This window comes from Mytilus trossulus, chromosome 7 (assembly GCF_036588685.1).
Source record: "Mytilus trossulus isolate FHL-02 chromosome 7, PNRI_Mtr1.1.1.hap1, whole genome shotgun sequence".
NCBI lineage: Eukaryota > Metazoa > Mollusca > Bivalvia > Mytilida > Mytilidae > Mytilus > Mytilus trossulus.
The window spans coordinates 62,183,182-62,327,360 of record NC_086379.1 but is presented as its reverse complement, the minus strand read 5'-3'; the positions used below and the strand labels follow the sequence as shown (position 1 = coordinate 62,327,360).

At 31.5% G+C, this 144,179-nt stretch overlaps 8 protein-coding genes and 2 long non-coding RNA genes across 19 annotated transcripts; 7 read left to right on the top strand and 3 right to left on the bottom strand.

Annotated features, from left to right (window-relative positions):
- Window positions 1–2,808: 2,808 nt before the first annotated feature.
- Window positions 2,809–4,215, top strand: LOC134726580 (acetylcholine receptor subunit alpha-like). Its single transcript, XM_063590988.1, has one exon. It carries the CDS (start codon window positions 2,809–2,811, stop codon window positions 4,213–4,215), a length of 1,407 nt encoding a protein of 468 aa, XP_063447058.1.
- Window positions 4,216–5,162: 947 nt separating this feature from the next.
- On the top strand, window positions 5,163–8,770 carry LOC134726579 (betaine receptor acr-23-like). The gene is made up of 2 exons (XM_063590987.1): window positions 5,163–5,872; window positions 8,710–8,770. The coding sequence occupies exons 1-2, from the start codon at window positions 5,163–5,165 to the stop codon at window positions 8,768–8,770; spliced, it is 771 nt and encodes a 256-aa protein (XP_063447057.1).
- A 3,389-nt stretch (window positions 8,771–12,159) lies between these two features.
- LOC134727199 (acetylcholine receptor subunit beta-type unc-29-like) lies at window positions 12,160–15,874 on the top strand. Its single transcript, XM_063591579.1, has 2 exons — window positions 12,160–12,705; window positions 14,875–15,874. The coding sequence occupies exons 1-2, from the start codon at window positions 12,175–12,177 to the stop codon at window positions 15,601–15,603; spliced, it is 1,260 nt and encodes a 419-aa protein (XP_063447649.1). The 5' UTR covers window positions 12,160–12,174; the 3' UTR covers window positions 15,604–15,874.
- Window positions 15,875–17,360: 1,486 nt separating this feature from the next.
- On the top strand, window positions 17,361–20,205 carry LOC134725498 (neuronal acetylcholine receptor subunit alpha-7-like). The gene is made up of 2 exons (XM_063589367.1): window positions 17,361–17,960; window positions 18,872–20,205. Exons 1-2 carry the CDS (start codon window positions 17,424–17,426, stop codon window positions 19,574–19,576), a joined length of 1,242 nt encoding a protein of 413 aa, XP_063445437.1. The 5' UTR covers window positions 17,361–17,423; the 3' UTR covers window positions 19,577–20,205.
- Window positions 20,206–25,495: 5,290 nt separating this feature from the next.
- Window positions 25,496–30,476, bottom strand: LOC134726578 (acetylcholine receptor subunit beta-type unc-29-like). The gene is made up of 2 exons (XM_063590986.1): window positions 29,415–30,476; window positions 25,496–25,507 (listed from the first exon to the last, which is right to left on the bottom strand). The coding sequence occupies exons 1-2, from the start codon at window positions 30,474–30,476 to the stop codon at window positions 25,496–25,498; spliced, it is 1,074 nt and encodes a 357-aa protein (XP_063447056.1).
- A 3,329-nt stretch (window positions 30,477–33,805) lies between these two features.
- Window positions 33,806–66,409, bottom strand: LOC134725495 (lethal(2) giant larvae protein homolog 1-like). Of its 4 annotated transcripts, XM_063589355.1 has the most exons (26): window positions 66,248–66,409; window positions 66,026–66,127; window positions 62,939–63,036; window positions 57,822–57,903; window positions 56,143–56,258; window positions 54,479–54,625; window positions 53,428–53,500; window positions 52,483–52,566; window positions 51,205–51,331; window positions 50,628–50,679; window positions 49,915–50,084; window positions 49,257–49,474; window positions 48,797–48,864; window positions 48,212–48,365; window positions 47,411–47,739; window positions 47,081–47,169; window positions 46,496–46,628; window positions 45,592–45,770; window positions 44,728–45,011; window positions 43,961–44,066; window positions 43,037–43,157; window positions 42,352–42,558; window positions 39,730–39,864; window positions 37,635–37,753; window positions 36,820–36,881; window positions 33,806–35,519 (listed from the first exon to the last, which is right to left on the bottom strand). In XM_063589355.1, the coding sequence occupies exons 2-26, from the start codon at window positions 66,107–66,109 to the stop codon at window positions 35,385–35,387; spliced, it is 3,372 nt and encodes a 1,123-aa protein (XP_063445425.1). In that variant the 5' UTR covers window positions 66,110–66,127; window positions 66,248–66,409; the 3' UTR covers window positions 33,806–35,384. The 4 variants fall into 4 exon arrangements, with proteins under 4 accessions (XP_063445425.1, XP_063445427.1, XP_063445426.1 ...); XM_063589357.1 differs by lacking the exon at window positions 36,820–36,881; XM_063589356.1 differs by lacking the exon at window positions 39,730–39,864.
- A 15,535-nt stretch (window positions 66,410–81,944) lies between these two features.
- Window positions 81,945–95,833, top strand: LOC134725493 (serine/threonine-protein phosphatase 6 regulatory ankyrin repeat subunit B-like). The gene is made up of 2 exons (XM_063589353.1): window positions 81,945–81,993; window positions 94,651–95,833. The coding sequence occupies exon 2, from the start codon at window positions 94,671–94,673 to the stop codon at window positions 95,451–95,453; it is 783 nt and encodes a 260-aa protein (XP_063445423.1). The 5' UTR covers window positions 81,945–81,993; window positions 94,651–94,670; the 3' UTR covers window positions 95,454–95,833.
- Window positions 82,210–89,832, top strand: LOC134725494 (uncharacterized). The gene is made up of 6 exons (XR_010108562.1): window positions 82,210–82,266; window positions 82,675–83,456; window positions 84,212–84,271; window positions 85,212–85,268; window positions 86,788–87,462; window positions 88,845–89,832. It is a non-coding gene; the product is annotated as an uncharacterized LOC134725494 (long non-coding RNA).
- A 3,821-nt stretch (window positions 95,834–99,654) lies between the features above and the next one.
- LOC134725496 (rab11 family-interacting protein 4A-like) lies at window positions 99,655–139,112 on the bottom strand. Of its 7 annotated transcripts, none has more exons than XM_063589366.1 (18): window positions 139,026–139,112; window positions 130,260–130,377; window positions 125,164–125,228; window positions 120,204–120,343; window positions 119,447–119,515; window positions 118,607–118,684; window positions 114,900–114,932; window positions 114,078–114,162; window positions 112,891–112,994; window positions 112,404–112,430; window positions 110,291–110,381; window positions 108,051–108,100; window positions 107,683–107,764; window positions 106,617–106,733; window positions 105,952–106,092; window positions 105,170–105,202; window positions 104,044–104,184; window positions 99,655–103,368 (listed from the first exon to the last, which is right to left on the bottom strand). In XM_063589366.1, exons 1-18 carry the CDS (start codon window positions 139,035–139,037, stop codon window positions 103,252–103,254), a joined length of 1,503 nt encoding a protein of 500 aa, XP_063445436.1. In that variant the 5' UTR covers window positions 139,038–139,112; the 3' UTR covers window positions 99,655–103,251. The 7 variants fall into 7 exon arrangements, with proteins under 7 accessions (XP_063445436.1, XP_063445432.1, XP_063445429.1 ...); XM_063589362.1 differs by lacking the exon at window positions 139,026–139,112 and adding an exon at window positions 133,030–133,432; XM_063589359.1 differs by lacking the exons at window positions 130,260–130,377; window positions 139,026–139,112 and adding an exon at window positions 126,276–126,663.
- On the top strand, window positions 126,574–135,003 carry LOC134725497 (uncharacterized). The gene is made up of 2 exons (XR_010108563.1): window positions 126,574–126,934; window positions 134,576–135,003. It is a non-coding gene; the product is annotated as an uncharacterized LOC134725497 (long non-coding RNA).
- Window positions 139,113–144,179: the final 5,067 nt, after the last annotated feature.

Genomic DNA, 144,179 nt, shown 5'->3' with positions numbered 1-144,179 from the left:
TCCCATGATTACAAACATAATTCCTCAAGAAAGAAATTAGTTGAATAAGACGGAAGTATTTTTACGAAAACTGCAATGATAAGATGACTAATTTGTACATCTATCTAGTGTATATTTTACAATCTATAATGCCATTATTGGTTGAGCTTCTCTCACTTATCCTCTACATTACATTATTTTACGGATACATCGTTCTTTTGTGTGACAATTATGAAATATCTATGTCACAGTAAACCATGTATTGAATCCACTTGTCGTGTCCCGTTTCTTCATCGATTTTGACATCCCATATTTCACTTTAATATATATCTTGGAATTTTCCTTTTCATGAGCATCATGACAGACGCCACTAGGGGAGCAGAAACTGATTACCCCGTTCCGGAACATTTTGGGTTAACACCAGGTTTTGGACCAAATCTTCAGTTTTCTTTGTTGTATGTTATAGACTGCAAATTTCAAAGCAACCTACTCCTCTTTTTAATATTGTTTCAAGATAATCCACCATCTGTCAAAAAAAATGCAAGAAAAGAGGTTCAAACTCGTCTAAAAAATTGTTTAAAAAAATTTATTCACAATGCTTTTCATTATAAAAATGATAGCATACGCCATGAATTTATTGCTTTGGGATGCCAAACGGCATATCTTGGTAACAGTGAACAAAAAGGTAAAACCTACTATACAGAGGTGCAAGTGATCAGTTTATATATACTGGAATTCTTCTAAACAACATCTTTGAAAAATTTGCAGGTACACTTAATTAACAAATTGTCGGCAATCCAATGGAAACGAACTGAACACCTCCTCTTGCCAACCTCTTCCTATTATCATATGATTCGAACTTCCTGCAGACACTTACCAAAAACAAACAAATCGAAGAAACCAGATCATTTAATTTTACATTGATGATGTTATTTTTATGGGTTCCATTAATATATCCAGAACTAGAAATTAAAGATAATACGACACGACTTCCTCTGCATCATACTTAGACGTATGCCTCTAATTTGACGTAGCGGTCATCTCAGTACCAGAATCTATAACAAACGAGACAATTTAAATTTGAAATTATCAATTTCCTTACCTTAGAAGCATTATACCAACTTCACCTGCCCATGGGGTATACATTTTCTAAGTAATTCAGTATATCTGCTATTCGGTTTTTGTAAAACGTTTCCATCGTCTGAGCAGAAAGGTGATGAACCAGGACGTCTTGTCCTTTTTCTAAAATAATGTTCATCATAAGATATCAAGACCTCATTGATAAGAATTCCGTATCAGTTTCACAAATAATACACGATGGTCTTTAAGTATTGATGGTAGGTACTGACGCTGTACATCATGAACATCTTCATGATGTGTTATCGTATACACCTGATCGCTATTAGTCCGCCATTGCTGGATATCACACAGGTCCCCGTAAAATTTTGACGTCATAAAACAAAATATCTGAAGTCACAATGAAAAAGTGAAGGTTGTGTGCGTCAAAAGTTCAAGCGGCCGGGTCAGCCGGGATTAGCGATATTTAAAGTGTATTCTCCTATTTGTCTAAGAGAATTATTACTTTTACTTTTTAGCCTTTTTTAGCAGTATCTATTTGACGTGGCTTGGTACTTGTACATCCCGTCGATGTGTTGTGATATGGTTATTTTGTTTATTGTTGTCTGTTGTTTTTGCTAATTTTCTTTGTATATGCTATTTTATTTGTTTTTGTAAACATATTTGCTTGTTTTTGTAGTGATTAAGATGATAACACAATGTTGGCTGCTGCATTCCTATTTTTTACATGTTTACCTTATGTTCGTCTGTTTTGTTCATACATCGTTATCAATAAAATGGAATTTTATGCGACTGTACTACAAGTGAGAAGTTAAGCTAGCTATAACACAAGATTTAATCAATCATTTTCTATATTAGAAAATGCCTGTACCAAGTCAGGTATATGACAGTTGTTATTCATTCGTTTGATGTGTTTGAGCTTTTGCCATTTGCTTAGGCAATTGCCATTTTGAATTCTCCTCGGAGTTCGGTAGTTGGTTTTTTTCTTATATTTTAAAATATTTTAAACATTTATGGATCTTCACATTTAATCAAATTCTAACTTAAAGAAAATCCATTTGAGTCGTATATCTTTAGGTCTATTCAGGTTCACTTTCAGGTTATTAGTGCAAAGGTTACACTAAAGACCTGAAACTCAAAGTGGACCTGAATAGACCCGAAGATATACAGTAACTACCCTACTCAGAATGTTGCTCCGATATACTCATATATAGTTTCATTATACACATTAAAATGTCATTGATCTCGCTTATTTTCAGTTTACTCCGAACTGACTGATTATGCTACGTTAGCTTAATTTCTAGTTTTCGGGCTCATACCCATGAAACAAAACTAAATGCCCATTTGGTAACTGTATGGACAACCGAGTGTAGATTTTACGCAGCAGAGAAAATTTCAGGTACATTTTTTTCATCTTTAAAATGGCTACTTATCTCATTATTAAGATCAAGATTTAAAAGATTAATTAATTATCTTCAATGTTGAACCATTTCACCTTTTAATGTATAAGACTGGGTAATGCAAAAGGACACGATCGTGATTTCATTATTTTACGCATCTATTCCTTTAAACGGACTTTTATCACAATCTTTTCAGTTGAATCTTAATTAAACTTCAAGGAGTTAATGTTATATTGACATTTAATAAATGGTTCTATTTGAATGAAGTGTGATTTCTATCAAAATATTGTATGTTAAATACATATCATTCTATAAGTACAGTTAATTCAGTTTAGACTAAAACAAAAACAACATGGCTGCTTTACCGATCTGCCTACTATTACTAACACTGATACAAAGTTCCATCCAGTTAGATTGTAATAACTGTTCTTCACAAACAATACCAACTGCTTCACACGTGAGAAAGTTGATGAGTGCTTTATTTTTAAAATCTTACGACAAAAATGTGATTCCTATGCTTTGGAATAATGAAACATTGTATGTGGACTTGCAGTTCAGCTTGATACAACTTCCGGAGTTTGACGAAGTGGCGGGAACATTATTATTGATTATGAAAATGAAAGTAAGATGGTTGGACGAGTATATAGTTCTTAATTATCTTCCTAAAACTCATCTTCTGATGGAGATTGATCTTCAGTCAGATGATATATGGCTACCACCGGTCACCGTGTTTAATTCAGTGTCCAGTCTAACACCACTCATAAAAGGTGGGTATGATGCAACGTTGACTCTAACTAATGGTCAAGTAGACTTAAATATTGGTATTGTTACCAAAACTGGCTGCACGGTAGATACCACTGACTTTCCGTTTGACGAACAGACGTGCGAAATAATGTTCACACCGTGGGGATATCAGAGTCACGAGGTCGAGTTCCTACCGACGACAACATATGCTCGTACAGATCAATTCGTTGAAAATCAGGAATGGGAGCTGTTGTCGTCGACAATAAACACAACAAGTCTATCAAATCGATCCATCCTCTCACTATCTATTACTGTGAAAAGACGACCCATTTATTTCATGATAAACATGATCATTCCGGTTGTACTTCTGGGTGTGCTTAACTCTTTATCATTTGTACTTCCACCGACAGCAGGAGAAAGAATGGGATTTGCAACGAATATATTTCTTACATTTGCCGTTTATTTGACAATCGTATCGCAAAGTCTCCCCGAAACATCCAAACCTATGTCTAATATGGTATATTATCTTGTGATAATGCTATCCATCAGCAGTTTAACAACTTTCGTGACAATTTTGTCGCTAAGAATTTATGCAAAGGAAGAGGACAATACCCCAGTGCCATGGATTTTAGTTTACATATTTGGGTTTTTGACATGTCGCTTGTGTCGGAAATCAAAGTTCATGCCTCCTAAACGCAGAAAACGTTCTGAAAGTAAACAGACATTGACCAAAGAAATGACGGGGAACGATATTACGGAGGTCAAACGCGATTTGTCCAGTGGCGCTTCTGTCGTGACCGATGATGAGTCGATGGTGCAACCAATGGAATATGTCGATGAAGTATCCGACGACGATGAAGAGGAAGAGGAATGTCGATACGGGATAACATGGACCGTTGTCGGGAGAACTGTTGATAAAACATTGTTCCTTATTTTCATGTCTGGAACACTTATAATCTCAGGCTATTACATTTTACCCCTCTTATTGGGAACAACCGGTGTTACAACAGAATAATGACTAGCTACTTGATTGTTGGCCTTCTTTCCCTGAAAACAATTTTATTCAAGCGCAATGTTGATTTCTACCATATGTTTTCTTCTTTGTGTTCATTTTATCAGAAGTCGTCATCAAATCACAATGACGTCTTTAAGTATACTAGCATATTATATTGAATGGTGAAATATCTAATGTGTTACAATTTTCAGATATCGTGCACATTCCGGAAACTACAAAAATGTCCTTTTTGCCACAAATAAAATTAGTTGTTTAAATGTGTTATTGTGTTCATATTATTTTTCGGTCATTGCCTAATTGGTGCACCTGTTCAAAGTCAGAAACCTTGTTTGCTGTTGAAATTCCTATTGGTAGAATAGACACTTTTATTTTGTTTAGGACAATACGGTTACGTCTGATTGCATTTTATTTTCGTGTTTTCTTGAATTGCTGTTTCCTTAACGTTTTTCTTACTTGTCATTTTATTCACCATACCTTAACATTAAAAGAGGAGCTGCGGTTAGGAACTGTTTCACCTTGAAAATTCGAACTGACAAAAATATTGTAATAAATTACATTTTGAAGACTAAATATAAGTTTTTTTTCTAATTTTAGAGACAATTAATGGTCAAATTGTATTTGGTACATTTGAACGTTGTTTTATATTTAACTATATGGGGGTTTATTTGTTTTAAATTAATGCGGGCAATTCTTTTTGACACAAACCTGTGTTCCATATTTGATCGCTCTGATTACTTTCTCCTAGTCCTGTAGTCTTAGTTTTGTTTATTAATATAACCTTATGTCAGTTCTTATTTCAACCAACAATTCTATTTCAAATACTTTAAGTAGGTAAGTGTCACATTTTGATTTATTCAATAGGTTCACTGGCTCGAAAGCTGTCTATTGTTTTGCCTTTTTTATCATTCGCTTGATCGAAGTTCTTCATTTAATAAGGAAAAAGAAATATGGCTACGGTTAAAACAGTGTTGATTTTAACTTTGATTTTATACTTTTATCCAGTTTCTGGAGCGCCATCATATCAGGATATTTTAAATTTTTATACAAATGCTATAACTTGTACAACTTGTTTTGTCGATGAAATCTTCCCTAAAAAAGAACAAAGTGACCAGATAACTGTGGATGTGAATTTCACACTTGTGAGCATAGGAGAATTTAATGAAGCAGATGGATACTTAGAGGTAAATGGACTCATGGATATAACTTGGGATGATGACTTAATATCCGCTGTATCCGGTCCGCCTTTTGTTACTGAAATTTCTGTGCCTCGAGACGTTGTGTGGGTACCAACCATCAGCATTTTTAATTCACATTCAAATATTTCAATGATTGGAGATGCCAATACAGATGTAAGGATCTCGATGCCAACCAAAGATGAATCTGCAGTAATGAAATGGTCGCCTTCTATTGTATCCAAAACAAACTGTCAAGTAGATTCAACTTATTTCCCCTTTGATACTCAGAAATGTAACATTACATTTACTCCTTGGGGTTTCAAGGATTCAGAAGTTAATATTTCAATTACCAACGAAAGTTTAGACACTTCATACTATAACGAGCATGAATTATGGCGCCTTAAATCGCACGATCCTTACACAGAAACCAAAGAGAGCACGTCTTTTGCACACTTCGAGCTAACACTGCAGAGAAATCCAAAGTACTTTTTGCTGACGCATTTTTTACCTTTTCTGATGTTAGTATTCTTGAGTAACCTCATATTCCTTGTACCGGCAGGTTCTGGAGAAAGGGTCGGATTCGCCATGTTTGTTTTCCTTTCAATCTCAATTCTTATGGCTATGGTCACCGGATCATTGCCAAAGTCGTCGACACAAATGTCCATTTTGTCATTTTATTTTACAACGATGATTCTTGTCGTCTCTGTTCTTACTTATCTAGCTATTTTATCATTGACTATTCACAGTAAAGATCCTCGAAATATGGTTCCGCAGAGAATAGTCCGTTTTATTGCATGTTGCGGTTGCTATGAAAACAAACACAAGCATGATCTTTCGCGCCAAAACAAGGTAACTCCTCTGACTTTATCGGAATATGATGACAACGACGATAACTTCTTTTCTCATCCGAAATTTCAAACCGAATACGAGGAAGATTTTGCTCCTATTGTTATCCGGAAAGATGATAAAGTATACAAGAACGATTATGAAATTACATGGAAACATGTAGCAAGGACATTTGATAAAATATGTTTTGTTGTATTTATTATTGTCAATTTCCTTTTGACTATGATTTTTATGACGCCATTGCTTGCTCATTATTACCAGTAGACTGGCACAAATGATTTGTTTGTTATTTTCTTGTTTACTTATACATTTTGTTTCAAGTTCATTATTTAAGAAATATCGGGCATAACCAGTTTCAGTTTTTAAGGTCTTTTCATGACAAAATATATGTAGTTTATTTGCTTGAATTTCTGTGCCAAAATTTGCTTTGAAGGGGAGTAAATAAAAAAAAATCGTTAAAAAAAAAGTGTTTCAGTAAAATTATGCAGAACTCGACAGACAAAAAAGAGTTAAAAAATAATTGTTTCTTAATTACAAAACCATATACATGTACTTGCAGATAAGAAGACGTTTTAAATTCTGTATAGGTATACATATTAAGTTTTCGTACATATTATCTACATTTCATCAAATGTTTTATTATTAAAAATTTCGTATTAAAATATCTAGAAAGAGTTTTCACTTTTTTAATCATAAAGAAGAATATACCACAAGAAATAGTAAAGTATCGTGAATAGAATGATAGATAACATGTTTGCAAAGAGGGGCGAAAGATACCAGAGGGACAGTCAAACTCATAGATCGAAAATAAACTGAGAACGCCATGGTTATAAAAGGAAAAAAAACAAACAGTTAACAGATATAGGAAGATGTGGTGTGAGTGCCAATGAGACAACTCTCCATCCAAATAACAATTTAAAGAGTAAACCATTATAAGTTAAAAAGTACGGTCTTCAACACGGAGCCTTGGCTCACACCGAACAACAAGCTATAAAGGGCCCCAATATTACTAGTGTAAAGCCATTCAAACGGGAAAACCAACGGTCCAACAGTTCACATGACACAAAATAGAAAACTAAAGACTATGCAAAGGTTAAGTGTTGTAAATTTCATTTGCCCCTATTTGGATGTATGGAAGGACTTATGGTCTTTTAAATATATACCATTTCTCAAAGAATGCCAAAACACATTTATCGTGTGGAGCTGCTCTTTAATATGAAAATAAATTAGAAGATGTGGTATGATTGCCAATGAGAAATCCGAGTTCAAATGATTTACTCACACAATCAGTACGAGGAAAAATAACTAGCATAAACAAGACACAAAACACCGATATTAGAGTACTCGAAATTACTGAAACCTTCAATGCCAATAACAACTAATAGATAAATGGTGTTCTCTCAGACTAAAATGTAATCTTTAAACATACACAACGAATTTTGTGTAAAGAAGTCACAGGCAGTGTGAGAAATGTATAAGGTTGTGTTACAACAAATTGGAGATAATTTTTCTGTCGCTATTCATTATGAATTAAGATAGATGTAGAGTATCTAAAAGACACAGCTACATAGCACAACAACATTAATTAAACCAGCAAAACGGTTAAGATGCAAGTGCGTGCAGAAGTGCAAGTAGATACAATTATAAAAAAAAACATCAAATACCAAGGATATCTCCCTGTTCATGAAAGTATCCTTCAACCTTAAATTGACAACTTACTTGACTACATATGATAATATAGAGTTGGTTACTCTCTGTAGAATTTTTGACTATTCTATTCATTTTTATTGGAAGAGTACTAATTATTAGTTATTAGATTCCAGATCGGTGCCTCTGCTGGTTAATATCTGTCCTTTATGAACTGGCCGTACAGAAGCCGATTTTTCAACACATTGGCATGATTTAATTGGTACGTGTTACTCAATTTTAGACATTTTATATTTTACATGCAGATAATCGTGGTTTTATCGTTCAGTTACATCGTTTCCCTTAGCTTTTAGCTATTCTGTTTTTGTCCATTCTAATTATATAATGTATATCTTCTAACGTGTCTACGTAATTTTAAATCCCTTACTTTCGCTCCCTGCTGGTTGGGCGTTCATGATGAATGTAAATCCAGAAAAGCTCTTCGAACGCATGAAATTCATAAAGTGTTATTTTTTTTGGCATGCACATCAGAAAAGAGAATATTTCTCTATAAGACGAATAAGAACCCTGCTTTAACCTTAGTCTGCATTTCAAAGCCGGGTGCCAGTTTACAAGGTAACAGTTCAATGGAAGATATATTTTCAATTTGTCTGTTAGATAAATGAAAAAAATCATTATTTTGCACGAGCTATTTCATTGATACACCCCAACCCCCCGACCCACACGTAGTTTCCTAGTAGATACATTTAGATTATATATAATGTATTTTTTTTATTATAATGCATTGTCACCAGAACTATCTGAATTTTATTACCCTTATTTATAGATCTAAAGCGGACAGAGAAAATTGGTTTATGGATACCAAAGGGAGATCAAAATGTGAATGAAAGGTGACATAAAGCTGAACATGAGCGCTAAGACGTTTAGCACGTTATTGCGTCAATGCCGTGAAATGCGACAGAGCAATTTGATAAATAGTCTTTCTATGAAAACTAACTAGTTCAGCTTTATGAAATTTATATCCATAGATAAGGCAGGTATTACTGTTTCCAAAAATATTAAAAATATTCTTTAACTTTTCATAATAGTTTCAAATAATGATACAAATATTACCAAAAACGTCAAAAATATGCGTGTCAGACGTAACAAATTATTCGCAAAATAACTTTTGCGGGATTTTTTGTGGTCTAATAAAAAGTTTAAAATCCGCGAAAATTCGCATGAATGATAAACGTCTAATATAATTTATGACGCCATTGCGGTTTTTTGTGTTGATCGAACGGTAAAAATTTATTTTTTCAAAAATGAATAATCCTCGCCATGGTCAGGTTTCTGAAAATGCTAAGTTATCAAAATTTATCGCTTTTTAAAATATCAGATGATATAAAATTTTGTTTTTATAAATTATTCCTACAAATGTGCTTAGATAGACCATTTCAAATCCGGAATTTTACAGCACTCGCACCACAAATAAAAACGCATTGGCCTCGGGAAAATGTCTTGCAAGATTGTCCATTGTCGAATTTCGCCGCTTTTTACAAAAACACCGTCAGTTTCAACGTCATTTTATTAAATATTCAATTTGTAGCATATAAAACAGTGCTTTTTCGTAATTGTGCTCTCATCCCACAATACGATAACATACTTTTTGATAAGCTGTTAAGTCGAAATGACTTCGTTTTTTTACAAATCAAATGTCTTGCAAGTTTGTCCACTGAGCAATTTTCTTACGTTTTGAACGTTTTCGATTCGGGACGCTATACATATATGACTTTTTTGTGTTTTCAAATTATTTCTAAAAGTTTGTTCTTTGTTTTGGTGGTAAACACCACTACATGTATAAGCGACATTTGTTGTATTCTATTGACCTGTCATCAAAGGTAGGAGTAGCCGAACATCAGGCGACCTTAAGTTAAAATAGTTGCAATAACTGTCGATTAGGATCGGAGTCGAACAAATCTCGCCACGAGCGTATCTTAAAATTACCATGCTTTTTATCACTTTATATGAACTCATTAGGCCAATCATCCTCCTAGGCCATCGAATTTGAAAACAGTTCGTATTATCATATGATATATGAACGATATTTCATTGTTTTTAAATAATAAGTACGGTCCGATTTTATGTTTTAAGATCAGAGGACAAAACAAAATAACCAAATTACAAATTTCGAAAATAGATAGAATCATAGAAACCACGATAAGAACTGCAATATATAAAAGTAGTTATAATCAAATAGAAATGAATAACTATCTAAAATGAAAAAAAAAACATATGGTAATTTGTCAATAAATACTTTAAATAGGTAAAATATTAATTACAGAACAAAAGAATTTCATATCCGAGACAGAGAGAATTAAATATTGTTAAGAGATAAAGAAACTAAAAAGAAAAGAGTAAAAAAATAAAAGTTAAAATGAATATAAAGAAAAATACAACACAAGCCGAATTAGAAGTCCGAAAAGTTCATTTGCTTGCGTATCTACCAGTAGCAAATATTTCATACATATTCGAGACTTTGAAGTATCCATATCGACCAAAAATGAATACAATCAAAACGAACAAAGAATACTGGATAACCGACGTAAAACGTCAAATTTTGACGTTACCAATGGGACGCAATATCGTGCGTAACGTCTAAACGGTTAGCTGACACTCATTAAAAAGTATTCCACATTCCAAATTAAAAGACAAATTGAAAGAGTTGGTATTGCTTTGCTTCATAAAAAAGAATGGCCAACGTAGATACAAGTATCTTGTCTTAGAAAGGAATAAATCCTACTTTGTAAAGGATCACTCTGATTCAAACAAAAAAATCTCTGAAACTGATATTATCAAGATGCTTGATTTATTGATTGACAACATATTTGTTACTTTCGGAGGACGTGTTTTTCAACAGACTGTCGGCATTCCAAAAGGAACAAACTGTGCCCCTCTACTTGCCGACTTATTTCTTTATTATTATGAGGCTGACTTCATGCAGGAACTTCTTAGGAAGAAAGATAAGAAGTTAGCAATATCCTTTAACTCTACTTTCCGCTATATCGATGATGTTCTTTCACTAAATAATTCAAAATTTGGTGACTATGTGGAACGCATCTATACCATTGAACTAGAGATAAAGGATACTACAGATAAGTTAAGTCGGCTTTATATCTTGACTTACATCTAGAAATTGACAATGAGGGTCGGTTGAAAACAAAACTTTACGACAAAAGAGATGATTTCAGCTTTCCAATTGTGAACTTTCCATTTCTAAGTAGCAACATTCCAGCAGCACCTGCATACGGGGTATATATCCCAATTGATACGATATTCCCGTGCTTGCATTTCATATCATGATTCTCTTGATAGAGGGTTGCTGCTCACAAGGAAGCTATTAAACCAAGAGTTTCAAATGGTGAAGTTGAAATCGCCCCTTCGTAAATTTTACGGACGCCATCACGAGTTGGTTGACCGTTATAGAATAACCGTTTCAAAAATGATATCGGATATGTTCCTTACGTCGTTACTACAATCCCCTTCCCTTTCATGAATGTGACCTACCGAATTAGACTATTCATCGGATTTTATATCACATAAGCAACACGACGGGTGCCACATGTGGAGCAGGATCTGCTTACCCTTCCGGAGAACCTGAGATCACCCCTAGTTTTTGGTGGGGTTCATGTTGTTTATTCTTTGGTTTTTTATGTTGTGTCATGTGTACTATTGTTTGTCTGTTTGTCTTTTTCATTTTTAGCCATGGCGTTGTCAGTTTGTTTTATATTTATGAGTTTGACTGTCCCTTTGGTATTTTTCGTCCCTCTTTTATATCATACTAGTTTTGTTTTGTTTTGCTAACATGTTTTGTAAGTGTTTGCCATATTTCTTTGTAATTTTGTCATTTTTTTACAACATGATAGCAATCTTTTTTAGGAATTGTTCAAGCTGTTGGACATTTTCTGTTTATTTAAATCAAGCTCCCAATTTAACCCCTTGGTCACCACTTTTTTCGTTTTCATTTACACGTAAATTTCTTTAAAGCCTTTATGAAGTCGTCAGTAAAAATAAACTATTTGGGTACCAACACATGATCATTATTCTTTTTTTAAATAGTTATTCTGTTTGGTGTCGTTTTTTCGCTATCCTTTATTCAAAATAATTAGCGCGAATCATAAAACAATGACAGTTTATCTTAACCCATCCAGTGAAGCGAAAGAGTTATTACTTTTTATTTACAAACGTTTTAATACTTATATTTTTCTATTGTTTTAAAAACCGAATGTACCAAAAATCTTATTTTTAAAAAATGCTTAGAACAATGTATATTTGTGTTATTTTGATAACTTCGTTATTCAGTACCATTCTATGTGCATCAAATACAGATTTCCAGTCATTTCTATCAGGAACGGAATACACATCTTACAATAAAAAGATTTATCCAAAGGCAACACAATCAGATCAGATGATTGTTTCAATGAAGTATTCACTAATTGCTATAAATAAGATGGACGAAGCACATGGACAAATACATTTAGTTGGATTTATAGAAGCATCTTGGACCAATGATTTGTTGACGGGCTGGGCTGCTGGTATAGATGAAATGATGATTGGTCAAGACAACGTTTGGTTACCACCTATTTCCATACACAATACAGTTGAAACACTCCAAACCTTAGGTTACAGGAGTAATAAAATCCGAGTAAATAAGGACGGAACGCACACATGGAAAGTAGGAATAGTATCAAAGACTAGCTGTAAAATTACGATGTCACATTATCCTTTCGATACACATACATGCCAGCTCCAGTTTACACCGTTAGGTTATTTGGAAGATCAGGTAAATATTTAACAGACTTATTTACAACTATTTTTCTCTCACTAGTTTATCAGGAATGAATAATAGTCTACATTATTAGTAATATACAGAAGTCTTCACTTTCATGGAATGAACAATACTTTACACTTAATTTATGAAATGAACAGCATTCACTTGTAAGTAATGAACAGTAGCCTTAAACAAAAATAGGCTACAACTTACACCGTATCGTGTTAGCTATAATTCACATCATAAAACTATAGGCTACTACTTTCATCGTAAAAATATAGGCTACAACTCACATCGTAAAACTATAGGCTACAACTCACATTGTAAAACTATAGGCTACAACTCACATTGTAAAACTATAGGCTACAACTCACATCGTAAAACTATAGGCTACAACTCACATCGTAAAACTATAGGCTACAACTCACATCGTAAAACTATAGGCTACAACTCACATCGTAAAACTATAGGACTACAAACTCACATCGTAAAACTATAGGGCTACAACTCACATCGTAAAACTATAGGACTACAAACTCACATCGTAAAACTATAGGACTACAAACTCACATCGAACAAGTATAGGCTTCATTACACTAAGTACAAGTGAAGGTCACAATTCAAGGCTACACTACAGTTTGCATTATAAAAGTATATAACTCACTACAGTTTACATTATACAAATGTATAACTCACTTCAGTTTACATTATACAAGTGTATAACTCACTTCAGTTTACATTATACAAGTGTATAACTCACTACAGTTTACATTATAAAAATGTATAACTCACTACAGTTTACATTATAAAAATGTATAACTCACTACAGTTTACATTATACAAATATAACTCACTTCAGTTTACATTATACAAGTGTATAACTCACTACAGTTTACATTATACAAGTGTATAACTCACTACAGTTTACATTATAAAAATGTATAACTCACTACAGTTTACATTATAAAAATGTATAACTCACTACAGTTTACATTATAAAAATATATAACTCACTACAGTTTACATTATAAAAATGTATAACTCACTACAGTTTCGTCAAATCTTCTTTGTACAAGTGTAGGCTACATTATAGTTTACATCAAACATACATCATACAAGTGTTGACAACACTAAAGTTTACATTACGTCATACATACATCATAAACATGTAGGCTACATTACAGTTTACATAATACAAGTGTATAACTCGCTTCAGTTTATATTATACGAATATCGTTCAAGTGTAGACTACCCTACAGTTTACATTATACAAAGGTATAACTCACATCAGATTACATCATTGAAGTGTAAAACTCACTACAGTTTACATTATAGGTATATCGTACATGTAGGCTACATTACAGCTTACATCATACATACATCGTACATGTAGGCTATATTACAGCTTACATCATACAAGTGTATAAATCACTACAGCTTACATCATACAAGTGTATAAATCACTACAGATAACATCATAGAAGTGTAAAACTCACTACAGGTAACATCATACAGGTGTTTAACTCACTACAGTTTACATTAAACATGTATCGTGTAAGTGTAGGCTACACTACAGTTTACATCGTATTAGTTTATGATATACACTACACAGCCAATTTTGCATATTAGGTACTATTTTTGTGCTTTAAATCTGTAATACTGAAAATTTACTTTTGATATTTAGTACTATTTCTTTACTTTAAAATTATTGTACTATTTACGTACCTGTAATTTACAGTACTTGATTTGTACTTAAAATTTGGTATAGAAATAATACCAAAAGCGAATACAAAATTCCATGTTTAAATATCATAATATGAAGAGATTTGAAGCAGGCATACTATCAAAATGCTTAAAATGTAACGTTGTAACCATACATATGCAGTACTTAAATTTTCAAGTACAAATCAAGTACTGTTAAATACAGGTACCTAAATATTACAATACTTTTAAAGTAACAAAATAGTACTGAATATGAAAAGTAGATTTCCAGTATTACAGATTTTTGGTACAGACTAAGTACCTATTCAAAATTGGCTGTGTACAGTTTATATCGTATATCAATATTAGATGTAATAAACCTAGTACACCTTTTTCTTTTATTGTCGATTCAAAATGAAAACGTGCTTGTGCTTCTTATTTAAGCAAGCTAATATGTTATGGTTTTTTATTGCTTTAAAGGTTAAACTTGAGAACTCTACCTCTGCAATAGAGCTGACCTACTTCGCAGAAAACGTTCAGTGGTGGATTGACCAAACCTCTATATCAACAAGTACAATAAATGGAGCGTCATATTTAACATTTAATCTACGAATATCCAGACGTCCCGGAAATGTTCTCATCAATTACGCCTTACCGGTTCTGATATTGTGTATTTTAAGCAGTCTTTCATACCTGATGCCAGCAGAATCGGGAGAAAGAATTGCCTACTCGGTTGTTACCTTCTTATCTCTGGTTATTTATATTACAATGATAGCTGATAACATTCCACGTTCGTCAAGTCCAATCACAATTTTGAGCATCTATCTGACATTAATGTTAGTTATGAGCTCACTATCGATGGCCATGGCGACCTTGACCTTGAGAGTATATTCTCAAGAAGAGGCTACAGCCATTCCAGTTTGGCTTAAACATGTTACAGCCTTCCTTAAATGCCAGAAGGGTAAAAATTGTTGTTCTAAAAAGAAACGAAAGAGTAAAATAGGTGATAGTTCTGATGAATGGGGAGATGACGAGTTTGATAAAGATGACGACGATGAGAGTGTGACAGAAGAATACACAGACTGGGATGAGATGCAATGGCAAGATGTAGGAGGTGTTTTAGACTGGACATTTTTCCTTTTGTTCCTGATTATGACAATTGTTGTGGCCATTTTCTTTTATTTTCCATTAGCTTTTGCAGAAACCTAAAATGTTGTCTTCTATATATTTGAATACACTTCATCAGTGATAAATTGGTGATATTTTGTTGACTTCTTGGTAGAAACCATTAAGACTGATTGAAGTCAGTCATTTGATCTCATTGGCAATCATAACACATCAAATGACGGTATAGGTGTACAGACAATTTCGAGCTCTAAATCATTTCTTGTGAGAAAAAAAAATAAACAAAAATATTGAACTTCAAGGCAAATTCAAAAATTTGAAGTTCATAAACATTGACGAACTCAAACTCTATCAATCCAAGGAAAAATCAGTTGTCAATAAATGTTGACTCTTTGTTTTTAATGTATAGTTACAGAATGGATATCATTATTTGAACACTGTTTCAATATTTAAAAGTAGTGATAATGAGAAAAAAATTGTAGTAACCGTAATAAGTAAATACGATAGGTATAGATTGTAATAGAAATGATCGATTCGATTATTTTTTGTGCATTTCCATGAAAACAAAGAGGTTCATCTTTTATCTTATAATCTTTTAAGAAACTAAATCAGAGAAATTTCGGATTTATTGGGAGAAACTATATTTTTTTTATTTTATGGAGATTTTAACTAAATGTTAATCTATCAATTACGTTACATGGAAAAAAAAGTGAAACATTGACTGCGATATATATATATATACATCTGTTGTAGAGTTGTCACTGACTCAGACGTACTTATGAATATAATTATTTTCTGTGACTGTATATTACATTAATTTGTAGGATCCTTTACTATAGATAATTTAGCTGATCTGTAACAATAACATCTTCATGCCTTATATATCATGTACTGTAGTACGCCGCTAGATTAAAACTGACGTAGAAAGGTAACACATGCCCACCGAAAGCTCTTTTTTTGAGAGCTCAGGTGGTCGTGTGGTCTAGCGGGACGGCTGCAGTGCAGGCGATTTGGTGTCACGATATCACAGTAGCATGGGTTCGAATCCCGGCGAGGGAAGAACCAAAAATTTGCGAAAGCAAATTAACAGATCTAACATTGTTGGGTTGATGTTTAGACGAGTTGTATATATATATATATATATATATAGATGCTAAACTATCCGGCAGTAAAAAGCACGTTAAAGATGGACTTCCGTTATATTAATCTGATAGGGATGCATAAATACGTAAACACGTTCAGCTAGAACGAGAACGTTTAATTTGGGTATCTGTACCCATTATCGTAACTAAACCTACGTAAGGCAAAATTCATCATCTTTTCAGAGGCAATTTCGAATACTTTCTCCCGCTCGAACTACTTTGCAGAACCATATGTCAGACAAAACGGAAGCGCCCGGACGAATCATTTACGTAATAGCTCACAGTGTCACTGTCCTAGCCAACCTGTTCTATTTTGTACACCTATAAGCATGCGTTTTATGCCAATTTTAAAGACTGGTTCGATCTAGACATGGATTGAACCACATATGTGTTGCCCTTGTTAGCAGATGGCCAGATTACAGGTTGTTCATAAATTCACATATTTAGTTATCAAATCTGTCATAATTAGTAGCATTTAAATCTCCATGCATTTAAATGACCAAAGGTAATTAAGAACAAATCTTTCTTCTTCGTGACCTTAACAGAAGATGGCATCAACTTTGAAGTCTAGTGGTTGTAACGAGATTAATTAAAGTCTTTTATTTAATTCGGGTATCTGTACCCATTATCTTAATTAAAACTACGTCAAAGAATGAACATGCAATACACGACTTTAAAACAATGATTTATAAAGTGATAATTGTATATTTATAATGTAAAGTATTATGTGAGAAGTTTAACCATTTGGAAAGTATTTCGAAGATGGCAAACAAGTATCTTTTGGTTTTATGTATGTTTAATACTTTCTTAGTGCCAATTTCACCACAGTCTTCAGACGATTTTAAGAATTTTCTTGACAGTTCTACATTCACAAGTTACAACAAAAGAATATTCCCAAAAGAGGCACAAACCGAAAAATTAACGGTATATTTGAAGTTTTACCTTATAGCAATTACTAACTTTGACGAGATTGCAGGGCAATTGGAGCTCGTTGGCTTTATAGATGTAAACTGGAAAAACGATCTGTTAACTTGGACATCAAGTACTAACCCTATGACAGAGATTTTGTTACCGCAGGATAGTTTTTGGAAACCGTCTCTGGTCTTGTCAAACTCAGTAGAATCTTTAGAAGAATTAGGACATACCAGTTATAAAATGAGGGTATCGAGTACTGGTAATCACTCCTGGACAGTTGGTGTTGTGTCCAAGACAGGATGTCCTGTAGATGTCTCCTACTACCCATTCGATACACAGTCATGTAAGGTGAAGTTTACGCCATGGGGATATTACGACAATCAAGTAAGTTACCTTAACATTTATTGTTGAAGATGAGTTTATGTTAACAAATTCCCGTTACCTTTTATTTAGTTCTCTCATTTTTTGTAATTTCGTATGCGTTATAAATCTTTTTGAAATAATATGACTTTTGATGATGTATACTACTGATTTAACCATACTATAAGTTGTTCTATTGTCTTGATTTTACCGGTAATTGAACTACTCAAAGGGCAAGTTCCAACAAATAATGACAAAAGTTTCCTCAAACACGCTCTCAACCCCATGATTGATGCCATATGTAGAATTTCATGCTCCTTGTGTATTTTTAAAATACGTGACTATCCACATATAAAAAGTGGCATTAACGTATACTAAAATGTTCAAACTCTTATAATTTCAACAAGAAGTCGTCTATTTCTTTCGAACAACCCGCTCATGTTTATTTGAATTGTTTTGATTTGATTTGTTTAACCAATTTTATACCGGTATATTGTTTAAGTTGAACATGCATTAATATTTTAAATTAGGACGAATGGAAACTAACAATTACTTAATAGACTGATTAAAACATTGGTTTCTGTAAAATAATAAAAGCTTTACAAGTTTGTTACTTTTTCTCCTTCCTTACAAGGTCCCCAGTTACTGAAGCATTGACCACAGCATTACAATATTTGTAAATGTCAATTAGAATTGAACCAAATATGTAAGCATTGCCTAACAGTTACCAGCCTAACCAGCTGCAGAAGCCTATAGTCCGATTTCACGGATCCATCCTGAATTGTTACAATAAGTTGATATAAAAGAGCACTTCTTACCGACAATGATAGCGAAGCTATGATTTTTAATCTAAATCGTGGGTATCATTTATAAAACTTCTTATACTAATATATACAAATTATTATCATCAGTTTGTGAATATTTATTATTTGTAGGTGTTTCTTGAAAATACAACAAATGTCATAGACCTGACTTACTACCAAACAAATGTAGAATGGGATCTCACAACTACCACTGTAGACCAAGAAACATTTAATAGTGCAGCGTATTTAACCTACACATTAACAATGAAACGACGACCTGGTTACTTTCTAATTAATATGGTGATTCCAATCGTCATTCTCGGCCTTTTGAATGGCTTGGTATTTCTATTACCAGCCGATTCCGGTGAAAGAGTTGGATATGCCGTAACAGCATTCTTAACTTTTGCAGTTTTTCTCACTATGGTTTCTGAAAATTTACCACAAGCCTCCCAGCCAATGTCTCTTCTTTGTTACTTCCTTACGCTAATGTTGGTTATGAGCGCTTTATCAACTATTATAACAATAATGACTCTGCGAGTTTACCATCAAGACGAATCAATTGAGATACCAAAATGGCTGAAACATCTGACATCGTTTCTCACTTGTCGGAAATGTAAAAAATGGCGTAACGATATGGATCCTCCAGAAATAGAACCTGATCCAACAGAAGAAATTGACATCGACACGCCACCTATGTACAATTATGACTATGATTTAGATGATATTCAGTGGAAAACAGTGGGAGAACTTTTGGACTGGTTTTTCTTTATCATGTTTCTCGTAGGAACAATAACTGTGGCAGTCTTTTTCTTAGTTCCCTTGGCGACTGCAGCTTAACCAAATTCAAATATAAACCAGTCAACAATGATACGATTTGCACAGTTCAGAGATTTGCGTACTAAATTAGAATCCTGGAACCTTTGATAACTATTTGTCCAAAATTGCATTATAATTGCATTTAAAATATTGTATATAATATCAGTATCATTATCATGATCATTATATTATAAGAAATCGCACACAAACTGCGGTAATATTAATTTCGCTGAATAAATATATTGATACGGTATCATTTTGATGTTTTGTCGTCACTAACACATATATCATCTAATTAGTGTGTAAGAAGGGGGAAAGTTTGTTATACTCATTTGTTCAGCAAATCTTTAAAACAATTAAATAACTGTTTAAATATAGATGAGATTTATCTGAACGTGGATAAATTGGATGTATGTTTGCATTTCCGTCAGTTATGCAGTATGCTGTTCCATTTAATAAAATAAAACATCCCGCTCACTGAGGAGAATGGATTCAACAACTGCATGACAAGTACGCATAGAAATTCATGTCTTTTTTTTAATTATTATTATTGTGATGTATTATATAATGTGTTATTTTGTCAATATTGATGTATGCAAACGACCCAATTGGTGTATAATAATGCATTATTTCAATAAACAGTAAATGAATATCCGTACTCACTGAATGCGTACTATTTTTATTTCTATAAGTCAATATTCTATCAGCGCCTGTATATGATGTATGATTGCGGAGGCAAATTTTGTTCTTCCCTCGCCGGGATTCTAACTCATGCTATTGAGATATCGAAACAACACTGCCTCCACTATGTCCAGCGCTCTAGACCATAAGGCTACCTAAACTGAACAAAATTCAGTTTTCGGTGGCCTTTTGGTGCCTTTCCATGTCATTAGAATCTAGAGCGAACGCAGTACATGATATATTAGGTATGAAGATGCAACTGATTGCAGATAAGCAAAATTATCTTTTGTAAAGGATCCTGATATGCAGTCACAGACATAATAATGCTACGCTACGTCTAAACATGTGACAACTCCACCAGTGAAGGTGATATCCGAATGAAAACACATAGTATATCCATAATTACTCCAAATATTAACACAACAATATAGAAACTGAAAATTTGCGGTAGCAACATTTTGCCTTTTGTCTATCCGGGATTCGAGCTCGTGCTATTGCACATGTACTGTATCCAGTTGTCTAGACCAATCGGCAATCTTTGTATAAAATTGTCAACGAGAGAACAACGCAATGTGGAAATGCGCATAAAATTTCCAATTTAGTAATAAATAAAAACAGTAGTATGATACTGCTCAAAAGTTATAGATCGATTGAGAAAAAACAAATATAGGTCACAAACTATCACCGAGGGAATTACATCAACTATAAGGAGAAGCAAAGGAATAACAGGAACACTTTAAGTGCAACAAAAATAGACGCCAACATACAAAGAAATGAACTATTCAAATACTATTGCCATATTCCAGTCTAGGTATAGGACATTTAAATAAAAAAAATGTTTTATTGAACCTGGTTTTATTGTTCGCCAAAACTTTTGCTTTTATGACAATGTTTAACAATATCGCAAAAATGACAACACGACGTGTCCGAAATACAGCACAAACACACGCACGAACACTCAGAGAAAAGCAGAAACAAATTATATGATAGTCGACACAACATGCAAACCGCAGAACAACAACAAACATATTCCATCAACGACAGACACCACAGGACATCACAACCAGTGCCGCACGTACGTAAAAAACATGCAATCTGGAATTTTATATAATTGTATTCGCAATACCAGTCCAAAAAAATTTCATGACAATGATGGTATTGGAAAGCAATTTTATAAAAATTTGGACTACAAACGATTAGACATTAGCCAACCGAAACCATAATAGAAACATGAAAAATAAATACATGAATCTTGAATGTACAAAATACCGAAACTTGTGGTATTGCAATGCAAATGCATACTCGGTATAACAGTTAAATTCGGGAGTAGGTCACGTTCGGTACGACATAGATGTTTCATCACAATCTAAGACATGATAAAATGTCATAGCTAGTTTACATATAAATCTGTTGAAGCAGTTACGTATCAATTGCGATACACGAATATCATACGACGGAGAAGAGGGAATGTTACTGCTGATAAATGGAAAATTGATAGTTGAGAGGTTGAAACCATCCCGTTTGTCATAGATTTAGTGTGGAATTGTCCATCTGTTTCAATATTGAGGAAAGCAATAACGGTATGGAGCAGTCGGTGTATTTTCGACTTATCAGTTTGAAAGTCCCTTTGTTATCTTTCGACTTTCGTTTTCAACTGATTCAACCCCGGCATATTCATATTTGCCTTTTGCCTATGTGCTTTTTTTTTTTAACCCTGCCAAATAATGCCTACGTTATATTTCGAACTATTTTCTGCAACTTTTGGTTATTAATGTATGCTCTTCAACTTCGTGTTGAATTCCCCCCCCCCCCCCCCTCGGCCCCTTTTCCCTCCAACTGTTTTTAGTCGAGCGCCACAAATGAATATTATGTAGACAAAACACACGTCTATTGTACCTAACTATAAACCTGGTAGGTTTGGTGAACTTTTACAACCTTCTAGTCGAAGTATAACTGGTGAACGTTTTGTTCCCGATGATAACCAAACATTCACCAGTAGTTCATCGTAGTCAGAAAAATGAAATGGACAAACGTCAAATACTTGAAATGGCGTTTGTTTACAACCATTGCCTCAATGCAACTCCTGGTGAATGTTTTGATCCCGATTGTATCATACTCTCAGTAGTCAATACTTCTGTCATGAAATATCATTGATGCGATTTACTGAAAAATTACTGTCATTGGATTTCAATTATTTACTCTTAGCTCTTTTATAAACCAGGCATATAATGCTTACGCTACAGTTTGAAAAAACTGTTTGTCACCTTTGCTTTTTAATGCATGCTTCCATCTTGGTGTTGAATTTAGCCCCTAACGATTTTTATTGAAACGCCGATACTGAATATTATGTGGACGAAACACACGTTTGTCGTACCAAACTATAAACCTGGTATCTTTGATGAGGTTTTTTTTCAACAACCATGTTGAAACACTACTGGTGAACATTTTGTCCCTGTTGGTTTAAGTCAGAAAAAAAACAGGAGAAAAGTCAATACATGTAATGATTACTTCTTTTGTCGTGTCTGGAAGGTCTTATTTAGACAAAACGCGCGTCTGGCATACAAATCTATAAACCTCATCTTTCATAAGTTATTAACATATTGCATAAATTTTCAACTCCTCTTTTTACAACTTTTTAACAATATTGTACTATTGCAATGTATAGCATCAAATCAACTGCTATAATATATTATAATTGGATCAAATTAAAATCGGTAGCACCACTCTTTCAATATCGTTGAGCATAGTGTGGCAAGCATTTCAATATCGTTGAGCATAGTGTGGCAAGCAAAACGCAACTTATTATTTTTAATTTTCGAATATTTATAAATACTTCTCTAGAAACGTGAACGTTTTGTATTAGAATACTTAATGATATTTTTAATTTGTATTTTTTGTAAAAGGTCCATTATCCATTTGATGATTTTATTTCAATTGGTACTTTTTGTAGCGTGGTATATTAAACATGATCAATAACGAGAGAATACTAGGACAAATGCATTGGCGGTAGTTTATTTGCTTAAGTATTATGCAGTGCATTGTTCAGATATGAAACAAAAATAGTGTTATTAATTGCTATAACAATACCCACTAGCATTCATTATAATTGGGCATGTTTTCAAATTTTAGTATTATTCTTTCAAAACAACGATTTTTATTTTGGAATTAAACCAAGAACTAAACTGATACAATTTGTCACGACCGCTATCAAACAGCTCTAATTACTTTGATCATTGCACAAGTTTGTAAAAAATAGCAAGTAAAACAATACATGGCATTTCAAAGTTCATGTTCTGTTATAATTTCAATAAACATAAATTAGTCCAATATTGTTATAGTTTACTATTACCACGTGCGATACACACCATTAACACAGAACAATAAAAACGGTCTTACATTAAACCAATTTGTTATGACGACTGCACGTCTTATATGATAGATAAAACAATTAAACTTTGATAATAATCTCAAATTGATATAAACTTACAAGCACTAATTTTACTAAAATAATCCGATACATCAGAAAGATATCATTTTACCTTCACCGCATTTTTCACTTTAGTTGACACTTTTTTAAATTCATTGCTTTCAATAGGTGCCAATAATGATTTGGGTCCTTTGGATTTTGTCCTATCATTAATGTTTTCGATAGAATTGCGTCGCTGTGTTTGACCATTGTTGCTGAATTCACCGGATGGGTTACTTATTGACTTACGTCGTTGTAAAGACTTGCCGAATTCACCGGAAGGGTTACTTATTGACTTGCGCCGTTGCAAAGACTTGCCGAATTCACCGGAAGGGTTAGTTATTGACTTGCGTCGTTGTATAGATTTGCCGAATTCACCGGAAGGGTTACTTATTGACTTGCGTCGTCCAGTTGGCATTTTTGTTGTCTGAGATGAAGGTCTTTTTGCCACATTGATATTTGAAACCGATTTTCGTCTTTTGTTCCTCACTTGTTTACTGTCTTTATCATATTGTGGCGGGTTAAGCTGTTGCAACCTTTCAAGTGCAATGTTAAGACGTATCTGGTCTTCCAAGTTCTTTTTAACCTCCACATCTAGAATTTGTTCATTATTAGATTCCGTTTGAAGACTTGTATCAGACGTAGTATCCACATCTAGTTGTAAGTGGGTCTGTGCTTTTCTTTGATTGTCAATTGTCTTTTTCACTTCGTCTCGAATACTTTTGATATCAACGTGAATTCCAAGAGAGGCCAGGCGGTTAAGTCGGAGTTCATCCAGTTTATTTTTTCTATCGTTCATTTCTTGAAATTTCACTTTCATAGCCATTGAACGTCTTTGACGTAAGCATGTCCTTTCTTCAACAGATTTCACAACTTCGTCTATTATTGTTTCTTCCACTGTCCTGTCTTCATTAAAAAGGTCATCTGTGGCTATAGAAGACATTATTACTTGGTAAGATATAGACGTGTTTCTTAAGTATATTTATATATTTTATAAATATCAACCTTCTTAAGTTTATTTTTGTTAATGCATTCAAGCCGTATTAACTTTTCCTTTCACGTTCATTCAAATAGAAACATTTTCGTTTTTGATTCGAAACATTTATTCATAGATTGAATTCATAAAAATTATTATAATCAGTATTTTGAATAAATATTGCAACCAGTGTAATGATGATATAAAATTTTAAATATTAGTCAAAATTGAGTGAAAGAATGTAAAAAGTTGTTTAAATATATTACAGGTATATTACAAGTTAAATTCATAAAGAAAGGTTTATCCGATTAGAATATGTTTGTAAGTTCATGCATTCGTCCTTTTTTAAAACAAAATGTCCAGACTAAATTATGTTTTGGCCCTGTCTGTCATCAATCAAATATTATGTGAAATAAATGACAAAATATATCATATACAGTTATTGAAAGGTGCAGGGTATGTTTATCTTGATGTTGCGATATAATGTTTAGGTTTATTACGAGTTCATGTAATTCCTTTTATCAGATAATGTCAAACTGAAACCTCAATTGGTTTTTTCATGGCCCACTAATATTTCTTTTGAAAGTGTGTTCTCACCAAAATCATATAGCAACTTGATAGAAAAAAAACATCATTAGATTATCATTTAACAAATATAATGAACAGGTTAACCTTTCATGTTAGCCTTAATGTCACCTGTCTATTGTTTCCTTATAATTCCTTTTTACTGTACACAATTGTTTCGTTTGGTTATTTTGAATATTAATTTATTAAATGCCCATTAAGACTTTTATCTACCATAGTTCCTGTATCAAGTCTAGACTGCATACTGTAGAATTTTACAAACATACTTAATGTGAATTGTTAGAGGATTAATGTAATTTAGCTGCAGAATTATTTCTGTTTGGACGGATTATTCTATTAGTATGAGTTCAATATGGTCAGCTCAGGATGGTATATCGGACTAAAATTAAGAATAATTAGATTATTTGGCGTCAAATGTCATGTTTCGACATTTCGGGATTTGAAAGTTCAAAAACGGTACTAATATGTTTTCTTGTTTGCTGAGGGGTTACTAAGTGTCTTCCAAATTTCTTATTTTTTAGTTCTACTGGCTCCATCGTACTATTTCTTTGAAAAAAATTGTTATTATACTAGTTTATCTTCATGCTTGAACATCTTTTACTTCTAAACAAAATACATATATATTCATACAAATAAGGATTTTTTTTGTATGATTGCTAATGACAGAATATCCATAAAGAAAACAAAGTAAGAATGATATGAACAATGACAAGAACGGCAACCTGAGAAAACTGAGATAACCCCATACCGTATAGTAAATAGTTATCAAAGGTGCCAGAATTATGATTTAATACGCCAGACGCTCGTTTCATCTACATATGACTCATGACACTCAAAATAGTTAGAAAGCCAGACGAATTTAAAGTTGAAGAGCATTAAGGACCCAAAATTCCAAAAAGGTGTACCCAATACGGCTAATAAAATCTATACATGGAATAAAAAATCGTTAGTATTTCGAATAATTCATACTTTTGCAAACAGTCAATTTATAAAAATGACCATGTAAATGTTATTCATGTCGACTCCGAAGTGCTGAGTTCGGAGCTTGTGATACCCTCAGAGCCGAAACATCCACCAACAGTGGCATCGACACAATGGTGTTAATAGTTATCAAAGGTACCAGGATTATAAGTTATACGCCAGACTATAATTAAAATATATTACAAAATGTAAAACACTACAAAAGACAATACAAACTGCTTGATTTAAGCTTCAAAACAACAAGTTGGTTACAGGAATGTATATTTGTTTTAACGTTGTTCAAAGTCTTGGTAACAAATAAATTGCATGATTTTCACCGAGAGAACAACGCTATGGGGAAATGTGCACAGGAAAAAATGAATTACAAATTAGTAACAAATAAAGGCAACAGCAGTATACTTTTACTCAAAAGTCATAAATCAATTCAGAGAAAACAATCCGAGTTGCATTCTAAAACAGAGGGAAACACATTAACTATTAAAGGAAAACAACAGAACAACAGAAATACTGAAGCTGCCGTATTCCTGATTTGGTACAAGACATTTTAAACCCAAAATTGGCTATCTTTCGCTTCGGGATGTAATTGAAAGCTAACAGAACTACATTTCTTGCTTGAATGTTTTAATTCTACACAATGTCAAAATATTGTACTAGCCGACATCTTTGTAATTCGTAAGGTATATTAACAGTTCCCAGAAGATATATCAACGAAACAAGACATATATATGCCCGCTCCAGAACGAGTAATGATTGGCTTATAGTGCTTAGTGTTGAGTGTTTGACGTAAAGGATAGCATCAGTTTACGTGTTTATCTCTTTCGAAGATACGAACCGTGAGACCAAAGTAACGGAAAATAATATTATCTTCAACGTGGGCGAAAGCTGGTGTGTTGGCATGGTTTATATCGTCGCTTGCATTACATGCATCCAAATAAGACAGTTGCTACGATTTGGGATAGAACACAAATAATAAATTTACAGACCAAACCGTTGATCGAACTCATAATCTACCACACTTGAGGCTTTAAACAAACATGCAATTACATAACCTTAACAAATTACATTTTCAGTACCTTCTGACACACTGACAGTTTAGTTTTAGATGCAGTTGATGTGTTGGAATTTGACCATGAAAACCATTTAAAATGTGATTATTTTGCTTTGTTCATTCTTCGCATAAAGTTATGAATAAATGCAACAGTAGTATACCGCTGTTTAATAGTGGTCGATCGATTTAACTGAAGCTAATCCGGGTCATAAACCAAAATCAAATAGAACACATCAACTGTAAAAGGAAAACAATGGAACAACAGAAACAATTATCTGCTACAAACATAAATGTGCGCATTTTGTGTTTCATCAAAAGTACTGAATTTTGGCATTTCGTTACTGTGCTCACGGTATTATTGAGGAAATATGCCAGTATTCATTTTGGCACATTCAAAATTTTTACTTGTTCCTTCTCTTGTTAACACAACGTTTTTTTCGAAGTTGAATTGTCTTTAACATTCACGATTCGATGTCTGATCTTTCACGATCAGATCGAAATACTTGACTATCGTTATTTATTGTTTCATGATTATTATTTCTAGATATACCGAATGACAATCATGTAATACAGAAGTAAACGATCATTTGACTCTGAAGGAGGGTGTGGTGTTTTACTAAAAATTAAAATCTGATACTAATTTTGAAGAAGAAATATTTTCATGAAGGAGAAGAGGGGAATCGGATTGAAAGTTTTGTCATTAAATCTAATGTAAAGTAAATTAATCTTATTTTGTATTCTGTCAGGATTAAATATTATTTTGGTTATCATCGAAAAATTATTCAATATATAAAATTCATATTATCATAGCAGGATGAAAATAAGATTTATAACTATACCATATTTTATAGCTATTTTGATTGTGGTTATATCGAATAATAGTAATCTGATTTCATAACTTGTTTACAACTAGAAAAAGGATTAGAAGAATAAAAAGTTGATTCGTGTGGAAATCCAATACACGTGCAACACTTAATTTGCGTAGATATATATATATTTATATGATACAAAAGATGACATGCAAATAAAACCGGCGTACTTATAACTGTATTATTTTGTTTATGGAAAAATGTTTATTACCACGCCTATTAGCCTAGAAACATACACGTGAAAAAAAAATTCTTCATAAAATCGTTTTGTAGTTTAATCGATTTAATTTACTTTAAAAAGTATTATGTTAAAGAATTTGATATCAAAAATCGGTCAAATTTTGCAACGGATGTAGTGACTTGCTGAGATATGCTGTCGTTTTCAAAACGATACAAATAAAAGTTGTTCATTGGATCTTTGCATTAGCTTGGTAAATATAATAAGATTACAGTTTTGTTTCTTGTGTTTTATCTTTTGATAGATCTATTCATGAAGTTTATCTGGATTTTTGTTTTTTAACTCCTTCAGACAAAGTTGACCTTAACAAATGACTATTGTTTCAAGTCACGTATGGTCATATTCTATACATCTTTACTTGTTTAAGTCTTATAAAACATTCGTGAAGTTTCAATTTGAGCTTACAAGAAGAAGAATGGTCTAGAAAGTGCATGAGAGGAAGAGATCTGAGATACGGATTAAAACATTACAACCTTGACCAACGAACCATGCAAACGAGGTTAAAGTAAGATCATACAAAAAAGCACAAATAACAGTTATGATGCCATACATAAATCATAGTTGACCTATCGCTTACAGATACAGCTATTCTTTTACAATAAGTGAAGAAAAAATCATATGGCAAAATAACTATATTTTAAAGCAGTTCATGACAATAAGGTCAAGGACGTTGGATAGATGACAACTCCAAAACATAAGGAATTATTTGTATACAAGGTATGTATCATCCAAACAGGTTTTCTACCCTCTGAAATATAAAGCTTTCCGCAAGTAGTTGTAGCGCTATAGTTAGCCTTGTGTCCATCTCCGATAAATAAAAACTAAAATACGATGCAGAATAAATCTATATTAAAAGACTCAAGAAACAAATCATGCTAGTATACATTGCATTTCTACTTCAGTATCAAAACGTCTTCTACACCTTTCATAAAGCTGTTACGGTTAGATAAGCTATAAATATTATCAATATAGTTGTATAAAAGAAAAAAACATAAATTTTATCAAGAATTCGTACAAAATCCTTGGTTGTTGGTTTCCTTTTTTTGTCGCTCACATCTAAAATAGAGTTTTTCTGGCGATATTTGGAGAAAACAGAGATCAAACATCCCTGAATCCCTGTAGCTTCCGACTCTTCAGACCAATATAACTTCATGTTAATTATATTACACATGGTTATGCATGCACTGGTCACGAACAATAGTATAATGTAAATTACCATGAAAGACATCGGATTTGATGTGGTTGGAAGTTTATCAGACACCAGTGTTAAAAACACCATGTACGATAACAGAATTGTCATACCAAAAGACAACCGCTCGCCGCATTCTATAGGTAACATAAATATCAAAGGATTAAGCAAAGCTAAGACAGCGGTGGGTGTAAACACCAAAACAGTGTAATAAACTGGTTTTCTCTTGAAATTTATAACCACCTCAAAAGAACTTTCATGTTCAAGATCATTTGCAACCGTAGTACTTTCCAACTCCCATAGTTGACTCAGAATAAGATGCGAGTTCTCGGTAGTTGGGCTGATTGGTTTAAGTCTTATAGTGTTGTGATAACCAAATCCAGAGAGAAGTAACTCACAAGAATGAGAATCAAATGGAAACTTTAGGACATTAACAGAGCATTTGGCATTTAACACCGATCCTGGTGTCCAGACAAGTCTGCCATCGTTGGTAACCTGAACATTAAACGACGAGTCAGACCCGATCCATGCTAGAGTATCAGCACTATTTACAAGTATCACTTTCGGGATCCATACCTTTGACTGTGGTACAATTATTTGGTCGATTCCATCATACAATGTTTTGTTCCATGTTAGAGATTCATCTGTCCAGAAAAAACTGATAGCTCCTACAACAGATAATACACCATCTACTTCGTTAAAGTTGTTAAAGGCAAATAAATGGAACTTTAAACTTATGTTAAATTTTCCGTTGTCCGTAGGCATAGGTTGAATCTCTGCATCATAATCCTTAAATATTGAATTATGCAGGTCCCTATAGGTTGATATATTATCTCCTAAAACACAGAAGATACAGCAAAAAAATAGTATATTCTGTAAAATTCCCATGCTGTGACCAAGCATTTGCATTGTAAAACCAAAAAATTTGAAATGCCGTATTTGAATACAATTTCTAGAAAATGATTGATCGACCATTACATCATGGCTTTTGTATTTGTGTACCCGAAATATTTAATGGGTTTGTATTATATGGATGCATTTGTAACGGATGTGATATCTCTAAAGGTAAATATTACTTTGTATTTTAAAAGTGACAAATTTATATAGATAATTTAGAATATGGATTTACTGTTGAATTATAAACACTTTAATCGGTTTGGAGTTGGTTAAGCAAAGATCAAGTGAATTAGTGTGCCATGATATGTATTTACATATGAACAGCATGGCTTTTACCACTAAATGCATCTTTTGAACAATATGTCACTTAAAAATTGCTTCAGAGTCTGAGCTACTCCCAGGTTTGAAAAAAGAACCTGTAACTATTTAACGAGCTATAGTAATGCACAAAGTCCAGAAAAATTCATGCAAAATAACAGATGTTGGCAAATTCCTCTTGGCCTAAAAGATTGTTTTGTCTTTTATATCAGATTGATAAGTTTGTGTATAACGTTTTCTTATAGAACTATGTATGTTTGTCCTTCAAAATCTCAATCACTGTTAAATATAATCAAATGTGATGTTTAGGGCTTGAACACATTGGTTTTAAAGGCAATTTTAAAATATGAGCCAATGATCACCTGTTGAAATTGACAACCACCTTTGAATTAGTATAAAACCCTTAAAGGCTCCTCATGAAATATAAATTTACCAAAATCCGATTGATTTTTTAAACCATCAGACATCAAATACTAAATATTTATCAGCTTTAAAGTTAAGAGAAGGGGGAGGGGTGGCTGCGAAACGCTATGCGGCGTCGCCGTAGAAGGTTGGAACAAGGTAATGGTTCCAGTTCCGGTCATTCAAAAATTATAGAGTTAGATCTTTTCTAACATTGTCTATTTTACTAGACACTTTAAAAATATACAAAATGATATATATTCGATTTATTCAATTTTAGATAATTTAATTCAAAAAGCGAAGTAACTCCGATAGTTTTATTTTACATCGTATTCTACCATTTCAAATAGAGAATGTTAATGGGAAGTGTGAATATACAACAATCTAAACAAAGAGAAGAAAACACCAATAGTTTAACATATCAATAAATCCAGCACATGGAGGTAGGCTTCATCTGGTTATTAACAAATATTTTTTTAGTTCATCAAAGATGAACGTCCCATGCAAATCCGAAGCATATAAATGAACAAACTAAAAACAAGAATGTGTCCCAAGTACACGGATGCCCCATCCGCACTATCATTTTTATGTGCAGTGCACCGTGAAATGGGGTAAAATCTCTAATTTGGCATAAAAATAAGAAATATAATATCATAGGGAACATGTTTACTAAGTTTCAAGTTAATTGGACCTCAACTTCATCAAAAACTACCTGGACCAAAAACTTTAACCTGAAGCGGGACATTAAACATGCCTTGTTAATTCTGAAACCTCCCCTATACCTCTAATCAATGTATAATGAACAAACACACAGCAATACGTACAGTAAAGCTCTATTTAAAAGAATTCGAGTCCGATGTTAAAATAGGTAACAGAGGAAACTAAGCAAAAAAACAATTATATAACATACAATAATAAAGGCCTAGGACTACTACCAGTTTCTGACATGTCAATTGAAATTATTGAAAGATAATGTCCTCATCATATGAAAACCAAGCACTATCCCACATGTTTGGTATTTAGTATCATAGCATCATAAAAATGAAAGAATATAACCCTGTCATGCAAACAACAGGTTTAAGAATAAATGTTTTATTTCCGATGCAAAACCCCTTAATCACTATATGATATTCTGAATTAAAGTCTTATAAGTCTGTTGAAAGGTTTGGTTAGTTTTAGTTTTTGGAAAAATCAATCATAATTCTTTAAATGTAAAATTAAAGTTGTCAAGGATCAAAACACTGACTTTAATTCCATGATGCACTAGATTCCATTGATAATCTACTTTTACAAAGCTTGTAGTCCTTAAATTACTTATGATCTACTCAAACAGGTAATAAACCAAGATGCTTCTTTTGCGTTTAGTTCCTCCTAAACAGAAGAGTCATTGGACAATGAACCTTAAAATAAGGATAAGGTCATATAAACTCTTAGACCAAACTACAAAAAAACTTAACTTTTGAAAAGGGGCAACTTCAAATGAAACCAGTCACTGTGACATAGATATAGGAAGATGTGGTGCGAGTACATTTTTCAATCATTGCATACACCATATATTCTCGACTTATTGCTCAGTATATTAGACAGGGTCTTGACCACGAAAACGTAATTTTGATCACTGGTCCAGTAAATAAAGTCGAGGTTAGGTGGAGCTAGTCGGACAAATATGTTTACCTTGCAAAGATCCTATCACTCATAAGTGGGTATCTCACAAATGATTAAAAAAATCAAAATAATGTGTTCAGGCAATCAATGAACCATGAAAATAATGTCAAAGACAAAAGACATATAACAGTCTACAGACTGAAACATTGCTATTTATGGTATCTGCATAGAAGGAAAGAAGCATTAAAGTCTTCTTCCTATTTTATGAAGATCTTATCATTGTTGTAGTTCTTCCAACCCCTATAAAGGGTCAATTGATGATTTCAGCCTTTAAAGATCACTGGCACAATGATCAAAACTATAAAACTGGTCAGACCAGTTTATGAGAAGTTCTTTTCTTAGGACCAGTGAATATTAGTCTGCTGAGTCTAAATGTTCATTGAAACATCAAGAACCTTAGATAGGCTTTGCAGACGACACCCAATCAATCGTTAACATTGGCTCTACTAATCTATACTTCACGTGCAGGTTTTCTACTCCTGAATGTGTTTTTTTTTTAAATGCTTTACTTTCAAGCTAGTGCTAGGGGCTGTCTTAACCTGCAGTAGTGTGAGATTTTTTTTGTTGCTCCGTGTTTTTCATTCATTCTGTCTTTAAGATGAAGAACAGCATAAAAGCATGGTTCCTTAGCTTATTGCTGTTGTGCATGTACTGATTTTAATAGTGTCATGAATAGATACCCCATATTCTTTGTATATTTATATTAAGCATGATATTGTTCAATTACTAAGGAACAGATGACTTGAGCAAAACCTTTCAGAGTTTTAGGCCCTTCTTGCTCTTCAATTTTGAACTTGATTTGGTCTTTTATCAACTTTCTTGATTCAAGCATTATTGATGAGTGTTTTGTAGACTCAACACAAACCGGGTGTGCTAAATTATAGCCATGTAACTTTGATAAGTTATTTCAAAGGCACAAGAAATGAAAACTGAAACAATTTATACATTTTATTAGTAGTGAGATGTTTGTATACATATCATGTACATAGTAAACATCATGAAAAATGCTTTGTTATGAAAATAAAATGGATGGATCATTAAAAGCTCTATAGCTTTCTTTGGTCTAAAATGATGGTCAACTTAATCTAATAATGTATCACAAAAATATTTTATCATAATTTTTCTTCTGTTTTCATTTTCTTCTGAAATATGCATAAAATTTCAAAAACTTGTTCTTTGCACTACTTCAACAAGAAACAACCATATATTTAGACAGGCACATAAAACATGTAGTTTTCAACTTAACACAGACAAAAGCCATCATAAAATGCATAGGAAAAAACAGTACTGAAGCGATTTAAAAATATAAAATTCTTAATCACATGATTGTTTAAAAATCTAATTTTAACAAAGATTAAAATAACTATTCAATCGGTACACAACCTATTTCATCAAAAACACCAATATAAACATTTCACAAATGTAGAAATTATTCTTCATTTTTACAAAAGCTCTACAGCCTACTAAATAAGAGCAAAGGTAGATAACTCAAGTTCAAATCTCATTACTTAATAATATAGTCCTGCTTTATATACTCTATAAATTTTCATTTTAATACTGAAAGTAAACTTTGTAACTGATGTCAAGAAGATTTATAAGCAAGGTATAATCATATAAATTATTGGAAGTACAACCTTTATTATAATTAAATAATAATATTGAATATTGAATATTCATTCAGTACTAATTCAATTTTGATAAATATCAAAGTAGCTTACAATTTTACACTAAATAAATTTAATATTTTTCAATACATAGTTTACAATCATAAAATAATTATTACACAAGATACCATGATAATGCCTTAAAGATCAATTTATATTTTATTCCTAATATTTCCCATGATAATGCAAGTAGCAATAATTTGCCAGCAATTTGTAATGCCTATAAAATTTTGTATGTTCGTCTGAGAATAAGCTTGGAATAAAAAAAAAAGGTGTTTAAAAATTCTATACTACATTGCACTAGTATGAAAAAAGTTAAATGTATTGGTTTCAATCTTGACACAAAAATACACCACAACCACAAGTTAATCCCTATCCCAATAAAATGTCTAAATAATGTAAAAATCTAAGATAACAAAATTTAAACATCTTTCTTTTCTACTTATTATGCAGTTGAGCTCGGAAGACTGAAATATAAAATATCCTCTAAACCAAAAGGTCTTTTCTCCAAGCAGTACTTAGTACATGTAGGTGTTATCCTTTTCTATGTACACTTTTTAATAACACTGACACAAAACTCAGGCTAAGCATTTAACATGTTACAAGAAATCACACCACTTCACATTACACAATAGCAGTTGCAGTTTCATAAATAAGTTTAATAATCTTGGAATGATTCTTAAAATAACTTGACAATAGTCAAAAATGTCCCTTTACAAAAGCTTAAGCACAACTTAAACATAGATAATGATAGTTAAATTCCTCTTCCTTAATTATCCATGATGCAAGTGTGAATTATTGCCATTTTATCTCTGACCCCATGTTAACAGGCAAGTCCTAGCATTATAGTCTAACTGACAACTGGAGCCTCGGTAGAAATGACCTGTTCAGCTTCTTGTAGATTTTTCTTTGCCAGAGCTGCATCATCTTCTGTTATCTTCAATTCAATTATTTTATCATGAACTTCATTTACATCAGTTATTACCTGAAACAGAAAAAAATTCTAGGAGTGAAATATGTGCATTAAATATTATTCTATAAATTACTCAAGCTGTGTCTGAAAGTCTGATTGCATTTGGTACCATGGAATGTATATTGCTATACTCCCCTGCCCTTTCGCCCTCAATTTTGTATTTCCGTTTTTTTTATTTTGAATCATCTGTGATTATTGTCAATGCATCCTAAAACATTGCCACATAAAATCAATCTCTAAGACTGCAAATTTGTTCCAGTCTATACTATGTTACACTCCACAAATATGAAAGGAGCATTGCAAAGTATAAATGGAACAGATATGAGATCTACCAAAGAGATAGGACCAAAAATATCAACTAAAAAAGAAACTTAGAAAGGTGTGTTTTGTTAAAGGAATAACAAACTGCAGTTCTTAGCAGGTCAACAATATAAAATACATCATACGATGATAATATTTTAAATTTTCTCAAGATTTATATTTTCGTCTAATTTTTTTTTATAATATAATTAACATGTGGTCTATTTGATCTCAGCTCCTCATTAGTTAAATTTCAATAGTGCTGATCATGCCTGATGACTTCACACAGAAAAAAACACATCTTTTAGTTAATAATTGAAAAGAAAGAGTTTATTTCCTTATCTTTTAAAAATAATTGGAGAAACCAATACTAATTTCTCTCCACTGTTGACAGTTAAAGTTTTAATAACATAATAAATATAACAATCTCAAGCGTAGAAACATTATATCAGACTTGCTACAGTGTGAGAAAATATGTATATTATTTTAATTGGTGATTATATATAATGTTCAAATTGAGGAATGATCAAATCTGTTGTTTTACAATGAAAAATACAGTGGAAGAGTGACAAGCTCTCTTAAGACCCTCCTTTCAGATTTGAAAGAACAACATGGATTATAATGATTACAAAGCTTTCAATAAATCATATTTCATTTGAAAAGAGCATATCTTGCAAATTTTTTAACTCACTATGATATAACAGTTATATATTGAAGAAAAAAATAATGGACTTGCTTATGTGGTGGAAGAATTCAAGAATATCTATATTTATATGTATCATTAATAATAACTAGCTTGCATATATAAGAATTTTGAGTTTACACATGGGGCAAACTGAAAACACACTACTAAAGCAATAATTCACAGCAAACTAAACATGAAAATGAACAGATAAAAAAACGTGAGGACATTAAAAAGATGCATGAATAATTAGAGATTACAGCAGAATTTGAGTAATTAGGAAGTTCTACCACCAGAAAGGTTTGCCGTAAGAGTTGTCCCTCTTCTCACCTGTGTTGTTGTAGTAACGATCGGCTGTGTAGATTTCGTATCATCATCAACATTGACTGATTCTGTTGGGACAACATAAATAAAAAAACACAATTAACATAATGAAATAAGCTAAGGACTTGTTCTTGTTTAGACAAGTAGATCTAAGAAATTAAAATGATAATGAATTAGCAACAGCATAACATGCTCTATTTGAGCAGGTTTTAGTAAAAGGGAGATGAATTGAACTATTTCTTAGCATGCTCTTCCTAGCAGGTATAGAACTCTTAAAGAATATTCCAACAGTTGCTAGCATGCTCTATGGAATAAAAAAGTTCAACAAATACTCTGTTTTCATTTTCTGAAGAATTACTGACATGCAAATGTTCTGAATATATATTATAATATTTCACCGTAGCTGTACATCATTTAGAATTGAGTTGTTAAATGTTTTCAGTACAACTGAAGACTTATAACAGTGCAATTAACCAGAGCATACAGGGTCATGCTGTTGAAATTGTAAAGATGTGGTGTGATTTTGTAATGAAGTGGAGGCTTTAACATTTAGATGCAAAGAATGGTTTGAGAAAAATAAATCCTTTTCTAAAAATCGTGCAGTAAACATCATAATGTAAAAATTTGAAGATATTTTTTTTATAGAAACGTTGATTATTCCAAAATTCAAAAGTTTATTATATCAAAAGTGATATTATTTCCACAAATGCTTACAATTTAACAGCTACTGCAAGATATTTATTTGAAAGCATATATAACCAAGGATATAAGGAAAGCTAATAATACCACATTGCCAACATGTAAAGTGATAATTTACTAACCTGGCCCGTCCCCACCAGCTGTTACTGTATGTGTCACTGTCTCCTCTGTTGTGGTTACCACTGTTGTCTCAGATGAAGTGATTAATGTTGTTGATTCTACCACCGTACTATCCTGAAGTCTAAAAACAAACAAAATGTTCTAATATTTTATTTTTTTTTAAATTTGCAAATTTCCTCCATGACTTGTCATGATGTATAATTATATAACAAATATCAATATCTTCAAGCGTGACAAAAACAAGTGTGAAAAATTGATTATTTGAGTGAATTTTTCAAGTCTAAGGACCATAACTAAGTACAAAATCATCAGACTTGAACAAAATTTGAACTTTATCTGTAACTGGTCATGATAAAACGTGCAGAAACATAATATTTGATAAGTCCATGGACTCCAACTCTGCACAAAATTATAAGACTGGAAGAAAATTGGAATTATAACTTGTCATGATAAAACAATATATCAATTTTAAATCACTATCTTCAAGCACGAAGCAAAAAGAGTGGAAAACTGATAGATGGATAGCATTTTAAACTTACGTCCCCCTTCCACTTTGTTGGAAAGGGACTAATAATCATGTTTTATTGTTTTTTTGTCAAGTTCATAATCAATATCTTAAAGTGAAAATTGTCAAAACAAAAAGCAGTAAGTATTATTTGAGTTTCTCATCACATTAATATCTACCGCAAATGATGTTACATGTTATTCTTTAATTACAAGCCAAGAACCTTGGAAGGTGCTGCTGTGAAATTGTTTTATATTTTCTCACAAATTTGAGAGAAATCTAAGAGAAAGTGGTTTTTTTCAAAATCAACAAAACTCAAATTAAAAACAAGAACGTGTTCATAGTACACTTATCCCCCATCCGCACTATCATTTTCTATGTTCAATGGACTGTGAAAATGGGGGAAAATCTCTGATAAGGCATTAAAATCAGAAAGATCATATCATAAGAAACATGGGTACTAAGTTTCAAGTTGATTGGACTTCAACTTCATCAAAAACTACAAACCAAAAACTTTAATCGGAAGCTGGACGAACGGACTGACAGACCCACAGACCAGAAAACATAATGCTTATAAATGGGGCATAAAAACAATCTATGCAAAGAACTGGTCCTTTTTCTGATGCTGAATACAAAATACATGTTTACATTTATACATATAATATAACACAAACACTTTAATTCAAACATGCATGCTAAATATTTCATTTTAAAAGCAATTATATTTTAAAACAATAAGTTATTGCAGAAGCGAATGAATCACACATATGTTAGTACTACCACCACCACTGGGTATCAGTAAACCCATAGCAGAGTTCTTAAAAAGTTGTGGCCCGAGGGATTTGTAAACCAAAATTTGCAAAGGACACAAATAATTTTGGTATTTTGTAGTGGAAATAGTAGTGAGAACCAGCAGTTTTTCTTCAGGGAAGACCAGATATAAAAAGATTTTGAGAACTCTGCTTTACATTTATACTATACATTAAGTCTACCAACTCTAATGTAATTTATATACAAGGTATCATGAACACAAATTTTAGTATTCTTCGAAAGTTTTAAAATATTGGGTTCCATCACCAAAATGTGGAAAGGGGAATAATCCAATGATATATTCTCTAACAATTCTGTTCAAAATTATACAGAGGTGAAAAATCCCAATACACAATGCATAAAAAAAGCATGCTATTAGCAAAAGTATCAAAATTATGTTAGGTAAGTATCACAAGACTACATCTTAAAGATTTCCACAAGCCAGACAAGTAAATTTACATTTCAGAAGTATTAAGCATTTAAAAGAATTCATGTAAATCATCAATTTTTTCAGAAAATTATAAAATTTTGTAAAACTTAAAAAAAATTACATATAAAATGATTAAATACTAGATTTGAAAAACTTGGTCAATTAAAAAACAAGCTTTTAAATTTTGATTTAAAAATAAATTGATCAGTAGAACCTTGAAGCCAAGGTCATTACTTTAACAATTTTCCTTGTTTAAATTTCCAAATGATATGAATTTTCTTCTGAAGATAATTTACTTCTTGTCTGAGAATTTCTGCATTTAAACCTGTATATTGAATGGTTTAATACTAACACTTGAATGCTGTCTTGTGTTACTTCCCCCTCAACGGTTGTGTTGGCTTGTGAGTCGTTCAACTGTGATTCATTCAAAGCTTCGGCAATATCTCCACTATTATACCGATCTTCTGGGGTAAGACCACCTTCTTCTCTGTTAACAGAAAATATGCTTCTTTTTTATTTCCTGGATTTTTATTTTAATTTCACACTTTTATCAGTATTTTTCTTATAAAAAATGATTGATGTTTTAATGAATAAATAAAATGCATACATTATCTTACTATTAGCTAACCAGATGCTCCGCAGGGCGTAGCTTTATACGACCGCAGAGGTTGAACCCTGAACGGTTGGGGCAAGTATGGACACAACATTCAAGCTGGAATCAGCTCTAAATTTGGATCGTGATTAAATAGTTGACACAGCATAGGTTTCTGACAGAGATTGAATGTGTTCTAATGAACTTAAAATTTTTGTTTTCTCTTAGAGCAATTCACTATGCTGTTGAATATTAATCCTCTCAAAAAAATGTTTGAAGAAATATTCATTTTATTTATGAAATTTCATTTCAAGTGAGAAAATTGAACCCATTTTTTTTAATCACATCCCCCTTTCCCTTATTCCAAATTAATCTCAATTAAATTTCTAAACGAGTTTGCAACAATAACTACTCATTTAAATACATCATAAAATATTAAGATGTAAAAAAAACTGCTTGTTATCACTGAATGGTAAAGATTATTTTAATTTATCAGTTGGTAGTAAAAAGTGAATATACATTGTATATAACAAAGATTTGAGTTGATTCTGGACAAAGAAAGATAACTCCAATTAAAAAAAAATATTGCTATTTCACAATATTGTGCAATTAGATATTTCTTGCTCACTATTCTGGACAAAGAAAGATAACTCTAATCAAAAAAAAATATTGCTATTTCACAATATTGTGCAATTAGATATTTCTTGCCATTGTGCAATACTGTGCAATTGAAAAGACTTGCTATTGCACAATACTTAATATAATATTTAAGATCCTGATTTGTACCAACTTGAAAACTGGGCCCATAATCAAAAATCTAAGTACATGTTTGGATTCAGCATATCAAAGATTTCAATTTTTGTTAAAATCAAACTAAGTTTAATTTTGGACCCTTTGGACTTTAATGTAGACCAATTTGAAAACAGGACCAAAAATGAAGAATCTACATACACAGTTAGATTTGGCATATCAAAGAACCCCATTTATTCAATTTTTTATGAAATCAAACAAAGTTTAATTTTGGACCCCGATTTAAACCAACTTGAAAACTGGGCCAATAATCAAGAATCTAAATACATTTTTAGATTCAGCATATCAAAGAACCCAACCGATTAATTTTTTGTCAAAATCAAACTAAGTTTAATTTTGGACCCTTTGGACCTTAATGTAGACCAATTTGAAAATGGACCAAAAATTAAGAATCTACATACACAGTTTGATTCTGCATATCGAAGAACCCCAATTATTCAATTCTTGATGAAATCAAACAAAGTTTAATTTTGGACCCTTTGGGCCCCTTTTTCCTAAACTGTTAAGACCAAAACTCCCAAAATCAATACCAACCTTCCTTTTATAGTCATAAACCTTGTGTTTAAATTTCATAGATTTCTATTTACTTGTACCAAAGTTATGGTGCGAAAACCAAGAAATATGCTTATTTGGGTCCCTTTTTGGCCCCTAATTCCTAAACTGTTGGGACCTAAACTCCCAAAATCAATACCAACCTTCCTTTTGTGGTCATAAACATTGTGTATAAATTTCATTGATTTCTATTCACTTAAACTAAAGTTATTGTGCGAAAACCAAGAATAATGCTTATTTGGGTCCTTTTTTGGCCCCTTATTCCTAAACTGTTGAAACCAAAACTCCTAAAATCAATCCCAACCTTTCTTTTGTGGTCATAAACCTTGTGTCAAAATTTCATAGATTTCTATTAGCTTAAACTAAAGTTATAGCGCGAAAACCAAGAAAATGCTTATTTGGGCCCTTTTTGGCCCCTAATTCCTAAAATGTTGGGACCAAAACACCCAAAATCAATACCAACCTTCCTTTTGTGGTCATAAACCTTGTGTTAAAATTTCATAGATTTCAATTCACTTTTACTAAAGTTAGAGTGCGAAAACTAAAAGTATCCGGACAACGACGACGACGACGACGACGACGACGCCAACGTGATAGCAATATACGACGAAATTTTTTTCAAAATTTGCGATCGTATAAAAAATGATTGATGTTTAAATGGATAAATAAAGTGCATACATTATCTTACTATTAGCTAAAAAATGATGATTTTTTGCAAAAAAGTGCTTTCCTGTTAAGGCTATTCCATTAGAATGTATGTGGGAGGGTAGGAACCTACAACCAAGAACCATTTTATTAGATAATTTTGCATATTGGTAATAGACGCATACTGAACAAAGACCCATGACCCACATTCATTAACTAAACTTCCCTTCCTACCTTCCCACATACATTCAAATAAAATAGCCCTCAAACATTTTAGATTTACATGAATATATTGGTAAGCATTTATATTATTTCCAAATATTTATATTTTCTTGTGTACTGAGCATGATAAAGCTCTATAAATTTTTCACGTACTCTTTTTTCTCCTCTGCCTCTTCCTTTTGAGGTTCAACAACAACTATAGGTTCAGGTTCAGGCTCAGGTCGCAGTCCTTCTTTCAGTTCTACCATACAGTTAGGCTCTGTAACATTCCGTGATGATAATGTCACTCTGGCATACTCTGATGATGATAATAAGTAAAATCCCTGACCATGCTTGGTGAAAATGAAGGATGAAATTCCTCTGAAATGCAAAATTAAATATTACTTATTAATTCACATCATGTTATAAACAGAAATTTCAAAATATGTTATACTACAGGGATTTATGACTTGTAGCTGCTGAGTATAATGGGAAATAATTTCATATATATGGATGTCATTTTAAAAGATACAAATTTTCAGCAAATAGTATTAAGAAAGGGCTAAACAATGTTATAGCTAAACTAGATGAACTTGGTGCCATATATTACGAAGATATGACTTGCAGCTGCTGAAAAAATTGTTACTAAACAAAGTTACATTCATCCTTTTTCATTTGAGTGAGGATTAAAAAGATTCAGAGAGGAAATCATTAATATGAACCCCCAACATGCCAAGACCTTTCTTTATTTTGACGAGCAGTTTGATGTTGTAAAAGTGGTAAAATATCATTCAACTTTTCATGGTGGATTCTTATCACAATGACTTAAGTCAATTTGTTTATTTATAAATGTACTTACGTTATATCTTCTCTCTTGAGAGCTGATGCTACTAATTGCTGCCTTAATGAATTAACAGTATATACACTTAAATCTCCTAAATTGGTTAAACAGGCTATGTCAAATTCATTATAATTTTCATCTGAAACAAAAAAATAATACCATTGATATTTTTTTTTTACATAGAGCTCATTAAAAAATCTCATGTCCTTTAATTTATCTACATATCCTAGATCACCTTATTCTAAAACTTTTAACAAGAATGTGTTCATAGTACATGGATGCCCTGTCTGAATTATCAGTTTCTATGTTCAATGGACTGTGAAAATGGGGGAAATCTCTGATTTGGCATTAAAATTAGAAAGATCATATCTTAAGGAACATGTGTACTAAGTTTCAAGTTGATTGGACTTCAACTTTAACAAAAACTTAAACCTGAAGCAGGACGAAGGGGCGGACAGACCCACAGACCAGAAAACATGATGCCCATTAATGGGGCATAATAAATGGGCAATAAAATAATACATAATTCATTCAATCAATTGCAGAGAGAATCCATAGAATACAAATATCTCTGCAAGAATTTTATTTTCACTCTTTGACATGATTATGGATTGTGCTGAACATTTTAATACCAGAACTGCCAGACATTGTCTTTTATTGTTTTTTTAGTCCATCTTCATCATACATGGTCAAGAAATTCCAAGAAAATACTGTTCAGTATCAATCAATATAGAAAATGAGATCATACGGAGTATATTCTTCACATTCACATGAGAAAGTAATGAAGTAAGTGTAATTAAAAAATGTATACGCAAAGTTTCAGAAAATCCAGCAAATTCTTAAAACTTTCATCCCGTTTTATATTTCAGAGAGTATATCATTAGGCTGACAAAGAAAAATTGTCTTTAAATATCAACCTTCATATCACTCAAATAAACTTACCACTTTTACTCCTAAAGTTAATAAAAGCTGCTTTTCTAATTCTAGAACCATCTAAAGCTGTTACTTTGTACTTTAATTTAGCCTTCAAATGTGGTAATGTAAAAATCTGAAAAAAGAAAATAATGTGAGAATATCCAAAGTGGTATGTATAAACCATAGAAGGAAAAGTGTGTGAATCATTATTGTTAAACTTTTTAATACCAATTCAAAGACTCAACAAATTACAAATTTTAATACGCTTTGTATGCAGTGGTAAAACCATGAAACTGCAAGTTTTCCTTAAGCCCCAAAAATAAATGAATCCCTAATAACTAGTCCACACCTTATGCCTTCTTTTAACTGTGGATATTTTTCTTTTTTGTACTGTCTTTTAATAAAGACATTATAAGGTGTACAGTTACCTCTGCTTTCAAAATATTTTTGTTCAAACCCTTTCTGATTTCTTACAACTGAAAAAAACTACATGTGACATATACTTATGTTATCGCTTCGGACTCCACCCAGAATTTGTTGATTATTGGTCAAATTAACTAATTGGAAAATAAGGGCCTGGAATAATGTTATTTTTATTCAACACTTATCCTATATCAATCATGCAAAGAGTTTAAAAGTTTCTTTTTTATCAGTTATGCAGGCTAACAAATTGGACCTTATTATTTTAGGAGTTTAGATAGCTACAAAAGGAGTAAATCATAAGCCTACAGAACTGCATTAGAACCATTGAGATGCAAATTTTGTTATAAGGCTATGTGTAATGAAAGCCTTACTTTTAGTTGTTCTTCAGAACAGATGACTACTGTATGATGTGATCCTGAGTAATCTGCAGCTTTAGCTCGTTCATTCTCCACTTCTAGTGCATCTGGTATGACACGTGATTTACCGTCCACAACAGCTATGTGTATAACAGGGGCTTTATGTCTTAATTTAATTTCCTTAGCAATAATTGCTATCACATCTGATTCATTTCTTTTCTCTGTTGGAACTGTCATTGTATAAATATAAACATGGCCGCCATTTGTTCCTACCCATAATGAGGGAGCACTATCTGTACCTGTTGATAAAATTTACAAAAGTTATCATATCAGCATAGAAATAATTCAACTCATGCAAAAATTTATTCATACCCAGCTCAAAATTTGTAACATTATAAGGATTAAATCTTCAGGAACTGTTTGCTGTTAAATATCTTACAATTTGCTATCAGGTAGGCAATTATTTATTTTTTGACGATTTTTTGCAATAAATGCTGTTTAACCTTTAAAGTACAATTTTCTATAAAAGCTCCAAACTATGCCACTCTGTTACTCATTTGCAATAATACCACATCTTACAAATTTTTAAATGTATTTTTGTTGTTGTTGATTAACTGTAGTTTGGTGATAGAATGCTACTTTCAATATTTTTCTATCCCTTTTTTGAATACACATATCTAAAAGTTCCAATTTTTATCAAAAGTCTGAAGACTGTAAACAAATTTTCCTACAATGTTTAATGTGAAAAAGAACATTACTGATTTATTTGAGATTGATAATTTTGTCATTTTTAGCCCTGAAAACTGAAGATTCTTTTCACGTCAACAAGTACAGTGACAAAATCATATGCTGAACGAAATGCATTTAGTAAGTACTTACCATTTGTTACGAAAGTATTTGCGAAATATAAACACCTAACCATAGAACTTATGGTTTCCTCTGGATTTCTAGCCTCTATTTGTCTTTCTACAGGACGTGGTTCTGGGGAAGCTCCAGGGGAGGCTCGACTTTTAGATGGTGATGAACTTCCTTCATCTGATTTCTTTTCTTTTTCATCACTGAAATGTGAGAAATAATAATTTATACTAATTTCAACTTAACTTACTAAAAGCTAATTTGTATGGTTAAATAAACTGTAGGTAATAAATGAATGTTTCATGTTTAACAAGTGAAACTGCGAGCTACTGCTCACTGATGATACCCCCGTCACAAGTGGATAATATTAATTGTGTAAAAATATGCAAGTGTTCGGTAAACAGGAAGTTGTCGAGTGATGAATCTGAAACAATCACACGGTATAGCTGACTTATATAAATCCTGAAACCAAATTTCAGAAATCCTTGTATTGTAGTTCCTGAGAAAAATGTGACAAAATTTTCAACTTGGCTATCATGTGTTAAATCATACAAGTGTCGGTAAACAGGAAGTTGTCAAGTGATCAATCTGAAAACGCATCACAAGGTATAGCTGACTTAGAGAAACCCTGAAACCAAATTTCAGAAATCCTTGTATTGTAGTTTCTAAGAAAAATGCGACGAAAAAAAATTATTCATAGGACAGTCCAACTGACTGACGGAAGGACAGACAGAGGTAAAACAGTATACTTAAAGCGGGGGTATAATTATAATCCTGTTATAAAATTGATGCTATAACAATCAGATTTTTCAAAACAAGTCTATTGTTGAAAGTTGTCTCAATGGCAATCATACCACATCTTTTTATTGTTATTTTAACAATACAAATTCAACTAAACTTATATCTGCAAAATGATTCCTAAGCTTACGTTTTTTGTTCAGGTTTAGCTTTATCTTGTCTTCTTTCTGATCTCCTCCTCCTCAATCTACGGAATGATTCTCGTAGTGATTTCTTTAAAGATTTCCTTCTAGACATTGGTGTTTCTGATGTTCCTGTCATGTCTGAATAAATTTATAGAACATATACAAATATTTTACTTTAAAAATATGTTATATAATGGGTTGTTCTTGCTTTAATGCCACACATTATGATAACGTATCACTTAGATCACAAGAGATCTTAAAATAAAATTACTAAGATTTTGTCTATTAATATCATTGGGCTAGCCTCGCTGTGTTTTATTTCTATTAAAAACATATAAGAATTGCTATTATTTCTCTTATACAAATGTATTTTTTTAAGCATTTTTGTGTCATTACAATTCCATTTTTTGCGTCAGAATTAGATGTTCAAATTTTATCATGGCAGACAAATTTGTGAAGTTGTACCCTGGTTTCTCAGATAATAGAAATATTTTTTTGCTGGTACCACATAAAATCTACTTCTGAAAAGTTTAACGATTGAGTGCGTGCCCATAAAAACATTGATAATTTTTGTTGATCATTAAACTCACCATCTGGATTTAGGGTACACCTGGTTGCTACTGGTTTCTTTTGAGCATAATCAAATAGTGCAAAGCCATGGGCTGTTCCAGCTGCCATTCTGTAAAGAAAACAAGATCAAAAGTACCATTATAAAGTATGCAATATCAATCAAAACTGCTAGATTTTTTTTTTAATTAGGCCCCAAGTTGTTTATTCTGATCAAGCTTTCGTAGTTTATATGGACAGAACTTACAATTAGAATTTCTGAATAGAAATAGTTAAAACCATACCAATTAAAATCTACACTTCACTTTAAAAGGAAGACAATGGAAGACATATAATATTTTATATAGACTTACAACTGCCATTCTGAATGGAAAGCCAGCGCTGTACAAGCTGCTGGTGGATATAATTGTATTATTGCTGTCGGCTGGAATCCTGCAGCGTACTTCACTTCTCCATCTCGTGGTTTCAATGCTTCATGTCCTTTCCATACAAAATTATCACGATCACTAACAATGTTCATAGTATTGCTCGATGTTTCATATTCACGCTCCTCTCTTTCCATCTGTAACACCAAAACTTGGCCAGCAGTTCCTGCTATCACACAAGTTTCACTCAGAGGGCACATGGAGATTTTCTGAATGCCTAATCTAGGATCATCACTGAATGGATCATATATTCCAACCTGTAAAGAATGATACATACTTTACAATTTACATCCAACTTCCTTTGGATTTTCAATGAATTTTTATTTCATGATGGAGATGAGAAAAACACGAACTATTCACTTGCCAATCTACTGTTCTAAATGTCCAAACAAAAGTCTTATTTACAATCTAAAATTGTAATACACTACACTTTTATTTTAATGGTAAATCCTTAGTGAACAAAATTGGGTATTCCAGTTTATACAGAGAAATATGTAAGAAAAGATAGAATTACTTTAAATAAGTGTGCATAGATTGACGAGTTCAAAATATCTATTGGCATAACTTTGGAAAGATTTGAATATCTTTTACAGGGTCAAATATATTACCTACAAAATGTACAATTCTTCCAAATGACATTTGACCTTTTCTGTAAAGTTTTTTTTATCTGAATTGTCAATCCTTAATCAGATTTTTTTTTTCATGTACCCATCTATCATGTGACCTTACCTTTCTAAATGGTGGCCATTCTTCTTCCACTTCAGGAGAGTTCTGTTCTCCAGGATGGAAGTCAACACTGAACATGGTAGCTGTTGATAACGAGTACAACAATTTCATAGATAATCCTGAAGCATCCCAAAACTTAACTGTACCATCTTCATGTCTGTCAATAAATAAAAGACCATTTAAAAAATCCGTTTTTTAAAGGCATTGTCATGACTGAAAACATGATTATTTGATTCCAAGCAAAAAATTGAGAACTATTCTAGAAAATCAATATATGAAAGAGTTCAAATTCTAATTTTTCATAACATACCACCAATCCAGTTTTTAAAACTCAAGTCCAATAACTCTCAACAAAAAAGCTAAATATCAAAATCTGAAAGTATTTAATTTCTTAAGGAAAATAACAACTAAGATGTTCTATTATTTATTCAGGATTCCAGTTTAGTGAAAATGCAACAATTATATGGCTGAGTGAAACTACATTCTTTTTGAAATGTCTTGGTATGAGAAATTTTATCTTAATAGTTTTGTCATCACATTTGAATCTGCCATTGATTTCAGAATCTATTGAGATATCAATCTACCTACCCTGTAAGTAATAAATCTTTGGTTATTCCTTCAGCTCCTTTCAGTTTTCCTCCATTTATTGGCCATTCCTAAAAAGACATTAAAAATTGTTGCTAGGTTTATAGTCACATTATGAAGAAAAAGACATCATTTAGGCATGTAACTATTTATACATTTCATGTAACTTATGGCATATTTTTTCTTTTAAAACAGTTAAGTGATTGTGAATATATAAGATAAAATGAAGACATATTCAATGAGAAATGATCAAATACATCAATAGTAATAAAGTCATCAATTTCTTACATAAAAAAATTATGTGTTAGGATTGTAAATGTGGCAACTGTCACCAAAGAACAAATGACATATAAGCTTACAATGTATAGATCACCATATGGCTTTAAACAATGAGCAAAACTCATATCGAAGATTCAGCTTTTGTAGACAAATCTAAAGTTATTCAAAAGATTTAAATACAAACCCTTTTAGAATGGTTTTTAGCTTGAGATTCTCCAACATCAATAATTTTCTGCCAGAGTTGATCAGGAACATTAGCGACATGATGTGAACATGTGATTGGAGAAGAATGTAAGCTGTTGAGGTATGGATTCTGGAAAGTTGGCCATTGTGAGGAATCTAAATCTATTACAATCAATTCTTCTTCTAGTAAAACTATCAAGCAATGTGGATCATCATGTTCTGTAAATAAAGAGAAAGTAATTAGTTTTTAGTGGGGTTTGTGTTGCACAGTTTTTAATTTTCTTTGTTGTGTTTAGTGTACTGTTGTTTGTTTTCGTTAATCTTTCTTTTTAGCCATGATGTCAGTTTCTTTTTGACTCATGTGTTTGAATGCCCCTTTGGTATTTTTCACCTCTTAATATTTTAACATTTTGAGGAAAACATGTTGTTCAGTATTTCTAATCTGACATGGCAGTATGTAATTTTACTTCGGAAATGTAGATCAATATTTTTGTTTATTTACTTTTTTCATATCCTAACCATCTGTATTTCAAACATATTACAATCAAATTAGTATTTTTAAACCATAATTAATCAGAAGCATAGCATATTTTGAATTGACACCATGTCATTTGTTCATCTATGTTTGTTTTTTTTACAAATATATGTCAGATATTTACCACTTGTGTTCTCCTCATCAGCACTGTCAGCTCTACCAAGTGTGATGAAATCTATAACTTTAGATGTAAAATCAAATACAACATGGTTAGATCCTTCCATAACACTGATTGTATGTTTGTCTCCATAGCTTGCACGAGGCATTCCTCCCGAAAATATGATGAAAGGCTCCCTGTAAACAAATCTGACATCTTTAAAGATACTTCACAGAAATTTTTTTCATAATAATCATAAACATAAAAATAAAAATAGCATTTCAATCACATTGAACTTCTGAATATAGTCAAACACTAATATATTCAATAGAAGACATTTAAATTGCTCTGTTTATTAATTTAGGAGAATAAATATTGACTCAATTTGGATCGCCATCAGTGGAGGATGAACTGTGTTAATATCCTTCAGGACCTAATCACTTTATAGTGAATTAAGTTGCTCAATCGTTTTTAAATATCATGATTTTGACAATCATTGGCATCTTGTAATTTTTGTTTGAAATGCACTGTCAGATAAAATGGCAACACTTCATTGCTGTTTTTTCTTCTTCTTCAGGAAAGTGAATGTAAGCACTGAGGTTATCTCTGTGGTTGTTGAAGATTAATTGATTGTTGTTTGCTTATCCAGTAGGATGTTATCCATATTCTTAATTCTACAGATATGCATTTTTTACTGTAAACAAACATGCCTCAAAATAACTTTAAGGAGAAATACTCACGATTTAGATGTTTTCCATTCAACTTTGCTAATTGCTTTACAAGGAAATGGTCCTATAAGTAAAAAAAATCCTTCAGTTAGATGTGATTTTGTGTAAAATTCATATAAAATTGAAAGAATATGTATACATCTGAATACAGTCTCATTATACAATTGAGGGGTAGTATAAAATATATCTTCTGTTATGCTTCATATAAAGAAGATTCTTTCATAAAACAATAAAATAAATATTCCATAGTATAAGTACTAGTACTTTCAGTCCTGAGCTATAATTGGAAGTAATTATTCACACAGATTAGGCACCATTATTTTGCATCTTATATTGGTAGAGTACATAAGTTGAATTCTACTTTGATTACTCTTTATATCAATAAAACAATTAACTAAACTTTAATATCTATAAGCTTTTTCATTCTTACATGTAGCCATTATGTGAAGGATTCATGAAAACTTGCAAGCAGAATGCAAATAACATACAAAATCAACTTTCAAAATAAGGACCGCAAAAAGGATAAACTTTGGTTTCACATGAAACACGGTCAATAGATAGAATTATTTAACAAAATTAAGATCTTTACCATAAGGAGTTAAGGCTGATTCTTTGGGTGTAGTTGAATCAGATGCATTCCATACAATGTAACTGCCATCAATATGAGCACTCATAAACTCTTCACCATTTCTATGCCAACATAAGGATTCGAGTTGCTAGAAATAAAACAAATTTTGTTCATCATCGAAAATAAATGCAACTACACAATTTATGCAAAAATAACAAGTTTGCAAAAATACAAAGTTTACTTTAAAGATTTCTTAGCTTAGGTTACCAAACTTTAACATTATTATTTTGTAACACCCAGACTATTCATTAGAAACCTTTCAAGGTTGGAAGTCTAATTTAGTTCTTTAATTAAATCCTTTCATATTTGAATAAAACCTTGTATAGCCTATGAAAACTTTATGATGGAATTAAAAATGAAGTTGTATATATAATAGTCAAAGAAGGGTTTGCCAGAGGACACAATGCCCTGCTGGAAACATTTACTTGTTTAATGAACTAGTTTGGCATACATCCTAAAATGTACACATCATTATGAACAGGTGTTCAAAGTTTTTTAAATTGATAATACTGTATAGCAGGTTATTTTTTGCCGGTGTAAAATTTGGTAATTTTCATTGAATAAGGTATACAAAATATTTTTGCGTTAATATTTTGGTGGATTCAAAACTTTTGTCAATACCTTTGCTTGTAGACTTTTAAATTGGCAGAATTTAATTTGGCATTTTGTTCTATCCGCGAAGCCAAACTTCACACCCTGCGAAAATACCCCCTTTATGGTAATACACCCCAGTTATTTAGGTTCCATCTAAACAATTTGCTATGGTAATTTTCACAAATAATTCTTATTAAACAAAGAGGAAGGACCAGAATGGCATCATCTTGTTAGAATTCTGAGAGGGTTTCAATCAATTCTTTAGGACAAGTTGTAATAACAAAATAGAAAGTCAATATAAGCTAGCTATAACAACAAAAATTAATGTGGCTAGAACAAAATAGGAGGTGCACAAAGGAATTATGAAGTTGGGATTCTGAGAAACAATAACTAATTTCTAATGTGGGGTTTTGGATAAGCAATATAAATTTGTTCTGTAGTGAAAGATGTAACAAAGATTATGCTACATCAAGTTTACCCAGTAGATCATATAAAGGAATAAATAAAACAGGATGTGCAACAATACATCATGAGAATCAGATCCTATAAAGGTTTCACAAAGTTCAGTTAAGAAGCAGATATTAAAGATGGATACCCAGCATCCCTATATACCCTTGATTAGAAAAAGACAGAAGTTGTGTTTACCTGTGTAGAATTATATGTCTGATCAGTGTTGCTGTTTTTGTTATCCCACAATACAATCAGACCTCTGTTATATCCTATCAGTACCTGCAAATAAAAATTGAATTCAATAACATAAATGAAAGGAAATTATAAATTGTATAAAGAAATGACATGAAATTCTTGACCTAAACATACTAAGACTGAACAAAAAGGATAACACAGTACAATTTATTTTTAATTTTACTGTCTTTATGAAACTGTCACTTATTTTAAAACAATTGCACCCCAAATATAGTTGAAAGATATCTTTCTGGGCCTACATCTTCACCCTCCCTTAGATCATTTTCATATCCCTAAAATAACAAATTAATTTTTTTACATAAATTGAAAATCATCAAAATTCATTTGTGTTAAACAATGCACCACCCCAACCATCTCTTTCAGTTGAAGCTGTAAATCTAAAATTGTAACTGAAAATTTAATTTGACTGGCCTACTTTCTTTTTATTTGAATTAAAGAGAAACAAGAATGTGTCCTAAGTACACGGATGCCCTATCTGCACTATCATTTTCTACATTCAATGGACCATGGAAATGGAAGAAAATCTCTAATTTGGCATTAAAATTAGAAAGATAAAATCATAGGGAACATGTTTACTAAGTTTCACATTGATTGGACTTCAACTTCATCAAAAACTACCTCAACCAAAAACTTTTAACCTGAAAAGGGATGATGGGACTGACGGACAGACGAATGCACAGACCAGAAAACATAATACCCATAAATGGTACATAAAAAACATTTTGAAACCAATTATATAGTTTACCTTTTGAAAAAAAAAAAAATTGCCAATAAGAAAGTGTCGGTCCTTATACAATGTCTAACATTCTATAAATACTCTGTTGATATTATATAACGGTTTTAGTAGAAATGATCTTAAGTGCAGAGTGTAGTAAAATTCAATACCTTATCTGGATTTGTAGGATGTACAGCTATTGCTTCCACTGCACCAGGATTTACTTTGAAATCGTCTGGAACACTGCAACATAAATTATTTGGTATTAACATACTTTCTTACAACTAAATAACCTATAAGTATATATATGATTATATCAAAGAGAAATCATATGAAATACAGCGATTTTCTTTTGCCTTTACCACGGGTATTCAAGAAACAGTTAAAAGATTTCCCACAAGGCAAACATTATCCTTATTCTTAACCATTATTCTATAACAATGTCTGCATAGGGACCTTTAAGAAATAAATGAAATACCAGTATCTTAAATCTTATTTGCAATGAAATATAACATAAGAGTAAGAAAGTACAAATTCTAGGTTGTTAAAATATTAACTTTTAATGTCAATTTTCTAGAAATTTTAACTTTTAATAAATCTATAGCAAATTTCTCTATTAAAATGTCTTAATATCTAACACTGATTAGAATATGATAGAACATTTGTGAAATCATAAATTATCTGACTGATTACAATCTAAGACAAGATGATTAGTCACTGAGAATGGAAACAATGCAGTAAAATCAATACAAAGACAAAGTGTTCTAATTCTGTACAGATTTCCCATATTATATAACAATACTGCAATGTGTGTAGGTTTATCCAAGCAGAATTAATTCCTATTTCCCAGCATCTCTAATTCTTTTTAATTGTATCAAAATCTATTTAGGAAAATCTATTTTGGAAAGAAACTCTTTTGTTCCGATTGTTTTTGACATCGTTCTTTAAATATGTTTTTTATTGTTGTCTTACACATCAAACTAATCACTCTCTATATAATCTGCTCTTTCTCAAATCAATTCAGTATCTCAATTTTTAAACTTCAAATTATGTTTGTAGCGATACACTTATTTGTTTCTATTTCTGAACTTTTCAGTCTGAAAATAGCCAATAGACCAAAATATACTAGTAGTGAAAGAAATTCAGATTTTAAGTATGATAAATAAACCACTTATTTAAAGTTATTTCAATCTGCTGGTATCTGTGAAAATAGAGACTTACTTCTGCATAACAACATCTTGATAAATGATTTGATCCAGTAATTGGAATGTTTTTAAATCCAATACAAAGATGTTTCCTATTTCTGTTCCGATCAACAGGTGCTCTTTGTTCTTGGTTAAGCAACATACTGATATGTTCTTGAATTTACTGAAAAGAAAAGAAATTGATTGTCATTGTTAAATCTTTTTTTCTACATCAATCATGTCAATCTACTTAAAAAATATGAAAATAGCATCAGATAAAATCCACATATGTTGTAAATTTTATTGATAAAAATAGTGGGAAGCGGTAAATTTGACTATGCATTCAACTCAGAGTTCTCCCCAGGGACATTAAGGACTGTGGTACCCTGGTGCTATCTTGGATGGTTTTATAATAGAACGAATAGGGACCATGGTGTTAATATTTTTTGGGGAAAACCAGTGCGATGTTAACCTCTAGTGCATTTTGAAAATTCTGGAGAAAGTACAGCAACTATCAAATAGAAACTTAAGGGTGTGAATGTTAGCAAATATAGATAACTGCATAGCATTTCACAATGAGCAAAACCTATACCATATATTTAGCTTTGACAGGCAGAGGTATAATCTATATTCTTAACTGATCATAATTAATTGATAGCACACTACACGATGAACTGCAGGTTTATAACTATTGTCATCTATCACTTCTTAATAAGGACAAGAAAATTCCCACAATCTCAAAATTTGTGTTATGACTAAGAAAAAAAGCTTATCGTGTAACCACAATATTAAGCCAGGTAAATTCATGTGATGAAACTTGGGAATACTCAAGTGTATTGAATAAAGGCAATGAAATAATACTCAGAAAATAAATCATGATCTCATGCAAGTGTAAATATTTTGATTAGTAATTTGTTTACAATGATTTTTCACCAGTCACAACATTAAATGGTGATGAAGGTATGTTATTGTGTAAGAAGAACTGTAAGACTTTGTATTTAGGCATTGATTATTCATGTCTAGACTCATGGTTGTAAACCATAATCAATATAGTTATGAACCTTAACAAAGCCTAATCAATTCCAATAAAAACACATTTTAAATCTTTAAACCAATCAAGCTTCAGCAGTTACCTGCATAAGAGGCTCCAATAGGGGTCTTATATAAAATGGCCTCTTAATTTCAGTAACCCTCCTCCCATGATATCTTTTATTAAATATAAAATTGCATCTTTTAAATCATTATCATTTTAAAGATGGGGCAAAATTGAATTTAAAAAAAAATGTATATCACGAGGTTATAACTTTCTGTGAAAAACAAAGTTATCAGACAAAGATGACCAACAGATATATCATCCAAAATTAGATCAGTTAAACTTATAAAATGATTCAGTCGAGTGTAAAATAACGCCATTTCTTGGCTGTGACAGGATAATAACTTTGGATAGGATGACCTTTTTCAATAGGACACATAAGAAATACAATAGGAATAAAGTCAAATCATTGAACATTATTCATTTGAAATTTCCAGCAGGACAAAGGCCACCTGGGGGAAAATCATCTTATCGAATTATCAATTATTTAAACCAATTACAGATAAGATAACGATACAGTGTAACCAGATAAGTCAACATCTAAATACCTGTTGATCACACACAGAGTACACTTTTTTTTACCTGTTGAACAGGTAGCGTTTTTTTACCTTTCTTCAGCACTAAATTTAAATTCTTTTACATCTTCTAAAATTGTATTCTCTCCTTTATCGTTAATCTCCCATAATGTGATAGTGTTGTCTCCACAAAGAGATATCAAGCGAGCCTAAAATCAACATTAACAAAAGTTAAAATACATAAAAGACGAAATATCAATAACACCTGCTCAAAAAGATCATGGTCAAAATACTTGTTTAAATTGAAGGTATTTAAGAAAATAATTACAGCTGCGGGTCACAACTAATTCTTTGATGTGGTCTGGATAAATATATGTTTAAACTTATTGAGGTAGAAAGATTTTTAATTTGTCTGTAAAAGACAGACTTGTAATCAATCATCTTCGTTTAAATACATGCTTTTAATTAAACAAATATTTGTTATTGTAGAGATTATAACTTTTACATGTATATCTGATTTCTGGAGATTTAGGTACGGCAACCTAATTACTATAGTATCTCTTTCTAGAGAGAATGTTTTTCAGTACTTTCTAATATCTTTTTTAGACGAGATCATGAGATCATATTTAAGTCTGATTTGAAGCAGGATTTAAGAGTTCATTCACCTTTGAAACAGCTCTGAACAGAAAATATTGGCATATGGGATTATTGTTCAGAGAACATTAAAATATATGCGCAAATTAAATCTAAATATGCCTTCAAAATTGGGGTAACAAAATCTTTTCTGCTGCACAACATATAAATCTTTCAATGATTAGAAAACCACTACTGAATAATGAAATGAAAGTAATGAAACATTTCCATTTTTCTATAAAAGAATCAAAAGTTGTTCTTCAGAATAGAAGTTATTGTTTATTTTAATCTCTTAAGTAAATAAAACTATCTTTTACTGAATTTAGTTATAAATTGTATGAATTATTTTCAGCTGTTGTAGCTAATCTTGTGATTGACAAAGGTCAGTTTACCCTGGACATATTTGTCACTTCTGAACAGCTTCAGGTCAAAGATTAACTGTAAATATTACTACAAACAATGTAATTGAACTAGAAAATGTATTGATTTCAGCATTGAATGGTTTTGACAGAAATGAATTGTACAAAGTTCAAGAATCACTTCATCATTTGAACATTTTTTGTTGTCAACCTTTGTACCTAAATAAGTGACTATGCTTGATGTGTTACACTAACACATTAAACAAACCAAGATGTGATGTTTAATGATCCTTGAAGTTTGGTTTTGTTTACATGGTATAAATATATTTCAAAATTTGAATCTAGTTTTTTTCAACAGCAGATCTTTTGTACTCAGAACTTTTTAAACAACTTTCTTTCACCAAATTCTTAATTCCATGGCATGGTCAAAGCAGAAGGTTGCTACATAGCTATCCAAATAATAATCATGATAATGACAATTTATTAATTAGGATTAAATCAAGTTTCCAGTTTTTTGAAAATTAGAATTATTGGAATTTCCAATTGTAAGATATAAACATCAATATTTTAACCTGCATGTATTGCCAACACAGCAGTTTTTTCCAACAAGTTTAGATACAAGATGACATAGTGCAAGAAGATGAAAAGGTAATTTAATACATGCCACCACGTCTACCTGTTGTCATCAAATATTGAAATGTTTATTCATAAATGACATCAAACAAACATGTCTATGTAAGGAACATGCAATAATTAGGTACATAATGAATCTTTAATTACCTCTTCTGATAAGAAAAATAACTGGTTGACAGACGCTCCACTCTTTAGTTCACCACAGAATTCTACACCAGGCTGTCCAAGTCTGTTCAAGTGTTAAGGTTGAAACATGTACATGTACTATTAAACTTGATACTAGGATGAAAATTGTAAATTATAGACATTAAATTTGCCCTTACACTTTCTAATCTCAGGAGTTTATTTTAGGGCAATTGTGTATTTAAAGTAACTGTTGTATAATCATACCTTCAGGTTGGGGAATGAATAGTTTTGTGATATAAATAACTTCTGATAGAATTTTTGACATACAATAATTTAAACATTTTGTGAAAATGAATACAAAACTTTCTCTTCTATTTTTACACCTTGTGTACATGCAGAAATGATTTATTATGGAAATTGTCTACATGTTGTAGAATCTAGAGGGCATTAAGTCCTTGAATCAGTGAAATACAAGTCTGAAGATCAAAATTCCTTGCAGTGAAGATTGCTGTGAAGATGTTATCATTATACTTGACTGTGTGTTTACTTTGAACTACAATTTCTTTAAATTTTATTTATTTCTCATGACAAGTAGATAAATCAACTTTTAACTTTGAAAAAAGAATCTTATTCAGAACCATATTATATAATTTAGAAATTGGAAGTCTTTGTACAGCTGCATTATTTTTTTCCTGTATCAGGGCCAAATATTTTATGATATATGAGAAGTAAGAGGTGTTTATTTGAACTGTCATAAACCGACTATGTGTCAGTGGGAGTTTTGTTGACAGCACTAAACCATCCCAATTTAAATGTCTCTTTTTAATGTAAACAATTTTATGGAAATTTGTAAGCTACTATATAATACACATGACCTATTTTTTTTAGGTGTAATAACCAACTTCCTGCATTGATTGTAAACATCTATAAAATTATGCATCAGCTATTGTTGAATTATGAACTTTAAAACTCTCCCTTTTAATCTGAATCATTAGACACATGATTTGTAAAGCAATTAACTTTATCTGAAACATGTATGAATGGAATATCGACAACTGACTATGCATTATGGGCTTTGCTCATTGTTGAAGGCCGTACTATGACATATTGTTGTTAATTTCTGTGTCATTTTGGTCTTTTGAGCAATCATACCACATCTTCTTTTTCTAATATAATATATCAATATTTTAAAGGTACTTCAAAACTTTTATATTGTATATTTTTACCTAAATAGTCAAACGCAAAAAATCTAGACCACCAAGTGACCTAACACCAAAAAACAAACAAAAAAGTATGCTTAAATACAAAACCATTTCACAAAATCCATCCATCCTGTTATAATTTTTGCATGCCTGACTGCTGAAGATGGATACAATAAATTCTTCCTATTGTATATATTAACTGGGTTAGTATGCCCACACCTTTAACTGACAGTTATTAACCTTACAGAGATTTACTATATACTTTACTTATCTACATTAATTGTATGCCTCAATGACACCCATGACATTCCACACATACAATCAGTCAATGTTTACAACAATCATTATACCATGTTTAATAATATTTATGAAACAAAAAATTTGAAGAAAATTTATAATTGCAAGATAAGCAAAATGCAAGTTGGGTTGTAATATTCTTTTCATGTGCAAGCATCTCATCTTGTAAATAAAGCAGTTTAAGTTTAGTATCAATGCCACGCCTTTAATATTAATAAACCTACAATGCACAAGATTGACATTTGTGCACTTTTTTTATTTTCCATTAATTTTGCATTAGCTGTGATAAAATGAAGCCTTGATAGTTAACATTTATGTGAAGAATGTTAGAAATATGCAGACAGCTGCTCTGTTATTTTGTAAGTTTTTAGTATTTTAAACAACTTTCGTTTCATACTGTTTATTGAATTTTTGGCAACATGTGGTCTAGTTATTGAATATTTGGTAACAGGTGGCGTATGATTATTGTGCTAGATATAAACAGTCCTGGAACCATGCTTAGTCATTGCTACCTCTTATAAACAAGGAATCTGTTTTCTACCCTTTTATGCATCATATTGTGCAATAAAAAGAATGTTGATGGGATACTGATGCCACTGCTTTTAAATATGCAAGAATCAAAGTACTAATTTAAATCAATTAAAGTCAGTGATTTTTGTTATACTTCTTGTCATTAGTTTCTTATGTTGAAAGTGAAAAACAGCATTTGGGTAATTTCCATTTATAAAGGGACACAACTAAAGATTGAAGAAAGTATCACCAACCCAATTTGACCTTAATTTGTGTTTGGTGGTAACTTATTATAGGCAATGTGTTAGTTTCACAATATTTAGTTGAGGCTAAATTAAATTAGAGAACAGAAAAGCAATGTCATGAATTGCATACATATGAATAGGGGTCAACCAAAATCCCCCCTTTACCTTGAAGCTGGGCATGAAAACTATTATAAACATTTAAACTGAATCGAAATTTTGTAACAACAGCAACAGTGAAAAAGTTACTGTCAGATCTTTTTAAAATTTAAGAGATTGGATGACATTAAAACAAGACCCTAACTTTAATAAAGAGATAAATTTGGTCTTCAACAAAGTCAGCAGAAATGGCCTTCCTGCATAAAATACGGTACAAAGAGAAATTATTTAAGGAGAAAAAAATATGGACTTGAAAAATAGGAAAGCAGTGGAAAACCCTCATCGTTGTTTTTACTTTTATAATATAATACATTTAAACTCTGTGGCCAAGAGGTCCAATAGTTGAATAGCCTGTCAACACGGAGTTTAAATCATGCACAGGCCTCTACATTATCATTTTTTCTCACTTGTCCCTTCGGACAAGTTGCAAGAAAATCAACTTGTCCGAACTCATAACTCACTTGTCCGAATTTCAGGGCTCGACATTACCGTTTGTCCGATTGTCCGGGACAAGTGGAAATAGGTGTCGGGCAAGTAGATTCATCATTCTACTTGTCCGATGGGACAAGTGAAAAAATCGATGTCAGATGTTAATAGATTAAATTCAAGACTTATTATACATTCATAAAAATATGAATGATTGTTTTATTGATCATACAAAATGAAATAAATATTCATTGATTGAACCAGAGACATATAAACTTGTATATTATGTCTCTGATTGAACGTATTTGAACATGCTGGCAGCCATTGACCAGGGAAAAATAAGTAAGGGGAAGGAAACCAAATGTAAATGTTTCTTTTTAGTATAAGCCTCTTGAATTAGGAGCACCTCCATATGCATGATATGGAGTTTTACCTTAACTTTAAAATTTTAAATTAAAGTTTGTATCATTTGATTTTGCTTTTAGGCATAACATTAAATTAAAAAAGGTATTATTTAATAAGATCTATATGTTAAAATAATAAGTTAAGATGGAAAAATTAGATAAAATCTAAAAAGGCAGATTTTTTACTAAAATGTTTTATGTACTTCATAATCATATATCAATGTATGTAAAAAATCAAGACAAATTGTAAAATCTTGTTTGGCACCATCAATGAATTAAAAAGGTTTATTTGCAAACAAGGTGCCAGGTATATTTAAACCATGCCACCACTTCAGAATGAATATAGGTCCATGAATAGGAGAACCTAGTGGTATGGGAAGAGATATGATTTAATGCACGACACATGATAGTGACAATGTGTTAGAGAGCTCAGTCTTGCAAATAAGCCTTCAGTCTGAAATAATAAAATGAATTTTTGATGTAGTATTCATATAACATAACAAAATGGCTTATGCTCTCTTTATTGATCTTTATTAGGTACAATCAAAGGGCAAGTTTTATTATTGCATATAACATGTATAATCAATATGGAGAATTTTCAATTATAAATTCGGACAAGTGAGTTATGAGTTCGGACAAGTTGATTTTCTTGCAACTTGTCCGAAGGGACAAGTGAGAAAAAATGATAATGTAGAGGCCTGAATTTATAATTGAAAATTCTCCATATTGATTATACATGTTATATGCAATAATAAAACTTGCCCTTTGATTGTACCTAATAAAGATCAATAAAGAGAGCATAAGCCATTTTGTTATGTTATATGAATACTACATCAAAAATTCATTTTATTATTTCAGACTGAAGGCTTATTTGCAAGACTGAGCTCTCTAACACATTGTCACTATCATGTGTCGTGCATTAAATCATATCTCTTCCCATACCACTAGGTTCTCCTATTCATGGACCTATATTCATTCTGAAGTGGTGGCATGGTTTAAATATACCTGGCACCTTGTTTGCAAATAAACCTTTTTAATTCATTGATGGTGCCAAACAAGATTTTACAATTTGTCTTGATTTTTTACATACATTGATATATGATTATGAAGTACATAAAACATTTTAGTAAAAAATCTGCCTTTTTAGATTTTATCTAATTTTTCCATCTTAACTTATTATTTTAACATATAGATCTTATTAAATAATACCTTTTTTAATTTAATGTTATGCCTAAAAGCAAAATCAAATGATACAAACTTTAATTTAAAATTTTAAAGTTAAGGTAAAACTCCATATCATGCATATGGAGGTGCTCCTAATTCAAGAGGCTTATACTAAAAAGAAACATTTACATTTGGTTTCCTTCCCCTTACTTATTTTTCCCTGGTCAATGGCTGCCAGCATGTTCAAATACGTTCAATCAGAGACATAATATACAAGTTTATATGTCTCTGGTTCAATCAATGAATATTTATTTCATTTTGTATGATCAATAAAACAATCATTCATATTTTTATGAATGTATAATAAGTCTTGAATTTAATCTATTAACATCTGACATCGATTTTTTCACTTGTCCCATCGGACAAGTAGAATGATGAATCTACTTGCCCGACACCTATTTCCACTTGTCCCGGACAATCGGACAAACGGTAATGTCGAGCCCTGATGCAAGTGGAAGGTGTGCTTGATTTCAATCTTAATTGAACAATGAAAGCTCAATGCCATGAAATAGCACAATGATGCTGAAAATGGCATCAAACACTAAACAATCAATCAGATTTTGTCGATCTGAAGAGTCTGTATCTAACTACTACCTACCAGTATATATATGTATAGAACTTAAACATGCATAAATACATAACCATTTAAACGTCTTAATCTATGTAAAGGATACATTTTAATATAGCCTTGCTTGTTTCCAATGGCTAGCAATTGAAGTTTTGGATCATAGTCCATACAAGCTGGCTTGTTGATAAATCCATGTTCTGTGCACTACAAAAATATAAGTTCTTATGTCATACTCTCTATAACACAATAAAAATGTTTACCATTATTATAAATTTAAGTTACATTTTTTTTTACGTTGTATTTAAAGGGATACAGGTGTATAATACTACATGAGATACATTTGTACTGCGATCTATGTTTGGTGGTAATAAGCATTGAGTTAAAGTTTCCCACACTTTAATAGGTCATTACACCTAAATTCAATATGTTTTGTCATTTTCTGGTGATGTTTTTAAAACACAAAAAGTTCAGATGGCTCAGAAAAAGCAGGCCTCTACATTATCATTTTTTCTCACTTGTCCCTTCGGACAAGTTGCAAGAAAATCAACTTGTCCGAACTCATAACTCACTTGTCCGAATTTATAATTGAAAATTCTCCATATTGATTATACATGTTATATGCAATAATAACACTTGCCCTTTGATTATACCTAATAAAGATCAATAAAGGGAGCATTTTGTTATGTTATATGAATACTTCATTAAATCATCTCTTCCCATACCACTAGGTTCTCCTATATTCATTGATATTCAAGACCTATATTCATTCTGAAGTGGTGGTATGGTTTAAATATACCTGGCACCTTGTTTGCAAATAAACCTTTTTAATTTATTGATGGTGCCAAACAAGATTTTACAATTTGTCTTGATTTTTACATACATTTGTACATTGATATATGATCATGAAGTACATAAAATATTTTAGTAAAAATCTGCCTTTTTAGATTTTATCTAATTTTTCCATCTTAACTTATTATTTTAACATATATATCTTATTAAATAATACCTTTTTTAATTTAATGTTATGCCTAAAAGAAAAATCAAATGATACAAACTTTAATTTTAAATTTTAAAGTTAAGGTAAAACTCCATATCATGCATATGGAGGTGCTCCTAATTCAAGATGCTTATACTAAGAAGAAACATTTACATTTGGTTTCCTTCCCCTTACTTATTTTCCCCTGGTCAATGGCTGCCAGCATGTTCAAATACGTTCAATCAGAGACATAATATACAAGTTTATATGTCTCTGGTTCAATCAATGAATATTTATTTCATTTTGTATGATCAATAAAACAATCATTCATATTTTTAGGAATGTATAAGTCTTGAATTTGATCTATTAACATCAGACATCGATTTTTTCACCTGTCCCATCGGACAAGTAGTATGATGAATCTACTTGCCCGACACCTATTTCCACTTGTCCCGGACAATCGGACAAACGGTTATGTCGAGCCCTGAAAAGATGAAATGTTATGATTAAAATATCCAAAATAGCTGAAAGGTCAGTCAAGGCAGGAATTTACCAGTTTAAATATGCAGCTTATAGGCTATTTCTCTATCTAAAAGGAATTTAACACTGCCACCCAAAATTAAACTTGATCTGTGTTTTGTGGTAACAAAGCATTGTGTATAACATTTGTGATAAAACACATGTAAGCATTGTGAACAAGTTTCTTAACATTTGGTTGAGGCAAACTTAAATAATTATAATTAGTAATTTAGAATGAAAATCAAAATTTTATCAATTTTTCGATTTGAAAAGGGCATAACTCTAGAAATTTAAAAGTAACACCATTAATGTAAAACTTGATCTGTGTCTTGTGGTAATATGCATTGTGTATAAAATTCATTACATTTGGTTAGAGAATGGACAATGATTTAATGATGTATGGACAGATGTACAGACGGAGAAGGGTAAAACTTAACACCCCTCCACTACAGCTTTGGCATTAAAATATGGTACAAGTCTGATAAGAGATCCATCTATCAACTAGATTGCAGTGCCAAAATTTACAAATTTTAGATACATGCAGAGACATAAAATACAAGTTTTCAAGACTCTTTGTAAGCTAGATTTAACTTGTACATCTATACAGTTTGGTAGAAGTTTCATGAAGGAACAAATGTAGTAATGGCTTTTAATGTCAGGCTAAAACAGTCATTTTTGGCTACTGTGACTGTTAGCATCTAATAGACCACTTTCGAGTTCATCCGTCACCAAAAAAAACTTGTCAATTAGGCACGCCTTTAAGACGCCATTTACCAGATAGAGGGGGTCGCCTGTATCCCTGCACTATCAACGTTCATCAAGCGTCTAAGTGATGATTTTCATCAAGCGTCTAAGTGATCGTCATTGTGCAGGATAAACTTGAAATAATTTTTATTTCGTAGGTACAAAATGTACCTAAGAACAGTTCCCTAATGACATCGGTACTGATTGTCAATTATGAGAATTTAGTTTGACTAATAAATCGTGCAATATAGTATTATAATTTTCCAACCACTCGCTCAACATTGGAATGGAAGTGACAATGCTCCTAAACGCACAAATGATGTTCACTAAAACCAGAGTTTTTGACGGGAATGCATTGAACTAGAAAGTTGTCTATTGATTGAAATATTACTGTGTTTCGCCAAAATTTTCTAATAGTGTTGATCACAAGTCTCAAAAACTTATCATTGCCATTATTATGAGAGAAAAAAATGTAATTTGTCAAAATCATTCAATTCTAATATTGTCTAAAAGAAAGTGTATATTTTATCTTCATGCACCAAAAACTACTGTTACATGTAACATCATTTGGCAAGAATTTTAAACATTATTCGTCATGAAAGTACCCTGATCAACACCCTCTTTCATGGGTATCAAAATAAGTTGATAAAGTACATTTTAACTGAAGTGTAGAGAAGATGAGATACATGTACATTCTTAAAATTATAAATAACATGTTACAAGACAGCTGTTGCATTTTGTGTGGTATTGAAACCATTTCCAGACTGATTTAAACAGGTTTAATGCATGGTTACTTAAGTACCTGTCGTGAACAGATAACTTTAAAACCATAGGTCAATTAATAACCTTAAGTGGCCCCATATCTTGTTATCACTTATGAGTCATCTGTCATTCATTTTAACTTCATTCAATATGGCTGCAACAAAAGTATATTTACTACAATTTACTACTCACCCGTTTGAATCCAAACAACTCTTTCTTCAATTTCTCTCTCTCCTCGCTATCCTTAGAGGGATGCTTCTTCAAAAATTTAAACATTTCTTCGTCGAAATTTACCTGAAAAATGCAAATTACAAGACATAGGTTCCTTTTTTTTTTGTTATAACAAGTGATCAGACACAATGAAAAACGAGAATTCGCACTTCCAATAAATTAATAAACATCTTTGAAACTTACAAATGGACTGATATGATTTCAGTATTACTCCTGTTAATTAAATGTCACAAAATTTAATTAAATAGCCGGCATTCAAACCCGCGCCAAGCTTGGCGTAACCTAAATCGATTGACCTCAATTCACCTATAATGTGTGTATTACTCCGCAAACAAAACGAAATGACAGTAAATGTAGTTCCTATGTTTAGCTTTATTTGATAAACCAGATGTTTTTTTTTTATTCAATCGACATCTTAAGTTATATAATATACATTCATTTTGAAAAACGATAAACATTTTTTTTAAAATTCCAAATGACTATTTTTTTAAGGACTATTTAAACTGTTCCAAGTATGCAGAATTTTGAGTTCTCGTTCCTTATTTTCCCAAACTTTTATTTTAATATGGTTTGAGTGTGTGAACGATACTCAAGACTTTCCTCTTTTTCTATCCATGCCTTATGCTTTATTTTCTAGGTGTATGTATGAAATGGGGTATGAAAATGTATACTAATTATGAAAAGACTCGTGTCATACTTGAATTAGATAAACATGCACTTTCAAACTACAAGATAAAAGAAAATACTCTTGAGTGATGAAAACAACAAAATTGAGACTAGGATGTAAAACAATTTACAGAACATTTTAATGGCTTTTTCATAGTAGTTGGGATGACATCCAGAAAGGTGTGCCACTGGGTTATATTCTTGAACCTCTTTTGTTTAACGATTATATAAACGTATTTTTTAAACTTTATTTAGCAGAGCACGTTGAATATTAAGATGACAACACATTATTGATCTGTAGTCCTGACTTTAACAAGATAATATCTACAATAGAGGAGGAATCCAACTAATTGATTGACTGGTATAAATTTGATAAAATACAAGCTAATCCTGAAAAATTCCAGGTGTTGTAAAGCTGTTGACTACCAGTTTACTTTTGATTTACATATTAGTCATTTATGTAGAAAGGCATCTCAGCAGCTTAATGTTTTGAAACGTTTAGGACCTTTTCTTTCCAAACTTGATAAATTTTGACTCACTATAGTCGTACTTTTATTATGAGTACTAGTAATTATAATTTTTGCCCTTGAGCTTGGCAAAAACAAATCTATACTTCATGCAAAACTAGAGGCTCTAAAGAGCCTGTGTCGCTCACCTTAATTGGTATATACACGGTATATTCAACAAAGGACACTCTCCAACATTGTAGACGAGAATAGAATCATGACCAAAATCCCTGTTTTAATTTCTGAGCATTTAGTCTGTGTAGTTTCTCTCTATCTTCTATAGTTTTTCTCAAAACACAAAAGAGGGTTAAAAAATCTTCATTTAAGGGCAATCACTCTTTAAATATAATATTATAAAGAGTGCTAGAGAATCTACTATCTATATCGGCAAATTTTGACTTGTTAGAGGTCTTGACTTGTTGATAATTTTTAAAGTGTCTTTTTATCTGTAAGGCAAAGTAAAGGTAGGATTTCTATACAAATCCTTGGTAAGGCAAAACGCACAAAAAAATATGGTAAAAATCGGCATTAAAGTCGTCGGACGATTTCCTCGATCCTAATTGTTTTAATTGTAGATATTGTCTTGCTGATCATTTTTTTTGCTTATTTAAGTATTTATCTAACTGTTATAATATATAAGATATAAGACAAACACGCAAACAATGTTCAAAATCGTCATTAAAGGGCAATAACTCTAATTAGAAGTCGACTGACGATTTCGACCAGGGGTGGGGGGGGGGGGGATTTATTTGTAGAACTATATTGTCTTGCTGATAATTTTTGCAATTAAAAGTTTCTCTCTACTCATTATAGTTTTCAATATAAATGGCAACACAACAATGAAAAAAATGGTTAAATTTATCATTTAAGGGCTATAACTCCTAAAAGAAGTCGTTTGACAGTTTTGACGTATATGGACAATTGGTAAAGCTCAACATTCTGAACATTTCTGTTCCTGTCAGATTTTCTCAATTTATAACAGTTTTCAAAATAGTAGACAAACTTGCATTTTACCCCTATGTTCTATTTTTGTCCATGGTCGGCCAACTTGGTTGGCAGGTGGGATTATCGGACTTTTTAAACTAGATACCCCAATGATGATGTTGGCCAAGTTTGGTGCAATTTGGCCTAGTTGTTTTGGATGAAATGATTTTTGTAAAAGTCAACAGACGACGGACGACGACGGTGGATGACGGACGCCAAGTAATGAGAAAAGCTCCATTGGCCCTTTGGGCCAGGTGTGCTAAAGAGGAAACAGTGGATACAAGTGTCAATTAAATATTTTGGATATCATATATTCTTCGTCAGTATGATGTAAAAAGTAAAATCACAAAAATTATCTTAATTTCTAAAATGAAGCTTATCATATATATTTATTCTGATATAACTAAATACAATTTTGAAAGTTATACAAATTCAAACCGAACCACTCTTGTATTATAGTTCTAAAAGTTCAAAATTGACACAGGTGAAATATTTACACCAGAGATATGCATCCTAAAAGAATAGTAATGTGCGATATGAGCTGGTCCAATTCTAAAATTTCACAGGGGACAAAAGTTAAGTTATTAAAACAGAAATTCTCAATGAATAGCACTTTTAGATATCAACTAGTTAGTAGTATAATTCTAAAATTACAAAGTTGACGAAGGTAAAGTGATTTACAACAGAGGCTGCGTACTTATACATCCCAAATCTCAGTCCCAAATGGATAGCACTGTTAATTAGATTTGAACTGGTATGATTTTTAAATTCCAAAGTTGACGAAGGTTACTTAATTAAGTCTCCCAAACAAATTTCGGAGACTTTTCGTTTTTGTTCAGTTATCATTATTATGGCACCCTCAACGGAGTTGTGGTGGGTCACCCCACCCGTGAAGCCATTTGAGAAAATTCAAATATCTAAGTAGTCAAGATCCCCACCCCCTAAACCATATATATTCTGGTTTATCGTTCCAAAATAATTTGAATGATATACAGGGTAAGACCAAAGCGGTCATCCCCATCCCCTGTCATTTGAATATGTCATAATCAAATATCTTGTAAATGGTCGAGATCTCTACCCCTAAACCATACATATTCTGGTTTGTCATGTCACGAAGAATTGAATGATATATAGGGTTAGTCCCCAGGGTCCCCCACCCCAATGTTCATATATCTTGTAAATGATCAAGATCCCTATCCCTAAACCTTATATATTCCTGTTTGTCATGTCAAAATGATTTTAATAATATATTTGGGGTCGAGATAAGATAAGAGTTTTATTAAGACCAAAGCGGTCATCCCCATCCCCTGTCATTTGAATATGTCCAAATATCTTGTAAATGGACGACGGATCTCTACCCCTAAGCCATATATATTCTGGTTTGTCTTGTCACGAAGATTTGAATGATATATAGGGTCAGTCCCCAGGGGTCCTCTACCCAATGTTCATAAGCCTTGCAAATGGTATAGATCCCCATCCCTAAACCATGTATATCTTTGATGCATGATTTTTTTCTTTATTTTATAATTGTATTGGGCTTTAAACTAGCTTTCAGTAACTGTGAGTACTCTCAAATCGTTCTTTCGTGTTAATTTGACCTGTTGGCACAATTTGTAATGCATTTTTGTTATTCAATATTTACTTATTGTGTGTGTTATATCTCGTTCGTCTAACTATTTTAAATATGTACCACCTTTGATATGTATTTACTATGACGATAAATGTTCACTGCTGTTTTCGTACTATGAACAAAAAACATTTTTATTTTGTAAAAAATATCTCCATACTCCTAAAAACTTTATTATATTAAAACTATTATATTTAAATTTACCTGTGTCAACAGAAAAAAAATAACTTGTGGCCACGATGTTATGCCACAAACATACGGTGTCAATATATTTTTTTAGTACACCAGATCCGGATTTCGACAATAAATGTCTTTTCAGTGATGTTAGGGATCGAAACGGTATTTGGAAGGCCATATAAAAAGTACCCTCATTTTTAGAAAAAAGTACCCTCATTTTTAGATCGACTCTTGAATTTTAAGAGTCAGTATAGGATGAACGGATCATATAAACCGGAGGGAAAATATGATACAAGCCCAAACGAAAAAATATAAACGAGCCTAAATTGAAAACTACGTTCAAACCTATGATTGCGTTGGATAAAAACCGCAATGTTTATACGTGCATGTGCATGTAAACAATTTTCGTTGTAGAAGGGTCTTAAACAGCACAAACAACATTTTCCAAAAGACTAAAAAAGTGAAAAAGTATATTTTAACAAAACGCATTTGACTAACAGGTCGAACAACCGATGTTCTTTAACCCTGCTGACTGCCATTGGCGATTGCCAAATAAAATTGATCACAAGATGTAACAAAATGGATCTTGATATAAAGTTAATACTAAACAGAAAAAATAATAACTTGTGGCCACGATGTTATGCCACAAATATACGGTGTCAATATATTTTTTTAGTACACCAGATCCGGATTTCGACAATAAATGTCTCTTCAGTGATGTTAGGGATCGAAACGGTATTTGGAAGGCCATATAGTACCCTCATTTTTAGAAAAGGTACCCTCATTTTTAGATAGACTCTTGAATTTTAAGAGTCAGTATAGAATGAACGGATCATATAAACCGGAGAGAAAAAAAGATACAAGCCCAAACGAAAAAATATAAACGAGCCTTAATTGAAAACTACGTTGAAACCTATGATTGCGTTGGATAAAAATTAACCGCAATTTTTATACGTGTGCATGTAAAACAAATTTCGTTGTAGAAGGGTCTAAATACAGCACAAACAACATTTTCCAAAAGACCAAAAAAGTGAAAAAGTGTATTTAAACAAAACGCATTTGACTAACAGGTCGAACAAACAACTGATGTTCTTTAACCCTGCTGACTGCCATTGGCGATTGCCAAATAAAATTGATCACAAGATGTAACAAAATGGATCTTAATATAAAGTTAATACTAAAACAGAAAAAAAATAACTTGTGGCCACGACGAATTATGCCACAAACATACGGTGTCAATATATTTTTTTAGTACACCTGATCCGGATTTCGACAATAAATGTCTCTTCAGTGATGTTAGGAATCGAAAACGGTATTTGGTAGGCCATACAAAAAGTACCCTCATTTTTAGAAAAAGTACCCTACAGTATGAACGGATCACATAAACCGGAGGGAAAAAATGATACAAGCCCAAACGAAAAATATAAACGCGCCTAAATTGAAAACTACGTTCAAACATATATGATTGCGTTGGATAAAAACCGCAATTTTTATACGTGTGCATGTAAACAAATTTCGTTGAAGGGTTTAAAAACAGCACAAACAACATTTTCCAAAAGACTAAAAAAGTGAAGTATATTTAAACAAAACGCATTTGACTAACAGGTCGAACAACTGGTGTTCTTTAACCCTGCTGACTGCCATTGGCTATTGCCAAATAGAATTGATCACAAGATGTAACAAAATGGATCTTAATATAAATTTAATACTAAACAGAAAAAAATTAACTTGTGGCCACGATGTTATGCAACAAATATACGGTGTCAAATTTATTTAGTACACCAGATCCGGATTTCGACAATAAATGTCTCTTCAGTGATGTTAGGGATCGAAACGGTATTTGGAAGGCCATGTAAAAAGTACCATTATTTTTAGATCGACTCTTGAATTTTAAGAGTCAGTATAGGATGAAAAAGAATATTTAAACAAACGCATTTGACTAACAGGTCGAACAACTGATGTTCTTCAACCCTGCCGACTGCCATTGGCGATTGCCAACTAAAATAAATTAGACCGTTGGTTTTCCTGTATGAATTGTTTTACGCTAGTCATTTTCGGGCCCTTTGCAGCTGGCTGTTCGGTTTGAGCCAAGGCGTCGTGTTGAAGGCCGTTCTTTAACCTATAATCGTTTACTTTTTACACATTGAGACTTGGATGGAGAGTTGTCTCATTGGCACTCATTCCACATCTTCTTATTGCTATATTCTGGGTTTTCATGCCATGATGATTTGAATGATATGCAGGGTGAGACCCAAATGATCACCCCATCCCTGTCATTTGAATATGTTCAAATATCTTGTTAATAATCGAAATCGCCTTCCTTAAACCAGATCCATTCCTGTTTGTCATGTCATGATTTGAATGATATGATAGGATGAGTCCCTAGGGGTCACTAATGCATATCACTTTACTGGACCAAACCAACTTGTACTGGACGTTGTCCAATTTCCGGCGACCCTGGAAATGACTGTAATTATGGGAGCTGTGTTTGGGAGACCTGGTGACAGCATCATGTTACAATCGTTTCTTGTTACAACAGAGGCTGTGTATTTATACATCCCAAAATGGATAGTACTATGCGATTTGAACTGATATAAATCTAGACTTTTAGAGTTAAAGAAGGTTAGTTACACAGAAAGTAAATTAAAAACGGAAAATCCTTAATAAAATGACAAAACACAAACGCTTGAACACATCAAACGAATGGAAAACAACTGTCATATTCCTTACTTGTTACTGGCATTTCCTGATGTAGATAATTGGTGGATTAAACCTGGTTTTATAGCTAGCTAAACCTCTCACTTGTTTGACTGTCGCATAGAATTCCATTATAATGGCAAACAAACGGCATAATACGTAAAATGTCAAAAATTGGTGTGCATGCGGCAGTAAACATTGTAAACTTTTGACTGGGTATGAGTGGAATAGTTAGTTTTTTGTCCCGAGGAGCAACTATTGTCCTGAGCCGTAGCCGAGGGCAATAGTTGTATTCGAGGGACAATAAACTTACTATTTCACGAATATCCAGTCAGTTAGTGTTTTATGTTATCGATAAAGACAACAGACAATACATGGAGGTGATAAATTATAACAATCATAAAAAGATATCGTACGTAGAAGAAAACAAACCATAACGTTAACTTCACAGATAATTATGTCCAAATTATGGAACGCCATAGCTGTCTTATGTGTCTTTTTTATTGCTTTTCTATTATAAGATGATGGTTTTCTATTATAAGATGGTGCTTTTCTATTATAAGATGATGGTTTTCTATTATAAGATGGTGCTTTTCTATTATAAGATGATGGTTTTCTATTATAAGATGGTGCTTTTCTATTATAAGATGGTGGTTTTCTATTATAAGATGATGGTTTTCTATTATAAGATGGTGCTTTTCTATTATAAGATGATGGTTTTCTATTATAAGATGGTGCTTTTCTATTATAAGATGGTGCTTTTCTATTATAAGATGGTGCTTTTCTATTATAAGATGATGGTTTTCTATTATAAGATGGTGCTTTTCTATTATAAGATGGTGGTTTTCTATTATAAGGTGCTTTTCTATTATAAGGTGCTTTTCTATTATAAGGTGCTTTTTTATTATAAGGTGCTTTTCTATTATAAGGTGCTTTTCTATTATAAGGTGCTTTTCTATTATAAGGTGCTTTTCTATTATAAGGTGCTTTTTTATTAACCCCCAGGGGTATAAATGTGCATTTCATTAATAAATAAATAAATAAAATAAATTAATAAAAACTTTGAGCTCAAAATATTGACTTGAGTAAGTTCACCAGCACAATAGAAGACCTGACATATAAAATATTTATTACATGTATTTAATTAGATTACTATCTAATTTTGACACCTGTCGTAATCACTAATCAAGCAAATAATCATGTCATTTAAGTTTTCACACCTGAGACATCAAATACATTTAATTGAATTAACTTATATAATCAGATGGCAATCAGAATCCAAACAAAGATTACAGTGAATTGAACTTTTTATTAAAGAATGCCAAAACTGGCTCTCTCTTTTTTTTAAAGATAAAACTAGATAGCTGACATGGATTAAATTTAAGTGAGACCACCAATCTGCCGGTATCAAATCATTTGAAAAAACAACAACAATGTATTCCAATATGACCTTTAACATCGAAGAAGTAAACTTGCATTCAGTCGTGTTCAGACACTTTACAATAGAAAATAAAGGACGGGCATCGAACACAAAGTTACTTTTGTATAATACTGCACTGTCACTAACTAGTCTGTCACTATATTTAAATTTAAAATTGAGGCAAAATATATTCACCATTCGGTGAGGGGTCTGGCGGTCGCTCAAGACCCCCAGAAGCCTTGAAAAAAAATACGCAAAATCGTGCATCCCGAGAGCTTCTCGGACTCTTAGGAGGCACATTATTTGAGTGTCCTTTCCCTTGGAACCTCAGTCTCCAAAAACAACAAAACACCAGCCAGGTTAAAGACATCAGCCAAGTTGAAAACACCAGCCAAGTTAAAAAATACCTCAGTCAAAACAGAAAGGTTGCATAAACACCGAAATCTACTAAGATTGAGGTATGCTGATATCATCAGATACTTCTTACTGACAGTCAACCTTCTGTGAAGAAAGAAAATCCTGTTAATATATTTAAAACCAAAGACCTAAAATACAGTTATAGATGTGCGAATCTCTTCATGTATCATATATGTCTCTGTTAAACACATCGGCGAATGTGATTTCAGTCCGGCCAACTTTTTTAGCAGAAACATATTTGTTTTTACTATAAATTTATATTTTCGTATAATTTGTTTTTAAATCTCACAGATTCCTGAATTACTTGGACAATTATTGTCAAAGATATTAACACTTGTTGTCGACAAGTTGAATATATGTACAGCGTATAACGACGAGTGTGAATACCGTCCGGTCAACTTTATTTGCTAAAAAATATTTTTTTTTCACTTATTTTGTTTGATTTTCATAAAATATATTTTAATATCTTTAAGGTCTACAAATATTAAACCAATCTACCGAATAACAAAAAAGTTATGGATATTTATATCTCGTCCGGTAAACCGTCTTGTCACTATCCGGACAATCGTCTTGTCATTAGTGGTTCCCCACACTCCCGGTTAATCACGGGAACCACCATCACATAATAAAAAAGCACCTTATAATAGAAAAGCACCTTATAATAGAAAAGCACCTTATAATAGAAAACCACCTTATAATAGAAAACCACCTTATAATAGAAAACCACCTTATAATAGAAAAGCACCTTATAATAGAAAAGCACCTTATAATAAAAAAGCACCTTATAATAGAAAAGCACCTTATAATAGAAAAGCACCTTATAATAGAAAACCACCATCTTATAATAGAAAAGCACCATCTTGTAATAGAAAACCATCATCTTATAATAGAAAAGCACCATCTTATAATAGAAAAGCACCATCTTATAATAGAAAACCACCATCTTATAATAGAAAAGCACCATCTTATAATAGAAAACCATCATCTTATAATAGAAAAGCACCATCTTATAATAGAAAACCATCATCTTATAATAGAAAAGCACCATCTTATAATAGAAAAGCAATACAAAAGACACATAAGACAGCTATGGCGTTCCATACCAAATGCTTAGGTTATACGTCTTCCACTGACGTCAAACATATACTAACACGACGTCGTTTCTCTCGCGTTATTTTCAAAATCCTCCAATCGCGTGGCTGCATTTAAAATTCCGCGAAATAAAATGACGCTTACGGTCAAATAGTTTCACCCAGGTCCAATAGTTGGAAATGTTTGACCGGTCCAATAGTCCGGCAAAGCTTGTGATTTGCAAAATAGTGAAAATATTGTGCACTTATTTTATATAGAAAATGATAACTGAGGTATATATAATAATGTGATAGAATCTAAATCACTATAAAAACAAATAACTATTTCAACAAAGAAAACACATTGGCATATGGACACTCTATAGCCAGAGTACATAAGCAAAAATCAAAATAAGAATACAAAATTGACCATAGCACAATAACAAAATGGTGGGATTTATAAGTACCGAGCCACTCCAAAAGTATTTTACCAAAAATGGGCTAAACAGTCAAGATTAAAAATGTACAAGGAAAAAAAGAGACCACTATAACGCGTAATTAAACGTCACTACCCAGAATCTATACTTCAAGACCATCATGTATTATGTGTGAAGTTGACAGAGACTGCATAGTTATATATACATCCCCAAATGAATAGCACTGCGCGATTAGAACTCACCTTTTTCTTTGTTCCAATTTGGTACCATATATACACATAGTCAGACATGTCTCATTATAAATCCATAGTGATTCAATGCTTCTAAAAATAGAATAGCATCCCGTCTGATGCTATAATGAGTAGATTATCATGTCTGTACACTTGGAGAACAGTCATTATTTATCAGCTTAGGGGGGCTGTGCATTTTAGGGCGGGGGTCATTACCAAAAATATTATGCAGCCTGCGGGGATTGCCATCAAACATGTCATTTTACTAGGGTGGGGGTGGTTACACAATGCAAGTTTTTATGTCTGGCAAGCATATAAATTGTTAACGATATTGAAATGAGTATCATGGTGCAATCTCTTAAAAATAATTTCTGTCCAATCTAATTAAATCTTTGATAATGTACAACACTAGCAAGATATCTTTAATCTCTCAATGGTAATGAATCTGATTACTCCTTATCACAGTCACTATCACAGTCACTATCACAGTCATCTGTTATGGTTCATTATTTTCTGTCAATCTGATACTTAGAACGTGAACATTTACAATCCGACTTAACAATTGCATGACACATTTGTCCCTTGTTTTGATCACAGGAAACAATGAGTTTGAAAAGTTTCTGAACATGTGTATTTTAACTTTCTAAAGTGTTAAAATCATTTTGATAGGATTTCTTGTGATAGATGTAGAATTGTAAGAGGTAAAATCATTTGTAAATAGGTATACCTATTTGATGAATTTATTACAAAGATATCGAATAAGAAAAGGAATATTTAATGTTACAATTATTGACTCTGGGATTTCGTAAAACATTTTCACACCGAAATGAAATTGAATGTTCGTATGATTATAAACCTACATATACTTTTCTTTGTTTCAAATAAATCTTAAACAAATTTGCTCTAGGAAGGACCAGAACCATAACATCAGTGATATTTGTAATGTGTTATTTTCAGTTGCACTTCCTAGAGTGGGATTGAAATAAAAAATAACTATATATGATGAGAATATTAAAATCAACGGAACATTGATAGAACATCAAAATTTTAATAAAGGCATTAAAAGAATTGAGATATGCATGCATGTTTCCTCTTTTTAATATTTTTTTTTCATTCACAAATAAATGTGTGACAGACAGATAAGTACCGATTATCAGGTTATCTGCATGTTGATATCGTAAAATATTAGTCCAAATAATTATGACGCCTTGGACGGCTATTTTATAAAAAATTTTGGACGCCCTCCTGTCAATGAGGGAACTAAAAAAATCCAAATATAAAAATACCCTCAGAAGACGGCATGATTATCTGGACTAGTAAAATATCAGCTTCGAGACATAATATGAAGCTTTTTGTCGAGTGAGCGTAGCGAACGAGATCAAAAAGCCTTCATATAATGTCAAGCAGCTGATATTTTACAATATCAATATGCAGATAATCTGATAATCGATTTATCGGGCTATATTTGCGAGTTTCAGAAGTGTTTTCTTTGTTTCACCAGCACACAAAAGATGACTTGATAAGTTCGGGTCAAAGTTATTAACGTCGGTTCAAACATTATGACGTCGCTGATATGTCTGGGTCAAAGTTATTAAGGTCGGGTCAACGTATTTGACGTCACAAATACATGATACGGAATAATATTAAGGGCATACGATACAGTTTTGATCCTGTATTAACAAGTTCATGAAAATTTGCATATAGACTATTTTTTACCTGATTAAATCAAATATGTAATAAAAAATATACCTTCATGTGCTACTTTTTGAGAAAAATGAGGTCAAAATTTTGTATATTTGCTCAAAATTCAGATTTGTGGCCGTAATTTCTTTTTCGAAAGAAAGACATAACTTTTTTGTTATAAAAGATAAACGCAAATTGTTTTTTGTTAAATAATCGTTAATTTCTGTAGTTTATAAGTATCTTAAAAAAATATGCATTTTTTTTATTCAGAAATAACTCATATTTATCAAATGTTCATGAATTGAGGAAAAAACGTCATTTTTTACTGCATGTTTATCAAAATTAAAAAAATTCCTCTATTTACAGTTTTATGAAATTCTGGCCACATAATCTCCCTGCAAAATGAAACAAATTGCGGTTTTGAAAAATAGGGGTCCATGAACTCGTTTTCAAATTAAATCAGTTTGAATGATAAAAATCAGTCGAAAAATGCATCTTTTCCCGATATATCACAGTTTGACGTCGCGAAAATAACAAATTACGTTAGCAACGTCATTACCTCTCCTGTAACTGTATCGTATGCCCTTAAGAGCTGAACAGAGTGATATAGACTGTGGGACGCCCGATAATATAGACTACATATCATTATTGAAAGGTTTTGTATAACATTTGTAGAAATATGGATTCCAGTCAAATATATTTGAACACATCTTTTTCTTTTTTTTTCTTTTAACGTCATTCCATTCATTTATAATAGCACATGCTCGTGTATATAAACACATTTGGATTACTATGCCTTTAAAAGCTTTACTTTTTAAAGGATTAGCAGTTTCAAAATTAGAGACAATCTGTATAAGTATGTACGTAAGCCTATTAGGGTCACACACAAAAAATGTATCTCGTAATTACGAGAAAACTATAGCGTAATTACGAGATAACCATTTTTATCTTGTAATTACGACATAATCATTGCGTAATTACGAGAAACCATTAAACTTCACATGCAAATAAACATCCGCCGAGGAAGGCCGTGAGCATGGGTCGTTAGTTACGTTCGAAAAACTAAGTTATAATATCCTATAAACGGTCTAGAAATTTTACTCAACTCGGAAACTTCCAAACCCCATGAATTACCGAAAGCTTACGCTTATACTAGGTTAAAAATAGATATATATAAAGGTCTGGGGTGAGAACCAAAACAGGGTTTGAAATAGATGTATGAATGACGAAATCGCCTTCCCTCGTCTATCCAAGTAACAATTATAAAAGTAAACCATTATAGGTCAAGGTACGGTCTTCGATACGTTTAAAGGATTTTTGTTAGATTTATGTGTCAACATTTGGTTTGAACTAGAAGTCTCTTCTTAAAAGGACCCCACTGGAAATAAGTTTCAATAACTTTTGTGGGTCATCCTAAGGTATTAGGCTACAGTGATAATCAAGTCTTTAGAAAATTTCACTCATTATAATCTAGTCTATTATAGTATTATCAAAATATCATGACAATTTTCATAATTTTATTTTTATAAATTATAATTTTCAGAAAATATGTAAATTATGTTAGTGTCTGTAACTATTTATGTCTAGTGCTATATCCATGTGTCATTTTAATTTATATAGTGCTTGTCATATTCTTGTGGCCACGATGTTATGCCACAAACATAAGGTGTCAATATTATTTTAGTACACCATATCCGGATTTCGACAATAAATGTCTCTTCAGTGGTGTTAGGGATCGAAACGGTATTTTGAAGGTCATATCATGAAAAAAGTACCCTAATTTTTAGATAAGACTATATATACGAATCTAAATTGAAAACTGCGTTCAAACCTATGATAGCGTTGGATAAAAAACCGCAATTTTTATACGTGTGCATGTAAAACAAATTTAGTTGTAAAACTTAAGGGTATAAAAACAGCACAAACAACATTTTTTAAAAGACCAAAAAAGTGAAAAAGTATATTTAAACAAAACGCATTTGACTAACAGGTCGAACAACTGATGTTCTTTAACCCCGCTGACTGCCATTGGCGATTGCCAAATAAAATGTAAGATGTAACAAAATGGATCTTACTTTTTAAATTGTTACTTGGATGGAGAGTTGTCTCATTGGCACTCACACCATATCTTCCTATATCTACTTAATATAAATTAAATACTCAGTTTTTGGAAAGGTACTCAGGCGCGGATCCAGAGGGGGGGGGGGGGGGGGGGGGGGCGGTTCCGGGGGTTGGAACCCCCCTTTTTTTTGGACGATCAATGCATTAGAATGGGGACATGTAATTGGAACCCCCCTTTGTCCTGGGTTAGGAACCCCCCTTTTTAAAATGGCTGGATCCGCCCCTGGGTACTCTAACCGTAAACACCGTACTCAACATTGTAACATCGTTTATATTCTTGTTGGATTGTTTATTAATCGTTAAACTTTATATGAACTTGAATCTTCATTTGATAAGTCAGCAAATATACGGGTTATACATGTATGCTTTATCTGTCTGTGCAAACACAAAACACTTTCAGATAGTACTCATGATACATTTCAAGCATACCAGAATTTTCATGTCACCTAAACTTTTCTTATAAAACATACTAGTTTCTGACAATGTGAGAATAAAACGATTTAGAATTATGTATCATGGGTCAGGTAAAAATATAAGATAAAATTGAGAATGGAAATGGGGAATGTGTCAAAGAGACAACAACCCGACCATATAAAAAAAAACATCAGCAGAAGGTCACCAACAAGAAGCAATCCAATTAAAATATTGATCTCTGATTACGTTATACTGCTCATATGCAGTATAACGTAATCAGAGATCAATATTTTAATTAGATTGCAACAAGAAGCTTTTTATTTTCAATATAAAAAAAGATGATGTGGTATGATTGCCATTGAGACAACCTTCCACCAGAGACCAAATGACACAGAAATTAACCACTATAGGTAACCGTTCGGCCTTCAACAGTGAGTAAAACCTATACCGATTAGTCAGTTATAATGGAAAGGCTCAGAAATTACAAATGCCAAATAATTAAAAAACAAGAAAACTAACGGCCTGATGTATGTACAAAGTAATGAACGAAAAACAAATATGATATACAGCAACAATCGACAACCACTGAATTACAGGCTCCTGACTTGGGACAGGCCCATACCGAACGAGGCGGGGTTTAACTATTTGAAGTCGCGCCAACCCTCCCCTAACCTGGGACAGTGGCGAAACAGTACAACATAAGAACAAACTATAAATATCATGCATGCAGTTGAAAAGGGCTTAACTCATTAGGTCGAATCATAAAAATGGAATGCAATTTTTTAAAGAAAAGTTGTTTAGTCATTCAAATTATAATTTTTTTTTTTTACATAATTCATGTCATTGAAAAGTCGAGGAGCAATCTGTGGTTTAAAAATTCTTAAGTTAAGTATGTTGCTGAAAAAATATAATATTCAGATATAAACAATACCAAATTTTCACATTATTTTCTCATAATGGTCATAAAGCTTCAAATTTGCAATTTCTTGAATGAAAAATGCATGAAAAAAATAAAACTACCGATAACACTTCGGTTTTGTACATTTCATGAGCAGAAGATTATATAATTTAGTCAAATACAAACTTATAACCCCATCAAAGTATCATACATTACATAAATTAAAAAAAAAACAAAAAAAAAAAAATGAAAAAAAAGACTCATTTAGCAAGAGTTATCTCCCCTTCCAATGTTAATTTCCATAGGAAATTTAAAAATGCTGATTTTGAGTTTTCCTCAAGTTAGATTCTATTGGACTTTTTTTCTGTGTATATAAAGTGCTTAGTTCTATCAATCAACACTAACACATTTTCTGTTGCATTTAGTTTGGGGTTAAATCTTAGTTTGACTGGACTATGAGAGCTAACAAGCCCTTTGATTTATTAACGCACTTGTTGTTTTATGGTAGTTAGCGTGACCATGTAAAGGGAAGTAAATCGGTTGATACCAACAGAGAAAAACAGAAAAACTGTTATCATTCAGGTAGGTTGTACCCTAGTAGAAGCCATTATTTTGTTCTCATTTCTCTTCTCTCAAGGATTTGTTACTATACAAATCCTTATACAATTCCGTGCTTCTTTGCAATGGTATTTTACTCGTTTCGTTTAAGCCTTGTGTCTGTCCACAGGAGGTTGAAATCCTATCAATGAGGGTCTATAAATATGTCAACTCGACTATCACAGTAGAGCTTCTCTCGTAGGACATGCAGTTGCCACATTCTGGGACATAACTGGCGAAAAGGAAGTTAGTAGAAAGGTATGTTTTATTAAGCCACATAATTTTGTTATTTGAGGTTAATTTCAACTTCTTTTTGAGATTTCCCCACTAATAATAGAACCTGATGTATAACCAAAGAAAACATGAATATAAAAAAAAGAAGTTGTGTGATTGCCAATGATACAAATCTTCACAAGAGACCAAATGACACAGAAGTTAAACAACTACAGGTCACTGTACTGCCTTCAACAATGAGTAAAGCCCATACTGCAGAATAAGCTATAAAAGGCACTAAAATGACAAATGTAAAACAATTCAACCCAGGGGGTGATGTGGAGAAGAGAATATATTAGGTTGAATTCATGATTATTAAGTTTTGCAGTCTGCCTGTTAATATTTTGAATATGAAACATTATTAATTTCACAATTTATATGTAACTATTACAGGAGGATATAAAATAGTTTCATCACAAGAAAACTGGGACATGACATTGCCACATAAAATTCAGCAAAATGTTTGGTTATTTCATCACAAGAAAAGCGGGACATGCCATTGCCACATAAAATTCAGCAAAATGTTTGGATATTTCATCACAAGAAAACTGGGACATGTATGCCATTGCAACCATGTTAAATTCAGCAAAATGTTTGGTTATTTCATCACAAGAAAACTGGGACATGCCATTGCCACATTAAATTCATCAAAATGTTTGGATATTTCATCACAAGAAAACTGGAACTTGCCATTGTCACATTAAGTTCATCAAAATGTTTGGATATTTCATCACAAAAAAAACTAGGACTTGCCACTGCCACATCAAGTTCAGCAAAATGTTTGGATATTTCATCACAAGAAAACTGGGACTTGCCACTGCCACATCAAGTTCAGCAAAATGTTTGGATATTTCATCACAAGAAAACTGGGACTTGCCATTGCCACATCAAGTTCAGCAAAATGTTTGGATATTTCATCACAAGAAAACTGGGACTTGCCACTGCCACATTAAGTTCAGCAAAATGTTTGGATATTTCATCACAAGAAAACTGGGACTTGCCATTGCCACATTAAGTTCATCAAAATGTTTGGATATTTCATCACAAGAAAACTGGGACTTGCCATTGCCACATTAAGTTCAGCAAAATGTTTGGATATTTCATCACAAGAAAACTGGGACTTGCAGTTGCCACATTATTGGACATTACAGATTAAAATGAGTGATTAGAGGAAGGTATGTTAAGCCATATTTTTTTTTATTTGATTCTTTATTACACAATATCAATCAAAACCAAGCAGTAAATTATAGTTCTATAAAATCAAATCAAAGGTTTGAGGTCATTTTCAACTTCTTTTTGGGATTTTTTTCTTTTATATTTGTTGATAGAACTTGATTTTTATACCATGAATACCAAAGACAACATGAATATAAAAAAGATGATGTGGTGTGATTGCTAATGAGACAACTCTTCACAAGAGACCAAATGACACAGAAATGACCAAATATAGGTCACCGTATAGCCTTCAACAATGAGCAAATCCCATTTTCTTAAGATTATACCATAGCAAACTATGATATTATTTAGTTATACCATGGTTTATTTTTAGCAATTGTTCTATTTAAAAGCGACCTTGACCACAATTATACCATAGTTTTATGATGTCACAACAATTTGAATTCTTTTTGAAATATCTTTTTGGCTCTGAAAAGAGCCTTTTCAGCAAAAGCTGTAAACTCATCATCAGCTTTAATCTTCTGATTCCCCGTTGACAAGATTCTATTTCTTCTGACATGTGTCCTTGCTGCTCTCCCTCATTAAAATTTATTTAAATCGATTCTTGTCCATCATCAGCTTTCACATCTTTGTGTCGTTTCGTCCATGCAATTCATCCTGAATCTCCATTGCAACAAAATTGTAGCTGGACAAAAACCATCTTTAAACATTCATTCTTAAAATTGTCCATGTAATGTTATTTTTACGTTTGCAGCAATTCGTGAAAGTCCTTGTAATTGTCATTGTCAAGGATTGGATCTTTTCCTATATACAGGTAAATCTAAATCTTCACATATTTGAGTCAGGCTAATGTCTCCTTCTCCATCATTATGTCATCCCAGACTTTTTTATTTTTTTTATTTTTTTGGGTCCGAATTCAGTATGCCTGAAGTTAGAATATTAAAATTTAAATATAACGTATACATAAATCCGGACATCCTGGCATTTCAATTTTTCAGGTGGTGATGCCAATAGGAATCCTCTAGATTTTTCCTCTATTTGAAGGTAATGACTGAATATTTTTATTGCTGATTATTTTTTAACCGATGGATATAGTATGAAAAAAATCAAAATGGAGATATTATATAGTGTCTTTAACAACATTAAAAGAGTAAAATTGTGATATTTAACTGGTGTCGATACATATCAATTAAATTCATTTGCATTGAAGTCTATGAAAAGTCTAGAGGATTCCTATTAGTTTCATCTCTCAACATTGTTTACATAACAAAAATGCCCGAGCAAAAATGCTAATCATTGATTGGTCAGTTATAAGTTGTGATGTCACTGCAAATTTATGTATGTATAAAAAAGAGGATGTGGTGTGATTGCCAATGAGACAACTCTTCACCAGAGACCAAATGACACAAAAAATAATGGCCTGATTAATTTACAAAAAAATTAACAAAAAACAAATATGTAACTCAACAACGAATTACAGGCTCCTAACTTGGGACAGGCACAAACATACATAATGTGGCGGCTTAACCATGTTAGCGGCATCCTAACCCTCCCCTAACTTGAGACAGTGGTAACAGTACAACATACGAACGAACTATAAAAATCAGTATTGTTTGAAAACCCATGGACAACCTCACAAGACAACGTCCAGGGATGTCAACAAAAACCTTGGTATCATTTACAGTACACTGAAAAACTATCCAAAAACTATAAAATATGTATAACATAATTATTTTCATAACTAACTATTACAGGAAGAAGTGAAATATTTTCATCACAAGAACACAGGATGTTAACTGGATTTTTTATCAGTTAAGTATATATATATATTAATCAGTAACTAAAATAGAAAATCAAAAATGCCCCAGATTTAACAGTCAGGGGTATGACTCAAACAAGTGATTTCATTATCGCTTATTTCAGTGATTTTCAAATTTCAGTAATCACCTATTTAAGTGATTTTGGTGTTTTCTTTGATCTTCAAATGCTGATTTCACTAATTTTCCATGAAATGGCAATTTTTTCTGAAATTTGTCTACATAGATCAATTATCTCTTTATCTTGATATATCAATTTTATCAGTGCGCTTGGGCAGCAAGTTAGTGCGCTGAAGCTTTTAAAAGAACCCTTGGGACTATTTCTGTCTTCTATATACTATATTTCTAGAGTTTACTACTCTACCAATAACATAAAGGTCAACACATTTATGTAATCTGCTTTGTTTTCTTTATAATTAGTATGATTTACTTCAAGGTTTTGACCGTATCTACAAATTATCCCAGTTTAAGCATAATCCAAATAAATTTTAAAAACTGACAAAATAATTTAGCAAAAGAGCATTTTTGCATGTATTCAGTTGTATTTTCAATAGAATAGTTTTTTTAACCCTATGTAAATCTAGATTGTGGGTAAATTATTGAGAAAATGTTATAATAAGTGATTTAATGTTTACATCTCAAATCACTTATGCAAGTGATTTTAAAAAGTGTTTCTAATTTTATAAACATTTTTCATTTTTCAATAGCGCAATCACTTTAATAGGTGATCCTGAAATCACTTGTTTAAGTAGTACCCCTGACTGTTTAATGTTTAGTCAATAAATTCAATGTTTTAAATAATATCAAACGTACCAGGCTTTTAATGTTAACCAGACACCTGTTTTGTGTAATCAACACTTATCAGTGACTCAAATCGAAATATTAGTTAGGCAAAAAAAAAATCTAGAGCATAAGACAAAATGATATTTGATATAAGTGCCAATAAGACAATGTAATAGTTATGTAATTTATGACACAGGTATTGACTCACTCCAAAGAGCAAGCTATAATGGCCAAGGCATTGCCAGTGTAAAACAATTTAAAAGGAAAACCAACACATACAAAACAGGAAAAACTGATGACCAATAAATGATTTTTTCGTGGTAAAGTCAATATTCCAGATACAATAAGAACTAGACTTGCCATTGCGAGCAATAGCAGATGTCAACCCGTTCCCCCATTGCCAGGCCATCTGGCCGTTTCCATGACAACGGCAGCCATTTTGAAATTTCCAAAAGTCAAAAAACATATCTTTATATGCTAAATCAACTGTCTATAAAGTTTCATAAAATTTGGAGAATTTTGAAAATTTTCGAGTTTTTTGCCATTTCTATGGTAATAATAATAAGCTAATAAGAATAGATCTTTTATATTTGTCGTTTGGAATGATTGTAAGGTACACACGTCCAACTTTCAGGACATTAAGTTTTACATCATTAAGAATTGCATTTTACAGTCAATACATTGTAGTACTTTTATTATTTCAGTGAAATATTTGTTTATTTCATTACAGGAGCACAGGAGCACTGGACATTTATTGATTCTTTCCATAGCAACACCACCAACAGCAGCAAAAAAGTTCAAGCATTTCAAGAATGGAATGTTCTGTCCAAACAAACATGTCTATCACACCTTCAAGAGCTGATATTGGAATCATTATTAGTAGAATGGAAAACAGGGATAAAATCTAGCAAAAGGCCCAGTCGCACATGGCCCCTAGATTTTGAGCTGGGCTACTAAATTACCTGGAAAATATACTGACTCAAAGACAGACTGAAATACAGACATTGACTGAAGAAATGAATGAAGACAAAGAAAAGATGGGAGCAGATTACAAACAAAAGCTTGCTAATATAGAATCCATACTGAAGAAAGAAATGGCAAATCAGAATGATTTAATGAATGAATTAAAACAAAATAAAGAAATAAAGAGTCAATGAGCTTCAGTCTGCTCTTCGTGAAAAAAGAACAAGCTATAAAACTTCTCTAAAAACCAGTAAAAGTGCTTGGGACTATGAACTCATTAATTTTAGGGAAGAGTATAGTGTGAAAATGTCAGAAATTGAAAGAGAAAAAAACAGACAAATAGAGGATGTAAAGCAAAGAAGACTGAACATGGAAGAATCATGTCATATTCTGGAAGATAATGGAAACATCCTTGGCTGAAAAAAATAGTTTAAAGCAACAGGTAACAATTTAACTAGATAAAAGTGATCTTGTTCATGTATTTTTTTGCATGTTAACTTTTTATACATTGTGATTTGGATGGAGAAGTGTCTCATTGGCACGCATACCACATCTTATTTATATTTGAATACTTTCATCAAACTTTTATTGAAAAAGTCACCTTTAAAAAAAAATAGTGATAAAAACATTAAAAAAAAACCAATTGAGACATGATGACAAAGCTATACATTTTGTATGAAGCCATTCTTAGATTGCGTGCACGATCAACGGTTTGACAAGCCTATTATATTGCTCAAAGACCATTCAATTCTTATAATTACATATTTTTGCTAGGATGAAGGAAAAAACAATCTCTATCATTTTTTTGTATATATTTACCTGTACATATAAAGCATGTGCTATCATGGGTGTTACATATCATTGTGCTATGAAGAATGACGTGAGATTGTTGTTAGCCAATCAAAATAACAGATTTATATGTTGAAATATACTAGTACTGTAATGTAATTATTTGGATTAAAAGGGGTGTTTTTTTTACCTGCGTCACCAACGGTGAAAGCAGGTCTAGTAACCGCTCGACTCCGTCCATCATTCCGTCCGTCCGAAAGACTTGCATATCAACTTTAGTCAAAATTTTCTTGGCTTCTATGAAAGGGAATGATTTTATATTTGGTCCAGAGCTTGATCATGTTGAGTTGTAAAGTGTAAGCAATTTTTAGATCTGCGATGCAGCCACTTCCTGTTTGCTGATAGTTTGAAATTTAGCTACTCGGTGTACAAGGAAAATTTTTCGTCAAAGTTTTCTTGGCTTCTATGAAAGGGAATGATTTTATATTTGGTCCAGAGCTTGATCATGTTGAGTTGTAGTGTGTAAGCAATTTTAAGATTTGCGGTGCAGCCACTTCCTGTTTGCCGATAGTTTGAAATTTAGCTACTCAATGTACAAGGAAAATTTTTCGTCAAAGTTTTCTTGGCTTCTATGAAAGGGAATGATTTTATATTTGGAACAGAGCTTGACTATGTTGAGTTGTAGGGTGCAAGAAATTTAAAGATCTGTGGTGCAGCCACTTCCTGTTTGCCGAAAGTTTGAAATTTAGCCACTTATTGTACAAGGAAAATTTTTAGACAAAATTTTTTGGTTTCTATTGAAGGAATCGTTTTAGATTTTCTGTAGAGCAAATATATGCAGTGACCAGTATTGGTCTTGAATGCTGGATACTATCCATGCATGTCTGTGTCCACACAGTAAATTAATTTTAAATTTCCGGATCTGCATTATTCATCATACGTAGCTGTTATAGTTTTAAATGATAAAAGCAAACAGTTTTACAATTTTTTTTCTAATTATTCATTTGACAATATATAGTTTTCTTATTATTTCAGTGAGACGTTTCAATATTTCATCACATGAACACTGGGACATCTATAGAAACAAGTGGGACATGCAGTTTATTGATATTCTAAATAAAAAAAAATTGCTTCCAATTTCATTTCAAGCTTTTGTATTTGACCTTTAGAATGAGAAGATTTATATTCAATTCTTTACACCGCCTCGGTGATGTAATGGTTAGTGTGGTCGCCTCGAGTGTGGTAGGTTGTGGGTTCCACCCTCGGCGGGGTCAAACCAAAGACTTGAAAATTGGTATTTGCTGCTTCTTCGCCAAGCACGCGGCAATAAGGAGTTAGAGCAAAGACTGTTCGGCCCGGACTGTTCAGTCAGAATAATGTGTCTGGGTAAGTGACATATATTCCTGCGAACTGTTACCTTGTGAGCTAGCATGTTAAAAATCCAGGTCAGTGTGTTGGTCGAGTACAAAGCAGGGTTAATATTCATTAATCATTATCATGTTCTCATCCTGAATATGCATCTGACTTGCCATTGGACGTTAAACAACCATCCATCCATCCATCCATCAATTACTTATTGTTTGATTGCTGGTAACCCTTAATTTAACTGCTACTGTAATTTCCTTCCACTGTAGTGTAATTGTAGTGTAGTTTGTAATTGAAAACAGACAACCATTTTGACTGACATATTGCTATCCACATAAGTTGCTTTAAAAATCTTCCCTTCTATAGACTGATCAGAATCGTATTTAGAACATCTAATCGTATAAATAAGAAGATGTGGTATGAGTGCCAATGAGACAACGCTCCATCAAAGTCACAATATATAAAAAGTTGATAATTATAGGTCAAAGTACAGCCTTCAGCCTTCACCACAGAGTTAAGTTTCTGTTAAAATTATACCCCATGACGCCATCAACCAACATGATGAAAATAGAGTTATTTTTTTCAGTTTCATGCAGTTTTCAATTGATATTAAGTACATAATTTTATAATGATAAAAGAAAGGTAAAACCGACTTGAAAGGGACAATCAAACTTGAATGTAGAAAGGAAACTTACATAAACATGGATAGATATGTATTTCATTTTTTTTTCTGCTTACAGACCCTTTGCATATAAGCTTATTCCATACAGAGATTAATAATTCAATTAAGTGTGTCCTCTATTTGAATTGAAACAGGTTCTCTGGTTATTGCAGTGGTCAGTCTGTCTGTTGACCATTTTCAGTGTTGAGACTACAGAATTTAAGATTTGGTCCATTTTCAATAGTGGCCTTTTCTAAATCTTGCTTGTAACAGAGTTGCAGGAGATTCATATTGGTCTGTAAGTTTAAAAAACTTACAGATTATACTCTCAAGATTATTTTTGTGGTATGCTATTAATGAGAGACATGTAGATAATTTGCATTGACTCTTATACCAGTGGTGCTATTTATATTTATAGGCTTTCAAATCTTATTCTATTTTGATATTGGTATAGAAAAGCCTCATAATTAAAAAGTTGGTCTATATACAAGGTCATAGGCATAGGCGGATCCAGGGGGGCCCCCCCTTTCGTGGGAAAAATTTGGTTGATTATATAGGGAATCACTGAAGCATGACTGGAGCGGGCTCCCCCTTAGGTCAGTCAGCGGGCCCCCCCCCCCCTTATGAAAAGTTCTAGATCTGCCACTGATAGGTCAACCCTTGATTTGTAGTGTACACCATATATTGTTACATGAATGGTGTGATACTTTATGAAAGTCATTCTGCATACATGGTCACAGACATATGTCAACATTTTATTTATATTATGCTTTATATCTTGGTGAATAAATATAATCTGGTAAGTAATTCAAAGGTTTGGTCTTCTAACAAGGTCGCAGAAATATTGTATGTTTTGACTATTTGTATTGTTCACAAGAATTGTTGCATGCATGCTTCATACGAGAACTAAGCTACAATTGTGGTCAAATGGCAGATTTTTTAATCTAATACATTGGTTTGAGTTGAGTTTACCCGAAAGATATCTTGTATACTTGCAGCTGTTAATTATATTTATAAACTGGTAATTTAAACTAGTAAACAGAATACCCAATAAAAATCTAATCTGGTGATTAGTTAAAAAGTTTTGAATGATCATGGAGAGGCCCATCTTCTTATCACTAGTCTATTACAGATTATTATGGAAGACAGTCGTCCTACAATATTTAAAATTGTTGACGAGCAAGCACACTACAATATATCTGTTTATGTTATGACCAAGCATTCATGCATGTGGTGGTATGTCAAAAGAAACTGCTAAAAACTGCCAAGTATCTAGACCAAAAATTGAGTTTACTGCTACATACCAAATAATAGGGTAGGTGGGTAGAAGATCAAATATTTTTACTATTGCTTCCTTATTATTAATATATAGAAATAGTTTATAAAAAAAATGAAATTCTGTTTCTATGCAAACAAGAGGTATCCTTAATTTATTTGATTCAAAGTATGTTTTTTTTTCCATAAGATGAAATGACTAACTTGCAAATTCATAACCTAAGGTTATTTGTCAATAAAAAAGCAAAAGTAGGTAAGGTGAAAGTACATAAGTACATATCCACTCAGATGTGGGTGGGGTTTACAGAATGGAGAATAAGGAGTGGGGGCTAGAATAAAAAAAAATACCTGCAAATATTACAGAACAGTCAAAAGTATATCTGAAAGCAATTTCCAGACAACAGTAAGCAAGTAATTATTACATAATAGCCATTGTTTTTATACAAATAAAGTTTGATGTGTGAAAAAATTAAAGAATACACTAACAGGAATGATCATCATTTCAAGATTTAACAGACATAAATATAAATTTGATTAGACTTCATGAACTAATGAAATAAGGCAAAATAAAATTTATGTGTGCATTCAGTTACATCTAAAAAAAGAAAGTTACATGAAGAGAATTTTTAAAGCCTTTTTTACATTGGGTCTATAAGAACAACATTCTTACTTTAACGGTGCTTAATGAAAAATGACAGAAAAATCTGTAGGGTAGGCAATTAGTAATTTTAAGACTAAAAAGTATAGGGTAACTGAAAACTCACCCCATATATTTTTATTTGTCCTAACCAAAATGAATGATTATTATTGCACCATCTGTAATATGTATTTAATTAATTATTAATTATTTTTCTAAAACCATAAATCATTAGTTGTTGAAATCTTTTCAATTTTTTTTGACACATCCATTGATAAAATTTCAAGAACCTGGGCATATTTTTTTCCAAAGTACTAATATATTTTTCCAAATAATCATTTAGTTTACATCCCCTTTCTACAAATATTTCTTAACATAAGGACCCCTTCATTTTTTTAAAAGTGCAAATCAAGCTATCCACTGCTGGAACTGATACTGAACATAAATAAAAAATTACAAATTTCTTATTTTGGTCTGTGCTCCCCCTTTTTTGTTTTCACTTAGAAATTCTAATTAAGGATATAATTGGGCAGGTTACAGGTTTAAGGTACTGATGAAAACATGTATTACCATATAACTGTATCTATTTGCTTTGACATGATCACTTGAAACAGTAATAGAAAGAAGAATTCTTCAGATTATTGTGAAATTTAAATTTCCCGCATGTAAACTTTTTACACAGAAGAGTTGTTTCCCTTGAACTTCCAAGCGAACAATTAAATTTAATGAAGGGACGGATTTTTTAATAGTTTGACATCATAATACTTTAGGAATAATTATGAGAAAGTACTTGATAAATTTGTATGATTTATTTCGACTGTTTGTTTAATTAAATACTATACCTCATTTACATATATTCACTGCTGATTGGAATTTCCTCGACTTCCTGCCATGGCCAAAACGAATGACAAGGATTCTGTCAGGACGTAAAAAGAAGCTGTAAATTAATAATTAGTGACCTGCAAAGTAGTTTAAGTGGTTAATTGAAGTAACAATATGTTTATTAGTTGACGCATAGCGTTTATTCCGATCAAAAAGTCCCAGATTCAAAAAAGTTAAAAAAAATTGAAAAACGCGTTGCATTCCTGTCGCTTCTCTCTACGAGAGAAGCTCTACTGTGATAGTCGAGTTGACATATTTATAGACCCTCATTGATAGGATTTCAACCTCCTGTGGTCTGTCACAGTCAGACCTATTCCAAATAATTATGACGTCTGGCAAGGCTATTTTTTTTTTTTTCTGGGACGCCTTCCTACAGCGTCCCAGAAAAAAAATAAAATAGCCGTCCCAGACGTCATAATTATTTGGACTAAGTCAGACCTAGTCTAAATAATTGATATGACGTCTTGAAAGGCTATGAATGGAGTACATGTATCTGTAGCTAGTTCTGAAGGATCTCCCCTTGATGACCTTTGCATTGTTGTGATGTAAAAGTCCCTCACTACTGTGCACTGGTCTTGAGGAGAACTACTGCAGAATGAGATACTATATTCCTGGTTCTATTTTTACTATTTTCAGTTTCCGTATTTTTAAAATAAACTTAATAATAATATCATATCCTTTTAATATTAAATCGGCCTGTTACACTCAATGTCTCTCACCATAATTATATCCTACATTGCTCATATTATCAATTTATTATTTGTGTATTACTTTAAATATTGTGTATTTCACTAATGTTTATATAATCATTGTATTATGATGTGTTTGTATCTTGCCTGACAAGCCACAAGGGCCCATGATTGGTATAATAAAATAATGTCTAATGTCTAATGCCTTACACCAAAGAAAAATATAATAGCCTTTCAAGACGTCATAATTATTTAAACTAAGTCAGACCATCATTGAGGATGGTAAAGGGTTATTTTCGTGCAACGTTTTTGGCCTTTTTATTTCAAGTGTTTTGACATTTTATTTCTCGTTTTCTCAGGTTTGGTTCAATTTGGGTGTTTCATGTTTCCCTTTATTTATTTTCAGTGTTCCGTGTCGGTGCTCTTAATTTCTCTTGCGGACTCTATAAGGTGACTGCAAGGTCTTCATGTCCTTTAATAGTGGCTTCATGGACTCCAAGAATGGCTGAGTAATAACTTCTGGTATTTTTCTTTAATATTTACAATTTTATTTCTCGTGCTTCATTTTCCCCAATTTTTATTTTTCGTGCATTGTTTTTGCGATTTTTATTTCAGGTGTTTCTGTCTTCAGTACCCCCCTTTACCACCCTGATCATCACTTTGTTGTCATGAGCCTAGGTCAGATCATCTCCAAAATCTAAAAGGGGAGGTTATAAAGAGATGATAATTATTAAAAAAAGTAGTCGATAGACGTATTTACACTTGTATGCAAAATTGTCTGTCAAACATACAAGTTTCCGTAAAATATTGCCTCACAATTTAAAATATTTGTGGTCATAAATAAAAAGTGATTGTTGCTGCAACTTGCATGACACCAGAAAGGTATTCTGAGACAGAGCATGGGTCATTGGAAGCAAATTCAGCTAAATATCCAAATGTGTAAATATATCTCTTGTTCAGTCCTTATTGTAATGAGCCCTCTAATCATTTATCTTTTGTGGTTTCATAGATTTACCTAAAGTTAACACAAAATACCAAAATAAGTTTTTGTTTTAGTGTGCAACATGAAAAACACAAAAGTTATGCATGTGCACTTTAATTATTTTAAATTTAAGAGGAATCTAGGATAAGATATACAAATTTTTGATCATCTGTATTTTGATCATAGAAATTTAACAAGGTCACACATTTCTATTATAAGAAGTATTTAGGTATTTGGTTTTATTATCTTATTAAATAATATATTATGAAATAGAATAGGTTTTAGATTGTGAATATTTTCATTTTAAATATAATACAAATTTTACCAATAAAATATTTTTTTACTTACAGATATTAGAAGATTAAGCCATATGAAAAAAGTTACTATCAGAATGTCCAATGATCAACTGTCTCTCCTTGATGCCATAGCAAGAAATGATGTAGAAACTGTTAACTTGTTTATTTTTGGACATCAGATTTGTCCTGACTATGTTTTTAATGGGCGTAGTCCAGTAGTTGTAGCAGCATCTTATGGTAGAGAAGAAATACTTGATATTTTAATACAATGTAAATGTGATTTAAACTTACCTGATTTTACTGATGAAACTTGGAGGAAGCATCCAATACACATTGCTGCGGCCAAAGGCTTCCTAGGATTTGTGAAAAAGTTAGTTAACAATGGTGTCAATGTTAGTAGTTTGGATTTAGAAGAGAAAACAGCCCTGCACTGGGCAGCATCATTTGGTCATGTCAGTGTTATAGATTACTTGATCTCAGCCGGTGCCTCTGTCAATGCCACTCAGGTAGATGGATTTACTCCGTTACATTGTGCTGCAGCACTGGATCATGATGAGGCTTGTAAAATTATCATAGAGAATGATGCAGAACTGAATGCTATAGATGATGATGGATGGACCCCAGTACACCATGCAGCAGCATATGGACATTTCTCTGTCGTCAAAACTTTACATGAAGCTGGAGCTTCCCTATTATTGAAAACACCTATAAATGACAATACTTTACATATATCATCATACACGTCTACAAAATATAAAGTTGACATTTTGAGATATCTAGTTCAATGCAAAGTTCCATTGAATGATAGAGATGGTTATGGAAATACAGCTTTACATATAGCATCCATGTACACATAACCTTTATGACAATGCAAAATGTTTAATTGAGTTAGGGGCAGAGTTAGACACATGTGATGACTATGATGATTCTCCTCTGTTAAGTGCTGCATGTGCCTATGACAATCACAATATTGTATATCTGTTGATAAAATCTGGGTACAACTGTAGTAAAGAAATGTGGATACATGAAGAACGATTTCCACTAGCTCTAGCAAATGATTTATCTCTGGTATCGACACTGAAATATTATGCATCATTTCCGAGATCACTTCAGGAACTGTGCTGTTTTTGTGTATTAAGACATATGGGCCAGCAGTCCAACTCTAAAATAAACAGTTTACCTATCCCTGAATCTTTAAAATTACAGTTAAAGGATATAATAAAATAATTGCAGGTTTTCTACATGTATTTTTTTTTATGCCCCACCTACCATAGTGGAGGGACATTATGTTTTCTGGTCTGTGGGTCTGTCTGTTGTTCATCTGTTTGTTCGTCCGTCTGTTCCCTATGATTATATCATTCTAATTTTAATTCCAAATTAAAGTTTTGACCCCAATTTCACGGTCCACTGAACATGGAAAATGATAGTGCAAGTGGGGCATCCATGTACTATGGACACATTCTTGTTTTATTTAAGAACATGCAATAATAGAAATACCTTTACAAAGATCAGTTGAGAAAGGTCGGTTTTTGCAGTTAGTCAGATAGTATGAAATTTTGTACTATGTATAAGAAAATATTATGGTGTTTTGTATTCAGAATTTTTACCATACATGTATATGCATAAATTTATTCTATAAGAAGCTGTCGTATGAGTGCCATTGAGACAGTTTTCCTGGAAAATGTTTAAGGTTTGGACAGACATAAAAACATAGCTGCTGGAAACAGTCTTGATTGTGAATAAAAATTCTCTTCTAAACTGAACATGCTGAAGACCCTCATTTACATTTCTAATGTTGATTTGGTGGTCAAACATTTAATTCTTGTTGAAACACAATGGAAAAGTACATCACTATTTAATATCAAGCCTAATACATGCATAGTTTTCCAGTCTGTTCATAGAATCATCCCTATGTCCTATATTATCAAGACTACATTTTATAGCTGCTACTTTGGGTTACGTAGGTTTCAACACATATTTATAATGTTGTGAACTTTTTAAATATATATAACACATATTTTGAATTTCACCATGTTTGCTGATCAGGTAAATTTGGAAGGTTAATGATATACAAAGAAATTGTGGTCACATAAACTTGAAACTAAATAAACCTGTTCATTACAATTACTATGTGGACTTCTGAAAACAGACGCAAAATAAGGTTTTCTTCACAGATTTTGAGGTAAACTGCACTTGGAAATGTTACAGTTTGATTGGGACATGGTGTCCTTGATACACATTTCTGATGATCAAGTGAGCATGATTGTTTCCATACTGTGCAGGTTGATAGTGACCATGTTTTATGGGTTAGAAATCTGGGGTTAAGTTTTCATTTAAAAGTACTGAATGATTTCATTAAGTTGGATAGGAAAATTGATCATCAAGCTGTTTAAAAAATAGTTTTCTTGTTTGAATTATTTTACAGTTTTCACTTTGGGCATTTCATATGTGGTAGGGTTTTGTCTATTGTTGCAGGTGATAACTTTTACGTAGTTTGGTCTCTAGTAGAGATTTGTCTTAATCATATAACATCTTCATATATCTATAATGATATCACAATGTTATTTAACTACAGATAAGGCAAACATGAATGTCTAAGTAGACTTTTTATTGAAAGCTTCAGTCTTCCTTTGGACTATTACCCCTGAACTAGCATGTTTTAACATAATTCTATAGAGCATTTAGGTTTAGCACAAAGCAGGGTTCATATTTATAACATATTTTAAACAAATTCTCTCTCAGATATGCATGTAATATTTGCAACTGGTAGTTAAAATAGAAATTCATTGTTATCATATCATCATGAAATTACTTTGAAAATCAGAACATAACTTAGGGGAATCAAGGTTAAGGTCATAGTTTTATAAGACACATTACCGGTATATTGACCAGTCTTTCCTATTACTGGGTGCTTAAAGAAGAGAAACCAAATACCAAAGTGTGTGTTAGCGCTAAAGGTTCAAGATTGTAATCCTTTTGCAGTGGGAACTAAAATCTTAATTGATGAATGTATAGACAAAGGAAGATAACTCCAATTTAAAATATGACTGACAATGAAATCATTGGTACTAGATTCAAGCACATAATGTTTGAATTTCTTCCCAAGTATGGTTATACACAAACACATCAACTTGTAAATATTTATTTTATTTATAAATTTCTTGATATGTTCATGGACAGGACCAGGATGTATAAAATTTGTAAGGGTTCTGCGGAACCCAGTGTCTCGCCTTCTTTTGTTTTTAATCACAGACTCAACAAAAATTAGGAAAACAATTTTTTTAATAATATTCCTCTCGATACTATCTTTTGATTGAAAGAAGCTTCTGTCCAAGTTTGGTAAAAATCAAGGAAAATTTATGCCACTATGTTGTGTAAATCTCCAAAAAAATTATGACTTGAAAATTGGGAACTATCAAGCAAGCCACATATGTGGTAAAGGCATTGATTGAAATCTTTACCCAGAATTGTTTGTTATTGGACTAAATTTCACCTCTCTTTTTCATCACACAACTAGACTTGATGGGCTTTGTTCACTGTTGAAGGCTATACAGTGACCTATAGTTGTAAATTTCTGTGTCATTTTGTATCTTGTGGAGAGTTGTCTCATTGGCAATCACACCACATCTTCTATTTTATATTACTTGGATAGAGTTGTCTCATTGGCAATCACACCACATCTTCTATTTTATATTACTTGGATGGAGAGTTGTCTCATTGGCACTCACACCACATCTTCTTATATAAGTGTTAAAAGAAAGAGCTGCTTTTGATAAAAGAAGGTTTTCATCCTTTCCAAAATTAATTTAAATCCTCATAATTTCATAAATCATCCCTCGATACACAATCATAAAATAGACAAAAGTGATGCCCCAGCACTCCACTCTGAAGTAATTGTATTAAGACAAAGTCAATGTATGACTTTCGTTGATATATTATTATGTCTTGGAGACACAATTGATGCCCCCACAGATGCAAAGTGTTATTTTTAAATAACTATAACATTTAACTGCTTACACCCCAAAAAAGATGAAGTTCAATTATCTCCCAAAAGAGCAATTCAAATAAAAATCAAAACCCTTAACGCATGCACACCCTCATTATATGTACAGACAGCCAGCAAAGTGAAAAATTCCTAACATTCAAACTGTAGGAGTAGTTATCTCGAAAGGCTCCTCTTCTGCAAGTAAATACTCTGAAAAATGACTAAGTTCAACTATCTTCAAAAGAGCAAACATTAATGAAAATCAAAACCCTGACCACATGCACACCTTCAATATATGTACTAACAGACAGCAAAGTGAAAATTCCTTAGATTCAAACTGAAGAAGTAATGTGAAATAACTATATACCCATTATGGGACAGACAGACTAAAATGAAAGAATGAGAACCACAAGAACTCAAAAATTTGAATTATGAATTAATAACATGCATTTGGAAGTCTTTAATAGCTGCCTACGTAGTGCTGGCTTTGTTGAAAGCCATTTTCTATAGTTGCTAGCTAATCTACTTCAGTTTTTCTTGGGTGGAGTATTGTCTAAAACAAAGAAATTGTAAGGGTTCCACGGAACCCAGTGTCTCCCCTTCTTTTGCTGCTAATCACAGGCTCAACAAAAATGAGGAAAAAAATCAATAAAAAAATTCTTCTTGATACTATCTTTTGATTGTAAGAAGCTTTTGTCCAAGTTTGGTAAACATCTATGATTGTTTATGAATCTAATAAATGTTTTAAAAACTTTAACTGCAAACTGTATGTCATGTTAACTGGTTAACATTTATAAGTACAATACAGATACACAGGTACAAAATAATTAAATTTTTACAAAAGCTGCCAACGACAACACCATTAGAATATAGGTTTGCTATGTCTCACTTTGTCAACTTAAGTCCAAGGCTCGACAAAAATAAAAAAAAATCCTCACATAAATCATGAAAGGTTAGATAAAACTGGCCAAGAAGATGGTAAAAAATTAATAAACCATGATGACCAATACCCACTGCTTGCTATAGCTGTCAATACGTTATGACTGTGCTGAAGAAGAGAAACAAACACTGAATAAGTTTCAAATAGATTTTATTTGTGATCTTGAAACATGTTTTGCAAGATTTGAGTTTTTTTAACATTTTATTCCATGTCATATCAGAAATATATGAGTATGCTTACTTGTCTAACAAGTAATTCTCACACCATTTTATAATAATTTTTATTTGTAAGATGAAAAATACAGTTCTCCCAAAAAAAAAAAGCTGCAATTATTTGCAAGGTAATCAAACGCCTGCCTCATATTAATCAAAAGCATGTAATATTATAGAAACTAAGAGAGCAGTGGTGAATCAATTATGAAAATTTAATTTAATTACCATGATTAAGATTTCAAATGGAATGTTTTATGAGAACATTAATTAACAATACAAAAATCTTCAACAGCCAAATTGTGAAATAGCAAAGCTGTTTACAACCACAATTTATCAATTAATACAAAAGTCAAAGAAGATCAATGTAATGGAATTCTTATCATAGCAAAACAATGATTAGAATGTCCCCAGACCAATAGATACATTCATTTACTAGTCCAAGGATATTTTTAAATAACATACATTCATCGAAATCAATGATATTGGCAAAAATGAAAATTGAAAATATTTGAGACATCAATAAAGGCAGTATGCATTAATGACCATAAGAGAAAAAACTTTTGAAAATATTTAAAATTTCATCACAGGTAGCTTTTACTAGGACTTCAAACTCCAATATTTATGTACATGTATAAAATATAAATTCAATGTATAAAAAGGCAGTAAGATAGGAATGTTTCGGTATTCTTATAAACAAAATAAGTTGGAAAAAACGTTTTTGTACACAAATATAACATTTTGTCCATTTTTGTTTCATTTACCTTATACATTTTCATTTTAATAGGTGAAATTTTACAACCCCCTTATTGAAACCTTTTGTCCTTGATATTTTAGCATTTGTAAAAAAAAATATTTGTACAAATTTTGAAGAACCGGAGTGTGTTGAAGTTATTTAAAATTAAAAATTATACAATTGAATATCATAAATAAAATAACTTAAAAACTACATAGGATGAAAAAATATTATGATTTTATCATAACACTGCAACATTTATACTCGACACAAAACATAAAAGTTATAAAAACTACACTGACAGTTTTTAACAGGTGATATGGCTATTCTGTACAAGGATTTGTTTTCACAATAAATAAAACAACAGATTTTAAACTGGTACCAATGGGAGACAATTATTAGATGACTAGAAATAGACAATTAAATAAATAAATAAGTACTCTGGCATTAAAATGGACAAAATACATTTATTGCATCTTTATCAAACTGAATAATAAATAATGTAATTGGTGAATGATGAATTAATGAACATATTACTGAGTAGATATGTATCGTGCTTTTATTTGTTTTTTTTCGTCATTTAAAAATTGCATAGTGTTAAGATGAATTTTTTGTTTTCTTTGGGATTTTGAAAATCATTTTCATTCAGCAACAGCTTCCAGATTTTGGAGTGCCTACTAGAAAAAGTTTAAAAATAGGGAGAACAATTTTTTTTTAACAATTTGCCTCACAAGGAAAATGATATCGTTACAAGAAAATAGATTGGGTCAAACTCCTCTGAAGCAGTAACTGCCATTGGGGCAGCTAGATATGACATAATAACAGACAAACTATATGTAAATATATATGGGAACTTTTGTGAATGGACTTTTGTGTGCATTATAATGGTCGATGGGTAAGAAAGTCAAAGCACTATGCATGCATGTATAAGCTTAAAGTGAAAATTTTGATGGTAACTAGGCTTCTCACTTTATTAGACATTTACAAAGTACAATTTGTAATTTTCAATTTATTTAAGATTTATGGTCATCAAATGTTTTCATTATAAATATATGATTTTTTTTATAACAATCATTATTTTTGTATAAAGGGATTTTGCAATATATGATTTTTCATTCTTTTAGAACAAGTTTAAGATCAGCATTGACAGTTGTCTCTGGCTGTTTAACTTTCGTTATAAAACACTCAAACTTCCAATTAATTTTTTATGGTTGAACATCGTGTAAGATTTTATTCAGCTTAAATTCCCGGACTAAAAATAGGTCAGTAACAACCAAAACTATTTTTTTTCTTCAGATTTTGATTATTTTCTCTTTGAATAAAAAAAGGAATAGATAAAAAAAATAATCTGATCAACTGACCCACCCGTTTTTACATTTATAAATGGGAACACAATACATCATTTTCTTGCCAAACTATAAAAAAACCACAAAAATCATTCAATTACATAAATCATAAATGAAAATATTATTAATCGAATATTTTAAGGATTTGTGATTTGTTAAAACTTGATCACATGTACATTTGTATTTGCTTAGTTTGAATGCTAGTACTGTTTAGTTCAGCTTTTGTGGGTTAAATACAGCATACTGCACAGGGAAACCATGAAGATACTAAAAAATACATTCTTGAAATCCCCAATTTTACATCCTTTATGCAATAGTTGTTGACAAATAATATATCAATTGTAGCCTTAGGTTGAGGTCAATACAATGTTACACAGACAATGAGAAGCATATTGAACTCAGACTTAGTGCCTCTCTGAGGTTGATGTAACTTTATATCAATCTCATACAAAGGCTTATATAATAAGTGTTGATAGTTTGTCATAAACAATCCATGAATTATTTATTTTACAGCTTCACATTAACTACATATAAATATAAACTGCACACTATTCATCTTAGGCATGAGTATATTTTCATTCGATCTAAGTCATTTTCAATTTTTCATTTTTTAAATTAGAACAAAAACATATAAATAATAGGAGATTGTTGCAAATATTTTGAAAACTTTTATAACACGTCAGAACTTTCTCATCAAGGAATTAAAATAGCTTTGAAGCAAGTGTGTTCAATAAACTAAAATTTTGAATAATGTAAGAACTTCATAATTTCTCCTTTATCAGGAATTTTCTGATTAATTTTCTTATCGATTGTGTATCAAAAATAAGTTTTCTATTAAAGTCTAATATAGACAAGATACTATTTGTCATGTTCTGACTAATTGTTAGGCTCAATTAAAAATGTGTTATTAATGTCATTGCCTCGTAAAATCATAATTTTAAAAGATCCAATGTAATGACACATTAGATGCATTTAAATCAGATAAATTAATGTAAAAACTTTTGGTGCTAAAAAAAATCTAACTCTTCAGTTCAATTTTTCAAAATATTGTATTAAAACTAGTGCATAATAAATATTCATATACAAAGCTGTATTATCAATCTAAATCATCAACAAAATCAATTTACACAAAAATATCAGATGCTTACAAAAATAGAAAACTAAAATGTTTTTTTTACATTTTTTGGGGTTTATTTTTATAACAATAAAATCTCAACAATAATGCAAGCAGCTTTCTTATGAATGAATCTGGAGGATACCTTCTATTCAAAGTACTTGCATAAATAGGTCAATGCCATGTTGACAAAAACACAATGTCTTTCACTTTAAAAGTTCACCATGCTTCTCATGGTAACTATGGTAACAGAGACCTGAGCGGTTTTATCACAGAACACCTTTTTTTCACTTTCTATAACATAAGCACTGGCATTTGTCCATTATCACCGCACTATTTCCAAAATTGAAGGATTTTTTTCTAGAATAGCCAATAATATTTTATCAATGTACTGTTTCAGTCTTAATAATTCACGTTCCTGTTCTTGAACTTTTCCCATCAACTGTAAAGGAGAGAAAAGATATCTATAAATTTTTTAAAACAAACAAATCATTTCTAGTAATTATCAAACATTCCTAAATATTACTTTTAATCAAACATAAATGATCAATGTCAATAGGGAATAGGGGTGCCGCTTAGGTTCTGTTACCACACCCTCACTGCGCTGCGGGCAGCCTTTTCATATAATTCAAATTTGAAAATGACTATACCTTTTCATATTTGTTGATAAAAATGTAACCTTTTCCCAAATTAGTTAGGTTGGTGTTGTGTTTGAAAAGTGTATGAAATTTCCATATATATGTAATGTTTACTTCAAGTGAAACTTACTACATCGAAAAAAAATCAGGGATTTCAAGTAACAAGTAATTGGAACTTGAGTGACCTGGTCATATATTTCAGTTAGATTTCACCATCTGTTCACTTATTTCAAGCTGGGAAATTTGAACTATTTCTTGCAGCACGTGCTATCACCCTGAATATTGGAAGTCAACATTACTTATTTATAAAATAACAAGTCAATTTTAGTTAAAGGGAAGATAACTCATACATCTCCAGAATTCTTTATCAACCTAGAATTGGAAGCAATATTTACACATCTATAGGAACCAATGTTATTTTGGGGGTTCCAAAATAGACTTCACACATGATTTTAATAAATAAATGTTTTATATCGTACCTCAGTTTTAGTAAGATGTTCTAATTCTGATGCTAACGACTGTTCCTGGCTGCCTTCAGTCAAGTTTCTGCCTTCAGATATACATCGTGAAAGCAACTGAGCATTTAAGTCTTCGTTTAACTCAAGTAGACCTCTGTTCTCCTGCAATGCAATAGAATTTTATGAATATTTTTGAATATATATTATGAAATTCAGTAAGCCTCCAAAGCTAAAAAGATGTATTCAATATCCCATAGAAATTATTATGCTGTACAAGTTGTGTACAGAATAAAATAAGTGATACATTTTAATTGCTTTTACATTTAATTTCCTCTCTTTATATTTCATATGTTAATGCATTAAAACAATGCAAATTCTTTTTTCTATTGTTAGATTAAATGCTAGTATATCCAGTCCCCTTTCTCAAATTAGTTACTTTTTCTTAATTGATTGAGAAAAGGTTAGCAAAAGTAGTCAAAAATTGTTTCTAAATTAAGTGAAACAATGTATTTTCCTATGTGCAAATCAGCTATGAAGCATCTAGACCACTAATATATATATGAACTACAAATACATTGAACAACAATGAAGCAAAAAATTAATAAAAACAAGATTTTTCTGTGATATTCCATAATAATTTACAAAGCAAATTTTACAAGGCACTTTTGATTAATACATAAAATTCAAAGCTTTCATGCACAGCAATAGATTGTACAATCGTTCACATTCCATTTGTAAATAAATATTTAAAATTTTCTTTATCAGTAAATAGCATAACATTAACCTGAGTTATAGTAGGTTAAATATTGAAAGATTTTTGTTATCATTTATATTAAATTGGAATTTATGTTTCAATCCATTTCAAGTTTGCTTTAAAAAATCTGTATGATGTATCTTTCATGCAATCTGACAAGGTTTTATTGTATTACAATATGTTATTTGGATATTCAAGTAAATAAAACAGGCAAAATTTTTAAATTCATAAAAAATAAAAATAGGGAATTGATATAGGTTCTTTCCTGAACTAAAATGGGACCATGTCCATCATAAGAGGAAAAGAAGACAAACTAAAATGAGGCATCATGCTAGTGTTTAAAGACTGTAATGTGAAGAAGCATACCACAGCAAAACCATACATGTTACAAACCTGTGATAATGAATTCCATTCCACCGTTAATGCCTGATGAAATGAAGGGTTCATTTTTGTCAATTTATAACTAATTTTAAAAACTCATGATTATTAATTAAATTGATTTGAATAAATAACGAATGCGATTTTCTTTATATTTTTAATTTTACAGATGTTTGTTTTGTTCAAATTAAAATGATATAACATTTCATCTCATTCCACACAACAAAGCTTTATTAAAACTGTTGATAAAATGAAACCCATCTCCAGCTTGCTTTCTAAGTCAACAACTTATTAGTGTTATAAGCCAAACATAATGACACAAATCAGTTTTCCTCAATAATTCATTATTTTTATACTTTTTTCAGAAATTCATCAAATTTCATAGTTTTAAAAACTTCTTTTTTCATGGCAGAAAGATCTACAATGAGTGAGTGTTGAAATATACAAGTGCTGAAAGTATTTGGTCTAAAAAATTAAAACATATGGTGAACATCATGATAGACATGGCTAGTTAAAATCAAATCAAATCCATCAATAGAACTTTGAAAAATATAATAAATTTTGTTCTCTTTGGTAATTATTTTTTCAAACACATATATCGGCTAATAAGGTTGAAGAGCTTAACATTTGATGTGATATCTATGTAGAGCTAAACAGCAAAAATGTTGATATAATATTTATGTAGAGCTAAACAGTATGATAAATAATTTGAAATCACTTTCATTGCAGCTTCACACTAGGTATCAGTAACTGTCAAAAGCCAAGCATTATGTCCTGAACAACTTTTTATAACCAACCTCTTTTAATCTGTGTATCTCCGTCTGAAGAGTTTGATATCGACCTTGAACTTGTATTTGACTGTCTCGTCTTGGTCTAACTTCTGCTTCTATTTTATATTGCCGTAATTCTCCCAATTCTTTCCCTAATTCATCCAAAAGCTGTAAGAAGAAAAATCAATTCATGATGAATTCTTTGTGATTTGAAAAAATCACAAATCATTTAACTCCATTAAAAGTAATGAAAGTATTCAAACAGTGATCGATCTTCTCTGTAAATTTTTACTTTGTAAAGCTTTTTTTTCATCACATTTTCTGCTTTACATATTTTTTGTCTATTAAGTTTACACAATGAAGCTTACTTCATTAATACACTAAATTTTGTTTCAATCCATTTAACTGATAACATCTAAACAAATTTTAACCTAAACATTCATTATCTGACTTTTTAAAATTTTACCACACTTTTCCATAGCCATCAAAGCTTGGGACAACATCCCAATTTGTCATACACTAAAACAGATCAGAACTCCAATAAAACATGTGCATTAAGAGTTTCAGGTTAATATGACTTTCAAGTATCCTTATCCAAAGCTTAAACCTTAACAAATAAATTCATCCTTAGGTTTTACTTCAGTAAAGTTTTGAGTTATTAAAAATTCTTTATACAACTTATTGTACATTACCTGTCCAGTAGTTTCTCGTTCTCTGTCAAACTTTAACTTTAGATCAGAGTTCTCATTCATAACAGAGCTATATTCTACTTGTATTTCTGTTATTTTATCTTCTAATTCTAATTTTTCCTGTAATTATAAAAATAAACCATAAATATTTAGCCTTGTTTTTGTTTAGGTGATTTTAATTTTGTTTTTCATTTGACAAATGCTAATAGAAGGGCAACTGCATATCAGGGTTAAACAAGAATGTGTTCCAAGTACACAGATGCCCCATTTGCACTATAATTTTCTATGTTCAGAGGACCATGAACTTGGGGTAAAACTCTAATTTGGCATTAAAATTAGAAAGATCATATCATAGGGAACATGTGTACTAAGTTTCAAGTTGATAGGACTTCAACATCATCAAAAACTTTAACCGAAAGCGGGACAAAGGGATGGACGCCGATGGACAGATGAACGAAGACGGAAGACAGAACGGACAACAGACCAAAAAACATAATGCCCCTCAACAATCATAGGTGGGGCATAAAAAAAGATCACCTCAACTGTAACTTAGATGTTTATTCTTTTTCATTTTCAAAAGTTTCCAAATTTTAGATAAACAGGGACATGAAGCTTAACACATTTCTTTAACCTGAAAAGTGACATATCATATACAAAGGTGCTTGTATGCAGACTTTGGAAGGATGACGATCATAAACAGGCACAAACATTTAGGTTTTCCTTAATCCACTAAAACTGATTCCCACAAAAATAAATGTACTCTTTTATTATTCCAAAGGAGCCCCTGGATGTTAGACAGTCATCCACATTTCCAAAAGGGCTTATGATGTCATATGTGACCAACAAGTCAACCAATTAAAATCAAGTCATCTAACTGATGGGGATAAAATCAAATTATTTAATGGTCTTTCTTTCATTTGAAATGAATTCCTCCATAAATGCAATCAACCGTAACACACCTTGCGAGTCTTATAGTTGTACTTGAAAATATTTTACATATATTGTCCCCAGTTCTGATTATTTCCCATTAGAATATGTATCCTATTTGTCTGTAGTAACAATCACTTACTATTTTTAATCTATCTATTTCACCTCTTAGTCTGGGATTTTCCATTTTCAGCAGCTCATTTTCTTTTTCTAAATTCTGCAGCCTATAATTTAAATAATTTATATTTGTACATGATTGATAGTGTATGAATTATGTTAAATAAATGGAGATACCTGATTGCAAATATGTTGAATCCTAAATGTTTTGAATGAGAGGAAACATTTAAATTATCTCAATAAATCTATTTGTATATTTCAGGGTACATTATTATACATAATTTTTTACTTCTAATATAACCTTATTAAAACATTTCAAAGGGAGACAATTTGTGATATTTTCTGCAGGGCAGAAAATGTACAATTTTTTTTTAGTAAAAATAAACAACTTACCTTTGAGTGAAGTATTCCATTTGTTCTGACTTTTCTCTTTCTTGACGAGACTACAATATAAACAGAATTCCATTAATGATCTACCAGCAAGGTGCAGTACTCAGGTGAGATAATTGATTTTATTGATTGGACAGGTAAATTTTACTATATGATTGATAGTGTGTGAAGTCTAATGCTGATGAGAATACCTGATTTTCAATGTTTCTGGGCGAAATAAAACTGATTATTGTAGAAACAACAATAGATGGATTTGCATGTTGTCTATTATTTCCACCTCATGTCATCAAACCAATTGTATAGATTTATGAAGTGAAACCAGAATTAATTTCCTCAAAGGAAATATTTGTGTTAATATATCAAATTATCAATGAATTCGTGAGTGTCATTAACCTCCCAATAATAGTTTTGTGTTTAAAAATGGAAATGGAAGGTTAAAAAATCAAGATAATAATTTTCATTGTCTAATCAATTTAATATCTAATTTATCGTTTATATCATTAGTATATTACAAAGTATTTTCAATTGGTATCTTTTATTCATAAATAAGATGGCCTATTACTATATTTGATCTAAAACAGAACAACAGTTGTCAAATACATTTGATCGTTACCAAAAAAAATTTTAAGGGTTCCGCGGAACCCAGTGTCTCGCCTACTTTTGCTGTAAATTGCGGGCTCAACAAAAATGAGGAAAAAAATCAATAAAAATTTTCCTCTTGATACCATCTTATGATTGTAAGAAGCTTCTGTCTAAGTTTGGTAAAAATCTAGGATAGTTAATAAATCTAATGAATGTTTTGAAAACTTTAACTGCAAACTGTTTGTAATGTTAACTTAAAGAAAATCTAAGTCCATTTAAAAATAAAATACAGAAAAAATGGAGTTATCTTTTTACAAAATTAACTTCTGTATACTATTTTATGATCATAAATAAGCTTCTGTCCAAGTTTGGTACACACCCAGGATAGTTTAAGAAAGTTATTAAAATATTAAAAACTTTAACCACAGAGTGAATGTAATGTTTCCCCGAAGAAAAACTAAGTCCATTTATAAGTAAAATACGGAAAAAATGGATTTATATTTTTACAAAATTTACTTCTGGATACTATCTTATGATCATAAACAAGCTTCTGTCCAAGTTTGGTACACACCCAGGATAGTTTTAGAAAGTTATTAAAATTTTAAAAACTTTAACCACAGAGTGAATGTAATGTTTCCCTGCAGAAAAACTAAGTCAATTTAAAAGTAAAATACGGAAAAAATGGATTTATATTTTTACAAAATTTACTTCTGGATACTATCTTATGATCATAAACAAGCTTCTGTCCAAGTTTGGTACAAACCCAGGATAGTTTAAGAAAGTTATTAAAATTCTAAAAACTTTAACCACAGAGTGAATGTTATGTTTCCCCCCAGAAAAAACTAAGTCTATTTATAAGTAAAATACGGAAAAAATGGAATTTTAATTTTACAACATTTACTTCTGGATACTATCATATGATCATAAACAAGCTTCTGTCCAAGTTTGGTAGAAATCCAGTATAGTTTAAGAAAGTTATTAAAATTTCAAAAACTTTAACCACAGAGTGAATATTTGTTGACGCCGCTGCCGACACTGACGACGACGGAATGTGGGATCGCTTAGTCTCGCTTTTTCGACTAAAGTCGAAGGCTCGACAAAAATAAACAAGAATGTGTCACCAGTGCACAGATGCCCCATCTGCACTATTGTTTTCTGTGTTCAGCCGACCGTGAAACTGGGGGAAAATCTCTAATTTGCCATTAAAATTAGAAAGTTCATATCGTAGGGAACATGTGTACTAAGTTTCAAATTGATTTGACTTCAACTTCATCAAAAACTACATCAACCAAAACTTTTACCTTAAGCGGAACAGACGGACGAACAAATGAATGGATGGATGCACAGACAAAAAAAAACATAATGGGGCATAAAACACACAAAACACTTTTTTCAATTCAATAAAAAACAAAAGTACACTTTTCACCCATTCCATTTGAGAGAAAATATCAGGTTATATTCTGTGACTGGCATTAATTTCCATTTTAAGTCAAAAAGAATTATTTGAGAAAAAAATTAAGACGTAAATATCCAGTCAAGTATGATGTAGGTTGGTATGAGAAATAGCCAATGATTTTTAATTTCAAAGTTGAAGTTATCTATTACTAATGTAATGTAATGTGAATCTGAATTTTATTTATCAATTATTGCTTGTTCCTCACCAGTATATCTTTATATTTTTTCTGTTCATCTGAAACTCTTTCATCAGACTTCACCTCCACATCTTTAACCTGTTCCTCTAACATGTGGATTCTAGAAAAAATAAGAAAAAACCATAATTGTAAAGTGGTAGACATTTATTACAAGCACCTGTTTTTATAATTGAATTTTCAATATTTGTAAAAGAGAAAAACCTGGAAATTCTCCTAAATTGATAAGCTAGCTCTATCATATTGGAATTGTTGTCATGAGGGTTAATACCAATAAGGACCATAGTAATGTTTTAACATTAAAACAAATCACATAATCAAGGTCTATTATAATTGACTTTCTAGTGAGAAGAAATACATTTTGAGTAGAATTTCCTGAGTAAGAGAGATTAACAGATATGAGTACTAATCTTTCCATTATTGATACATAATTGAGTATATAAATATGTTTTTTTTTATAATGAGATCAGATGTCAGGAAATCTTTTTGTTTAATGAATTTTTAATAGAGATACTTAATTGATTATTTTACAACATTAATATTCCAAAACATTAAAATACTGATATAAGCAAAGAAATGTAAAAGAATAACAACAGCCAGTTAATAAGCATTTTGAAGATTTAGCTAGAAATATAGTCCAAAAAAATATGTATAAAAAAAGAAGAGAAGAAAGCCTAGCTTCATTCTTAAGATGAAAAAAATGGCCTAATTAAAATTAAATAAAGCCTTCATGCAATTTACTACAGAAAGAAAACAGCACAAAATACCTCAAAGCATAGAATTACAAAATTAACAACAGAAGCATGCTGTTCCTAACTTCATGTATACATGTTTCTCTTATTGAAAAGTAAAAATAAGCAAAAATAAAAAATAATAAAATTGTAAATATAAGGAATAAAAAAAGTTTCGAAAGGACTTTTTTGAAATATATTTTTTGTGTAATCTAAACAATTGTCTGGATATAGACAGGAATTACAAATATCCAACACAAAAGGATGAAGTAAACAGATTACAGCCGATTTCATTGAGTATGTAGACAAAGGTAATACCTTTGGTTTAGCTTGCTTGTTAGTCGAACCGTAAAATCATTTTTAGGTTAGATAACTACCCTCCTATAAGACTGTTGGACTAGACTACTTTAAAAGGAGGGTAGTATACCTGACCTAATAATGACTTCATGGTTCAGCTAACAAGCAAGCTAACCAAAGATATTACCTTTAGCTACACACTCAATGAAATCATCTGTAACAAAATAAATAAAAAAAATCTGAAAGACCACAATATAAATGCAAAATAATACATGTAATTAAATAATAAGCCGCTATGTTTTACTACCAACAACCACTATAATATGTGCATGCCTTACCTGTCAACAATACTAGAGAAAACAAAATGTGACAAAATATACATCAGACAAAGGTATACTACCCATCACATTAGGCTAAACGTATAATAGTATAAACTTACATATTAGACAAGTGTTTGTTCACATGCCTAGAACATAATAGGTTATTACAGAAAATCAAGTAGAAATTGTATAAGATTGTTGGAGATTCTAAACATTTTGAAAATAAGATAAAAGCAACTAGGTCACTGTTTCAAGGGCTTTCTGCAGAGTTTGAAAATGCTAGAGATAAATTTTTGAGATTATATATCAATATCTCTGACAATTTTTTCCACAGTTGTAGAGAAGAGCCCTAGACCTGAGGGCGGGATAAGAGCGTTTTAACCCATGTAACTCTCTCTGTTTAGGCCACTAGTGCCAGTAGTTTGATGATTGTGTCTTTATCCATTAATACTTATTATCCAAAGTAATCAGTACTTCCAGGATTGATTTTTTGTCCCAAGACAAAAAGGAGGTCTGATCCTTCCATTGTAAATTGATTGATTATTGGTTGTTTAAGGTTGGACCATATGGAGTAAATGAATATATATTGTCAAAAACTATAACCTTAATAAACACTTGATTAACTGGATAGGTGCTTGATTAAGAATACCAGCTCCCCATTCTACACTACCTATCACAAAAGCATTCAACCTTTCCCTGATAGAGTGGGATGCACAAAGCTGAGCATGTATATAGAGACATACATGTATAAGACAAGAGGTGTTACATTCAGGTTACCTTGTATTCAGCTTTCTAAATGCTGCCCTGTTAGTTATCATTATTAATTAATTAATTTAAGTACTTTTAAGTTTCTCCAGAAGCATTTTATTTTAATATGAATTGTTTGCACATGAAACAACTATGAGGTGAAGACAAACAGAACTTTGTGAATCTTACAATATTATTTTATTATTTTACAATACAATGTACATGTTGTATTACTATATTATGTAGTATGCATTAAAATCTGTATACAACGATATGAAAGTTTTTCTTTATGGCCAATCAAATCTAACCTGATTGATTTGTCAAATTCACTGGTGATCACTTAAAATGCTTTATCAAACCCCTAATCTGTATGATGCCACATAATTGAATTCAGTAACAGTTACAACCCTTAATATGTATTATGCTATGTCCCGTGGAAAATATCTGGATTTGAATCAATTATTTATGAATGGTTTTGGTTTCCATAGGGGAAATATCTATAGAAGTGAATATTTACCTCTCCATGAGCACAGAGTTTTCATCTTTAAGTTTATAATGAGCACCATCAGTATTACTCTTTTCTTCTGATAAATTGGTCAACTGTTTCTCAAGAAACTGAACCTGTAATAAAATAAATAATTACAAACACATGGAGATAAATGAAAACTGTGTTACGTCCATTATTTATGGTTTAATAAAGATCATTAAATAAAAAAAAATGCTAGTCAACAATCTTTTTTTCAAATTATTGAAACAAGTCAGAAGTCATGGTATAAGAACGGTTATTATTGCAGAAAAGAAATCATATTTCCCTGCATTTCATTGGAGGTAGTAATGATGCAAATTATTTAGGTTTATAGTTCTGTGAGTTGATACACAAGTTTTTGTTTCAAAATAAGATACTTTTAATACTCTGTGGATTCATTTTTGGTGGATTTCGTATGTACCGTACATGAATAGGTAAACTATGAATTTTAAATGTTTAACCAAGTACACATTTTCTTTAGACTTGCGCAAGACTTTGGCAAAACCACAAAATAAAATGTCAACGAAAAGTGTTTTGCCCAAGCAGCACAACAAATAGAACCAAAACACTAAATGAATCCACAGTAGAAAGAATAATAAACAGGGATGTGTCCATGGGACACAGATGATGCCACGACTTGCACATCATAATTATAATAAGAAGTTATTATTTTAAAGGGACATAAGTGAAGAAAGGTAGAAGTGACACTTCCAAATTCAAACTTGATCTGTATCTTGTGGTAATAACCATTGTGTATAAGTTTCTCACCATTGGTTGAGACAAACTAAAGTAAGAGAATGTCAACGAAAAATTTAGAAATTTGTCCAAGTGTGAAGGGAAATAATCAGAATGATTAAAGTGAAGCTACCAAAATTCAAACTTGATCTGTATTTTGTGGTTATAAGCATTGTGTACAAGTTTCCTACCATTTGGTTGAGGCAGACTAAAGATAGATAACTTTGGGATGTACAGACATATGGAAGGACAAAGGTAAAAGGGTAAAACTTAATGCCATTCCACAACAAAGGGGCATAAGAAAACCAAATTCAATCTGTTGGTTTTTTTAAATACCACAATAGCTATCATTAGAATTTAAAAGTAGTTGTCTAATTGTACAATTTTTGGACATGAATGTATATATTTCCTGCAATATTTACAGTTTATTTTCAGACACTTACCCTATCATTTAAATGTTGAAAGTTTCCATCAATATCATCAAATACTTCGTCTGGTGCTGGACTTCGTGACTTCGAATGTAATTGTCTAAAATGAGAGTATTATACTTGAATATGATAAATTTATTAAAACTAACCAAATAAGATTTTCCCAAACTAAGTAAACAATTTTTTTTTGGTGAAAGTCTATCCTTTATTAAACAGCCCAGAGAAAGCATGAGTTTTTAATGTTAATTTCTATGCCATATTGGAATCATAGTTATTTCAAATTAAGCATGATTTGTCAGAGCTACCATTGAACCAAATAACTTACCCTGTTTTCTTCAGGAACTGACTTGAATTCAAATTCTTAACATTGTTCTATTTATAGATATGTAAACAAAAAGCTTATCAAGTAACATGCAGTTCTAAGCAATTAATTTAAATTATTCATTTGCATTCATCAAAAACGTGTATCAATGTAAACACAACTTAAGAATCTAAATGCGTTACACCTGAAATGAAAATACAGATTTGGTATCTGTATCGCTTGATAGTTCTCTTAAAAATATCATTGATCATTTATTTCCCTCAGAGATTTTGTATAAATTTTTACTGATTGTCTTTTCAAATGTAAAGGAAGTCTAAGAACTTACTAACAAAAAGCAGATATTTACAATTGAACAATGCACTAGTTAAAGCTTGAAAGATGTATTTTAAAAAGAAGTGTTGTAGTGAGTCACTTATTTTGTAACTTACGAAATAAAATTTACTGCCATTAGTCACTGAACATATTTAAAAAAAAATTCTTGAATTTTCTTTGAAAACCATAAATATAAAACTTACGCAGCATATGCTGTGGATGTTAACTTTCTTGCACTGAAAAAGTCGAAAAAGACAAAACTATAATACAATTTGATAAAGAGAAGGATGTGCACCATTGAAATCCATCATAAAAAGAAAAGGTTAATTCAGTTACATAATCTTTAAACATTGACAAGATATTTGCCTGTGGCAATAATGTTTTTTAAGAATTTGATTTATGTATTCTTAAATAACTGAGCGAATAAAACATCATTATTATGCATGTTAAAAAAAACCAGAACTACTTTTATAGTTACACAAACATGACTATATAAACACAGGAAAATAAATAATGGGCTTCATATATAGGGCTGTTATGTTAAACTTTTCACATCAGGTTTTTTATGAGTATTATGGATAAAGATTTTTTGCTCTTGTCAGGATATAGTCCATAAGGCGATAAGCACTAACTATTTATCAATCAATCAATTATTTTTCCAGATTCAATGATATTTTATGTCTTTTACAAAGGACAACCCTTTACAACAGTTTTACAAAGGACAACCCTTTACAACAGTTTTACAACAACAATCTTACTTCTGTTGCACATCTCCATAATTTCCAAAATAAAATCCACTGCAATTAAAAACGATTTTTACTTTTCAATACCCCTCACTCTTTGAGAAAAGGAAATCAAACCCTTTAACAAGAAAATTCTTGGACGAGGACACTAGACATGTAAAATAAATTTGAAAATGCCTGTTACTTTTAATTAGCCCCTTTTTTTTTGTCAATTCCCCCAAAATTCAGAAAATTTCTAATGAAAAACTTTGATTATATATCAACTGACACTGTAATGAACCTACAGCTCTAATTTCTATCCTCGACCAATTAATAATTAGACGAGTGGCATCTTAAAAAGAGTAATTCATACAAGGACAGTTGGGTATGCTATATGTTCTCCATTTATGTTTTATTTTTGAAAGACTGTCATCAAAATATGATTTAATTTTCATGCAAATTTAACCATAAACATTTCTTTATTTTTATCATAGTTTGAACAGGATATTTTTCAGGAAACAGATTGTTATAATTTTATCATCACATTGTTTTAATACATAAAGTATATATTTCCTGATAAAATAACTGTTAGGTCTGTTAACACAGTTCTAAGGTAGGATTATATAAAATTTGAAAAAAAACAACACTTGAAGCATTAGCTTGAATACTCAGAAGTCAATCTTTTCCAACAATTTATAAAACTCAAATCAACCCGAGTATTGACCCCTTACAGCATGAGTGAAACTAAATGAATAAATGGACTATTCAAATTAAAGAAGTGTACAAATAAAGGTGAAAATATCATTTGTCATTTCTGGGGACTTTTATACCTGTCTATGTGGTATGGGCTTTGCTCATTGTAAAAGGCCATACGCAAAACCTATAGTTGTTAATTTCTAATTTCTCATTTTGTCTCTTGTGAAGAGTTGTCTCATTTGCAATCACACCACATCTTCTTTTTTCATGAAACATTTTATTGAAAAAGAATTATTTTGACAAATGTTTAAGTCTCACTTAATTGTTAAATTTACAGAACTATTTTCTTCTAGGTACTATATTTTGTTTAAATATCAAATATTTTCAATTTTTTATCAAGTTAAAGCGAAATGTAAAATGAAAAATGACATTTTAGTCATGATAGACACCCACACTAAGCTAGTCAGGAATTTTGAGAAGTAATAAAACACAAACAAATCTTTCAAATAAACAAAAATTCATGAAAGATATATAAAAGCTGACTTATTTAGGTTATAGCCGAATCAATACAACAGATGGTGCACAAATAACTGATTCATCCAATATTTACCTGACATATACCTGGTCTTACCTGGGCATAAAAATAAACAGCAAACAAACAAAAGGTGTGCACAGAGAAAACTGTAACAACATGCAAAACATCATAGACGGCACCATTATACTATTTCCTGTAACCATTATCCACAATTTCATAGTCCCGATTCATAAAATGTTTGTTTTTTCCAACAGTATGTGGCATATACATATGTCATGTTGATCAATATACAGATATGTACATGAATTAATCAAAAATAATACTTATTTGAAGCGATTTTCCACTGTAAGAGGATTTCTAATTCAAAATCTTACAATAATCACTTTTCTTATGTATCTACAAAATGCGTGATTCTACTTCTTAATTTTAAATACATTCAAAATGTCAATCAGGATCTTCTCCAATCTGATTAAAATTACATCCTTTAATTGCTCCGGTTCTTATATGCTGCACATCAAATAACCTTGATGCACGAAAAATCAGAACAGGAGCAATTGAAAGGATCTAAGTATAATTAGATTGGATTTTCTCCTTTTAGAAAGTTATGATTTAAAAGTCAATGACATACCTAGCTATTTACATGTTTCTTTAAATAATTAGGCACCTTAATCTGACTCCATCATATATTCCAATTTTTAGCTTTTTCAGAACTCATTTCAATTTCCTGTTTTGTTCTGAGTAATAACTAAGAAGGCACACCTGCTCTGCTGAAGTTATATACAGATCTAACCAACTTTTAAATCAAAGTTTCAAATTTATCTATTCAAGTTTCTTCATTTAATTTAAATATGCCATTAAAGGATGAGCAAAAACTAGTTTTCAAAAGCAAATCAAATAAATGATTTCTTAGTCTGAGTATGATCTATTGCCTCATAATTAATTCCAGACCCGTAGCCAGGAATTTCCAAAGGGTGTTTATTTGGACTCACAAACTCAACTTTAACAGTCACAATTTGAACAAAATGTTGACTTTAATAGTGCTTATTTGTTTTCAAGGGGGGGGGGGGGGTCAGTCCCCCAACCCCCCTGGCTACGGGTATGAATTCCAGAACATGTTTTATGAACAAAAGGATATATTGGTTAACATCAATGAGTTTTGGTAGCATCCCAACAATAGAAAATATCATGGTGGATATACATAAGTTTAAAGACCCTTATCTTAGTAAAAGAGGTCAATTAATAAACTTTTATATATAATATTTTAATTAACATACTACCAACTATAAGCAAAAGGCATATTAATGAAAGAATTGTGTAAATAAATACAAGAGAAGCAAGTAAATAAAGCATGCATGCAGTACAGTTAGTAAAAATAAAATAAAATAATGAAAATTTTTAGTAAAAGATATAACTAACAAAACAAAGAAATATCATGCATTTACTAAATTGAAATATTATGTTCTGAAGGACTGAACTTCTGCAATAAGAAACTATTCCACAACATTTAAAGATAAGGTCAAATGTTTCTAAAGTTCATGTGCTAAATTAAATTATATACATTAATTTGTGCCACACATTAATTCTAATAACACTAAGAAAAAATTAATAGAAGACTCTACCCCCATGTCAATATTTGTTGGTGGCACAAGTTGTAGACTTCAGAACAAAATATTTAACCAATAACAATTCATTATACCAACTACACAGAGAGCTTTGAAAATTTCACTTTTCATGTCAAATATCAGCTATCTAATAATTTTAATAAAAGCTTAATTCTATTTAAAATTTTAAAACTTATCAAGTTCATCTTAAAAACACAATGAAACAATGAATTGACTCAATGAGAGACTTCCGAAATTTACAAGAAAAAATATTCATTAACAAAATAAACTTTGATGTTACTTTCTGCAAAGCTCTTAACTGCCATCACCACTTTGAATGTATAAATATTGTGTACCCTGAACTCCGACGGTTATGTTTTTCTTTATAATGCACACCCCTTTTACTTCTAATTTTATCACAAGTTACACAACTCCTGTAAAAAGTAAATAATGTAAATTTACCAATATTGAGAGAAAATATTAGCTACAACTTGTGACATCAAAATTCTTTAAGATATCCATAACCAAAGATTACACGAAAAACTGTGCTTTCACACATTATAAGCACTGTTAGTTCTGAGCTTGCCCAAGAAAGCCATCTATTAATACTGTAGAAGAACCATGAAAAACTATTATTTTCATCCCAAAATATTTGATAAAGAATTTACACACAAGTTGTTAGTATACAATCTTAAAACACTCTAGCTAATGTTCTATTTTTCTTTTAAAACAACACACATTACCCTTCTTTAAAAGGTACCTGTAAATAGACCACTTTCGAGTTATGACCTTCACTGGAAAAGTTGGTGAATTACGTGCAAATTAATGACATTATTCACCAGATAAAGGGGATCCCCTGTACCCCTGCGCAATTAAATTTCATCAAGCATTTAGTGATTGTCTATTTCCTAATGACAGCTGTGCTGATGATCAATTTTAAGATTTTAATTTGCCAAATAGTTCCTGCAATATAACATAATTTTTTTTAAGTGCTTGCTCAACATGGGAAAGCAGTGAAAAGCAATGCCCCTATTAAAAGACATGAATGATGTTCATAAAACGTTTTTGACAGAGATGCAACGAACTCAAAAGTGGTCTATTATGTGGCTTTATGCCTCTATTTACAAACAAAGCTTATAATTCATATAGACTTGGTAGTGCTGTTGAAATACCATTAGCAAAGGGAGACAACTTACTTGTTATGACATGGATCAGAGGTGTCTGATTCTATATCTTCTTCCCCATAATCTGTGTAGTCATGGATACTGTTTAATAAAAAATAATAAACAATATAATCTGATGTTATTCTTCTCAATTTACCAACACATTTTCAATAAAAAATCCAGTCAATTCCATCCAATATAAACAAATAATTTGATTTATAAATATCTAATAACCTTTCATGTCATGAATATACAAACTGTTTTTTATTTTTATCTAAAGAAATCTCAAATCTTAGATTGTTGATCAAGTACCACCTCTTTTATCATTTATTCCCATTTATAATCCACCGGTAGGGCTGCCAAGTCTCATGCAAATGCAAATAAGCATGTATGCTTATTTGGCAACATTTTTCTTTGATCTATTGATTTTTCCCTTTGATCTTTGCAATTTTGGACAAATCTCACCGTTTATTATTTATATGCTTTTTTCTTGTTGCAGGTTCAGGTTCAAGGGAAGGCTGTTTAATATACAGAGTATGGAAATGATGTTTATTTGATAACTTTAAAATGGGCTATAAACATAGATGGACCATTAAATGTCCTGTGTACGTTATCATTCCTCTGTATAGGGTCAGGAGTAGATAACTCAGACTTACCCATTAAATGATCTCTGTATGTTATTATTCCTCCGTATCGGGTCAGGAGTAGATAACTCAGACTTACCCATTAAATGATCTCTGTATGTTATTATTCCTCCGTATAGGGTCAGGAGAAGATAACTCAGACTTACCCATTAAATGACCTGTGTATGTTATTATTCCTCCGTATCGGGTCAGGAGTAGATAAATCTATAAGCACACCATTGTCTTCATCAGTATTTGTATCATATTCATTGAATGTATAAGCACTGGCTTCCGACGTCTCTTGGCACTGAAATGTTAATGATAATTATTTTTATACTGTTCTATAAGGTTAGATTTGTAAATTTTCGATTGGTTTCTATGACAGTGTTTCTATAACCTCAAAAATGTAGACAGTAGGTACAAACATAATATTTTTCTGATATATTACACTTACAAAATTTATTGCAATAAATATAAGGTATGGAGGAATTTTCGATGATTCAAATGAAAGGTTAGGATGTCAGCATATAACATTATACCTTTCCTGAGAAAACATAGTCTATCTTGTTACACGTACATGTAATTATTGTCCTAAATTAAATATATGTACCAAATCACATTTGTACTGCCAAAGGGAAAATAAGTGTTCCGATACCTTCAAATTTTACTTATGTCCTTTTATGGTTGATCTTGAAATGGTTTGATTAAAATCTTTTGAAATTCAGGTATAAAGTCAAAGGTTAAATATCTTTAAAACAACATCAAAATGTCAACATTGAACAAGGCTATTTATGTATTTTTTTAATAAAGTAAATGTAATACATCAGAAGAATGATTAAAGTTTCAGAACCTTTAAAGACAGGTTATTTGATACATAAATTTCTATAGTTCTTAGCATAGGATACATTTCTTTTATCAACTTTTAACATGAATATTTCATTCTAATTTATTATATTGATTTCAAGTATGATACTGTGGGAAGTTTCTATTGGAAATATGTGACTTTTTGTTCCTGTGCGTTAAATGTAAATATTTGTCCCGGATATTATTACTTTATATATTATTCATCCACGTGAACAAGAAAGATTAATATTCTAAAATTTAAGACAATATTCTGAAAAAAGCAATTTAATATAAAACTTGTGTGAATGTTTTTAACTTGACCTCAAAATTGCATTTAGTAAGTGTAACATCATTTCAACATTATTTTATGATAAGTTTGTTTACATCCTGATTAAAACTGTTTAAATTTGTCATTTTTTTTTATTTAGATTTTAAAGCATTTTACTGAAGTCTTATTTATTTTTCAATTTGCAGAGGACAAACTCCATGAATATTTGCCACTGGACATAAGCCAAAGAAAAATTCATGGATAATTTACTGCTTGAACATGTATTCTTCAATCATATGGTCCACCAATACACATTTACCTACCACATTGTAATCATGTAGTTACATTGTAGTAATATGATTCTTTTATTAATAATCTAGGACATACTATTAAGTATCAAATACATGTCAATTAGTAGTATATAATGTCAGTCATAAGAAAACAATACCATATACACCATGATAAGGTGCTAATGTAAACATAATGAGAAAATTAACCTTGTAAAATATTCGGTTTTAAATCATTCATGTTGAAAATTCTTCTGTAATTGAATATATGTCTGCTTTCAATTTATGTCAAGAAAAAAAGGTTATTAGAATTTTGCATGATTTTGCAAAAGCTCAGTTCAAAATGGTAAAAATATGCAACCCTATTATGAGTGAAAGAAGAGGCCAAACTTATATTTCTGTATGTATGGTCAAGTACAAAACTTCTTTAACAAAAATTTATATAACTATAAAAATGGGTATAATCGCTCCTGAATTGACATTTTCTCAGTCTTGGAGGAACAAATAAATAAAACCTCCTATCATATTAGTCAATGAAAGAACAGATAATTATTACAGGGAAAATAGAAAGAATATTATTTCATTCCAAATTAAGTTATTAGGAGCTTCTTTTAACACTCTTGGCTAGATCATGGTAGCAACAAAATATGATTGTTAGAGGACACTGGCAGAGAACCATGAGCTTTTCTAGTCAAGTCAGATAGAAGTTGCCATGAGTAAAGTTTGAACACACCTGTCATGAGCAGGGTTTGAATTCAAAAGCTCAGTGTCTACAAGCTAGTGTGCACAATAGATTATCAACTTAGACAAATGAGATCAAAAAACGAAAATTTTGTTTATGCTGACCTGATGAAATCAAACAACTTAAAATTTCGATATAGACCATTTCAGGTAGACTTTGCTCAAATTTACACAACAGGTTTGTCATTGGCAATTCTTATGACTGACATTGTTAACCCTACATGTATTTCTCAGAACAGAAACCAATTCTAATAAATGCTAAGTACAATTTTTTATTATTGCAAAAGGGTGGTTAGTTCTGTTACATAAATGATCATAAATGAATATAAAGATATGTAAAGTGATTCCCTATAAGATAAGTTAATTAAGACCTAACTAATTTCCCCTGGCAGAAAGTCAGAAATAAGTTTACTACTTCAAATTTTGAAACATTAATGAACAATATTTTCCTGGACTTAAAAAAATAGCTTTGTTCTTTATACCTTGGTCTTGGTCCCAACAACAGTGACCAACTCAACCACTGTGGATAACTTCAAGGTCAGCCTCCAGACAGCGGCGGTTCTGAGGACAACCACATAAACCACCATTTGATGTAAATAGTTTATTTGTACATATTAAACCTATGTGGAGAGTGGCTCTCTCAGACCTATGCCTGGTAAATATTTACAGTGGTCTACGACTCCTGATCTTTATTGGAAGATGATGATGATACCTTTTATTCACAATTAAGTTAAAAAAATTCAATTGTACTACCTCTTACAAGTTTTAAATATACTTATATCTACCTTGTTATTATTCTTAGTCCAATATAAGCCTTATTTCCTTAAAGGAATTGCATTTTATTTACATTTGTACACCTCTACGACCTTTCTTCACAAATTTTGACAAACACATATTTGTTCATACATATATATACATATACATATGTATGAAAGCAATCATATATTTGACAATTGTGTATTGTTGTTTGTGATTAAGATTACAGGTGCGATAAAACAGTTTTGAGATTAAGATAAGCTTACCACAGACTATTTGAATATCATGGTTTTAACTACATACAGTCAACTTTTTATCTTTTGAAATATTTAAATGCTGACCATTTAAGATCACTGATCAAACTTAATCTTCGAGATCAAACCCTCTCAACATTTAAATTAGAGAGATTTTCATTTTAACTGACCTAAACAATGACAAAAATATTATTCATTTTTCTCAAGTCATTGAACAACAATGCTGTACAAACTACACAAATATTTGGCACTTTGCTTTGAAATTTATCTTTATACCTTACAAACAGAAAACCTTCTAGTATAATTATATGAAGTTAAATAAATTATATCCTCAAGCGAATTCTAATCATAGGTACCCAATATATTAATTGTATCATTTAATCAGACTAAATTAAGTAAAAGTTTAGAATACATGCCAGAATGATGCATGTAAAGGCCACTTTAAATGAACTAAGTTTTGCCCCCCCCCCCCCCAAATAAAAAAAAAAAGTTTTTCTTTATTTCTTAAACTTGCATCAAAAAGCTAATGAAAATTAATGGAATAGAATAACCTTTTACCATTTTTTACAAATCTTTGGTGGAATCAAACTTAACTTGTGAAAATGTATATTAAAGCAGATGTCAAATACAAAGTAAATGTAGGGAGGGGTGGAGGGAATCAAATGATTAAAGGGGACCTGGTCAAACTAGATTATCAAATCTTACTGATAAGATTGAAAAAAGTTCAGGTAATACATAGCATGATTTGCTGAAAACTGTAAATTAGGTTTGGACAATACTTTATTAAAAGAATATTTGGATAGTTTGTACAGAATTGTTGTTCAATGATGAGAAAAATGGCTAATATTTTTCGAAATATATGAAGTAAATAAAAACTGTAATATAATATTTTATTGTTGTAAGATTTAATATAATAGTTATATAAAACACATATTGTGTTAGACTCTGATCCTGTTCATAACGTTACAGTATGGTATTAGTTTTCTGTTTTGCTTTTTCCCCATCATATTGTGTTGTAAAATTATGCCCATTATGGGTTCTTGATTAGATCATGGAAGTAATATTGAAATATTACTTCCATGATTAGATTAATAAAATTCTTATCTTATCTTATCTTATTAACTCTGATTATGTAAAAAGGCCTTCAGAAATAATGTCAGATATAGTAAAGATAAAATATTCAAATAAGCTTAGATAACAATTTTAAGATATGGGTAAAACTAAATACCTAATTATCTTATAGCAAATTTTTTAGAATCTCTGAAAATTTGGTATAAGAAATGTAATAGTCTTTTTGACATTTTCAGTTTGGTCCACAATTATTACATTTAGATATTACACTTATTTCTGCAAAGTAAAAATATATGGAAAGACTACTGAAAAGCGATTCTAACATGTACAGTTGTATTTTGTAGACCAGAAGAAATTGCAGAATTTTTATTTTGATTATTTATCAATATTTCCCTATATATATTCATTCAAATCTTTGAAAACAATGGATAACTTGACAGTTGACTTTTATTCTGCTTCTAGAATGTGAGATATATTTTAAATTAGTCTAGCCTATGACCCCGTTAACACTGACATCGAGCGATCTTTGGTCCAGTGTAAACAGGTAAGATCGATCTTCATTTTGACTTAAAAATTCTACCTTTAGAGGTGGTTTTAAAAAAATCAATCTTATTTGAAAATCAATCCTGTTTTTGGTGTAAACGCTTCAATGTATTGCGATCATCCATCTTGCTTGTGCAATGTAAACGTGAACTGGTCTTTTTAAGATCGATTCAATTTCGTTGCCAGTGTAAACGGGGTCTTTTTTAGTTCGTGGTTAGATGTGATATCTTAGTGAGCTGGTGTTCTTATGGCTGACTGTGAACTGGTGAATGAGGGATACTGCCTGTTGATGGAGGCATGTTGCTCCAGAGCTTGACAACCTAACTGTAGATCATATAACATGTAAACTTATACATGTACTTACCTCAGTGGGTGATACGTCTCCTAACAAATCGAAATTTAAAGTCGAAAATGGATCCTTTTTCTGAACTGAAAAAATAAAATAAAATGAGTACATGTACAACTCTTTCTTGAATCTGGAAACTAATGGCACATAGCTAAAACATTTTATCCTTTGCATACCTATAACATATATACAATATGTACACTTTAATTTATTTAATTATAGTAAAACTTTTTCCAATTAAGCATGCCTGTTATAAATGTACAAATCGGCTAGACTGCATTTGTAGTCTGTTGTTCATTGGCTGGTATCAAACCAGAAACGAAAAAGCTCTAAAATTGCATACTTTTAGAGGGGTCTCATTCCCGGATCCAGCTTACTGTTTTGTCAGATTCCTGTATTCCTCTTACACTATGTACGTAAGCAATTCTCATATTTTTGTCATTTTCCAGGTCCCACTAGACCTCATTTCCTGTTTTCATGACACAATAATTTGACTTTCACGCGTCACGCTTACAAAAAATCAGCAATCCCGCGTCAAGCTTAGACCCCAATGATACCCACTTTAAGTGGTCCAATGCAATGCATTGTATATGAATTGTTATTAAAATTTAAAATAATCAGTTCCCATTTTAGGCATATTCAACATATAGCATATTGTAAACTAATTGTTTTTCTGTTTGGGACAATTAATAAGGCTTTGTATTTATTTGTGTGGGAAAGAATAAAGCCAACAACTGCCAGCAACTTATGTTTAAAATCTTAAATTGAGAGCAACTTGCATTTTTGTTAATAAGTTAAGTAAGACCAAATATTACCCTTTTGTTACTGTGAAAGGCAAAGTTAACCAAATTCCAATGTAGGTAACTGACTGAAATATTTACTTACTGAAACATATAAAGTTCCTTATAATTGTTTAAGAAAAATGGCTGTGATTACAACATGAAAAAGAAAACTTTGCAACAACTGGATTTCAGAAAGTTTAAAGTTACTGAATTTTAAGAGGAAGGAAATTCATTCGAAGAGTTTGGGTACACTAGTCAACTTTGGGGTGTAAACCAAGTAATTTTTATGAAATGGTTAAGACTAAATCATGAGTGGATTGTTGGAAATGAATAAAAATTCAAAATTACCTGTGTTTGCAGTACATGTAACGAGTGTCCTTACAGGTTCTCTAGAAACCTGGACAGCTACATCCCTTCTATGACAATGACAAGATAAACCAGATTTAGTAATATCCGATACCTTTCTACGTTTGTGACGAGGATGATAATTTCTCCTTTCAGTTTGTGTACAACGTTCAACATGAATTGTTGTGGATGCATCACGGGTACACTTTTTAGCACTTGAAGAAAATTTTCTCCTCAGAAATTTCAGAAACCTATTCATTATAAGTTTCAAAAAACTACAAATAGACCTAGAACCGGCCATATTCTTCTTGAAAATTTAGCACTATCTTCTGCCATGAAAAACATGGATAAATGAAGTGATCAACAGCTCACCTACACAATAATAGAGATCTTGTAAAATTGACCAAGTCACTTGATTGGTCAAAAGTTTATAACCCCAATCTGGTTTACAGACAGGGTATCCTCTTTGTTATATAATCAGCAATCCCCTACTTATGATATACCCACCTGAAGTCAAATAGCCCCAAGGTTTAATATAGGTGTATTTACAGGTGCTATGTCAACAGTAAATAGTTCTAACCACACACATGTCTACAAGAGTTCAGAGCTGCATGTGGTGTAATCTTATTAAAGTATAATTGCTGTCACTACAGTTGGGAAAGGTAAATATATTAATTAATGGATAACCATTTTATTGAAACTTAAGCATTAGTACAGGTCAGCATATATATAGCACCTTAAAATATTAATTTAATCTGTCACATTTTCATCTCTGTAAACAAACTGTATTTTTAAAAAAAAAATCAATGAGTCATTCTTTAATTCTTTTTTTTTTAAATGGGGATGTGGTGTTAAAAAGTAAAAATGTATAGATGCATTCATCTCTGTCAATACTAAATTTTTGGCTAAGTTATTTCTTGATAATTAATTGGGTAAGTGTATAACTTATCTACAGTAATTCATTATTATTTGTTATTTAAACCAATTCTCATCATTCTTGTAGTTTTTGTGGGTATAGGTAAACCACAAAGGAGTAGAGCCAGGAACTCAAATAAACGTCCATGTAAAGATGCTTTTTTATACTTTAATATCAAAGTAAATCTAATGTGTTTGTATTGTTAAATGAATGATATTTGAAAGAATATTAAGAAAGAGATGTACAGTGTCGGATACAGCCATTTCAAATAAGGCAACAGTAGTATACCGCTGTTCAAAACTCATAAATCCATGGACAAAAAACAAAATCGGGGTAACAAACCAAAACCGAGCGAAACGCATTAAATATAAGAGGAGAACAACGCAACACACACAGAAACAGACCAATCATCAGACAAAACACCACGAGAATAACAAATGTAACATGAAAACCAAATACATGAATTTGGGATAGACAAGTACCGTGCCACGTCTTATCTCAATATCTCAAAAATAAGAGAAAACACAAACGACTCAACGTTAAAATGCAACACAAAGAGAAAAGAACAATGTTATAACAATGACCATCTTCCTGACTTGGTACAGGACACTTTTAAAGGGGAATAAAAGTGGTGGGTTGAACCTGGTTTTAAGGCATGCCAAACCTCGCACTTTAATGGCAAAGTTAAATATAACATTGAAATGACAACATAATATTACAGGACTACAATACAAATAAATAGGAGAACATATTAGACACAGAAAAACATGATTAATAGATAACAAAAAGCATCAGGTTTAAAATTACATACGCCAAAAACGCGCCTTGCCCACACAAGACTCACCAGTGACGCCCAGATATAAAAGATCGAAAGTGAAAAAAGTACAAAGTTGTACAGCACTGAAGATCAAAAGTTGAAAAGGTTTTGCAAAATACGGCATTGTTTTTATGTCCGGGATAAGAACATTCTTATTATATAGAACAATTCATGCTATTGCAAACAGTAAATTTTATCAAATGAATATGAAAGAGATATACACAAAGAAACTAAAGTATTAACTAATTACAGAAAACTAAACCTGAGTACATAAAGAGGGGGGGGGGGGTTCTTAACCAAGGACAAAAGGGGGTTCCAACTATTTCCTTATTCAAATGCATTGATCGTCCATAAAAAGCGGGTTCCAACCCCCAGAACCCCCCTGGATCTGCCACTGTTGTATATCTGCTTCTTACGTCACAAATGACCAATTGGTGAAAATATTTTTAGCTCCAATTTTTTTGGAACAATTTAGCATATGTTTTCATCAATATTTACATGAAGACATTTTGGTTTTGAAAAAAAAATCCTATATTTATGGCCAAAATTATGAGTTTAAGAACCTACTCCTTAAAAGTTCAATAAAGTACATATAACAGGCTATTATTTGAACTTGGAATTATTTTTAATTATGGAATTTGCATAATTTCTTGTGCTGGAAATTTTTAATAAATTCCATGTTTATTCTATACTAAAATGTTCTGTGCTGCGCACATCACTTTCTATTACATAGAAGATAGCACATTTTCAATAGAATGTACTGTGCTGCGCACAACACAATATATACAAAATACATTGTATGGAAAGTGTTATGATCCGCTCAAAACATTATAATATCAAATAAACATGGAATTTATTAAAAAAATCCATCACAAGAAATTAAGCAAATTCCATAATTAAAAATAATTCCAAGTTCAAATAATAGCCTGTTATATTTTTTATAGGCTAATATTTTGAAGATGCAGATTTTGAGAAACCCATAAAAGTCAAAAATATATAATAGTACATTTTCCCCTCAAACCATGAAAAAAATTATCCACAAAAATACAATAATTTCACTTTCTCTAATTCTATGGAAATTTATCCCTTTTCGAACCCATTGTATAAAAAAAATTTAATCAACGTGTGGTTGCTGGTGATCTCAGAAGATCATTGGTTGATTTTAAGGGTCATGACCTTTTTGGCTGACTGGATGAACCAAAATGTTAATGAAATTGACAACTTGGTGCAATGTGAAAGGCACTCGAAGGGGATTTTTCGGTAAACAAAAAAAGAAATGTCTTTTTAATCATTAGAGAAACAGATTCTTACATAGTTACTCGTGGATTATCGGATTTATCCAATCTCGATAGTTAAATTATAAATTTTAAAGTACAAAATGTACTCGCCGAGGCGGCTCGAACTTTAAAATTGATAATTTAACTATCTCGATTGGATAAATCCGATAATCCACTGGTATCAATGTAAGAATCTATATGTATCATGAGTATATCAAGTCTATAATGATAACGTAATAAAAAATAAGGAGATGTGGTATTATTTCCAACTTTTTGATTATTTAAATCGTCTTGTTGAACTTTTTCCAATTAACAGGATTAGTTCAAATTGTATAGAATGATAGAGGACCAAGTGTTATAAAAAATTTACAGGATTCTTTTTGGCATTATGCACTTGCGCAATAAAGACAAATCATCTACTAAGTTAATTCCTATTTACAACAATTTAGATATGAGTTCAGGCATTTTCCATGTTGTACATTCAAATAATAGCTAGCTAGACAATCTATTTTACTGTGGATTCATTTATATTTGATGAGTACAGGGGAACCACAAATTTAAATGTTCAACGAAATGCAATTTTTCTAGAGGAATGTATGCAGAGACTGTCTTTTCTAAAACCACGAAATTAAATATCCTTGAATATGGAAGTTTTACTCAAACCAGGAAAATTAGTACCCACGAAAAAAAAAATTACTCCTCTGAGTGAGTATTTGAAAATATTATCATGGTCAGAATGAGATACAGGATAATCTTTATTCTCTAATTAAATTTGACATCAGCAAGGGAATAGATCTTAAAAAAATCACTTCCGAGGGTCCAACTGACAAAATGTGAAAATACTGTATAGATCATATGGGAATATTAACATGTCAAAATTTAGGGATCCCAACCAAGCCAAATGTTCAGTAGCATTAGCTACTTTTTCTACTGGGCCACTGGAAAGATTATTCTTGATTTGTGTTATATATATTTACTTGGAGTACTGGTGGGTGATCGTATATCTGTGATCTGTTCAACTCCACTACAAAACTCGTCAAAACTTATTTTCCCTTTACCATCTGGGTCCAAAAGTTGAATGATACCAATAATTTCCTGAAAAAAACAAATTGATTGAAATTATCTGTTTGAAAATAAAGTACTGATACATATACTATTAATAAAAGAGGATTAAACTAAAAATCACCCCAAAAAATGCAACTAGTTTTTATCTTGATTGAGTTCATATCTGTATGGAGATCCCAAGATGAGATGTTTCTGGAGCTATCTCATCTTATATCTAAAATTTTTGACTCGGAATAATTAAGACAGTTTCAATAATTCTTTCTTAAACTGACACCAGCTTAAAATTCAATTTCTTTTGCTTGTTATTAGCACTTAGTTAAAAGAGTTTTCCTCCTTCCAAACAGAAATGTACTTATATTTTAGGATCTTGTAGTATTTTTGAAGTTAATAGAGTTGTGTTGGTAATTCTATGTTCTTACATTCTGGTCTTTGTAGCAATGGTCTTGGGATATATGGACACAATTGGTACTTATTCCAGTTTTTAAATGCTGTTCATTTACTATTTGCAAGGTTTTATAAAACCTCTTCCAAACATTAATGAACAAAAGCAAGCATAATGAGTTAGGAAATACATTTGTAGCATAAGTATGAAAGGTAGGTTATGCTGAGGGAAGGATATGATTTTAACAGATGATATTTTTTTTTTAAATAATTGTACACAGATTATTCAGATACATGATAATAAGTGGTGTCAATTCATGGTTTGAAATATTCTAATCATGCTAATTGTTCTATATAAGTCATTTGGTCTCTGGTAGAGAGTTGTCAAATGTTTTATCATGCTTCTTATTTTTTTTAATTTATAAATACCATAACACTTCACATAAAATTTAAAAAAAAAATTCTTTAAAGCATTTTCACGTAAATGAACAAACACTGTTAGGCAGCCACCCTCCCGCCTGCCGATTTTACCTCGAAATTCAGCTAAAACGTAGATTGAACGTACAATGTATACATGTATGTACTTTTGTCTGAATTATTTTGTTGTATTTGTACATACATGTGCATTAAAAATAGATATAGACGTATATTATTAAGTACATGTACTACAATACAGGAAATTTAATTGATTAATTGTAAGATAATTTGAAAGGTCTATATTTATTTAGTTGATACTGGATAGGAAAGTTAAAGTGATATACCTACAGTATGGTATACATTTACCTTCATGACACCATTAACTTTCAACACTGTAACAAGACACAGAATTTAACCAAAAGCAGCTGAATAATCTACATGATGTACAAACATCTTTTACAATGGATAATATTTGATATCATTTATTTTCATGCCTAAATCATCAACTCTATATTTCTTATTTTCTTATCAATTTTTATATGCATGCAATGTGTGCAATGGCTCATTTTCAATTACACATGAATACTCTCCTTGAAAGAAAAATTTAGAAAAGGAGACTTTAATGTCATGTATAATGCACATTGTAAATATGTTATGCCTGCTGGTAAAAAAATACAATTTCCATATACCTCTATTAAATGCATTATTTCAAACTGACATTTTCATCAAGTCATAACAGACATGTACATCATTATTTTAAAATAAATAAGAAGAACTGGTATGAGTGCCAATGAGATAACTATCAACTATAGGTCAAAGTACGGCCTTCAAAACAAAGCCTTGACTCTCACCGCACAGCAAGCTTATTAAAAGAGGGCCCCAAAATGACAAGTGTAAAACAATTCAAACAGGAAAAAAACAACAGTCTAATCCATATAAAAAACGTGAAAGGAGAAACACTATTGACCCACACAAACAAATGACAACCACTGAACAACAGGCTCCTGACTTAGGACAGGTGCTGCATAATAATCCAGCGGGTTTAAACAAATGATGGGGCCAACCCCCTTTACCTGGGACAGAGGTGTTATAGCACAAAACAAGAACTCACTATACAAAACAACCATCAAGCTGCTTTAAACCAGATGTGAAGCCATTCTTATTGAGAAAAAAGTTTGTTGGACAAACATACGGTCAAGGGGATTGCATCTATCATACAGCCCCATTCCTAAAGTAGGGGTATAATTTACAAAATTGAAAATATGAATTTTGTCAAAGAAATCTCAATTACAATCCAAGAAATATAAAACCAATCAAGTTAATATTCATTGGTTTTGTTTTTGTATACTAGTATGGCTACTTTAAATATAGTATATTTATCATGTTTATTGTTATCATCATCACCTAGAGATCCCCTAAAAAAATAGTACATGCATATTCATGGTGTTCATTCATTATTGGAATTTGTACATGTATGGTACTGTACATGTACTGCCTAGGCAAGTTATTTTCTGTGGGATAAATATTTGCAGTACATGTATATTCAAGTCATTAGGACACTCACATGACTCATATACACCCATGCAAAACATGTTCATGTAACCATAATTTTAAAAATAACAGGAAAATGGATAGTTTACATGTTGCACATTTGTTATGCATCTGACAAGCAGGTAGTTTTAACAGTTAGAGAAACAGGAAGCAATCCATTTGCATAACAGCTAGTGAATGATCGACCATATTTATTTATTAATAACTAAAACCATGTAAGTTTATGGAGTCACTAACAACTACCATTTAGTTCCACCAGTAGGTGTCAAGTGGTTGTGATTACTTAATGATTGCCAATTAAGAGTGATCTAATCAACATCTGTCACAGCTTACCTGGCCGTCAGACTCAGTACCAAAATGTTCCTTTGCCAAATTCTTAAAATGATCAATGGTTATAAATCCTTCTTTATCCTCATCGCAGACATCGAATATATCTCTCAATTTGTCTCGAACGTCCTCTTCCATTTCGTGCTATATACACCCACTGAGTAATAAATTTACCTATATTGACCCCGAATGTTTACAGGTAGATTGCAATGTCTAACAACACCCCACGTCAACACCGGAAATGCATACGATTAGAATTAAATCCATGCATAATTGTCAGATTATAACGCACTTCATCTGTTAGAATATACGAAACTAACAATAAGTTACTCATTAATCATAAATTATTAGTTTGACTAAATCATAACACGTTCTAGCATGAATTCGGTGGCTTCAATTATGTAGAGTTGTGTGCGGATGAATTTGTGTATTCCCAGTTTGTTGTAACAGGGGACATAACCTAAACAGGTGCTCGTTATTTTTTTCTTCAAAAATTAGTCTAACCGATTCAGCAAAAACGGAAATAACGGGAAAATATTGATCCTGTATCGTACGTAGGACTTATTAAATGATATACTACTAAATAATGTCTAAAGGAATGAAATAGAATTTCAAATAACAAACTGAGATTTATCTCAATATTAAAATTAATATGAATAAAATCTGTATTCCCATGCATGCATCGATCAGCACTTGTCATATTAAATATACCTCAATAAAATTATATGGTATTTTATAAAAACAAAATTCAGACAACCGCATGTGTTATAGCGAGGCTTTCTATACTATAGTCTTACTATACATATATTACATGTCATATACTAAACTTGTATTAAACATGTTAAACTGGATGCAATTAACATTCGGGATTTTTTTTTTTTAAATTAAAGATCGTTGAACATGCCTCTGTTTACATTGAAGCTAAAATACCGATCACAAGAACTACATTGTGAAAGCAAGGAATGTCTAAAAAAAAAAGTCTATTTTCCTATACTATGTAGGAATATTAAAAAAAAGACAGTAAGAAATTGTTACTAAAACACTTGTCAATTTAAAACACATAAGCAATGTTATTGCCAATTAACTTGGCATGAAAAGCAATATATATATATATATTAAAGCATTTATTATCTGCAGGCATAGATCTATATGATATGAGTAACTATAAGTTTTAAAAATCAATTATGACCGGACTATGAGGACATTACATTAATATTAATTTTCTTATTTCATTTTTTTCACCATTTTTTTTATATTTGCATAATTTTATGTTTTATTTAATACTTCATTGTTCTGGAATTTTATCTGAAAATTAAGACACGAGTGTTTTACACGGATTAATTGTCATAATCTTTGTCAATGGACTGGATTTCAATAACTATTTATTTAATTACATATTCTCTGTTATAGTTAGGACAATACTTGACATATAATTGTCATAACCTGTATTAGACACTAATTTCTCCTTTAATCTAGCGTTAATTTAATTGGGCACCTGTTAATCCTTAAATTACTTCTGCTTAAAGATAATATAATTGTTCTTATATTACAGCGGTATGTAGTTCTGTCATGCCGGTCTTAAAAAGAAAAGTTAATGGATCAAATTATTCTCTCTTGGTTAGATATATTGTTGGAACGCCATTTACCCTAGCTATATTTAGCAGGAGGACCTCTGACAACGCATATATCGGATACAGCTTTTGTGAAGCTGACCCCAGCAGAAGACAATGAACCCCAGAAGAACAAGAAAGTTTTACCGAGACTGGTCGTAGAGGTACAAGATGCCAGCTGGTAATGGAACCAACTTCCAAAACATTAATACTAACACCATTAAAGACAACTTCGTATGTTAGTTTTATGGAAAAACTGTCAACCAAATTATTGTTTGTTTTATGTTTTTACTAGTAAATCTTGACTGTTGTGCTCGGGTTACTGATGACCCATTTGTGCATAATTTTCAAATAAACATATTTTACACAATATTTAGCGAAACGTTACTTCAGGCATACGTGCAAATGTTTTAGACATTTCACAAGATGATCTGCAATTTTCATGGATAATGCAACTGGATATAAAAACAACCGTATCAAACTAAAAGCAAGGTAACGCCGAGTTACAGAAATGACACAAAAACTCAACAGTAGATGCATGTCGGTTTAATTCAGAAAGAGTTAAATACGGAATGAAAAAAAAACGTTCATTATAATATTTTATAGATATAAGAAGATGCGGTATCAGTGTCAATGAGACAACTCTCCACCCCAGTCAAAATTTGTTAAAGTAAACCATTATAGGTCAAAGTACGGTCTTGAACACGGAGTGCAGCAAGCTTCTCAGGGCCTCCCTAATATAATGACTACCGTAGTGGAAAACCAGTAAAAAGGGTAAAACCAACGGTCTTATCTATACAAAAAAAAACCCAGAGAAACGAGAAACCTTATTCTATACACAAATACAGAAACCAGATTCCTGACTTAGGACGGGTGCAAACAACAAATGCAATGAGTTTCAACGTTTTAATAGGTTCCAACCTTCAACCTAAAAGGACAATTTTAAAGCATAATTTATTAAAGGCGTAATTCGTGAGCTAGAAGAGACAAAGAAACAACGAATAAAAGACACACCAGAAATTAAAGAGCTACGGGAACATGGGTCAGACCTTGAATAATATAGTTCTATAGGATGTACACGAACGACCTTGCAGAGCTGCATTTAGCAATTGACCACCAATTTAAATATGAACGCTTACAGGAACATATATATAGCCTAGGTGGTCGACCGGCCTAGCGCGACGGGCGTGACGGTTGAAGGCGATTTGGTGCCACAATATCTCATTAACTCTGAATTCAAAGACAAATTGACATTGTTCGCTGTTATAAAGACGAATTATATACTAGTATACAGAATTTGTTTTCACTTTCCAGCCATGTATCAACACCACTCGTGATCCAATGGATAGAGTCGTCACTGGTTCAGACGTACTTATAATATACTTAGTACTGTATTTCTTTCTTTAAATGCATGCATCCTACATTACTTTGCAAGATCCTCTATTATAGTTAATTCAGCGGATATGTAATATTCCATCTTCATGTCTTATATAGTATGTACTGTGTTACGACGCTAGATAAAAACTGACGAGGAAAAATACACCCGGCCACCGATAGCTTGATTTTTTTGTCAAGCTCAGGTGTCGATTGGTCCAGCTGTGTGAGATAGTGCCAGGCGATTTGTTTCCACGCTATTACAGTAGCATGAGTTCGAATACCGGCCAAAGTGAAGAACAAAAATTTGCTTTCGGAAATTTACAGATCTAACATTGTTAGGCTGTTATTTAGACGAATTATATATTTTTGATTAATAATTGAGATCCATTTTGTTGCATCTGGTGATCCGTTTATTTGGCAATCGCCAAAGGCAGTCAGCACGGTTTAAGACCATTTAACATCCGTTACTCGGCCCTATAGTCAAATGCGTTTTGTTAAAATATACTTTTTCACTTTTTTAGTCTTTTGGAAAATGTTGTTTGTGCCTTATTTTAATTTAGACCCCTCTACTAAGAAATTTTATGAATGCACACGTATAAATTGCGGTTCTTTAAATCAACAAAACATATTAGTTTTTCAAGCAGCGCCATACGTTAGGCTAATAAAATGGATTTTTTAATGTGGCGAATATGGTCGCGCGGCTCTATATCAAAGTTTTGTCTTTGGAAGTTAAAAAAAATCACAAAAGATAAACTGAAGATATTCTTTATCATTTTCATTTGTGAAACTTTTATATTAGTGCAATAGCATCAGATGTTATTATTTGATTCAGACTGTGTATGAAGTTGCAATAAATATTAAAATGCACATAGGGCTACAAACTTTTAAATGATAGAGGTGATTTACTATGGTAAAATACCTTTGGCACTACGAGTCGACGAAACAAGGGGCTTCTACTGGTTGGGGCCTACAAAAGTAACGAAAAAAATATCTGAAATATTTTAAATGGGAGAAAAACTTATGTGTTAAATTACGGGTGACTCTTATCCTGCAAGGCTTATTGACACAATAGTGACACTTCGATCTTCTGGTTTGGAAAGAACATCACGATTTGTGAATGCAGAATTTTCTGATTAGCTTTGTTGACATGAATGGAGAGACGTAAACACAGACCTAGACATAGAGAAGGCTGAAATTTACATTGACCTCGCTGCTTTTATGGGCTGATCGAATTGAGACTCAACAGTCATTGGTCATCACTCCTAAAGCAATAGCTGGTTTAGGAAATAGCAACACGAGAATTAAAGGAATTATTTCTAGCGACGAGATTGCAAAACATTGCTGTTAAAAGACAAACAATGCTATCTTGATTAAAAGGAAAATATACATAAATATAGGAACCGTTGTAACTGATAGATTGATTGTTGCTAGAATCCTGTCCAGTAGCAAATATTTCATGTATATTTGAATGAAATTAAAATAAACTGCTTAAACAACGATATATTTATACTTTTGATTAAAAGATGAAATCTCCATATGTTAACAACTAAAATAAAAATATGGACGCTTATGTTTTATAGTTACATTGATGAGATAATGAACTATGCTTGTAAATTCAAATTAAAGGTGTGCACTTGAATTGTCCGATTAATAGGTCTTTGGTAAAACAATTGAATATCGAAAATAATGACTGTCAGTACTGCTGACAATTCAAAGAAAAAGATGAACGTTTTTATAAAGTGGAAGATTGAAAGGAACGAGTAAGAGTGATGAGATAACAGTTTCTATGCTATCTATTCAGATAATTTTTTTCTAATTAATTTGAGGTATTGAACGCCATTTTCATAACTCTTGGTTAAAACACGTAGTCCACTTTTGAATGGTGTAGACAGTTGAAATCCCAAAAGATAATCAGTGACCTCCAGCAGAAAAACTGGCAATTCTTGTCAATTAATATCGGATTCGGAACACAACTGCCAGGTACAGGGTTCGAACTCACAACATCAGTGTTTTGACAAGTTTTCTGTAGATCAACTCCTTGAACCACCTGACCACCACCAGTTATTGAAGATAAGGGCAACATATCAACTTTGTTACTATATGTCAAGATTCATTTGTGTAATCATTATAGAAAATAGTGAAAATGGTTTAGACTTTCTATGAAATTGCAATAAATATTCAAATGCACATAGAAAAACAAGAAAATGTTATAAACTTCGAAAAGAATGGACTCAAGTCAGGAAAAGTGGGGTATTCCCAGTTTTCAGGGTACACCCAATTTGTCTGGTGTTAGAAAAACAGTATACATGGACGTCTTTGTCCCTTTTCAATTTATGATATAAAATCTTGAAAAGCGCACCTTCTACATTTGATCACAATGTATTATAGCCAGTGTTATTTAAAAAATCAAGCTAATTGCAATAGATATAGGAGATGTCACAGTGGTGTGAGTGCCAATGAGACAACTCTCCATCCAAATAACAATTTATAAAAGTCTATTATAGGTCAATGTACGGCCTTCTATACGGAGCCTTGGAAGTCTATTTATAAAGGAAGTCCCTGCAAAGTGACTTTTTTTTACAACAGAAAACTGGAAGCAGGGAAGACACCACTTTTCTTGACTTGTACCGAACCTGTCTAAATGACGAATGCTATTTATAAGTGAAAAACACAGGCGCTTGTGTAAAAGATAAAAAAAGAAATTAAATTTTTGTTGATTAAAATATTCAATTTTCTATATTTATAATGCATATCTATCACTTATGTGCATGTCTCACCTAGTTACGAGTGATTTAAACGACTTAGTGAAAATACCAAATTTTACTATCCATACTAAGAAACGCATTTTTTTTATCATATATATATACCCAAGCGCCTGTTGTGAAAAACACTCAAAAATATGGTAGTATTCAGATAACATATATGTGTACGCGTATACATGTAGAATATGAAGAATATACCACACAGATATTATTACATGGATTCCATTTATCTACCTTTAAAAAAAATACTCACAAGTTCGTCCATGTTGTGTTACCATTTATTATTCACGGAAACCTCACCATGAGTCATTAAAGCTGAGTGCACCTTAAAGGTATACTTGAGTAGACCAACATTTTGTTATCTACATTTATTTTTTTATATAACTAAAGGAAAGTCTCGACAGATTTAGCACAGTTACAGAATACAAAACAGACTTTACAGAATACAAAACAGAATTTACAGAATACAATACAAAATTTACAGAATACAATACAGGATTTACAGAATACAATACAAAATTTACAGAATACTAAAAACGATTTTACAGAATACAATACACAATTTAAGGAATACTAAAAACGAATTTACAGAATACAATACAGAATTTACAGAATACAATACAAAATTTACAGAATACAATACAAAATTTACAGAATATAATTCAAAGTTTAAAGAATACAAAACAGAATTTACAGAATACAATACAAAATTTACAGAATACTAAAAACGATTTTACAGAATACAATACAAAATTTAAGGAATACTAAAAACGAATTTACAGAATACAATACAGAATTGACCAAATACAAAACAGAAATTACAGAATACAATACAAAATTTACAGAATACTAAAAACAATTTTACAGAATACAATACAAAATTTACAGATTACTAAAAACGAATTTACAAAATCCAATACAGAATTTACCAAATACAAAACAGAAATTACAGAATACAATCCAAAATTTACAGAATACAAAACAGAAATTACAGAAACCAATGCATTACAGAATTTACGCAATACAAAACAGAATTTACTGAATTCAATACAATACAAAATTTACAGAATACAAAACAGAATTTACAGAATACAATACAAAATTTACAGAATACTAAAAACGAATTTACAGAATACAATATAGAATTTACCAAATACAATACAGAAATTACAATACACATACATGTTGTGAAAACCGTTAGTGAAGGGCAATAACTAGTATTAGGATAATGATAAATTTAGCCTCATGTTGACTTGTTTGTAAAGCTTGCATTACTCATCATGTGTTCTATTTTAAACCTTATCTATGACAGTTTTCAAGTTTAAGTTACAAAAATATGCAAAAATGGGCAAACATCTTCAATTACTCTTATTAGACATGTTCACCATAATCCGATACTGAAACCGAAACCGATACAGAAAGCAATACCGAAACCAAAAATAGTAGTGAGGTAAATGGTAAATGTTTATAATGTTTCATTAATGCAACCCTGTTTCTTCATTGTATATTGAGTGAAATTTGAATACACTTGATGGAGTATTACTTCAAGTCAACAATTAACATGAATCTATCAAAAGTTTGCTTTTTTGATAGATTCATGTGAATTAAAATACATAGTAATCATAGGTTCCAGGATTATAATTTGATACGCCAGACGTGCATGCGTTTCGTCTTCATAAGAATAATTAAAAAGACAACATGACAAGTATAAAGTTGAAGAGCATTGAGGACCCAAAGTTCCAAAAAGTTGTACCAAAAACGACTTCATGCAGTTATATATGCCTGGGATGCGAACATTCTTAGTAAATCAAATAATTAATACTTTTGAAGTAATACTAGTACGCCATCTAGTGTATTCGAATTTCAAAAATACAATGGAGTTCAAATGGTTGAGTTAATTAACATTATGAACATTTATCAGTAATTTTACCTCACTACAATTGTTGGTTTCAGTATCGGTTTCGGTATCGGCTTATGGTGAATATGTCTTTTAAATATAAAATTTAATTCAAATAATTATAAAGCAATACAAAATCAAAATCGTCGTTATAGGGAAATAACTCATTTTTTGACAGGTTTAGTAAAAATGTACAGAAGTTTGTTAGTAAATTCTGAAAATCTCTGTCTCGTCAGTTTTTGCCTTTCACTTTTAAAATATACAAAATATAGTATATTGATCATAGCATTCTGAACATGCTATCCATGAACATTTCGATTTTTTTTAAAAAAGATATATACTTAGATATTCAAGTTACATAATCTTGGTATACTTGTCAAGAAAATTACCGAACTCGTACAAGGTGCAGGAATTTGATATCTGTTCTAAATTATCAATGATGTCAGAGTTGAAATAATCATTAAAATTGGAGTTATCTTCCTTTGTCCACAGTTGTGGTTGAATCAACAATACTAATGCTTTTCAACTACTTCCCAAAGACACATTAAAGCAATGTTTACCCTTGAATATTATGAATTATCTCGTATGCATATACCCTATGCTAGGAAGTTTTCGTCTGTCATTTAACTTTTGTCGTTCAACCAACTTTCACGGTTTCGTGACTGATTGAAAAAAGAATACATTTGACATGAGAAGTCACTGAATGAATTCAAAGGTATAGGGTTATTTCCGGTATATATGGTTTATGGGGTACCTGCAACGTCTGTTTATCCGTCAGACAGGGTAAACTTGACCTTGAACTCATTTCATGGATAAGTCATGAAGGTTAGAGTTGGGTGGTCAGATACTATAAACAAAAGGTCAACTATATCATTTTTTGTGAAAAGGATGATTGTAATGTGTACATGTATAATGTTCGACATGCCAGTTTCATTTGACCTTGACATATATTTCATGGTTCATTGAACATTGTTTAATTTGTGGTTTGGCTATTTCACAGGCTCTTTAAGCAATTAGTTCACTATATTTGGTGCAATACTGATTGTAAGGTGTATATGTTTAGCTGGCAGGTTTCATATGACCTTGAAATCATTTTCATGGATAATAACTTATTGATGGTTTTTTTTCATGTTATTTTCGGTATATGTGATACTTTAAGCAATACCGGTAGGTCTGCTATATTTGTTGTATGGTAAGATTTAAGGTGCATATGTCTACTTGGCAGATTTTGTTTGACCTTGACCTCAGTTAATATTATGAGTGCTATTACATCTTTAACTTCTGTTTCTTTTGAATCGCTTTTAAAGATTCGTGATATGTAAATCTATCCAAGGATTTTTCTGATTGAAAAACACATTAAAATATTAGCATATTATTAATTCAGTTTTATTGATTTGGGCTCATTTTAAGATTTTGTCACTTGATCATCTTTATGCAAAGTATAACGATATAAAATTCTTAGTACAATTCTTAATTTCTCTAATCATTCTTTTCATGATAACCGGATTTGCACCAACAGATTATCAGTGTGACAAAGTAGTATTTACCAGACTATTTGGTACATGCACGTTTAAAAAAGTTAAAGGTACATCCACTCGTAATTATTAAAAGTTTATACAAATCGCTATAATGACTGCCAACTTACCACTGGGTGTAAAGAAAAGTGTCATAAATCAACCAAGTTACCGAAAGGAAATTGCTTTAGAATTAATATTTTTCGATGCTTACAATTTTGTAACATCCAGTCGTACAAAAACTTAAGGTTAAGAGTATGCTATGGATCGTGAATGGTTTAAATGGTGAAGTATCACAGCCGATTGCGTCGAGTGTGTAGACAAAGGCAAATATCTTTGGTTATCTTGCTTGCTAGCTGAACCGTGAAGTCGTCATTAGGTTATGTGAACCTTCTCTTAAGAGTAGACTAGTCCGACAGATAACCAATCTATCTGTCTGTATGACTAGGCTATTTCGAAAGAAGGGTACTATACCTAACCTAATAACGACTTCACGGTTCAGCTAGCAAGCAAGATAACCCAAGATTTTACCTTTGCCTACACACGCAACGCAATCGGCTGTAAATTTTCAGGCAAATTGGTATAGTTTCGGTATTTGGTAGGGTTCGTGTTGTTACGTCTTTAGTTTTCTATGTTGTGTTTTGTATACTAGTTGTTTTACCGTTTTTCCCATGACGTTGTCAGTTTGTCAGTTTGCTTTGAACTTATGAGTTTGAAAATCCTTTTGATACATTTTGCCTCTCTTTTGAAAGAGTACGCTTCTCTAAACGTTCGTCATAATTAAACGTTTTATATTAAACCATGTTATAACCACAGGCACTTGTTTCTATCCATAGGAAGGTTGACTATCCATATAAATAGAAGCTTTATATGTATAGTCGATCTTCCTATGGATAGAAACAAGTGCCTGTGGTTATAACTATGAGTTATAATGCATTTAACAAAGCGATTATACCCGTTAAAGTATTTTTTGCAAATAAGGATACAGATAGTTTGAAGTGTTTTTATTGCTGGGCTTGTGTTATATTTTGTACGTCGGTTATTTATTTTTTTAAGGTTTTATTTATCTATTTATTTCAAAATTCAGAATGTGCAAGACGTGTTTATTGAATTTCCCGGCCAGATCAGTATATAAATGTTTTTCATTGGCTCATATCAAATTGGATAAAATTATACCTTTCAGAAGAAGTTTTGTCCTTAACACTTCATCAAATAATTAAAAAAAGAATAAAATAAAGGCAACAGTAGTAACCGTTGTTCAAAAGTCATAAATCGATTGAAAGAAAACAATTTCGGTTTACAAACTAAAACCGAGGGAAGCACATCAACTATAAAATGAAAACAACGAAACAACAGAAACACTGAAGTGTAACAAAAACTAACGACAAAACATAGAAACGAACTATTAGATAACAACTGCCATGTTTCTGACTTGGTACAGGATATTTTAAGAAAATATATGTCTTATAGGCTATCTTTTCTTTTCCTCATTGCAAAATGTTTTCTCTTCCTCTTCTTTAGTAGTGTTCTTTATTGTTCCTACATATCCGCTTAATCTTAAAATCTGTAAGTAAGTAAAAAAGTAAATATATATATAGGGTAAAAAAAAATAAGATGAAATGAAAATAACAAGGAACTCTTTGAGATATATTGGTATTCCAGTACCTATAGGTTTTTGACAAGGATACCAAGTGCAATGTATTATGAGATAGGTTTACCTGGTTCATTCTACCTTTAAAAATACTAGAACGCAATCATGATACCTAGATCTACATTTTTACTAAAATAAATATATAGAATTAAATTTAACTACAGAAAAAAAGTTAATGGGCTGAATCTAGTGACGACAAATCTTATATTTCATTAAAGTGTAAACTGTTTTGGATCGATTGCTTTTTTATTCAATGGTTTATGTAAATAAAATTTTCAGATCCTCTTCTTTGCATGACTGGACAGTTTGCAATGTTCTCAGTAAGTTGGGTGCATAAACTTTTTA

Excerpts from the sequence above, each read along its gene's own strand:
- LOC134725493 (XM_063589353.1), top strand. The coding sequence starts at position 94,671 with ATGAAAAAAGTTACTATCAGAATGTCCAATGATCAACTGTCTCTCCTT.
- LOC134725495 (XM_063589355.1), bottom strand. The coding sequence starts at position 66,109 with ATGTTTAAATTTTTGAAGAAGCATCCCTCTAAGGATAGCGAGGAGAGA. Across the intron at positions 50,085-50,627 it reads GAATGGAAAACATCTAAATC|GGAGCCTTTCATCATATTTT; the intron begins GTGAGTATTTCT and ends ATTTGTTTACAG. Across the intron at positions 45,012-45,591 it reads AAATACTTTCGTAACAAATG|GTACAGATAGTGCTCCCTCA; the intron begins GTAAGTACTTAC and ends TTTTATCAACAG.
- LOC134725498 (XM_063589367.1), top strand. The coding sequence starts at position 17,424 with ATGGCAAACAAGTATCTTTTGGTTTTATGTATGTTTAATACTTTCTTA. Across the intron at positions 17,961-18,871 it reads GGGGATATTACGACAATCAA|GTGTTTCTTGAAAATACAAC; the intron begins GTAAGTTACCTT and ends TATTATTTGTAG.
- LOC134726578 (XM_063590986.1), bottom strand. The coding sequence starts at position 30,476 with ATGGGAATTTTACAGAATATACTATTTTTTTGCTGTATCTTCTGTGTT.
- LOC134727199 (XM_063591579.1), top strand. The coding sequence starts at position 12,175 with ATGCTTAGAACAATGTATATTTGTGTTATTTTGATAACTTCGTTATTC. Across the intron at positions 12,706-14,874 it reads TAGGTTATTTGGAAGATCAG|GTTAAACTTGAGAACTCTAC; the intron begins GTAAATATTTAA and ends ATTGCTTTAAAG.
- LOC134725496 (XM_063589359.1), bottom strand. The coding sequence starts at position 126,573 with ATGGCCGGTTCTAGGTCTATTTGTAGTTTTTTGAAACTTATAATGAAT. Across the intron at positions 125,229-126,275 it reads TACATGTACTGCAAACACAG|TTCAGAAAAAGGATCCATTT; the intron begins GTAATTTTGAAT and ends TTATTTTTTCAG. Across the intron at positions 104,185-105,169 it reads AATGGAATTCATTATCACAG|GAGAACAGAGGTCTACTTGA; the intron begins GTTTGTAACATG and ends ATTGCATTGCAG.
- LOC134726579 (XM_063590987.1), top strand. The coding sequence starts at position 5,163 with ATGGCTACGGTTAAAACAGTGTTGATTTTAACTTTGATTTTATACTTT. Across the intron at positions 5,873-8,709 it reads ACACTGCAGAGAAATCCAAA|ATCTAAAGCGGACAGAGAAA; the intron begins GTACTTTTTGCT and ends CCTTATTTATAG.
- LOC134726580 (XM_063590988.1), top strand. The coding sequence starts at position 2,809 with ATGGCTGCTTTACCGATCTGCCTACTATTACTAACACTGATACAAAGT.